General features: G+C 38.9%; 3 protein-coding genes across 5 annotated transcripts; 2 read left to right on the top strand and 1 right to left on the bottom strand.

Moving 5' to 3' along the window:
• The first annotated feature begins 1,361 nt into the window (after nt 1-1,361).
• On the top strand, nt 1,362-36,338 carry LOC138733928 (cilia- and flagella-associated protein 43-like). The gene is given in 35 exon segments (XM_069881446.1): nt 1,362-1,409; nt 3,565-3,715; nt 5,464-5,523; nt 6,419-6,498; nt 7,233-7,364; nt 8,231-8,347; nt 9,450-9,530; nt 10,348-10,496; nt 11,510-11,613; nt 12,383-12,523; nt 13,570-13,739; nt 14,472-14,624; nt 15,062-15,192; nt 15,910-16,075; nt 16,659-16,772; nt 17,742-17,819; nt 18,550-18,675; nt 19,128-19,232; nt 19,988-20,104; nt 20,915-21,124; nt 22,812-23,018; nt 23,790-23,879; nt 24,646-24,723; nt 25,558-25,683; nt 26,171-26,290; nt 26,372-26,479; nt 27,564-27,650; nt 27,952-28,040; nt 28,412-28,619; nt 29,540-29,652; nt 30,369-30,525; nt 31,343-31,507; nt 33,316-33,396; nt 34,688-34,841; nt 35,418-36,338. Coding segments are annotated over 35 exon segments (4,374 nt in total). The 3' UTR covers nt 35,576-36,338.
• A 2,318-nt stretch (nt 36,339-38,656) lies between these two features.
• LOC138733927 (cilia- and flagella-associated protein 43-like) lies at nt 38,657-97,414 on the top strand. Its single transcript, XM_069881445.1, is given in 58 exon segments — nt 38,657-38,704; nt 40,860-41,010; nt 42,761-42,820; nt 43,716-43,795; nt 44,530-44,661; nt 45,528-45,644; nt 46,747-46,827; nt 47,645-47,710; nt 47,712-47,794; nt 48,808-48,911; nt 49,681-49,821; nt 50,868-51,037; nt 51,769-51,921; nt 52,359-52,489; nt 53,207-53,372; nt 53,957-54,070; nt 55,040-55,117; nt 55,848-55,973; nt 56,426-56,530; nt 57,286-57,402; nt 58,213-58,422; nt 60,109-60,315; nt 61,087-61,176; nt 63,201-63,351; nt 65,102-65,161; nt 66,057-66,136; nt 66,871-67,002; nt 67,869-67,985; nt 69,088-69,168; nt 69,986-70,051; nt 70,053-70,135; nt 71,149-71,252; nt 72,022-72,162; nt 73,209-73,378; nt 74,110-74,262; nt 74,700-74,830; nt 75,548-75,713; nt 76,298-76,411; nt 77,381-77,458; nt 78,189-78,314; nt 78,767-78,871; nt 79,627-79,743; nt 80,554-80,763; nt 82,451-82,657; nt 83,429-83,518; nt 84,285-84,362; nt 85,197-85,322; nt 85,810-85,929; nt 86,011-86,118; nt 87,200-87,286; nt 87,588-87,676; nt 88,048-88,255; nt 89,175-89,287; nt 90,004-90,160; nt 90,978-91,142; nt 92,951-93,031; nt 94,323-94,476; nt 95,053-97,414. Coding segments are annotated over 58 exon segments (7,056 nt in total). The 3' UTR covers nt 95,211-97,414.
• LOC138733933 (swi5-dependent recombination DNA repair protein 1 homolog) lies at nt 96,787-100,283 on the bottom strand. 3 transcript variants are annotated; one of them, XM_069881453.1, is made up of 4 exons: nt 100,244-100,283; nt 98,991-99,088; nt 97,450-97,836; nt 96,787-97,227 (listed from the first exon to the last, which is right to left on the bottom strand). In XM_069881453.1, the coding sequence occupies exons 2-4, from the start codon at nt 99,066-99,068 to the stop codon at nt 97,039-97,041; spliced, it is 654 nt and encodes a 217-aa protein (XP_069737554.1). In that variant the 5' UTR covers nt 99,069-99,088; nt 100,244-100,283; the 3' UTR covers nt 96,787-97,038. The 3 variants fall into 3 exon arrangements, with proteins under 3 accessions (XP_069737554.1, XP_069737552.1, XP_069737553.1); XM_069881451.1 differs by having other exon boundaries at nt 100,025-100,282; XM_069881452.1 differs by having other exon boundaries at nt 100,075-100,282.
• Nucleotides 100,284-118,186: the final 17,903 nt, after the last annotated feature.

The following is a 118,186-nucleotide window of genomic DNA, read 5'->3' as shown; positions in this document are numbered from 1 at the left end:
CCGGCTCGGACGCTAGTCCGGGCGGGTGGGTCACAACCGACTCGAGCTCAGAGGAGGAGGAAGTGGGGGTGCATAGAGTTAAAAGCCGACGCATCCCCACTCAAATTAAAGAAAAGCCGAGAGGGGGACAAATCCCTCTCACGGATTGGAGAAAAATAAAGATGGCATGTGCCGATTGGGCCCCATCGGCCAAGCTAGCATTCCCGGTTCGGGTCACAGACGGGGGACAGAGGGTCCACTCACCAATAAACCCTAAGGACATACAAGCAATTGTTAAAGCAATTGCAGATAAAGGACTTAATTCTGCCATGGTCTCCACCCTCATAGACAGCGTTTTCGGTGGAGATGACATGCTGCCCTTTGATATAAAACAAGCTTGCAGATTAATATTGGACGGGGCAGGGATGATTGTGTTCAAACAAGAATGGGAGGACAACTGCGTAAAGCAGCTGGCCCAAGTAGCTGGGGCAGATCACCCACTGCACGGCTCCAGCCTGCAGCGGCTCATGGGAACAGACCCAACCATGATCACCCCTCAGGCGCAAGCTCAGGGCCTGCGGGCCCATGAAGTCATGGCAACTACCCGTGCGGCCAGAGAAGCCATTCGCACAGCTTCTAGAGTCATCGCCAAGCCATCACCATGGTCCACGATAAAACAAAGTGAAAGTGAGAGTTTCACACAATTCGTGGACCGTCTCCAGGCAGCAGTCGACTCTTCGAGCCTGCCTGCGGAAGCAAAAGGCCCGGTGGTAGCAGAATGCTTGCGTCAGCAGTGCAACTCGGCAACCAAAGAAATTCTGCGGTCATTGCCGGTGGGGTCGAGTATCGCAGACATGATCAAGCATGTCGCGAGGGAAGAGCGTCTAGCCCCAATCCAGATGGCCGTTAGCACTGCAATAGCCAACGTGATGGCATGCTCTAAATGTGGCCAGGTGGGTCACGTTGTAACAAACTGCCCTCGGTTTCATGACTTGCCAACAGCATTCCCCCTGCGCCAGAATCGACCCAGAGGACCGTGTTGGGTCTGCGGGAAGCAAGGGCACTTTGCCAAGGAATGCAGCTCTAAAACTCAGGGAAACGGGAGGGGGAGAGGGCACCTGGGCCGCGCACGGCTCTCTCCCACTTGGGACACCAGGCGGCCCAACTATGCCAACCCCGAATGGGGCGAAGCACCCCTGAACCTGCAGCCCCCCCGACAAGCAACCAACTTTATGGCTCAACCAGCGGTCCAGTCGAACCTGCCCATATCTCAGGGACAGCAAGGACCACCCTCTGGGGGCGAGACCCCAGGGTGGCCCTGGCAGTGAAGTGTGATAACCCACCAGTGGTGTGGGGGACTTGTTCCCTTTATAATACCCTAAATGGCACCACTATTAGTGTCCCCTGAGATCAATGTTTTCCCCATTGATGTAAGCATCCAAAGTGGAGGACCAATTATTTAGATTGTCATTTAAGGGATTTGTCCTCAACCTGTAGTCCATGGCCCTTAGAAGCTGTAGCCAACTCCTAAAGAATGTGTGAGAGGCAAGAAAGAAAAGCAAGACCACTGCCAATGCTCTCGTTGGCTCCTTTGAAATGTGTTAGGATTCCAGGCTCTAGAACAAGACCCTGTGGCTGGGTATTTACCAAAGTGTTAACCACAACGGGGCAGCAGAGGGAAAGGAATGGAACTATCCTACAGCTTTCAATCTTATTCTTTCTTCCATTAGATTAATTTAGTTTTGTTACAATATTTCTTACATTTGGGACCTGAGGTTTCTGAATATGCTTTGCCATGACACAACCACTTGAGTCCTCTTGGCATCCAGTACCAATTTTATTTAATTGTCCTTTTATAAAACTTTTCATTACAAGGATCCATCATGGATTTTTTTTCTCTGAAGAGTTGCTACTTAAAAGGGAGAGAAGCTCAAAGAAAGACAGCATTATCATCATCATCATTATTATAATTTTATACACCACCTTACTAATGCGCAGTTCAGGAAGCAACCTAGTTTAGAATTTACACAATCTCATCCTCAGTTTTCCTTATTTTATTTAGTTTATGTGTTAAGACAGTCATGGCAGCAGGTACAAAGGAATATTATAGAAGTCATCTTTACACAGAAAGCTCCTGATTCACAGGAGCTCAGTTGCAGCCTTCCCAAAGATTTGTGATCTTCAAGAGTCATAAAATCAGCAAAAATGCCTATATTAAATGTTTTTCTGGGTGATGTAAAGCCCCATTTGTTATAGATTTATTACTGTTAGTCCTATTTGATTTATAAAGTAAATATTAATATACTTTATTTCTGTAACATTTCCCCGCTGAGAAATTCAAAATGCTTTGTAAGCATAAATAGAGAGTAGGCTTCTTACCCAGAATCATGTAGCCAGCCCTTGGCATATTTTACTAGCAACATCTAGGCGCTTATGAATCTCTGTCCTATGTTTTCATCCCAAGTCCACCTATATTTCCTTTTTATAGAACCTTTATTGAGACAGCAGGTGTTGTTTTATAGAATTACAGACTCTTCATTCTTTTTCATCCATCTTATTGTCTAGTGTTCCTCACCACTTCTGCTCACATGCTTTGGATCTTCTCTTAAATGTTCTTACAAGGTTTTCTTGTGTTTTCTTCCCCTTTTCCCCTCCCCAAACCCTGTTCCATCTATTTCTTTCTATCGTGGTATTTATATGACCCCTATTACTATTGTATTTGAGCAGATCACTGTCTTTAATAACATTTGATGGTGAATTTCTGTTCTTCCTGATTTGAGAACGATAGATTTATGAGATTTATTTCAGTGAAATGAAATTCAAGGCACATGCAAAGTCTGTGGCAAGGGTATTTCTGGAACTAATTTGCAGATGACACAAAGGTTGACAGAGCTGTTTTACAGAGTAATTTGGATTATATGATACGCTAAACTATTCAAACAAAGTGTGCTTTAGTACTGCCAAGTATGCAAGACCACATGTGCAAGTAATGTCTATGCAGTGGAAGACTATGTTGAAAAGTAATTTGAAAAACATTTGTCAGGGTGAGATAATAGTGGGTAACCATTTCAATTTGGGCTTCCAGTGCTATTCTGACATTAAAAAAAAAACACAACAAACTTCTGGGGTCTCAGAGTGTTGAATTTTATCATAATTTTATCATTAAAATATTGGTTATGGTGGGTCAGCATTGTTGCAAGGGTAGGGAAAGTACCGGATGGATTCCAAGCTAGGGGACAAACCTGTAACAGACACAAGCGCTGGAGAATAAATTCAGATAAATTCAAATTTTAAAATATGTAATTTTAAAATGAAAATATAATTCATCATTCAGACAAGCTTCTAGAGAGAGAGGTGAGTTCTCCACCACTGTCTCCAGACAGACTTCTCTGGAGAATGTTCTCGTTTTTCAAATTACTCCCCTCAGTGAAGGACTAACTGAATAAATAGGACTGAAGTTATACAGGTGCTCAGGCTCTATGAGGGAGTGCTCTTTTTTTTTTTTTTTTGCTGTAAAATGTACGTAACTGCTTGTACAGATATTTGTCAATCGTTAATTGAACTTGTTTATTTTTTTTGCTGAAGCCAAGAGATTCTGCTAAGCCGTCAGTGCATCCTACTGCCCACTGCTGGACTGCGACCTCAGAGATTTACTTGGGCTGTAAGGAAGGATATGTTATGGCAATTGATGCTGAGAGAGGCAGTGTTTCTGTTCTTCAACAAAAACCTCTCCCTGGTAAGAAACAGCTGTGTGGTGTCTTTTATTCAAGTAGGGAGGAAAAAGGATAGGTGAAAGCTTTTTTTGCTTTCTGCTGTTCTGCTATTGTATATCTTACAGAAATTGTAAAGACATATTTCTTTTATTAGTAGGATAAACATTCAGAACTTCTGGGTGGGTTTCTTTAGCACCCAACAATTTGCTTTCATTTTTTTTGGAAAAAAAAAAAGAAAAACTTCTAAATACATCAAAATTGATAAAATGAACAATAGTTACAGCAGTCCTGATCTTATTAACCAGCCCTACTAGGTTAACAATAAACTATTAATATACCAGCTATATGTATTTTTACTGTTAGTTAAGCACCAGTAATGCATTTTATTTTGCATGAAATATTGGACTGTCCTCCTCTGATACGGTAGATGATGTTAGAACAGATGAGCTCATGATGAATCTTTAAAAAACGAAACCAAATTTGACGTAATATTGCTTAATAGAATTCCTTAAGGTCAGCAATTATAGGAACTATTTTGTATTCAAAACAAGTCTATAAAGATTATCAGGCATTAATGCATTACATATGAAGCACAGAAAGTGAACAGAAGACGTCTTTGACTTCATAGAATCATAGAATCACCAGGTTGGAAAAGACCCACCAGATCACTGAGTCCAACCATTCCCATCAATCACTAACCCATGTCCCTCAGCACCTCATCCACCCGTCCCTTAAACCCCTCCAAGGAAGGTGACTCAACCCCCTCCCTGGGCAGCCTCTGCCAGTGCCCAATGACCCTTTCCGTGAAAAATTATTATTTCTATCACTAGAACTGGATAATATCCTTCTGTAGACCAGCATAGCAATGTTTAATAAACACTGAATCAGTGTTAATGGACAGGCTGATGATAATCTTGTTTTCTTCTTTTGCCATGTAATACATTATTTTTTTAAGCTGCTGTAAATATCCCTGACTTTCCCAAAGTTCTGTATCTCTATCCAGTTTTGATAGTCAGCACAGAAATGGAAGGCAGCTCTGAAAAAAAAATCAGCAAACCAGCACTATTCCTCTGTTTTTGAAACCATCAGACTCTTAAGTTTGCCATATCAAGAGCTGAAAATCACAAACAAATATAAAGCTGAGGCGTGACCAGAAATGGTTTGCCAGTTCGTTAGAAGGCAATAAGAATTTTTGCCATTTGGGATTTTCCTCCACTTGTGTATTCTTTGAGTCCTGTCCTAAATCTGTGTGAGAACACTGTCTGTATTCGTATTTTACTGAAGCTTCTGCTTAATTTAAGATGTACTGCAATCTGTATCTGCTCAGCAGAATGCTTACGTGTGTGTCCAACTCGAAGCACGTGCCAAGCTCCTGTTATGGTTTTGCAAACAGAACCGTAAGCAGCCACAACATTTCACTTGGGCAATTTTCAGGCTGGCTAAACTTTCCTTTGTAAGTAAATCTAATTAAAAAATTATGAATGGAAATAACAAAACCAGAACTTAGCACTAGAAGATAGATAAATCTGCATCTGGATCACAGTCCATGTATGACTATCTCCCTTTTATAGCTGTAAGCTGAACCACGTAACGACTGTGCCAGCTCAGATGCATAAATGACAGAGATGGTGGATATTGGAGAAGAATGCACATTTTTGATTCAATATACCAAACTTCACCTTTTGTTCAGTAGACTGGGCTATAACTGACTTTTATTGCAATACTGACATATAAACAAGGTTGACGTTATATATTGTTTTCTTTTGTGCAGAATACGTGTGTAAAGTGTCAGACATCGTGTCATATGTTCGAGGAGCGCAGAAAAAGAAAGGTATTTCCATGTTCAAATCAAGCTAATTGATTTTTAGCCAGCATCAATGATGTCTGGGAGTAATAATATGTGAGTACAGCAGGAGGCCACTGGTTAGAAAAACTCAGCTCACACTGACCTCTGTAAGACACATCAATGGCAACCTTTTATATGTTTACAGGAGAAATGATTAATAGCTTTTGTGCTAGTAGACAGCCAAATGAATAGCCTCTGGAAAAACAGTGGCAGGGAAATAATTTCTGTTCATTCTAGTTTAAATTGGAATAAGTGATGCTAGAATGGGTTCTCTACTGCTTAGTTTTAGTAACTTTGTTTAGAACTGCAATCACTTGTGATTTAGTTGAGTTAGGATTTAGGGTTTGTTTCAAATGTTTTGTTTTGGGCTCCACAATACAAAAAAGGCATTCACGTAGTGGACAAAGTTCAGCACAGGGCCACAAAGATTATTGCAGAGTCTGCGTGTGTCATACAAAGATGGGCTGTGAGAACTCTCTTCAGCCCAGTGGAAAGGAAATGGGGGATTTTACTGTTGCTTCAGCTACTCATGAAAGGTTACAGACAGGATGGAACCTGACAGGCAAAGGGCACAGTTTGCATCAATGGAAATTCTGAGTAGAAATTAGGGAAAAAAAATACTTCCACAGTGAAGGTTGCCAGACATTGGGACAAGTTTTGATTTCTCAAATTAATTTCTAATTCATCAGACCACAGTAGTACTGTCACTTTAAATTATGTGTACCAGCCTTGTCCTTCATCATCACAGCACAAAGTCCAAAGAATATATAGCCCGTTGAGCCTTTTTACTCACAAGTAGTAAATCATCTCAGATTTGAAGTTGGGACACATGGTTGCAATGAATTAAACTTGATGTTTCTTGTTGCCTTTGTGCTTTCAGGTGGCAAACCAGAGGATCCACAACAATCAGTTTTATTTGCCATGGCATTTTGTAACGGGGGACTGTATGCAGCTGGAAATGTAAGGCATCCTTTATGCTTGTAACTTATTGTGTGAAAATCAAAAAGCATTCAAATGGAGTGTATTTGCAGAGCTCACTGCAAAGACAGAAGTCAGAAAAAAAGTGGAGGTCCTCTCTGGTTTTGTCATATATCTTCTTTGTTAGAACTTGAGACAAGAACTCAGAAAGGAGCAGGGAGGGAAGAGATTCCATTTTTTAAGTCAAAGAAGGAACCAAAGAGGACAATACTATTTTTAACAAAAGGCAAAGAGAGTTCTAGAGGAACAGGAAAGAAGGATGGACAAAAAATAGGAGAGGAGAAAAAAATGACCAAGAGAACCACCAAATTGTTTTGTGCTGAATCTCACTCAATATTTAATCCAAAATGATGATTACATTATACAGTGCTGCTTAAGAGAGGGACAAATCCCTATACTGTCACAAAAGAAACAATGTGGAATCTCAAGTGTTTACTAATGAGAGAGTCTGTTATCAAACATGGACTGTTAGTAAGACTTGTATTAAAAAACACCTTGATTTTTCAAAAAATGCGTTATGCAGGATAAGAGTCGTCTGGATTTAAACGTCATGAAGGCAGATGAGACCATTAGCAATGGGATACAGTTAAACACACTTGCTCCAGAGAATTTCAGAAGGTTTTGCCAGTTCAGTTTGCCAGAGTGGGTGGGATAATTGACCTTCAGGCTGGGATAATTGACCTTGACCTGATGTGGATTTGTACTTTTCTGCACAGGGGGGCGTTTTATTCTTTTATCACATCAAAGATCTGCAGTATGAGACGAAAATCTGCGTTGATATCTTAAAACCCATATCCAGCCTCATATTCTCACCTGATTACGCTGTGCTTCTGCTTGTCACTGACCAGGTATAGCATTTGAGATAACGGCATTATATAATGGCATGTTCCTTTTATTCTGTATGTGCATGCTGGCACTGCCAGTATGAAATGTCTGTAATGTAATCACACAAGTCAACAAATTATACCAGAGGTAAACTTAGCCCATCTTGTGTTTGCAATGAAATCTTGGGCCTTGGGTACATCAGACCTACTGTGGCTATGCGGGAGACTTGTGCTGTGCATCTATCTGAATTTGTCTGGCCACCCAGTCAAAGATCCTTCTTTGACCAGCCTGATGTCCAGAAATCTTACACAAGAGTCCCAAATCCTCAAATTATCCCTGGTTTTCCAGACCTTTAATAATTTAAATTGGCATTTAAATGTGGTTTGTTTGGGTTTTTTTGTGGGGGTAACTTTGGTCACACTTTGTCTCTGATTTCACTCTCCTTTTGTAAAATGCGTAGAGAAGTTCTAAAATCTATGTCTACATTAGTTATGAATTGTTTCTAAAAGGTTTTGAGGTCTTTAGATAAAAACATCTTTTGAAGCTTAAGATTTATTATTTGTGTTTTATGTTGCTTTAGAATATTGATTGGTTTCTGGAGCAATACGAAATAGGGTGGTTTTAAATTAAAGCAGTTATGAGAAACAAAACTTGGAAACGTGACTAGCTGGATCACTCTCAAATGAACCATCCTGATTTTCAGCTAGTGTAAATTTATATAATTTACTAAATTCAGTTGAATTCTACTGGGCACTTTTTACCTCAATTTAGAGTAGAGTATGAAACTTTAAAGAGCTCAGGAAGATGAGTATTTTTTCTTGAAGTCTTTGACAGCTTTTAATGAGAAGTCTCATAGCCCAGGGATGGATTATCTCTCTCTGTTTGTCAGGGGACAATCTATGCTTACAAACCTGCCCACAGTGGAGAAGCTGTCAAACTCCTGGACACATGCAGTAGTTGTTTCCTGACAGCTGATTTTCTTACTCCAGGGGACAAGTACTGTGTGGTAAGAAATTATTTTCTTCCTTATATATAATTGTGGCTCTTTTCAGATGACCAAAACGTTGGTAAGACACAAAATCAAAAGCCTTGCAGAGATCGTGACTGTTCTGGTGTTTGTTACAGTTGTGGAAAACCTTCTCATTACGGAATTAAATGGCATTAATTCAGGTATGGCCTATAGAAGGGTCAGAACTTGCCCTGGAATGCAGGGTGGATAATTCGCAGGCTGCTAAAATGTTGTATGGTTCTGCTGTTTATTTGCTGTCTCACTAGTGGTCAGGAGCACAGCTGAGCAAAAGGTTGATTCAATTCAGAGAATAGATGTCGGAACAAGGAATCCCTGCTGATCTTTTCAGCCTCCAGCACAAACTGGAATAGCCTGAGAGATGCCTTTGTCCCAGGTCCAGGGACAACGAGGCATTACTCATGGATCTGTTCATTCTGAAATATTCCTTGCTTTCCTCCTGTGTCTTGGACTCCTGCAACTCTGATTCATCTCAAGGCCATGAATTCTTCAAGTAGCCAGCCCTGAAATTCTGGGGTGTGAATCAATTAGTTTTGCTGATAATCTGTTTGTTTGTCAATAACATGGGAATGACAAATTTTACCTGAGTCTGAATGAGTGATGTGAGGGTTGATTGATCTCTAGCCACACTTCACTGTGGAATTATAAAATTTCCTGGTTATAAGAAGGCCTCAAAAACATGATACACATAATTTTTCATGTGAGAAAACCAGATGTCACCTTAAGCCCTTTCCTGTGCAAACAAAATGATAAGCAGGTTTTCTATTGCAGGCTGAATGGTGGGAGTGCTAATATTGATCAAGCTTACATGTTTTGCCCTAGATTGTCTCATTCTGCTTAAAAAACATTCCTGTATTTGCATCAATTCACAGAAATGATTACACATTTTCCGTAGGTAGGCGTACCTTGCAGCAACTGGACTTAAAGGGAATTCAAGGTAATTTCAAGCAAAACTAGTAATCCTTGATCTGCTCTGCTCAGACACTATTTGAATTTATATTCTATAAAAGATCACTAGTCATTTCCAGACTATTTGGTTATTCCACTCTCTTTTGACTATGTTTTTTTCTCTGTTCAATAGTCTGTAACAATTTCAGGTGAAGTACAAGTTTGGTTCCTGGAAGATGGAACTTGCCTCAGCAAGCTCAACCTTGATATTCAGGTACACGCAACCAGGAGCTCATTTAGTGACTGATGCTTGAAGTTTTCTTTAGTATTTCTTAATTCATAGCATAATATTCCACAGATTTGGATCAACCTGTGGTGAGGAAAGATCAGTAGTGTCTCTGTACAACCCATGAAAGAGATTTAAAAATATTACGTTTACTTGAACTAATCATCTATTGAACTGGGCCATAAAGCAGAGGCAACATGTCAACCTCATGTCGTAGAATCATTGAATGGTTTGGGTTGTTGTAGTGATGTGTCTTTAAGCACATATTTGTAAATAACAATCTAAATTTTTATAATATTTGATGAAATATTTATTTTTAATGAGTGTCAGAACTGAATGGAAAAGTTTTGAGTCTGTAAAAACTAAATGCCTTGAATGACCAGGCTCTTGAAACTGAGTTGATAAAAGTATTTAAAACTGTTAATGCTTTGTCCTGATTTAAGATGCGTTCAAACCCTGAAATCTGACACAGTAAGAGACTCATCCCTTTCTGTAAGAGCTGTACACATAACAATGCACTCACTGTTTCATTGAGGTGGGACTTATTTCACTTTAAATGTGGATATAATGATTTTTTTCTGAGGAGTGCAGAATTGGCTTTTGATATGTAGATACAGAGCATAGGGAAAAAAGCCAAGACGTCTCTAAAATACTTTGTTAAAAACAAGTTTTTTAGCTGAACCATTTGAGGTTTCTTCTTCAAATTTTAGGGACTTCTAAATAGTAAAAGAAGTCGCATACTAACATACAGAATAGTTGTAAAAAAAGGTATGGAACTGTTAATCATATTTTGTTTCTCAACTAGGCAACAGCTATGGCTTGCTGTCCCTCCTCCAGCAGCGTTGCTGTTGGGACCATAAGAGGTCAAATCTATTTTCTTGATGTTACCAAAGCTGAAGCTCCACGGGTTGTTCACAGAATTTTTCTTTCCAAATTTCCAGTGTTGTCTTTGCAGTAAGTATGAAGCAGCAGGGGCAGTAATATTGTCAATCTGTTTCTTGAGTAACGCTGTTAGTTGAACAAAAAAACTGTTCAAGCTTTGATTCCAAAAATAACAAAGTAAAATATTTTGATGGTTTCAATTATTTTCCAACATATTCTGAATTGCTTGCAAGAGAGGTAGTGGCAGGATTTATATGAGAGAAATATAATAAACCTGTATTTTAAGAAGGTTTAACTGAGCACTGAAAATACTCATGTATAAGATCCTTTCTGGCAGATCACTGTGTGCAATAATTATGCACAATTCCATGTATCCAACTTTAGAGGGCCATTTCTCACTAGAAGTAAATTTAAGTTTTTGTGAAATTAAGTATAAGCCTTTTGGTCATCCCTTTTTATACGGTGGATTTTTATTACCATTGTTAATTATTCATTTGCTCACTGTTCTGGAATTTACCAGTCCTCCTGTAATAAGCTCTAGTGATGTAAAAGGCTTTTTTTGTTTGGTTGGTTGCTTTTTTCCATTATTGAAAAATCTGAGAGTATTTTACTTCTACTTTTTAAAAAATAAAATGGATATTGAACAGTTAAACTTTAATATTAGTCTGCCTGTTATTTGGAGACTCAGATGTGATCACTTTCCACAGCTACCTAAGATAAAACATTAAAAATAGATACGGAAAGCAACTCATTCAAGGTCAAATCAATATAAACAGAGCCATGTCTATTAAAAATAATATCAAAATCTGTATAGCCGTTTTATTTTTAAAAACATAAACTTCATTAAAGATTTGCTGAAGTTGTTAACAGACTGCTATGGAGCATCGTTAGCTTTAGATTGACCACCCACACAATTAGAAATTGCACTCATAACTGCACTTTATATCAGACCCTAATCCTGTAAACCTAGAAGCTGAAATTTCAGTTGCGTTTATGCCCTCAGTGAAGTCAGCAGAGTTATTGGAGTGGAATTATTTGACTCTTTTTATTGAGCTGTTTTCTATTTGGATTTTTTTTTCACCTAGTTATGACCAGAGTGGCCGGTTCCTCATCACTAGGGCTGCAGAAGGACATATCTTTATTCTAGATGCCCGGCCTTCAAAATTATTCCAAGTTCTTGGATATGTAGGTAATAAATGTTACAGCATTAACTACACTGTGTTTTCACTATTTACTGTATTTTAGGTGTACTTGCTTTTTTTTTTTTTTATTTAGTTTTAGTTAGCAAAGGAGCAGGTAAGTCAGAGGGAAGAGAATGGATTAGCTAACCAGCTGATCACAACTCCAGCACAAAAGGAATAGTAGTGGCAAAGAACTTAAGACTTTTGTGGCTCATCTTGAGAGAATTTAGAGTAAAAATCCATAGGTCATGATAGCTGGGTGCAATTGCCTGCCCCGGACATCTTTAACGTGAGGACTGCTGGAACTGTCAGCTTTGCTGCTGGATGCTAAAGAATAAAAATGACGGAATTTTAAGTCACAGAATAATTCTTCAGAAATTTGTGTATTTGTTTTTGCAGCCTCTCAATTCCACTAACGTTATACTTACAGATCGCATCTATAAGTATAGACCTTCATCATAACTTTAAGTGGTGGTTATCAGCAGAGAACCTCAAAATTGCTACAGTTCAAGCTGGATGTAAAGTCATATTTGAATGTTTAATGTCATAGTAACACTTAGCACTCTCAGTGCTGGATGCCTCTAGCTGAAGTTGTGTGCGTGCCGCACTTTCCAAAACCAGGTTGTGGCTTGTCTGATATTTTCATGCAAGTTCCAAACTGTGTGGTTGAGCTGAGATGTGTCCTGAACATGGGTCTCTTTGTTTGATGTGATAACTCAGCAAAAACGTTACCGTGATTCAGTAACAATTTGCATTGATGTTCCCTACCTGCTTCAGCCTTAGCAGATGAAGTGCTGGATCTCTCTGTAGTTTCTGACTTCAACAAGGACTTAGTTGAAGTGGCGGCACTTCTTAATGTGGGAGCGGGCCAGAGAGCAAGACTGGAAGTTTTTTATCTACCTTCAGAACTCACAACAGGTAAGAATATATATTCTGTGATATTTTTCTAAGGGAAGATCATATTATTGCCATCCATTAACACAAATCTTAATCTCTTTCTTCATCTCCTCTGTACATTCTCCTGGGACATCATTTCTCATACAGCATTCGGTAGGCTTTATAGTCAGCTCAATCATTGCAAAATGTGATCTTTTAAGGGAAGGCCAAGGAAGGAAGAAGTAATTCATTTGCAGATTCACAAAGCCATTGCTTAACAACTACTTCTACTGGTGGTGGTTGTTATTGCTGTTATTATTACTATTGAGTGGGCAATGCCCGAAGCCAGTCACAGAGACCTTGTTCTAGGCATCACCCTTTTGCAGACTAGCATATCGGGTGTTCAAAGGGGAATCAATCCCACCAGCCTCTTCAAAGAATTATTATAGGTATGTAATAGCTCAGAAGGAAAATATTAAAGGTTGATCTATCTAAAAAAATAGTGATTCCCTGTCTTTGTTATAGCTTTTCTGTGTAAAAGCACCAAGGAAAAAGTCTACTGTGTTTAAAAAATATTACCTTGTGTCCCAATAGGAAATGTTAAAGAAACTTTCTATGAGAAAAGTGTCACTATGAGGAAAAGAGGGGGGGGGGTTAAGGACGCCTAAGAAAGGCAAACTTCCATTCACCTTCTGGAAAACTGATATTCTTGGAATGATCAGTTCGGGGCACTTTCTGGAAACAGGTGGAAAACTAATTCAGTTGTCATGAGAGGTCTTAAATGCATAAATTTAACTAAGGCACAGCAGAGCAGGGTAAATCAGGGTATGCAAACAATTACATCACTGTGGTTAAACCGTTTCTAGGACTTCTTTAGAGCTGTCTCTCTGCTTCACTGCAGTGTGCTAGATTGGCACGACCCCCAGAGTAAGTGTCAAACCTAGGTGTCTTAATTCCTAGTCTCCTTGAAAACTCACATAATGCTCACTCCTTGCTGAGACTGATTTTCTTAATTACTTGATGGGTGAAGCACCTGCATTAGTGGTAATGATGCCTTTTCCTCCCTGTTTCTTTTTTCACGCTTCTAGATAATGATGAGTATGTTAATGACCAAGGAATGTTTGATGCTAGTGCCATTAAACAGGAGCGTTATGATCTGGATTGCCCTTTGAGCTCAGCAGTCAGATTGAAGGATAATATTGTGTATGGTTACTGTACCTCTGGACTTTTCATCTGTAAATATCATCTCACTGAAAAGGTAATTTTCTGAAGCTGCTTTATTTTGGGTGATGGTTAAATACCATCAAACAAAGGCTGTAGCTGAAGTTAATATAGCAGGATATTATCATAAAAAGTCATCTCTGCACTCAAAATATCTACTCCATCCATAAACATCAACTTTTAGTATCCTACCACCTGCTCAGAAATCTGGCAAAAGCAATCTTCTTGTTTGATTACAGAGAAAGCCAAATGTTGCTTCTTAAAACTTGTACAGCTTGCAGGCACTTCATGTGTAGCTTCTGTGTTGGAGCTGTGCTTTTGTGCAGTCTGCTGAGTAACTGGAGTATCCAGCTCTTAAAAGCACTGAGCCCATGTGAGCCCATGACTCGTAAGACACAACTGCAAACCCAGCTCAGCCCTGCCTGAAATTAAGTAGTGGTCACTGTCATTGCCTGCTGATGAACTGGACCTCTCTGTAGCTCATAGGTCTCCCCCAGTTTGAGTCAGGTCAAGGAAGAAGGTGAATTCCAAAGGTGGGCATTCCTCCTTGACAACTCTGGGCCCAGGCACATAAAAACACACAGACCCTTTTGAAGAGATGAGAAGCAAATCATCGTAGCAATGTTACTGCTTCCTGAGCTCAGAAATCCAAGTGTTTGGATTGTAAATCACCACATGTGATAACCCACAAAACTGCCATCAGCCTTCTCAAAATGGCATAGACATCTCCATAATCTGAACTGCTGCTAACATTTTCTTTGTTCGGCAGACTATATCGGAAGACCCATCAGTATTTTTATCAGAGAAGAGGATTCGTAGCAATCAGTTTGGATCGGGGATCCTCTGTTTATCACCCAACGGCCGGTGGCTGGCATCAGCAGCGAACGATGGTGTTTTGTTCGTCTATCACACTCCTACTATGGTAGGTAGGCATCCAGGTACAGGCTTTGTTTGGTGTACGCGAGGAAGAGGTGTGCAAGCTACTTTCTTTCACTGGAAGCTTTTCTTTGCTTGAATATAAAGTGTTCCAGAAAAATTTACGTTGAACATGAACTGTCATAACATTATATAGTACAATTGTTTTTATAACTGATGATTATACAAACTACTTACTTTCTTCTCCAGCAAATCTTGGGGTAGATAATTTTACTACTTTTCGTTATCATCACCTGCAAAATTAGTATTCTAGAAACTTGTCCCATCTGTAGTCAAAAATCACAAAATCATAAATCCTAGGCTTTTATATACTTCGTGTTGACATTTTGGATTGACTTCTATAAGAAAATACAGAAGCATAGTTTATAGACATACCCTGTTACAAAAACATATTTACTCATACTGCTTCTGTGACTTTTCTAGGATATACTCGCTCGTATGCATTGTCACTCATATCAAGGAGGAGGAATCAGATCCACGGTATTTTCTCTGGATAGCAAATTTATCCTTGTTATTGGGAAAAATGATGGTGCCCTGGTGTGCCTGAAATGGAAGTATGTATAATATTGATGGTGTGAATTTTTGTATCCTGACAGACAAATTTTGCATCTATTTGTGATTCTAGACTTTTTATTAGTCTCAAAGTAAGGTTAAGAATTAGATGAAGTCACTCCTCTCATCATTAGAGGTAGCTTCCCTAGCTCATTTAAAGCTTCCCACCAGTGTTGTGGAGAATGTCTTGGACTTTGGGTGCGGTTGCAATACAAGATAAAGGAGTGTCTTCTGATAAGCATTACCCATAATAAGCTGCTTATCACTCTCAAATAAACCATCTGGAATGGGGTGTCTGAGGATCTAAGCCATATAATCTCATGAGATACCATTTTATTTCAGTGATTAGGGGACATCACAGATTTAACGGGAGGGAATTGAACTGTGCCCATAGAGAGCTCTTAGCAAACATTAGGAGTGAGGGACACGTGAAACTACAGCTTTTCTGTGGTATAACAAATGTTCAGGCAGATGCATAAATGGAAGATGGGTCCACCAGAGTGGTATTTCTACTCTGGGTAATGAATCTTTCAGAATTTCTAATTCTGAAGAAACTTCACTTAATTATGAATGCTAGAACTCAAACAATATTAAATCATATGTAAAAATATTGAATAGGCATTTTTGAACAACCTAGTAATTTTGTTATATGGAATATTTAATAATTTGTCCTTTATTATAAGACATAAAAATACATCAATTTATTTTCTATTTACTAGGAAGATAAAGAATACTGAAGCTGAGGAAGCTGATCTTCACTGGCGATCTCTTCTTGCTATACTGAACAAGTCCACTTCAAATGAAAATACTGTTTTACAATCCATGGCAGAACGGCATTTTGACCCAGAATCCACAGCAGAATCACTTCCAGAAGGGAAATTTAAGGTGGGGGTTTTTTTTATTTTTAGGGAAGCGGGGGGAAGGTTTGATCATTATCCTAAAATTGCACATGATAAAAACTGTCCTCCAAACAAACTCTGATCCTTTTGCAGAAGTAGCAAAATACTCCCAAGGATAGGCTGAATATGCTTAATTCTTAATTTGTAGAATAGTATAAACAAGGAAATGGAATAGTTATGGGAAGATGGCATTCACAGCTTCAGTTTCACATGGTTTCTTCAGCCACAGAAAACTCTGTGAAAGTCAATTTCTCCTCATGTGAAATTATTTGTCATTTCCAGTGTGATATTACTGCTATACATTGTGTGTTGTTTGTTTTCCTGTTGAAATCAAGCAAAGCAGCAATTACAGAAGTTAGTAACGTCAGGCCATTTGAGTCAAAAGGCCTTGCATAACAGCAAGGGTTTTCTGGAACAAATCTGGAGCCTGGTTAGGGAGTAAAAATATTGTAACATTCTCTTTAATGACGTGGTGGTGCTTCTAATGCGAGTCCAATTTTTATTTTATTTTGGTCTCTCTCTTATTCTCTCTAAGTACCTGAGATGGATGTTTATATCCTTAATTTCAGGATGCATCGCTTAAATCTTCCAATGTAGAGGTGACAGAGGAAGACGGAAACGTCACCAGTTCATATTCAGCCAATACCAATGAAATGACGTGGATAGATCAGAAAATGAAGAAGGTACTTCGATAGAACAAGTAATAATCAAAACAGGAGTTTTCAAGAGTCAGTAGTGATTTGAATTATGTGCTGTAAAGTAATCTACTTTCTAAAGCTCTTCTGACATTTGGGCCTCCCTTTAAGGCGTTGCCATCTAGACCTTTAGAAAAGTTAGGGTCAACGTTATAAACACACCAGAGCAGGTACTGAGCACAATAGGAGCTCTAAAGGCCAAAAGGCCACTTCTACACAAGGAGTAAATGAAAAAAAAAAGAAATTGCCAGAGAAATCGGCTTCCTTTAGAAACTTGTAAAGATGTTTTTCTTCTAAATGTCAAGAAGTTACACAGAAGATTATTACCAGAAACCAAGCAGGTGCTTCTTCCCAAGGGCCAGAATAAAAAATTCTACAGCACTGATAAATCAATAGTCAACAATATGACATTAATTGCAAACCCCCTGAGGTTTGTTTCAGGTTAAGGTTGAGGTGAGTATGATGTGGAACCAAAGTTTTTTAAGAGTAAAAGTTCATCAAAGATCTAATAGTGTGCAGAGAGGGGATTTAGTGCTTTGTGAGTCTGGAAATTGCTATATTAATGTTAGCATAGATAATTTTTTTCCTCAGAAATATGAATTATGGGTGGTAGCAGGTTCTTTTTGTTATGAACCAGAGCTGTATATATTCTCCAGCTTCTGGGGCTCAATGATAAGATGAAATATCATTGCTTTCTGTGTGATCTCAGGAGTGACTTTCTTTCTTTCCTTATTTTAAGCTCTGTTTCTGTATAACCAGTTTACAGTGTGAACTGGGTGTACAATCATTTTTCTTTTTAGCAGTTCTAAGAATCAACCTATTGAATTAAGCTTATGTCTATTTCAGTTATTAATCCCTTCTGAGTTTTGTTTTCTGTACAGATAATGTTCCTTTAGATCACTTCAGTCGTTTCCTGGGTTATTTTTTATTTTCAAAAATATATCTGTTGTATGTCAGGTCATTAGAGAAGAGACTGAGAGGTTTGCTAACCAGAAGAAAGAGCTGCAAATGGGAATTAAAAAGCTGCATGAAACTGTGAGTTTCTTACAAGTGTAATGGCTTAGCTTACAGTTTTGTTTACATGTACACTTCCTTTACAACTATCAGCTCTAGTGCTTAGTTACATTTTTGTCATAAACACTGAGCAGACAGGTAATAGAGAGATTTGTCTCTTCAGGGACAGCGTGCTGAACCTGTCAGGAACAACTGTCTGGTTCTGAGGTTCCTTTGCTCCAACTAAAAAATTTGTACCACCCTTATATCTTGAGCAATCTATCCCCTCAGCAGGCTAGTTTCTGCTGGTCTAACAGCCTTCCGTTATAGAAACTGTCATCCTCTCCTCTTCCTTCTCCAGTTTGTTTTCCAGTTGCTCAGCTCCCAGCATATCCTGCTGCATGGGGCTGTTCCTCCCCAGATGCAGGATTTTGCATTTCCCTTTGTTGAACTGCATGAGATAGATAAAAACTTTTGAAAGTTCTCAGAACTAAAGAATGAACAATTCCATGCTACAGATTCTTAGAAAGTATGCACAACTCCACATATAACATCCAAATGAGCTTTAAGGGAAGGATGAAATATATTCACATAGTAGTCTCTGTCACTAGGTACAGGCAGCACGTTCTACCAATTACCATGAAGCAGTTAAAAGTGGAGGCAATTAAAATGATTTTCTCTGTTATCAAGTTCCACAGTGTTAAAACCAGTGTTTCCTCTATTCACATTCGAATTACTTTTTATTCCTTATACTTATTTTTTAAAAAAACAGATTCAGAAAATGATGCATGAAAATGAACTGGTGCCAGACATTGAGAAACTGGAGCAGCAGGAGTTCAACCTGGATGTAGAAGAACAGGAAAGAGCACAAGAAAAGGCTGAAGAAGAAGTGGCCAGGGTATGATAGAGTGGAAAGAGAACATTTTAAAACTAGCAGTGAAAAGGAGAAGCAATAACTGAAGAATAGAAGATGATCTCAAAGTTGTTCACTGTTGAGAAGCAGGAAAGCGTAAAAGTATTTTAAGTCACTTTTTGAAGCAGGTGAATCTGCTAATGCAGATATTGCCAGTTGGAATATGATCTATGCCAGAAACTGTAAATCTGACACTGTGACCTTGGGTACAGCGCTGCTTAAGTTCTGGAATGCTTTTCTTCACATATGAAATGACACCTTTCAGTAGCAGTAGTATGCAATATCATTTTTGGAGAAGATAGCTGCAGTAGTCTAAGATTATGAAATACGGGTAATTCATTTAATCTGCCAGGTTTGTTTCAACAACTCAATACAAATTGCCTATATCTTGTTGGTTTGCACCACATGTCATTATTTTCTTTTCTGTATCTTGAAAGGTGAGGAAGGAGATTGAAATGGAGAATTTAGCCAACTGCTATTTGCAGAGTGTCATCAAACATGAGTGCTGGGATCCAATGTGTGTAAAAGGACGTGCTGTTAAGGTAACCATCACTTTCTAACTCACTTACTGCAGTAGTTTATTGATTCCTTAAGGTACTGAAACAAAATAAATAGAAGTATAACACATTTCTGGTTTGCTTATGGTATGAGGAAAAAAACCACTTCTTTCCAGGGCTCATGCAAATCTTTCATTCTGTTGATTTTGACCGAGCCTGGCTGATTTTGCCTTTTAAAGTGGATAAATGTGCTAATAAGCAAATAAGTAACTCCTTAGTTCCTAGATACTAGAGAATATCTTCATGCAGTGTTGCTAAAAGGAGAAGGTAAATATTATATTTCTGTGTTGGGTCGGTAGGACTTCTGCAACACAGAATGTAAAAGCAAAATTTAACCCTGATTTAGCCTATTTTAAACAGAGGGATATTAGTCAAACTAGTGATACTAGATTATCTCAAGGGTGGTTAAAGACCGAGTAATTTTACCAAAAATCTTGTCCTGGTTGAATTCTGTGAATAAAGAGGACATAGCCAGAGGTTATTTAAAAAAAAAAATAAATAAAGGCAGCAAATTTTAAACCAACCATTTTTACTACCAAAAAGGCAAGTGGTTTTTTTCTGACTCCTATATTCTTGCTGGATTGTCTACATTAATTGATCATCAATATTATTTCTGATTTTAAGAAGCCTCTGTAACTATTTAGCATTCAGTTTTTGGACAAATGAATTAACAGATGTGTTCTGAAGAAGTTTTTACCTTGGGTGTTTTTGTTTTCTAAAAAAAAAATATAATTGAACAGTGCTTCCATATAGCTTCTGAAGTGAAAAATTATCCAATGAAGGAACGTACTGAAGAAGAACTGAAAATTCTGGAGAAAGTTCTCCAGTTAAAGAAGATTGAGACAGCTGATGATGAGGTACAATCCCTTTGAAGTACTGCATATAGGCATTTCAGATCAGAATGCTCTGAGTTGGCATCTTAACCCCTTTTTTACATAGACACATTTCTTGGGTCCGTTTTCGCTGTAGAAATACTTCCCTAAAAATTTGAAGATATTCGTAAAGATGAAATGTTGTGGTTTTACTTAGAACAAATGCATTAGTATTGAAGAATCACAGAAGAGCTGAGGTTAGATAAGCCATTTGGAAGTCATCTACTCCAGCCCACCTAGAACAATTTACTCAGCTCCATGTCCAGTCAGGTTTGGAATATCTCCAAGGATGGAGGATTCCATAACCTCTATAGGCTACCTTCTCCCATGTTTGACAACCTTCAGAGGAAATGTGTTTCATTATATTTAAGTTGGATGTTCTGTATTTTGATGTATAACCATTTCCTTTCAATCTGTCACCGACACCGCTGAGAAGAGTCTGGCTCTGTTGTCCTTACTCCTCAGGTTTTCATATGTGTTATTAAACACCACCCCCCAAGCCTTCTCCTTCTTGAGGCTAAACAATCCCAGCACGCTCAGCTTCTTTTCACATATTAGGTGCTTCAAACCCTTAATTGTATTAGTGGCCTATCGCTGGGTTTGCTCCGGAATGCCCGTGTCTTTCTTGTACTGGGGATCCTACAACTGGGCCAAATACTCTGTATATGTTCACTTCAACTTGTGGGTTTTTGATCACTGGGCTTAATTGCAGAATATGATCTCTAGAATTTTTTCATACGTGTGCCACTGGTTCGTATACAAAATTAACACAGTTGTCATGTTTGTGATATTCAGGCTCAGAAGAAAAATCCTGAGACTGAGTCTGAGACTGTATTACCTGAGGAAGAATGAGAGAAGACAGAAGACGTAACGGCTGATGATAATGCATCTTCCTGCCTGATTGGAAGTCTGAGCTCTCAGTATGGTGGAGATACATCTATCCTGTACCACCAACTGGACTTGCACAGTAGGGAGCAGAAAGTCAATCAGATAGTGTTATTAAAGGTGATGTCTTTTCAAGTTTGTATTACTGTAGTGGCACTGCCACACCTTTGGGTTCTCATAGCAGTCACAGACGCTCAGATTTTGGGTGTACTGACACTACAATGGAGAGTTGCACAGGCCACTGTGTTACAGATAAATGCACATCGTGCAGCAAAGCACCACGTGGATTTGCCAGCTCAGGTGTGGAAGAAAAACGTTTTTATGAAATTGGTTACCCAATTTGAGAGTATTTCTATTTGTCCTCTGGTGTTTGTATAGCTGGCTTGCACAGCTCAGCATGCCTGTGGAAACGTGACCTCTTTCCATACTATTTGCTGCTGAATGAAAGTTCAGCTGTATCCTCACACCATTTCATTTCTTTACAGTCTTATCAGCCCTTCATTTGGAGCCTTCAGTGTTTCTGTTATTTAATATTCTTTACTATCCGACTCTCCCTTCTCTTACCCTGGCCTGTTTATTAAGCAGTAAACATGCTACATAAAAGGCTTCTTATGAAGATGATCTGCAAGGGCAGAAGTGGTTAAACAACAGTAAAGCATTGCCTCATCAGAGCTCTTTAAGGCTACAACTGGTAGCAGAGCTCAACAGTTATGCGTTGTAATACATAAAATCTAGTAGATACACTAGTTTTTAAAGCAGATGGGGAAGAAACACAAGGAGCAATTTTAGATGTAAGTTTGGATGTAACGAGATCTTTCTACTGTGTGGCTTTCAAGATGCATACGATATATCTAATAGCAGACAAGTCTGCTGTGTTCTTGGCCAGTGCAGTGAATTTGCTGAGAGTTAGATAGGTAGCTGACAAACACTTGAGCACAGCCTTTTGTCTCCCAGCAACACTTTATGTTATCTGCCATCCTGCCTTACTACATCATAACTTATTATTGTATTAGAAACCAATGAAATAATCATGGCCACAAAAATATTTATTGTAATACAAATTGCAGACAGCTAAAGCATCTCAAAATGTAAAATCTGGTGATAGAACTGAAATCCTTTCCATGTTTCATTTTATTAAATTGATGTAGTAGGAGACACACATAGTTTTCTCTCTTAATATTCTATTCTGCTTGGTTGAGGTCAATTCTGTAGGCTAAAGGAAGAATTTAAGCACCGAGAATATATGATTTTTAAAATCATTGTAAGGTCTTAGCTGTTTTAAAAAAATAGTTTACGACTTTTGTTTATTTATTTAATGAGGGAATTTTTCTTACATATGCCAGGCAGAAAATCACATAAAAGCATTATTGAAACTGCAGGATGAATCACTTAAAAATCAGGAAAATATGTCCTTAGCGTGTATGTCCCTTAAAAGTATGCCCCTCTACCTGTGATTTACAGTCTCTAGATTTATAGGTCATGTGTTTTTTTTCTTTGAGGCCCCTTCTTTCAGCCAAAGAATTCAAAAACAAGCAAATAGAATTTTCTATCCAGTGTTTGCAGCAATATGCAGCAATAAAAATTTCTATGCGGGGAAAAAAACCCCACGAATGATAGTTTGCCCACCTCTATTTAACAAAGCTTGAGCTCTGCCTATATGATTTTCATTAAAGGGCTTTACCAGTTTATCTCCCTGTCACACATACAATTACACACATTTATGGTTTTGATGGCTTGAGGAGTGGTCCCATAATCATGGATGGATGTGACCTGTGCCATATTGCTGTTTCCCTTTTTGGTATTTCAGGACATCATTTACAAACTGAAAACTGCTTTTAATAAGGAATTTGACATAGTTGCACAACAAAAGGAGCAGGAGATAGAACGAGTGAAAGAAAGAAACCTGAGGATCCGAGAAATCTTGGAACAACTTGATCTGCAGTTGGAAGTGTGGGAGCCAGCTCTTACAGATGATGAGATACCAGAGCGAGCACTCACAGTTCAGGATTCAGAGGTGTTTGAAAAATGAATCTTTCTCTTTCACCTACTCAAATATATTTATTTAATTCCTGTCATTGCCAGACATTGAAAAGCTGAAAACAGATGTGTCTGTGTACTTAAAATCATCTTTTTGTCTCTTTTGCTTCCCTTCACTCTTTAGGGAGAAAACTTATAATAAGTCAATCCAAAATGAATAAGATGTATACAATCTTAATTCGTTGATGTTAAGTTTTTAATTGGCTATAAATTAGGTAGATATTCCCCCTGTTCCTGAGTGTAAGATTCAAGCCAGGCTTGGAGGGTTTACTTCCATAGATAAGGGTTTCTCTGTTTATTCTGAGCACCATTTTGAGACTAAGTAGTTTTAGACTAAGTGTGTGGGTACTAAACCGTGCTTAGTACTGTAATTATAAATTGAAATGATAATTTATAAAGAAGCACCATGCTTCTTATACAATATATTCCACCAATCTCATGCTCTTTTGGTCAGTCTTTCCCAATTCTCTCTGTTCTCTCACCAGTTCGTGTTATTCACTGTCAGAAAAGGTATGCAAGAAATACAACTAATCTCAACAAAAATGATGGTAGTTTCTATTTTAGCATTTTTAAATATGCTTTCAGGGGTGTTCGAAAGAACAATGTCCTCTTGAGGAGTATTATCATGGAGCAGAGATACAAAAAGCATCAAGAATTAGTATTGCCCCTCTTTCCAAAGGTTCTTAGTCTGCATGTGATCACATTTGGAGAGAAGAACCCTGATATGACCCTCATTTTCTTCCTTCAGATTAAAGTTGAAAAATACTTGACTCAAGAAGAGAGAGAGAAAGCAGAAATGCTGGCTAAGCTTGAAATGGAAAGACGTCTTGCTGAGAAGGTACTTAAAGTAGTTTCCTTTTTTACTGTGTAGGCCTTTGTCTCTGGTCAGGCTTATTTAGTTAATGCTGCACTGAAATATTCCAGTCATGTAGCATGGGAGAATAAAGTGTAAATGGTAGGTAATGATGATGTGTGCCTTTTCCTTCTTATTATCGTTTACAATTGGAACTACCTAGACCAGCCGGGGGGAGAAAAGATTTAGTATTAGGCTCAACATTTTCTAAAAAAAATGGCAGTTAAAAATACTCTATCAGGTGACTAGGGATTAGATAAATTTCTAAATGCATGCTGCTGCTCAAGAGAGAGCTTTCTGCTTTATCTGTGTTTGTTAACTGAGCGACCTGTGCTCTTCAGGGATAAGGCAAGGGTGTTGTAATGCTTTCCTCTGGCTTTAAAACGCATCTGTGCAGAACCTAAAATGGTTCGGTTCCCAAAAGAGATGCTCAATGAGACAATAACACAATAGCCTCCTTCACCCTAGCCTACCAACTGCACAGGAGTAGTCTATACCTGTGTATTCTTTTCTAGAATGCCAGAATGGCAGTTTGAGTAAGTTATTTGGTACGTGAACATCCGTCCACCAGAAAAAACTCTGAGACTTTCATCATGTTTCACAGGCATCACCGAAGTGCATTAATCTACTAGTGACACACCGTATAATTGTACAGATGATCTAGATGTGAACTACCCTATTATCCCTCTCAAAACTTCCAATTACTACACTTCCTTTTGCAAACAAAAATGTTTTTTGTGGTTGTTTGCAGGACAATGACAGACTGCGTGCTCTTAATGACATGATGGGTGGAGTCCTAGAAGTCAAAAAGGAAGACGTCTTGAAGATGGTGAGCTGTGTTTCTGCCATATCATTTAGGTGGTTTGTGGGCTTTTAGAGGACGTGTGAAATTCAACTAGCAAATATTTCAAACCTAAGTGATAGGAGAAAGTCAGAGACTTGTAGAATTGCATTAAACCTACATAGACTCTGTAAGAGACCACACACTGGACTCAAAAGAGACCACAGAGTTCTAGTGCCTGCATATGACTTATCCATAACACCTGTCCCTGTCACAGTGGAATACTGCAGGAACATAATCTGGTATTACCATTATAACAACTGGTGGAGGAAGAGCCTGTTTTCCATCACTGTGATCTCACAGAAAAATACTGTATTCCATTTTAACTCAGCCAATATAGATAGTACACAAGTAAAGAAAGGAACAAATGTGAAATGTCACAGAAAAAGAGTACGGCAGGACCAAGCATTTTCCCTGGAATTGATCTCTTTTGGAAAATTAGGGCTCCACTTAGAAGTATACGTTAGCATGGAGTTAGATTTGGGTTACCTTTTTGAGTTAGATTTTTTTCTGAAGCAGAAAACGTGAGGTATCTAGTATCTACAGCAGTATGTTTGAGTACAAAATACTTGTCCTTTACAAGATCCAGCAGTGAATTCCTATAAGCAATTGAGAGAGAATAGCACAATATGTGTCACCAAAATTACTGTGCAAGTGACAGACCAGAGAAACAGAATATATAGGTAACTTAGACTTAAGTCTTGTACCTTATTTACCACTAAGGAATACCTTTAACTCATCTTGAGATGTGCTAGAGTTTGTTAGTGTGCAGATGGGGACTTAATGTTGCTTTTGAAACATATTTGTCTTTAATTCTTCCAGGATATTCCTCCACCTCCTTTTCTGTCCAAGCCTGAGCATCTTTGGAATGAAGAAGAAAAGAGAATATTTAGAGAATATGAGATAAAAGTCAAGGAACTGAATGAAGAAAAAGAGGAATATAGAAGGGTAAATTAAAATGAGAAAAGGAGTGGTTTTGTTAACATGCTCATCACCAGAGTTTCAGGAGCTACTTCTGAAAATGCTAATACACAGAATAAATGGAGAACAAGTGAAGAACAAAGATCATGTGGCATATGAAAGAAGTCCTAGCTTAGACTAGACAATCTCTACTTATACCAAGTAATACAAGCCAAAGCCTGTGGCATCTCACAGACAGTAACTTTCCTTCACAAATGTACCAGTATTCCTAAAATTTTTTTCAGGTTCCATTCCCAGAGTTGCTGATGCCATACGCAAATGATACAACTCTTTTTATTCTTCGAAGTCATATTTGGACAACATAACTCGGTAGCCTGGCAGCACCTCCTTCCAAACAAATAATTTCTGGGACCTTTTGGCTAAAGGATACAATTCCATATTTTCATTCTACAATATCTGAGCTTCTTTGTTCTTCTAGATGTGATATTGCTGCTCTTGTCCTTCCCTTCTCCAGGCACTGGAAGATGAACTGAAGAAACTTAAAGCTTCCATCCAGGAAACAACACGAAATTTTGATGAGATTGTGTGTAAACTCTCTGAAAGGAAAGTGAAATCAGAGATGGTCGTCTACCAGGTATTGCAGAGAACATTGATTTTTCTTCTCTGTCACTGTGCATCAGGAAAGTTAACATTTTTTAATACAATCATTTTACAGGAAGAACTCAAAATAGTCAATCTTGTTTACGCTTTACTGTTGGATGAGGAGTTGGACACTAGAAAAGCTGGACTTCATAATTTTCTTGTGAAAAAGGAGAAAGAAAAAGTAAGTAGTCATTTGGAATGCTGTTCTTAGGAAAAGTGTAATATTTACAAAACATTTTCTTGTGAGGACTGCTCTTTCCAAATAAAAATTTTGCTGTAGATTATTTTCTGACAATTTACAGGGTCACTGATATATTTTTCAACTTGTACAGGTGACATACTTTATAAATACATATGTTTTTTAATAGATATACTCATTTTGGTTCAGCTGGAGTTGTTTGGTAAAATTCTATGCATTCAGAAGGGCATGCTGCTAATGGTTGTTATATATAGTATTTTTCAGTATCCAGTGTCAAGCTGGAAGCAGCAACTATGATGCTTTTAGGACATGAAGATGTGTAATGCCATCACGTTTTTCACTGAAGTGAGGGCCATGCTGACTTGTGTTTGCCAGTTCAAAGCATAGACAGAGGTTGCTTTTGAGTATCTGACACACATACCCTTGAGCACAAAGTGTTTATAATCTTATTGACCAATTTAGTCTCCTGAAGCGTTTACCCATCCCTGCCAAATCATATAAAAAAAAAAATTCTAACTCTTCCCATAGGTAGATCTTTTGGTCCATACAAACTGTGAAATACAGGAGAAGGATCTCCCCAGCAGAGTAGAGGCATTTAACAGCCTCAGTAAGACGTAGTATCCTGACAGGTAGCAGAACTATGTTATGACGAAAGGGAAGCTGCATTCTCAAATTAAAACACTCCATTGAACAGCGTTTGTGAATTTTTGCACTGTGTTACCTGTGATGATGTGAAAGGAAAAGGAAATCTTTGTGCAAGTGAAAACAACTATCAACAAAGGTCCTTACATTCAGATTTTAATATGAAGACTTGTAAGCATTTGTATATTTCTTCCACAAATTTCTTACTGTCTTAAGCAGGGGACTAATTTAATTTCACACCTGCTCACCCATTAGCAGTATCTACAATTAACCTGCAGAAGAAGGCATTGACTTGTTAGTGAAAACAGCTCACATGTTTTTCTCTAGAAATAAGAAAGCGTCAGCTTCATCAGTGTAAATGAGTGGCTGGTTGGTGCTTCTGCTGGATGAGTTTCATTCCTGAAATGTTTTGGTTTTGCTATAGGACAAGACTACGAAAACACTCCAGACTACAGAACATAAAATTGTGGCTTACATGGACACCTATGAAAATGCAGTAGTTGAAGAGAAGGTGAGACTCTTGACAAACACAAGGAGGTTCACAAATTAAAAAGTTAATGCTGTGTCTTGATAACAAGAAGAATGTACTTCACTGTGAGCATGGGATGAGTTCTGGTCAACTTGCTGATTGCTGAAATTCAGTTGTAAAGGAGAGTATGTGCAGAGAAAAATTAATGAAGTATCCCGGATTCCTGTGATGCTTGACAGTGCTTGGAAGAGCACCATGTTCTATATTTCTAAGGTATGAGCAGGTTAATGCTTTTTTAAAAATAACGTTTTGGTAACAAGAAAGCTTTCTGTTTCCCTCCTAGAAACTGGAATGTGGTTTTACAAAGGAGTTTGCTGACCTACCTGCTGATCTCCTTAATGAACTTTCCCAACTTTACAAACGTCGACCAGAGTAAGATCCTCCTGATGCCATCTGCTTAAATATTGGTGTTTCTTGGGAGACAAGAATGAGAATGCTATTTATTTCAATGGTCAAAATTATTTTGATAATCAGTGGGCTGCCTGCTTTTTATTGGCTATTTAACAATTGCTTTTTTGAGTACTTATATTTCCTCATTCACCCCCCACAATCTATTTTAAATGCAATCTAAATAATCATGAGGTTTCAAAAACATATATTCTTATTTTGTGTAAGATGCAGTCTTACCTATTTGTTCTTTGCTAGGAACTTGAAAGAATGAAATGTTCATAGTTGTTTTTGCACTTCTTTTGTGCAAGAGATAATAAAAAGTAAATATTTTATGTACTCTATATGTGCACTAGGGCCCCAGTGACAGAAATGGCCTTTGACACTGCAAACCCGTATGGCAATTGTTCAGGCTCAGCTGAAGATTACAAACATGCACGTACCCTGTTAAGGAAATCCATGGATGAACTGGATAGTCCTGAGTACATGCCTAATGGCTTAGACCCATCTATATGGGAACGCTTTTGTCTAGCTAGAAGAAATAAAATGGAAACTGAGGAGCTGGTATGTAAAATTCTTTATTTTTCCAGTATACTTCTTGATATTTTCGGATCTGATAGTTCTACGGAGTTCAAGTGCAGGGTCAAGGTAATGGTGAAACAACAATGCAGCACACACACAAGCTGCATTTGAGTTTGAAGGTTGCTTCTGACCACATTCAGTTCAGAATAATAGAAATGCTATGAAGGGAAATGGGATCTAGTTCTCCTTCACAGGAAAAATTAGCATATTAATGTGAATGGATTTTATCAGAATGATTATGATTTTGGTGTGGTTTCATTAAAAAAAAAAAAAAAAAATTACCTTTCCTCTGTCCATACCAAAAAAAATATTAAGGCATTCGGTTTTCATCATCTGTTGGAGTTGTTCTCTCCCTTTATCAGTCTACATTTGCAGCCATGCATTCCCATATTGTTTTAGAATGTCAAGAGCAATTCCTAACAGATGGTGTGGAAAAGTTCTAGCAAGCTGTTTGTTCAGCTTAAAAGCATGAAGGTGTAAATCTCAGTTTTCCAGAGACAGAGATACATGAGCTTTGAGCAAAAGATATACAGATTTCCTTTCATGTGAATAAAATACGTGTAAATGAATAAATTATTTTCTGAGCAGTGTATAAAGATGCCCCAACACTGGAAACATTCAAGGTCAGGTTGGATGGGACTCTGATATCGAGTTGAAGATGTCCGTGCTCACTGCAGGGGGGTTGGACTAGCTATCTTCATGATCCCTTCCAGTGCAACCATTCTATGATTCTATGATTGTAACCTCCTTGTCCATGTGCTGAGATTCTCAAAATACCAGGCTATGTATTTATACATATGTTTGTCTTCTTAAGAACTTGTCTTCTCTGTTCTTGAAGAGTCTTGCCCTGCCATACTGACAAAGTTGAAAAAATTCAGAATGTCACAATATTGCTTGCTTAGGTGAAACAGAAAGACCGAACACTGGCAGAGATGCAGGCCTTTCTCCAGAGAAGAATGGATGACGATGAGAAGATTAAGTCAGAACTAGAAGGCGTTTTCCAAGAACTTAGATGGTATTTTTTTTTCTTTTCCTATATTTTGCTATGTTTTACTACTGTACCGACACAGAGCTGAAAGTTACATACAAAATTATGCAGTGGTGTTCTCCAACACTCTTTTCTCTAGGATCCATCCTAGAGACCTACAATATTTCTGAAATGAGGTGCGATTGCACCACATGTGAGCAGGCCAAACCAAAATTTTTCACAGAAAGGGTCATTGGGCACTGGCAGAGGCTGCCCAGGGAGGGGGTTGAGTCCCCTTCCCTGGAGGGGTTTAAGGGACGGGTGGACGAGGCACTGAGGGACATGGGTTAGTGATTGATGGGAATGGTTGGACTCGATGATCCGATGGGTCTCTTCCAATCTGGTTATTCTATGATTCTATAATTCTAAATCTGGGGATAAATTATACAAGAAAAAGGGTGCTGGCTGGAGTCTTCTCCATATCCTTCTCAGTTGTTATTAAAACTTCTGTTCAGTAACAGACACCTTCTCTCAGAACATGAGCTGGAGTATGTCAAACTGAATCAGTGGTTGAAAACTTCATGTATGGAAATAAGTTGCAAATTCTGTAGTCGCTTTGGGCGCAAGTACAAGACAGGCTCTTAAAGAGTAACCCCTACATGAAAATACCTCTCACCAGTAATAAATAAAAACATTCTGAGAATCATAGGAGGATTTATGCAAACCTGTTGAAATCACTAACTTCTTGTTTTCTGCCATTATAGGGTGCAGGAAGAGAAGAAGAAATTTCAAAGGAATTTGACTGTCCAATTTTTGCTAAAGCAAGGACAGGTGGAATTGGAAAGTACTGGGATCCCAGACTACAGTGATGCCATTCTCATTAATAGGAGTGTTATTGAAGAACTGAATTCCTCTATCATGGTAATTTGCATTATCTGAAGGAAATCTAAGCTTTTTAAACAAATGTATTGTCCTTCAGGGGCTCTGCTTTTTCTCCAGTTTGACATCTAGTTTCAATTCATTACTACACACCAGGAGGCTCAATTGTAATCAAGAAGCTATTAAGGATTCCGTAATGTCTCTTATCACGATGTACAGATTGCAATATAGATTGCTTTCTTGATGTTTGATCAATATAATTCAGACCAATAAAATGGCAACAGTTTTTAGACACACCATCACTTACACACGCTTTAAACAGAAAATGCTAATCCAGTCTGAAAATTCCCTCAAGGCAAAGGCACAGTTAAGAAGCATTTGAACAGTAGCTTACATTAAGATTTAAAAAATAATACACTTTTTTATGTAAGGTGAAAATGGTGATGCTACTTAAAACAGTGCTTCATACTCCCATTAAAAGGTTCTTTTCTTAGGCATTCTAGCTGTACAAAAACTGCTACTGGACAAAGCCTTCAGCAATGTCTGCAGAATACCTTATAGAGGGCTGATTTGTATTCTGTAGAGCTAAAATGCCTTCATGTTCAAAAGACAGAAAGGTGGAGAGAGAGGTTAGCTGTAATTTTCTCCATCTCCTCCTCTGATCTAAGGCTGTGGCACAGAGCATAAAAGGGAAAAAATTCTACAAAAGATAACCATCTGGAGCAAAGTCTAGAAAGAGACTGCAGTATAGCACGTTCTTCTTACTAAAATTATAACTTTGGAAGCTTGTCCAACTTGTTGCAAATAATTATTCCATAATTTGCAAAATATGTTAATGAAGATTAATCTATTTTTTCAGGCTCAAGGAAGAAAAAAGATTGCTAGCATGGTGGAATGTAAAGACTTCTCTAAAGTGATATTTCATCTGGAATGGGAGCACAAGAAAATGAGAATGCAGATAGAAGATCTGGAACAGAAGGCTCGGGATATAGCAACGCTATCTATTTCAAAAGACCGCCAGCTAGTGAGTTACTTTCTTTATATTTTGACCACAGAAAATTTTGCTGGCTATACCTGTAAGATCATTTATACCTCTTAAGTCCCTTACTCCTATGGAGAAACCTGATGCCCACTAAGTCAACAATTTAGTTTTCAGAGTAAAGTTTTATTCTTGAGAGTGATCAGTGATGCGGCTGTTTGGTATGCTCAGCTGTAAACAAAGGCAAAATTAGCCCTGACTCTCGTTGTTTCAAAATCGGCACCGAGATTAAGGAATGAGGATTTTGCAGCCTCAGAAGACAGATCCTTTAAATAAAAGACTATAACTTCCTTTAAAGTGAAAGGTCTGAGGTGCTCCCATCTGGTATCTCACTGGGCTTTGAACAAGCCCAGCTGGCAGGCCAAAAACTGTAGGAAAAGGTAAGAGCCAAGGATACCAGTGGGAGAGGAGAGGATGAAGCCAGCTTGTAGGGGAAGCCTGAGCATATTGCAGTATGGGATATAGAGGACTGCAAGGAAAGCTGATGGTTTTGTTGTGCTAAGGTGAGGGGCATAAAGGTTTGGAGTAAGAGTTGTTGGAGGATGGGTAAGCTATGGATATTGCAGTGGGGAGAGCTATAAAGCACAGAGAAAATGAAGAATGTTGGAGGGCAAGTAAGGATATTGCAATTCAATCAAAAGATTAAAAGAAAATCCTAAACACCTGTTTTAGTCAGGCTTCATTTTGCTGCCCTCCAAACTGCTTGTTCACTTCTGAATCAGAGCCAAGGGACTTTCTGTAACTGCCACCCACAAAACAGCCTTCCAAAGAGGTGATGTGACAACACACTGAAAAGTTCTTGTAGCAAATTAGTCACCAGTGTTGCTGTTATGTGTTAGCTTTTAAACTTCATTTTAACTGATGAGCAGAACTGTTGCTCTTTAGAGAGTTAGGCTTGCCCATAACAAAGGCAAATACCAGTTTAATCAGAATTTGAATGCTTTGAGGGGCTTGACTTCACTCTCTGAGTAGAAATGTGGGGCTAGCAGGAAAGACAAGGCAACAGAGACCCCAACAACAAGAATAGAAAGAAAGGTGGCTTATATAAACGGCGACAGAGTGGGACAAAACCCAGAGACCACCTGGAATAAGGACTATTTGTGAAGCAGTGAGTGAAAGCAGTTTTGTGCTGAAGGTCTGCTGGGCCTTTCCTGTTTCTCCTTTTCTGACCAGAGCAGTTCACAAAATTTTACATGTCACTTCGGTGGGACAGTATCCTGAAAGGATAGATCTACATCTACAAAAACCTTTTTACTGCCCATTATGGGTTACACAGGCTGTTTATCCTTTGTCAATCGATAAAGGGATATTTTAGTAGCAGTGTGCTGAAGAAACACATCTTTAATAACTTCTGTGCAACCTGAATTACTATGCAGGTACAAGAACAATAAAACAGAACTACGGAGAGACCACTCAAAAGAAAACAATCACTTTCCTCTCTGGTCTAAACACAGACTGTATAGCACCTTGGCCTCCAGCTGTGTTAGGTTAGACTACCTTATAAGCAAAAATGTAGCTGAGGTTTTTGGATCAACTCACAACAAATTAGGTTGGTCTTGGTTTCATTAACACATAATAGATAACATTATTTTTAACAGCTCTACAGTCTAGTAGTCACACAGCATCCAAGAATATATTTACCATGTCCATTTATGATCATTAGTAAAACTTTCCAATGTGCAGACTTCTAGTTTTTTGAGTTTTGCAATGTATGATTGTCTTTACAAAATTATGAAATGGTTAAGAACAAACAGGCTTAATGAGATGGCTTCTTTCTGCTTTTAATTCTTCAGTTCCTAAGTATGATGAACTACGACACCCACATCACCCACCAGATTTCAGCGATGGAGCAGAGTCTTGGCATCATGGATAAGGTAAATCCTAAGAGAACCACCACGTCTGAGAGGCACATTTTTAGTTTAAATGCAAGTCCTCTCCTTCATTAGCAAGAGGTGTTGGTAAGAAATAACTGCAACTGATACAGGCATAATGACTCTTCAGCTAACTCTAGGACTGCTGGAGCATAGCCAGAACAGCACACACAGGTGAATATATATCTCAGAATCATAGAATAGTTTGGGTTGGAAGGGATCTTAAAGATCATCCAGTTCCAACCCCTCTGCCATGGGCTCATGTCAAGCTTCTCATCAACCTGCACCCCCGAGTCCTTCTCTGCGGGGCATCTCTCAATCACATCATCCCCCATCCTGTACTGAAATCAGGGATTGCCCCGGCCCAGCTGCAGGATCTTGCACTTGGCCTTGTAGAACCTCATGAGGTTTGCGTAGGCCCACTGCTCCGGCCTGTCCAGGTATTTATTCATTAATAATCGCCTTTCAGTAGTTTTTTCAGCTTGTGCTGAGCTGTCTAGAGCAGCAGTTCTCTAGAGTCTTTCGAAGCAGTCTGCATTCATTGATTGCTGCATAGATCAACCCTATGGAGAGAAATCTACTTGCTTTGTTACCGGAATTAAATGCTTTCCTTCCTGATCCGAATGCAGATCTGCTTAACACTTTTTGCACAGCTTTGCCTATAGAAGTCACTCTTCCATTTCTAATGAAGCATTCTTCCAAATCTTCACTCCTTACTGTGTCTCTCCAGGAGTGCCAGCCTGTTCATAATACCACTGCCCCTCTGTTTTCAAAATAACACAGACACAACAATCTGATTTGCTGGCTCTCTCATCTATTTCAATATTCAGATGACGATTATCCTTGATTTTAAGTGATTCCACTGGATTTTCTCCAGGTTGCTGTAGCTGGCATCAGCCTCCTCATCCTCTTCAAGCTTCAATATTTGTGTTGTCACCTTACAGCCCATCTGACAGCTTCAGCACAACAACCCTTTTTTCAGCAGCTCAGAGCAGCCAAGAGAATGTTCTCAGCTCACACATTCCATTGACTTTCTTTGCTCTCTTTGCCTTTCAAGTTTTATCTTTAATATATCTCTTACCCTGACCTCTTGTCAGCTCCTTAATCAGAACTTTACAAAGCATATTGAAATATTTGTGAAAGACAAAGTAAAGCCAAAATGTGCTACTAGTTACATCCAAATACGCCAAAGTTTACTGAGGTACAAGGAAGTCATTAAGATTATAGGTTTCCATCATAAGTATGTCTTTTGTATAATCTCATATGTTTTCTGTATTCATTTGGGAACGGACAGCTGCACAAGAAGAACGTGAAGAAACGTCAGAAAAGAATTAAAGAGTTGGAAAAGTGCATCAGTTTAGAAGAGCAAGCAAACTACAACCTCAGCCTGCAGCTGAAAGAAATGCTTGTCTCTGTCTCAGAAAGGAGGCACATCTTTGAGGCAGCTGGTGAGTCACAATTTAAGTTACAAGCAAAGAACGTTCAGAAGATATTGCCAAGGCCAGATGGTCCTGTTCTCCATCAGCATCAGCTAAGGGACAAGGAGCACCTACTTCTTATTTTATGTGCACTACTAGTAGTACTTTTTCTACCACAATGTTTACTTAAGAGCATGCCCTTGTAACCAAAGTTAATTGACTAAATTGCTGAAACTATTTATAGTCATTAATACCTTCAGTAGGCAACAGGGCATCATTCTTTCACTTCTTTCCACCCATTCAAGGGAATGGAGGAAGTAAGGTGAAGGGTATTCACCATTGGTAAAACTGTAGAGATCTTTCCCGTAGCAAAAGATTTTCAAAACTGTGGGTACTTGCCAGAAACTAAAGGAAGCATTCCAGTGCCTTTTGAATTTTTCTGCTTTATTCAGAACTGTAAAGACTCTTCAGCCGAACTGTGAGTCTCTTTTAAAATGCTTGCTTATTCTATACAAAACTTAGAAGAACCCCAGGACAGGGCCATATAAATACAAACTATACATCATCTGCAAATACAGGCTAACCCTTATATTTCATTTTATGCAGACACACAGCACATTTCTAATGAGATTGCAAAGCAGCGCTACCAGGAGATTTTGAAGCAGAAACACTTACGGGATCTTGTAGAGGAACAGGAAGAACAGTTTGAAACTCTTCAGGCAGAAGCAGAAAGATGGAGATTAAGAACATTTCCTATCTTTTAGTAATCAAAGTCCAGGTAGATGTATAATACCGTGGTCTTGTCTGAGAAAAAGATCTTGTATGTCTGCCTTTTCTCTCTGAACTTTTCTTTCCACAAACAATTTCTTCTGTAACTTCTTTAAAAATAACTTCAGTTTGAGAGATACCTGTTTGTCCGTTTTGTACAATTTATACCTAGTCTTATCCCCATTATATTTCAACTCGTGAGATTTATTTCTGCTCTTTTGATTTTATAAACCACATCACTCATTACAGAAAACAAATGGTGCAAGAAATTGTAGACTGATAGAAGAACAGGTGAGGTGTGCTTGTACATCCTTAGTCTGCAATATGCAACTGCAGACATTTTGAAGGCAAAATAGTGCAGGAAAACTATGAATTTTCAGCTGCTTCAGTTCATGGCTACGGCTTTGACTTAATTTTGCTTTTTAAATATGTTTTAACCTGTGATGTCACTGTGGGTGGCTAAGGCCCGGCGGTCGGAAGATCTCGCGATGTACGGAAAGGTAGGACCCCCTCCCGGGTAGCCAATTGCGTATTAGTTCATGATGTAAGCAGACGGAAGTGAGGTCGTAAGCCCAGGCTATATAAGGCTGTGTTACGTATCAATAAACGCCATTTGCCGTCCACCACCATACTGACAAAGTTGAAAAAATTCAGAATGTCACAATATTGCTTGCTTACAACTCTTTTTATTCTTCGAAGTCGTATTTGGACAACATAACTCGGTAGCCTGGCAGCACTCTCCTTCCAAACAAATAATTTCTGGGACCTTTTGGCTAAAGGATACAATTCCATATTTTCATTCTACAGTATCTGAGCTTCTTTGTTCTTCTAGATATGATATTGCTGCTCTTGTCCTTCCCTTCTCCAGGCACTGGAAGATGAACTGAAGAAACTTAAAGCTTCCATCCAGGAAACTGAACCAGGTCGCCACGCCTCCGGAGGCAACGCCCCCCGAAGGCGGGGGTGGTGCCGAAACCCGGGGGCCGGGAAGGAGCTCCGGGAATCGGGAAGTCGCTTGGAATCGGGTGAACGACGGCCGGTGCGGCTGGACCAGCCCGGCGGGGAGGACGCTCCCGGACCCGCAAGGAAGATGGAAGCCCTTGTGAAGGTCGTATCGCAATTATATAAGACAGAGTGTAAGCCTAAAGATTTTATTCTCGCCGTTGCGAGACTTTTAGAGCTTGGGGTCATTGACCAGCCGGTGGATATTCTCCACCCCGGCCCCGCGGACTCTGCCCCCCCCACGTGGTGATGATTATGCAGAATCTAAATGTTTGCGAGAGGGGGATGCGTCCCCTCAATCCTCAAACCCCGGCCCGCTTACGGAGGGACAGAAACGAGCGGAATCCTTCTGGGGCGGGTTGGCCGGGGGCGCCGCTGGAAAAGCGGAGCCCGAGGCAATCTCGGAAAGGCCGCCACCTTATGCGGCCCAAGATGGCGCCGAGCGGGAAAGGCGGGGTGAGAACGCTCGCGGCGGGAACAGGGAGGTAGCGCTGGAATTGAACGGCGCGTGCGAGCGTGAGGGGGAGGAGAACATAAAAGAGAAGGGTGGTGCCCGCGAGGGGCGGAGAGCCAGTCAGCGCCCGTCTGCTCCGAGCAGCAGGCGGGGCGAGCCGCGGGGAGGGGGCGGCCCCACCCGCAAGGGAGGTGGGCGGGGCCGGGGCCCGACAGAAGGAGCTCGGGGCCCGGAAGTGACCGGTCAGTCGAGTTCTGACTCCGGCTCGGACGCTAGTCCGGGCGGGTGGGTCACAACCGACTCGAGCTCAGAGGAGGAGGAAGTGGGGGTGCATAGAGTTAAAAGCCGACGCATCCCCACTCAAATTAAAGAAAAGCCGAGAGGGGGACAAATCCCTCTCACGGATTGGAGAAAAATAAAGATGGCATGTGCCGATTGGGCCCCATCGGCCAAGCTAGCATTCCCGGTTCGGGTCACAGACGGGGGACAGAGGGTCCACTCACCAATAAACCCTAAGGACATACAAGCAATTGTTAAAGCAATTGCAGATAAAGGACTTAATTCTGCCATGGTCTCCACCCTCATAGACAGCGTTTTCGGTGGAGATGACATGCTGCCCTTTGATATAAAACAAGCTTGCAGATTAATATTGGACGGGGCAGGGATGATTGTGTTCAAACAAGAATGGGAGGACAACTGCGTAAAGCAGCTGGCCCAAGTAGCTGGGGCAGATCACCCACTGCACGGCTCCAGCCTGCAGCGGCTCATGGGAACAGACCCAACCATGATCACCCCTCAGGCGCAAGCTCAGGGCCTGCGGGCCCATGAAGTCATGGCAACTACCCGTGCGGCCAGAGAAGCCATTCGCACAGCTTCTAGAGTCATCGCCAAGCCATCATCATGGTCCACGATAAAACAAAGTGAAAGTGAGAGTTTCACACAATTCGTGGACCGTCTCCAGGCAGCAGTCGACTCTTCGAGCCTGCCTGCGGAAGCAAAAGGCCCGGTGGTAGCAGAATGCTTGCGTCAGCAGTGCAACTCGGCAACCAAAGAAATTCTGCGGTCATTGCCGGTGGGGTCGAGTATCGCAGACATGATCAAGCATGTCGCGAAGGAAGAGCGTCTAGCCCCAATCCAGATGGCCGTTAGCACTGCAATAGCCAACGTGATGGCATGCTCTAAATGTGGCCAGGTGGGTCACGTTGTAACAAACTGCCCTCGGTTTCATGACTTGCCAACAGCATTCCCCCTGCGCCAGAATCGACCCAGAGGACCGTGTTGGGTCTGCGGGAAGCAAGGGCACTTTGCCAAGGAATGCAGCTCTAAAACTCAGGGAAACGGGAGGGGGAGAGGGCACCTGGGCCGCGCACGGCTCTCTCCCACTTGGGACACCAGGCGGCCCAACTATGCCAACCCCGAATGGGGCGAAGCACCCCTGAACCTGCAGCCCCCCCGACAAGCAACCAACTTTATGGCTCAACCAGCGGTCCAGTCGAACCTGCCCATATCTCAGGGACAGCAAGGACCACCCTCTGGGGGCGAGACCCCAGGGTGGCCCTGGCAGTGAAGTGTGATAACCCACCAGTGGTGTGGGGGACTTGTTCCCTTTATAATACCCTAAATGGCACCACTATTAGTGTCCCCTGAGATCAATGTTTTCCCCATTGATGTAAGCATCCAAAGTGGAGGACCAATTATTTAGATTGTCATTTAAGGGATTTGTCCTCAACCTGTAGTCCATGGCCCTTAGAAGCTGTAGCCAACTCCTAAAGAATGTGTGAGAGGCAAGAAAGAAAAGCAAGACCACTGCCAATGCTCTCGTTGGCTCCTTTGAAATGTGTTAGGATTCCAGGCTCTAGAACAAGACCCTGTGGCTGGGTATTTACCAAAGTGTTAACCACAACGGGGCAGCAGAGGGAAAGGAATGGAACTATCCTACAGCTTTCAATCTTATTCTTTCTTCCATTAGATTAATTTAGTTTTGTTACAATATTTCTTACATTTGGGACCTGAGGTTTCTGAATATGCTTTGCCATGACACAACCACTTGAGTCCTCTTGGCATCCAGTACCAATTTTATTTAATTGTCCTTTTATAAAACTTTTCATTACAAGGATCCATCATGGATTTTTTTTCTCTGAAGAGTTGCTACTTAAAAGGGAGAGAAGCTCAAAGAAAGACAGCATTATCATCATCATCATTATTATAATTTTATACACCACCTTACTAATGCGCAGTTCAGGAAGCAACCTAGTTTAGAATTTACACAATCTCATCCTCAGTTTTCCATATTTTATTTAGTTTATGTGTTAAGACAGTCATGGCAGCAGGTACAAAGGAATATTATAGAACTCATCTTTACACAGAAAGCTCCTGATTCACAGGAGCTCAGTTGCAGCCTTCCCAAAGATTTGTGATCTTCAAGAGTCATAAAATCAGCAAAAATGCCTATATTAAATGTTTTTCTGGGTGATGTAAAGCCCCATTTGTTATAGATTTATTACTGTTAGTCCTATTTGATTTATAAAGTAAATATTAATATACTTTATTTCTGTAACATTTCCCCGCTGAGAAATTCAAAATGCTTTGTAAGCATAAATAGAGAGTAGGCTTCTTACGCAGAATCATGTAGCCAGCCCTTGGCATATTTTACTAGCAACATCTAGGCGCTTATGAATCTCTGTCCTATGTTTTCATCCCAAGTCCACCTATATTTCCTTTTTATAGAACCTTTATTGAGACAGCAGGTGTTGTTTTATAGAATTATAGACTCTTCATTCTTTTTCATCCATCTTATTGTCTAGTGTTCCTCACCACTTCTGCTCACATGCTTTGGATCTTCTCTTAAATGTTCTTACAAGGTTTTCTTGTGTTTTCTTCCCCTTTTCCCCTCCCCAAACCCTGTTCCATCTATTTCTTTCTATCGTGGTATTTATATGACCCCTATTACTATTGTATTTGAGCAGATCACTGTCTTTAATAACATTTGATGGTGAATTTCTGTTCTTCCTGATTTGAGAATGATAGATTTATGAGATTTATTTCAGTGAAATGAAATTCAAGGCACATGCAAAGTCTGTGGCAAGGATATTTCTGGAACTAATTTGCAGATGACACAAAGGTTGACAGAGCTGTTTTACAGAGTAATTTGGATTATACGATACGCTAAACTATTCAAACAAAGTGTGCTTTAGTACTGCCAAGTATGCAAGACCACATGTGCAAGTAATGTCTATGCAGTGGAAGACTATGTTGAAAAGTAATTTGAAAAACATTTGTCAGGGTGAGATAATAGTGGGTAACCATTTCAATTTGGGCTTCCAGTGCTATTCTGACATTAAAAAAAAAACACAACAAACTTCTGGGGTCTCAGAGTGTTGAATTTTATCATAATTTTATCATTAAAATATTGGTTATGGTGGGTCAGCATTGTTGCAAGGGTAGGGAAAGTACCGGATGGATTCCAAGCTAGGGGACAAACCTGTAACAGACACAAGCGCTGGAGAATAAATTCAGATAAATTCAAATTTTAAAATATGTAATTTTAAAATGAAAATATAATTCATCATTCAGACAAGCTTCTAGAGAGAGAGGTGAGTTCTCCACCACTGTCTCCAGACAGACTTCTCTGGAGAATGTTCTCGTTTTTCAAATTACTCCCCTCAGTGAAGGACTAACTGAATAAATAGGACTGAAGTTATACAGGTGCTCAGGCTCTATGAGGGAGTGCTCTTTTTTTTTTTTTTTTGCTGTAAAATGTACGTAACTGCTTGTACAGATATTTGTCAATCGTTAATTGAACTTGTTTATTTTTTTTGCTGAAGCCAAGAGATTCTGCTAAGCCGTCAGTGCATCCTACTGCCCACTGCTGGACTGCGACCTCAGAGATTTACTTGGGCTGTAAGGAAGGATATGTTATGGCAATTGATGCTGAGAGAGGCAGTGTTTCTGTTCTTCAACAAAAACCTCTCCCTGGTAAGAAATAGCTGTGTGGTGTCTTTTATTCAAGTAGGGAGGAAAAAGGATAGGTGAAAGCTTTTTTTGCTTTCTGCTGTTCTGCTATTGTATATCTTACAGAAATTGTAAAGACATATTTCTTTTATTAGTAGGATAAACATTCAGAACTTCTGGGTGGGTTTCTTTAGCACCCAACAATTTGCTTTCATTTTTTTTTGGAAAAAAAAAAAAGAAAAACTTCTAAATACATCAAAATTGATAAAATGAACAATAGTTACAGCAGTCCTGATCTTATTAACCAGCCCTACTAGGTTAACAATAAACTATTAATATACCAGCTATATGTATTTTTACTGTTAGTTAAGCACCAGTAATGCATTTTATTTTGCATGAAATATTGGACTGTCCTCCTCTGATACGGTAGATGATGTTAGAACAGATGAGCTCATGATGAATCTTTAAAAAACGAAACCAAATTTGACGTAATATTGCTTAATAGAATTCCTTAAGGTCAGCAATTATAGGAACTATTTTGTATTCAAAACAAGTCTATAAAGATTATCAGGCATTAATGCATTACATATGAAGCACAGAAAGTGAACAGAAGACGTCTTTGACTTCATAGAATCATAGAATCACCAGGTTGGAAAAGACCCACCAGATCACTGAGTCCAACCATTCCCATCAATCACTAACCCATGTCCCTCAGCACCTCATCCACCCGTCCCTTAAACCCCTCCAAGGAAGGTGACTCAACCCCCTCCCTGGGCAGCCTCTGCCAGTGCCCAATGACCCTTTCCGTGAAAAATTATTATTTCTATCACTAGAACTGGATAATATCCTTCTGTAGACCAGCATAGCAATGTTTAATAAACACTGAATCAGTGTTAATGGACAGGCTGATGATAATCTTGTTTTCTTCTTTTGCCATGTAATACATTATTTTTTTAAGCTGCTGTAAATATCCCTGACTTTCCCAAAGTTCTGTATCTCTATCCAGTTTTGATAGTCAGCACAGAAATGGAAGGCAGCTCTGAAAAAAAAATCAGCAAACCAGCACTATTCCTCTGTTTTTGAAACCATCAGACTCTTAAGTTTGCCATATCAAGAGCTGAAAATCACAAACAAATATAAAGCTGAGGCGTGACCAGAAATGGTTTGCCAGTTCGTTAGAAGGCAATAAGAATTTTTGCCATTTGGGATTTTCCTCCACTTGTGTATTCTTTGAGTCCTGTCCTAAATCTGTGTGAGAACACTGTCTGTATTCGTATTTTACTGAAGCTTCTGCTTAATTTAAGATGTACTGCAATCTGTATCTGCTCAGCAGAATGCTTACGTGTGTGTCCAACTCGAAGCACGTGCCAAGCTCCTGTTATGGTTTTGCAAACAGAACCGTAAGCAGCCACAACATTTCACTTGGGCAATTTTCAGGCTGGCTAAACTTTCCTTTGTAAGTAAATCTAATTAAAAAATTATGAATGGAAATAACAAAACCAGAACTTAGCACTAGAAGATAGATAAATCTGCATCTGGATCACAGTCCATGTATGACTATCTCCCTTTTATAGCTGTAAGCTGAACCACGTAACGACTGTGCCAGCTCAGATGCATAAATGACAGAGATGGTGGATATTGGAGAAGAATGCACATTTTTGATTCAATATACCAAACTTCACCTTTTGTTCAGTAGACTGGGCTATAACTGACTTTTATTGCAATACTGACATATAAACAAGGTTGACGTTATATATTGTTTTCTTTTGTGCAGAATACGTGTGTAAAGTGTCAGACATCGTGTCATATGTTCGAGGAGCGCAGAAAAAGAAAGGTATTTCCATGTTCAAATCAAGCTAATTGATTTTTAGCCAGCATCAATGATGTCTGGGAGTAATAATATGTGAGTACAGCAGGAAGCCACTGGTTAGAAAAACTCAGCTCACACTGACCTCTGTAAGACACATCAATGGCAACCTTTTATATGTTTACAGGAGAAATGATTAATAGCTTTTGTGCTAGTAGACAGCCAAATGAATAGCCTCTGGAAAAACAGTGGCAGGGAAATAATTTCTGTTCATTCTAGTTTAAATTGGAATAAGTGATGCTAGAATGGGTTCTCTACTGCTTAGTTTTAGTAACTTTGTTTAGAACTGCAATCACTTGTGATTTAGTTGAGTTAGGATTTAGGGTTTGTTTCAAATGTTTTGTTTTGGGCTCCACAATACAAAAAAGGCATTCACGTAGTGGACAAAGTTCAGCACAGGGCCACAAAGATTATTGCAGAGTCTGCGTGTGTCATACAAAGATGGGCTGTGAGAACTCTCTTCAGCCCAGTGGAAAGGAAATGGGGGATTTTACTGTTGCTTCAGCTACTCATGAAAGGTTACAGACAGGATGGAACCTGACAGGAAAAGGGCACAGTTTGCATCAATGGAAATTCTGAGTAGAAATTAGGGAAAAAAAATACTTCCACAGTGAAGGTTGCCAGACATTGGGACAAGTTTTGATTTCTCAAATTAATTTCTAATTCATCAGACCACAGTAGTACTGTCACTTTAAATTATGTGTACCAGCCTTGTCCTTCATCATCACAGCACAAAGTCCAAAGAATATATAGCCCGTTGAGCCTTTTTACTCACAAGTAGTAAATCATCTCAGATTTGAAGTTGGGACACATGGTTGCAATGAATTAAACTTGATGTTTCTTGTTGCCTTTGTGCTTTCAGGTGGCAAACCAGAGGATCCACAACAATCAGTTTTATTTGCCATGGCATTTTGTAACGGGGGACTGTATGCAGCTGGAAATGTAAGGCATCCTTTATGCTTGTAACTTATTGTGTGAAAATCAAAAAGCATTCAAATGGAGTGTATTTGCAGAGCTCACTGCAAAGACAGAAGTCAGAAAAAAAGTGGAGGTCCTCTCTGGTTTTGTCATATATCTTCTTTGTTAGAACTTGAGACAAGAACTCAGAAAGGAGCAGGGAGGGAAGAGATTCCATTTTTTAAGTCAAAGAAGGAACCAAAGAGGACAATACTATTTTTAACAAAAGGCAAAGAGAGTTCTAGAGGAACAGGAAAGAAGGATGGACAAAAAATAGGAGAGGAGAAAAAAATGACCAAGAGAACCACCAAATTGTTTTGTGCTGAATCTCACTCAATATTTAATCCAAAATGATGATTACATTATACAGTGCTGCTTAAGAGAGGGACAAATCCCTATACTGTCACAAAAGAAACAATGTGGAATCTCAAGTGTTTACTAATGAGAGAGTCTGTTATCAAACATGGACTGTTAGTAAGACTTGTATTAAAAAACACCTTGATTTTTCAAAAAATGCGTTATGCAGGATAAGAGTCGTCTGGATTTAAACGTCATGAAGGCAGATGAGACCATTAGCAATGGGATACAGTTAAACACACTTGCTCCAGAGAATTTCAGAAGGTTTTGCCAGTTCAGTTTGCCAGAGTGGGTGGGTTAATTGACCTTCAGGCTGGGATAATTGACCTTGACCTGATGTGGATTTGTACTTTTCTGCACAGGGGGGCGTTTTATTCTTTTATCACATCAAAGATCTGCAGTATGAGACGAAAATCTGCGTTGATATCTTAAAACCCATATCCAGCCTCATATTCTCACCTGATTACGCTGTGCTTCTGCTTGTCACTGACCAGGTATAGCATTTGAGATAACGGCATTATATAATGGCACGTTCCTTTTATTCTGTATGTGCATGCTGGCACTGCCAGTATGAAATGTCTGTAATGTAATCACACAAGTCAACAAATTATACCAGAGGTAAACTTAGCCCATCTTGTGTTTGCAATGAAATCTTGGGCCTTGGGTACATCAGACCTACTGTGGCTATGCGGGAGACTTGTTCTGTGCATCTATCTGAATTTGTCTGGCCACCCAGTCAAAGATCCTTCTTTGACCAGCCTGATGTCCAGAAATCTTACACAAGAGTCCCAAATCCTCAAATTATCCCTGGTTTTCCAGACCTTTAATAATTTAAATTGGCATTTAAATGTGGTTTGTTTGGGTTTTTTTGTGGGGGTAACTTTGGTCACACTTTGTCTCTGATTTCACTCTCCTTTTGTAAAATGCGTAGAGAAGTTCTAAAATCTATGTCTACATTAGTTATGAATTGTTTCTAAAAGGTTTTGAGGTCTTTAGATAAAAACATCTTTTGAAGCTTAAGATTTATTATTTGTGTTTTATGTTGCTTTAGAATATTGATTGGTTTCTGGAGCAATACGAAATAGGGTGGTTTTAAATTAAAGCAGTTATGAGAAACAAAACTTGGAAACGTGACTAGCTGGATCACTCTCAAATGAACCATCCTGATTTTCAGCTAGTGTAAATTTATATAATTTACTAAATTCAGTTGAATTCTACTGGGCACTTTTTACCTCAATTTAGAGTAGAGTATGAAACTTTAAAGAGCTCAGGAAGATGAGTATTTTTTCTTGAAGTCTTTGACAGCTTTTAATGAGAAGTCTCATAGCCCAGGGATGGATTATCTCTCTCTGTTTGTCAGGGGACAATCTATGCTTACAAACCTGCCCACAGTGGAGAAGCTGTCAAACTCCTGGACACATGCAGTAGTTGTTTCCTGACAGCTGATTTTCTTACTCCAGGGGACAAGTACTGTGTGGTAAGAAATTATTTTCTTCCTTATATATAATTGTGGCTCTTTTCAGATGACCAAAACGTTGGTAAGACACAAAATCAAAAGCCTTGCAGAGATCGTGACTGTTCTGGTGTTTGTTACAGTTGTGGAAAACCTTCTCATTAAGGAATTAAATGGCATTAATTCAGGTATGGCCTATAGAAGGGTCAGAACTTGCCCTGGAATGCAGGGTGGATAATTCGCAGGCTGCTAAAATGTTGTATGGTTCTGCTGTTTATTTGCTGTCTCACTAGTGGTCAGGAACACAGCTGAGCAAAAGGTTGATTCAATTCAGAGAACAGATGTCGGAACAAGGAATCCCTGCTGATCTTTTCAGCCTCCAGCACAAACTGGAACAGCCTGAGAGATGCCTTTGTCCCAGGTCCAGGGACAACGAGGCATTACTCATGGATCTGTTCATTCTGAAATATTCCTTGCTTTCCTCCTGTGTCTTGGATTCCTGCAACTCTGTTTCATCTCAAGGCCATGAATTCTTCAAGTAGCCAGCCCTGAAATTCTGGGGTGTGAATCAATTAGTTTTGCTGATAATCTGTTTGTTTGTCAATAACATGGGAATGACAAATTTTACCTGAGTCTGAATGAGTGATGTGAGGGTTGATTGATCTCTAGCCACACTTCACTGTGGAATTATAAAATTTCCTGGTTATAAGAAGGCCTCAAAAACATGATACACATAATTTTTCATGTGAGAAAACCAGATGTCACCTTAAGCCCTTTCCTGTGCAAACAAAATGATAAGCAGGTTTTCTATTGCAGGCTGAATGGTGGGAGTGCTAATATTGATCAAGCTTACATGTTTTGCCCTAGATTGTCTCATTCTGCTTAAAAAACATTCCTGTATTTGCATCAATTCACAGAAATGATTACACATTTTCCGTAGGTAGGCGTACCTTGCAGCAACTGGACTTAAAGGGAATTCAAGGTAATTTCAAGCAAAACTAGTAATCCTTGATCTGCTCTGCTCAGACACTATTTGAATTTATATTCTATAAAAGATCACTAGTCATTTCCAGACTATTTGGTTATTCCACTCTCTTTTGACTATGTTTTTTTCTCTGTTCAATAGTCTGTAACAATTTCAGGTGAAGTACAAGTTTGGTTCCTGGAAGATGGAACTTGCCTCAGCAAGCTCAACCTTGATATTCAGGTACACGCAACCAGGAGCTCATTTAGTGACTGATGCTTGAAGTTTTCTTTAGTATTTCTTAATTCATAGCATAATATTCCACAGATTTGGATCAACCTGTGGTGAGGAAAGATCAGTAGTGTCTCTGTACAACCCATGAAAGAGATTTAAAAATATTACGTTTACTTGAACTAATCATCTATTGAACTGGGCCATAAAGCAGAGGCAACATGTCAACCTCATGTCATAGAATCATTGAATGGTTTGGGTTGTTGTAGTGATGTGTCTTTAAGCACATATTTGTAAATAACAATCTAAATTTTTATAATATTTGATGAAATATTTATTTTTAATGAGTGTCAGAACTGAATGGAAAAGTTTTGAGTCTGTAAAAACTAAATGCCTTGAATGACCAGGCTCTTGAAACTGAGTTGATAAAAGTATTTAAAACTGTTAATGCTTTGTCCTGATTTAAGATGCGTTCAAACCCTGAAATCTGACACAGTAAGAGACTCATCCCTTTCTGTGAGAGCTGTACACATAACAATGCACTCACTGTTTCATTGAGGTGGGACTTATTTCACTTTAAATGTGGATATAATGATTTTTTTCTGAGGAGTGCAGAATTGGCTTTTGATATGTAGATACAGAGCATAGGGAAAAAAGCCAAGACGTCTCTAAAATACTTTGTTAAAAACAAGTTTTTTAGCTGAACCATTTGAGGTTTCTTCTTCAAATTTTAGGGACTTCTAAATAGTAAAAGAAGTCGCATACTAACATACAGAATAGTTGTAAAAAAAGGTATGGAACTGTTAATCATATTTTGTTTCTCAACTAGGCAACAGCTATGGCTTGCTGTCCCTCCTCCAGCAGCGTTGCTGTTGGGACCATAAGAGGTCAAATCTTATTTTCTTGATGTTACCAAAGCTGAAGCTCCACGGGTTGTTCACAGAATTTTTCTTTCCAAATTTCCAGTGTTGTCTTTGCAGTAAGTATGAAGCAGCAGGGGCAGTAATATTGTCAATCTGTTTCTTGAGTAACGCTGTTAGTTGAACAAAAAAACTGTTCAAGCTTTGATTCCAAAAATAACAAAGTAAAATATTTTGATGGTTTCAATTATTTTCCAACATATTCTGAATTGCTTGCAAGAGAGGTAGTGGCAGGATTTATATGAGAGAAATACAATAAACCTGTATTTCAAGAAGGTTTAACTGAGCACTGAAAATACTCATGTATAAGATCCTTTCTGGCAGATCACTGTGTGCAATAATTATGCACAATTCCATGTATCCAACTTTAGAGGGCCATTTCTCACTAGAAGTAAATTTAAGTTTTTGTGAAATTAAGTATAAGCCTTTTGGTCATCCCTTTTTATACGGTGGATTTTTATTACCATTGTTAATTATTCATTTGCTCACTGTTCTGGAATTTACCAGTCCTCCTGTAATAAGCTCTAGTGATGTAAAAGGCTTTTTTTGTTTGGTTGGTTGCTTTTTTCCATTATTGAAAAATCTGAGAGTATTTTACTTCTACTTTTTAAAAAATAAAATGGATATTGAACAGTTAAACTTTAATATTAGTCTGCCTGTTATTTGGAGACTCAGATGTGATCACTTTCCACAGCTACCTAAGATAAAACATTAAAAATAGATACGGAAAGCAACTCATTCAAGGTCAAATCAATATAAACAGAGCCATGTCTATTAAAAATAATATCAAAATCTGTATAGCCGTTTTATTTTTAAAAACATAAACTTCATTAAAGATTTGCTGAAGTTGTTAACAGACTGCTATGGAGCATCGTTAGCTTTAGATTGACCACCCACACAATTAGAAATTGCACTCATAACTGCACTTTATATCAGACCCTAATCCTGTAAACCTAGAAGCTGAAATTTCAGTTGCGTTTATGCCCTCAGTGAAGTCAGCAGAGTTATTGGAGTGGAATTATTTGACTCTTTTTATTGAGCTGTTTTCTATTTGGATTTTTTTTTCACCTAGTTATGACCAGAGTGGCCGGTTCCTCATCACTAGGGCTGCAGAAGGACATATCTTTATTCTAGATGCCCGGCCTTCAAAATTATTCCAAGTTCTTGGATATGTAGGTAATAAATGTTACAGCATTAACTACACTGTGTTTTCACTATTTACTGTATTTTAGGTGTACTTGCTTTTTTTTTTTTTTATTTAGTTTTAGTTAGCAAAGGAGCAGGTCAGTCAGAGGGAAGAGAATGGATTAGCTAACCAGCTGATCACAACTCCAGCACAAAAGGAATAGTAGTGGCAAAGAACTTAAGACTTTTGTGGCTCATCTTGAGAGAATTTAGAGTAAAAATCCATAGGTCATGATAGCTGGGTGCAATTGCCTGCCCCGGACATCTTTAACGTGAGGACTGCTGGAACTGTCAGCTTTGCTGCTGGATGCTAAAGAATGAAAATGATGGAATTTTAAGTCACAGAATAATTCTTCAGAAATTTGTGTATTTGTTTTTGCAGCCTCTCAATTCCACTAACGTTATACTTACAGATCGCATCTATAAGTATAGACCTTCATCATAACTTTAAGTGGTGGTTATCAGCAGAGAACCTCAAAATTGCTACAGTTCAAGCTGGATGTAAAGTCATATTTGAATGTTTAATGTCATAGTAACACTTAGCACTCTCAGTGCTGGATGCCTCTAGCTGAAGTTGTGTGCGTGCCGCACTTTCCAAAACCAGGTTGTGGCTTGTCTGATATTTTCATGCAAGTTCCAAACTGTGTGGTTGAGCTGAGATGTGTCCTGAACATGGGTCTCTTTGTTTGATGTGATAACTCGGCAAAAACGTTACCGTGATTCAGTAACAATTTGCATTGATGTTCCCTACCTGCTTCAGCCTTAGCAGATGAAGTGCTGGATCTCTCTGTAGTTTCTGACTTCAACAAGGACTTAGTTGAAGTGGCGGCACTTCTTAATGTGGGAGCGGGCCAGAGAGCAAGACTGGAAGTTTTTTATCTACCTTCAGAACTCACAACAGGTAAGAATATATATTCTGTGATATTTTTCTAAGGGAAGATCATATTATTGCCATCCATTAACACAAATCTTAATCTCTTTCTTCATCTCCTCTGTACATTCTCCTGGGACATCATTTCTCATACAGCATTCGGTAGGCTTTATAGTCAGCTCAATCATTGCAAAATGTGATCTTTTAAGGGAAGGCCAAGGAAGGAAGAAGTAATTCATTTGCAGATTCACAAAGCCATCGCTTAACAACTACTTCTACTGGTGGTGGTTGTTATTGCTGTTATTATTACTATTGAGTGGGCAATGCCCGAAGCCAGTCACAGAGACCTTGTTCTAGGCATCACCCTTTTGCAGACTAGCATATCGGGTGTTCAAAGGGGAATCAATCCCACCAGCCTCTTCAAAGAATTATTATAGGTATGTAATAGCTCAGAAGGAAAATATTAAAGGTTGATCTATCTAAAAAAATAGTGATTCCCTGTCTTTGTTATAGCTTTTCTGTGTAAAAGCACCAAGGAAAAAGTCTACTGTGTTTAAAAAATATTACCTTGTGTCCCAATAGGAAATGTTAAAGAAACTTTCTATGAGAAAAGTGTCACTATGAGGAAAAGAGGGGGGGGGGTTAAGGACGCCTAAGAAAGGCAAACTTCCATTCACCTTCTGGAAAACTGATATTCTTGGAATGATCAGTTCGGGGCACTTTCTGGAAACAGGTGGAAAACTAATTCAGTTGTCATGAGAGGTCTTAAATGCATAAATTTAACTAAGGCACAGCAGAGCAGGGTAAATCAGGGTATGCAAACAATTACATCACTGTGGTTAAACCGTTTCTAGGACTTCTTTAGAGCTGTCTCTCTGCTTCACTGCAGTGTGCTAGATTGGCACGACCCCCAGAGTAAGTGTCAAACCTAGGTGTCTTAATTCCTAGTCTCCTTGAAAACTCACATAATGCTCACTCCTTGCTGAGACTGATTTTCTTAATTACTTGATGGGTGAAGCACCTGCATTAGTGGTAATGATGCCTTTTCCTCCCTGTTTCTTTTTTCACGCTTCTAGATAATGATGAGTATGTTAATGACCAAGGAATGTTTGATGCTAGTGCCATTAAACAGGAGCGTTATGATCTGGATTGCCCTTTGAGCTCAGCAGTCAGATTGAAGGATAATATTGTGTATGGTTACTGTACCTCTGGACTTTTCATCTGTAAATATCATCTCACTGAAAAGGTAATTTTCTGAAGCTGCTTTATTTTGGGTGATGGTTAAATACCATCAAACAAAGGCTGTAGCTGAAGTTAATATAGCAGGATATTATCATAAAAAGTCATCTCTGCACTCAAAATATCTACTCCATCCATAAACATCAACTTTTAGTATCCTACCACCTGCTCAGAAATCTGGCAAAAGCAATCTTCTTGTTTGATTACAGAGAAAGCCAAATGTTGCTTCTTAAAACTTGTACAGCTTGCAGGCACTTCATGTGTAGCTTCTGTGTTGGAGCTGTGCTTTTGTGCAGTCTGCTGAGTAACTGGAGTATCCAGCTCTTAAAAGCACTGAGCCCATGTGAGCCCATGACTCTAAGACACAACTGCAAACCCAGCTCAGCCCTGCCTGAAATGAAGTAGTGGTCACTGTCATTGCCTGCTGATGAACTGGACCTCTCTGTAGCTCATAGGTCTCCCCCAGTTTGAGTCAGGTCAAGGAAGAAGGTGAATTCCAAAGGTGGGCATTCCTCCTTGACAACTCTGGGCCCAGGCACATAAAAACACACAGACCCTTTTGAAGAGATGAGAAGCAAATCATCGTAGCAATGTTACTGCTTCCTGAGCTCAGAAATCCAAGTGTTTGGATTGTAAATCACCACATGTGATAACCCACAAAACTGCCATCAGCCTTCTCAAAATGGCATAGACATCTCCATAATCTGAACTGCTGCTAACGTTTTCTTTGTTCGGCAGACTATATCGGAAGACCCATCAGTATTTTTATCAGAGAAGAGGATTCGTAGCAATCAGTTTGGATCGGGGATCCTCTGTTTATCACCCAACGGCCGGTGGCTGGCATCAGCAGCGAACGATGGTGTTTTGTTCGTCTATCACACTCCTACTATGGTAGGTAGGCATCCAGGTACAGGCTTTGTTTGGTGTACGCGAGAAAGAGGTGTGCAAGCTACTTTCTTTCACTGGAAGCTTTTCTTTGCTTGAATATAAAGTGTTCCAGAAAAATTTACGTTGAACATGAACTGTCATAACATTATATAGTACAATTGTTTTTATAACTGATGATTATACAAACTACTTACTTTCTTCTCCAGCAAATCTTGGGGTAGATAATTTTACTACTTTTCGTTATCATCACCTGCAAAGTTAGTATTCTAGAAACTTGTCCCATCTGTAGTCAAAAATCACAAAATCATAAATCCTAGGCTTTTATATACTTCGTGTTGACATTTTGGATTGACTTCTGTAAGAAAATACAGAAGCATAGTTTATAGACATACCCTGTTACAAAAACATATTTACTCATACTGCTTCTGTGACTTTTCTAGGATATACTCGCTCGTATGCATTGTCACTCATATCAAGGAGGAGGAATCAGATCCACGGTATTTTCTCTGGATAGCAAATTTATCCTTGTTATTGGGAAAAATGATGGTGCCCTGGTGTGCCTGAAATGGAAGTATGTATAATATTGATGGTGTGAATTTTTGTATCCTGACAGACAAATTTTGCATCTATTTGTGATTCTAGACTTTTTATTAGTCTCAAAGTAAGGTTAAGAATTAGATGAAGTCACTCCTCTCATCATTAGAGGTAGCTTCCCTAGCTCATTTAAAGCTTCCCACCAGTGTTGTGGAGAATGTCTTGGACTTTGGGTGCGGTTGCAATACAAGATAAAGGAGTGTCTTCTGATAAGCATTACCCATAATAAGCTGCTTATCACTCTCAAATAAACCATCTGGAATGGGGTGTCTGAGGATCTAAGCCATATAATCTCATGAGATACCATTTTATTTCAGTGATTAGGGGACATTACAGATTTAATGGGAGGGAATTGAACTGTGCCCATAGAGAGCTCTTAGCAAACATTAGGAGTGAGGGACACGTGAAACTACAGCTTTTCTGTGGTATAACAAATGTTCAGGCAGATGCATAAATGGAAGATGGGTCCACCAGAGTGGTATTTCTACTCTGGGTAATGAATCTTTCAGAATTTCTAATTCTGAAGAAACTTCACTTAATTATGAATGCTAGAACTCAAACAATATTAAATCATATGTAAAAATATTGAATAGGCATTTTTGAACAACTTAGTAATTTTGTTATATGGAATATTTAATAATTTGTCCTTTATTATAAGACATAAAAATACATCAATTTATTTTCTATTTACTAGGAAGATAAAGAATACTGAAGCTGAGGAAGCTGATCTTCACTGGCGATCTCTTCTTGCTATACTGAACAAGTCCACTTCAAATGAAAATACTGTTTTACAATCCATGGCAGAACGGCATTTTGACCCAGAATCCACAGCAGAATCACTTCCAGAAGGGAAATTTAAGGTGGGGTGTTTTTTTTATTTTTAGGGAAGCGGGGGGAAGGTTTGATCATTATCCTAAAATTGCACATGATAAAAACTGTCCTCCAAACAAACTCTGATCCTTTTGCAGAAGTAGCAAAATACTCCCAAGGATAGGCTGAATATGCTTAATTCTTAATTTGTAGAATAGTATAAACAAGGAAATGGAATAGTTATGGGAAGATGGCATTCACAGCTTCAGTTTCACATGGTTTCTTCAGCCACAGAAAACTCTGTGAAAGTCAATTTCTCCTCATGTGAAATTATTTGTCATTTCCAGTGTGATATTACTGCTATACATTGTGTGTTGTTTGTTTTCCTGTTGAAATCAAGCAAAGCAGCAATTACAGAAGTTAGTAATGTCAGGCCATTTGAGTCAAAAGGCTTTGCATAACAGCAAGGGTTTTCTGGACCAAATCTGGAGCCTGGTTAGGGAGTAAAAATATTGTAACATTCTCTTTAATGACGTGGTGGTGCTTCTAATGCGAGTCCAATTTTTATTTTATTTTGGTCTCTCTCTTATTCTCTCTAAGTACCTGAGATGGATGTTTATATCCTTAATTTCAGGATGCATCGCTTAAATCTTCCAATGTAGAGGTGACAGAGGAAGACGGAAACGTCACCAGTTCATATTCAGCCAATACCAATGAAATGACGTGGATAGATCAGAAAATGAAGAAGGTACTTCGATAGAACAAGTAATAATCAAAACAGGAGTTTTCAAGAGTCAGTAGTGATTTGAATTATGTGCTGTAAAGTAATCTACTTTCTAAAGCTCTTCTGACATTTGGGCCTCCCTTTAAGGCGTTGCCATCTAGACCTTTAGAAAAGTTAGGGTCAACGTTATAAACACACCAGAGCAGGTACTGAGCACAATAGGAGCTCTAAAGGCCAAAAGGCCACTTCTACACAAGGAGTAAATGAAAAAAAAAAGAAATTGCCAGAGAAATCGGCTTCCTTTAGAAACTTGTAAAGATGTTTTTCTTCTAAATGTCAAGAAGTTACACAGAAGATTATTACCAGAAACCAAGCAGGTGCTTCTTCCCAAGGGCCAGAATAAAAAATTCTACAGCACTGATAAATCAATAGTCAACAATATGACATTAATTGCAAACCCCCTGAGGTTTGTTTCAGGTTAAGGTTGAGGTGAGTATGATGTGGAACCAAAGTTTTTTAAGAGTAAAAGTTCATCAAAGATCTAATAGTGTGCAGAGAGGGGATTTAGTGCTTTGTGAGTCTGGAAATTGCTATATTAATGTTAGCATAGATAATTTTTTTCCTCAGAAATATGAATTATGGGTGGTAGCAGGTTCTTTTTGTTATGAACCAGAGCTGTATATATTCTCCAGCTTCTGGGGCTCAATGATAAGATGAAATATCATTGCTTTCTGTGTGATCTCAGGAGTGACTTTCTTTCTTTCCTTATTTTAAGCTCTGTTTCTGTATAACCAGTTTACAGTGTGAACTGGGTGTACAATCATTTTTCTTTTTAGCAGTTCTAAGAATCAACCTATTGAATTAAGCTTATGTCTATTTCAGTTATTAATCCCTTCTGAGTTTTGTTTTCTGTACAGATAATGTTCCTTTAGATCACTTCAGTCGTTTCCTGGGTTATTTTTTATTTTCAAAAATATATCTGTTGTATGTCAGGTCATTAGAGAAGAGACTGAGAGGTTTGCTAACCAGAAGAAAGAGCTGCAAATGGGAATTAAAAAGCTGCATGAAACTGTGAGTTTCTTACAAGTGTAATGGCTTAGCTTACAGTTTTGTTTACATGTACACTTCCTTTACAACTATCAGCTCTAGTGCTTAGTTACATTTCTGTCATAAACACTGAGCAGACAGGTAATAGAGAGATTTGTCTCTTCAGGGACAGCGTGCTGAACCTGTCAGGAACAACTGTCTGGTTCTGAGGTTCCTTTGCTCCAACTAAAAAATTTGTACCACCCTTATATCTTGAGCAATCTATCCCCTCAGCAGGCTAGTTTCTGCTGGTCTAACAGCCTTCCGTTATAGAAACTGTCATCCTCTCCTCTTCCTTCTCCAGTTTGTTTTCCAGTTGCTCAGCTCCCAGCATATCCTGCTGCATGGGGCTGTTCCTCCCCAGATGCAGGATTTTGCATTTCCCTTTGTTGAACTGCATGAGATAGATAAAAACTTTTGAAAGTTCTCAGAACTAAAGAATGAACAATTCCATGCTACAGATTCTTAGAAAGTATGCACAACTCCACATATAACATCCAAATGAGCTTTAAGGGAAGGATGAAATATATTCACATAGTAGTCTCTGTCACTAGGTACAGGCAGCACGTTCTACCAATTACCATGAAGCAGTTAAAAGTGGAGGCAATTAAAATGATTTTCTCTGTTATCAAGTTCCACAGTGTTAAAACCAGTGTTTCCTCTATTCACATTCGAATTACTTTTTATTCCTTATACTTATTTTTTAAAAAAACAGATTCAGAAAATGATGCATGAAAATGAACTGGTGCCAGACATTGAGAAACTGGAGCAGCAGGAGTTCAACCTGGATGTAGAAGAACAGGAAAGAGCACAAGAAAAGGCTGAAGAAGAAGTGGCCAGGGTATGATAGAGTGGAAAGAGAACATTTTAAAACTAGCAGTGAAAAGGAGAAGCAATAACTGAAGAATAGAAGATGATCTCAAAGTTGTTCACTGTTGAGAAGCAGGAAAGCGTAAAAGTATTTTAAGTCACTTTTTGAAGCAGGTGAATCTGCTAATGCAGATATTGCCAGTTGGAATATGATCTATGCCAGAAACTGTAAATCTGACACTGTGACCTTGGGTACAGCGCTGCTTAAGTTCTGGAATGCTTTTCTTCACATATGAAATGACACCTTTCAGTAGCAGTAGTATGCAATATCATTTTTGGAGAAGATAGCTGCAGTAGTCTAAGATTATGAAATACGGGTAATTCATTTAATCTGCCAGGTTTGTTTCAACAACTCAATACAAATTGCCTATATCTTGTTGGTTTGCACCACATGTCATTATTTTCTTTTCTGTATCTTGAAAGGTGAGGAAGGAGATTGAAATGGAGAATTTAGCCAACTGCTATTTGCAGAGTGTCATCAAACATGAGTGCTGGGATCCAGTGTGTGTAAAAGGACGTGCTGTTAAGGTAACCATCACTTTCTAACTCACTTACTGCAGTAGTTTATTGATTCCTTAAGGTACTGAAACAAAATAAATAGAAGTATAACACATTTCTGGTTGGCTTATGGTATGAGGAAAAAAACCACTTCTTTCCAGGGCTCATGCAAATCTTTCATTCTGTTGATTTTGACCGAGCCTGGCTGATTTTGCCTTTTAAAGTGGATAAATGTGCTAATAAGCAAATAAGTAACTCCTTAGTTCCTAGATACTAGAGAATATCTTCATGCAGTGTTGCTAAACGGAGAAGGTAAATATTATATTTCTGTGTTGGGTCAGTAGGACTTCTGCAACACAGAATGTAAAAGCAAAATTTAACCCTGATTTAGCCTATTTTAAACAGAGGGATATTAGTCAAACTAGTGATACTAGATTATCTCAAGGGTGGTTAAAGACCGAGTAATTTTACCAAAAATCTTGTCCTGGTTGAATTCTGTGAATAAAGAGGACATAGCCAGAGGTTATTTAAAAAAAAAAATAAATAAAGGCAGCAAATTTTAAACCAACCATTTTTACTACCAAAAAGGCAAGTGGTTTTTTTCTGACTCCTATATTCTTGCTGGATTGTCTACATTAATTGATCATCAATATTATTTCTGATTTTAAGAAGCCTCTGTAACTATTTAGCATTCAGTTTTTGGACAAATGAATTAACAGATGTGTTCTGAAGAAGTTTTTACCTTGGGTGTTTTTGTTTTCTAAAAAAAAAATATAATTGAACAGTGCTTCCATATAGCTTCTGAAGTGAAAAATTATCCAATGAAGGAACGTACTGAAGAAGAACTGAAAATTCTGGAGAAAGTTCTCCAGTTAAAGAAGATTGAGACAGCTGATGATGAGGTACAATCCCTTTGAAGTACTGCATATAGGCATTTCAGATCAGAATGCTCTGAGTTGGCATCTTAACCCCTTTTTTACATAGACACATTTCTTGGGTCCGTTTTCGCTGTAGAAATACTTCCCTAAAAATTTGAAGATATTCGTAAAGATGAAATGTTGTGGTTTTACTTAGAACAAATGCATTAGTATTGAAGAATCACAGAAGAGCTGAGGTTAGATAAGCCATTTGGAAGTCATCTACTCCAGCCCACCTAGAACAATTTACTCAGCTCCATGTCCAGTCAGGTTTGGAATATCTCCAAGGATGGAGGATTCCATAACCTCTATAGGCTACCTTCTCCCATGTTTGACAACCTTCAGAGGAAATGTGTTTCATTATATTTAAGTTGGATGTTCTGTATTTTGATGTATAACCATTTCCTTTCAATCTGTCACCGACACCGCTGAGAAGAGTCTGGCTCTGTTGTCCTTACTCCTCAGGTTTTCATATGTGTTATTAAACACCACCCCCCAAGCCTTCTCCTTCTTGAGGCTAAACAATCCCAGCACGCTCAGCTTCTTTTCACATATTAGGTGCTTCAAACCCTTAATTGTATTAGTGGCCTATCGCTGGGTTTGCTCCGGAATGCCCGTGTCTTTCTTGTACTGGGGATCCTACAACTGGGCCAAATACTCTGTATATGTTCACTTCAACTTGTGGGTTTTTGATCACTGGGCTTAATTGCAGAATATGATCTCTAGAATTTTTTCATACGTGTGCCACTGGTTCGTATACAAAATTAACACAGTTGTCATGTTTGTGATATTCAGGCTCAGAAGAAAAATCCTGAGACTGAGTCTGAGACTGTATTACCTGAGGAAGAATGAGAGAAGACAGAAGACGTAACGGCTGATGATAATGCATCTTCCTGCCTGATTGGAAGTCTGAGCTCTCAGTATGGTGGAGATACATCTATCCTGTACCACCAACTGGACTTGCACAGTAGGGAGCAGAAAGTCAATCAGATAGTGTTATTAAAGGTGATGTCTTTTCAAGTTTGTATTACTGTAGTGGCACTGCCACACCTTTGGGTTCTCATAGCAGTCACAGACGCTCAGATTTTGGGTGTACTGACACTGCAATGGAGAGTTGCACAGGCCACTGTGTTACAGATAAATGCACATCGTGCAGCAAAGCACCACGTGGATTTGCCAGCTCAGGTGTGGAAGAAAAACGTTTTTATGAAATTGGTTACCCAATTTGAGAGTATTTCTATTTGTCCTCTGGTGTTTGTATAGCTGGCTTGCACAGCTCAGCATGCCTGTGGAAACGTGACCTCTTTCCATACTATTTGCTGCTGAATGAAAGTTCAGCTGTATCCTCACACCATTTCATTTCTTTACAGTCTTATCAGCCCTTCATTTGGAGCCTTCAGTGTTTCTGTTATTTAATATTCTTTACTATCCGACTCTCCCTTCTCTTACCCTGGCCTGTTTATTAAGCAGTAAACATGCTACATAAAAGGCTTCTTATGAAGATGATCTGCAAGGGCAGAAGTGGTTAAACAACAGTAAAGCATTGCCTCATCAGAGCTCTTTAAGGCTACAACTGGTAGCAGAGCTCAACAGTTATGCGTTGTAATACATAAAATCTAGTAGATACACTAGTTTTTAAAGCAGATGGGGAAGAAACACAAGGAGCAATTTTAGATGTAAGTTTGGATGTAACGAGATCTTTCTACTGTGTGGCTTTCAAGATGCATACGATATATCTAATAGCAGACAAGTCTGCTGTGTTCTTGGCCAGTGCAGTGAATTTGCTGAGAGTTAGATAGGTAGCTGACAAACACTTGAGCACAGCCTTTTGTCTCCCAGCAACACTTTATGTTATCTGCCATCCTGCCTTACTACATCATAACTTATTATTGTATTAGAAACCAATGAAATAATCATGGCCACAAAAATATTTATTGTAATACAAATTGCAGACAGCTAAAGCATCTCAAAATGTAAAATCTGGTGATAGAACTGAAATCCTTTCCATGTTTCATTTTATTAAATTGATGTAGTAGGAGACACACATAGTTTTCTCTCTTAATATTCTGTTCTGCTTTGTTGAGGTCAATTCTGTAGGCTAAAGGAAGAATTTAAGCACCGAGAATATATGATTTTTAAAATCATTGTAAGGTCTTAGCTGTTTTAAAAAAATAGTTTACGACTTTTGTTTATTTATTTAATGAGGGAATTTTTCTTACATATGCCAGGCAGAAAATCACATAAAAGCATTATTGAAACTGCAGGATGAATCACTTAAAAATCAGGAAAATATGTCCTTAGCGTGTATGTCCCTTAAAAGTATGCCCCTCTACCTGTGATTTACAGTCTCTAGATTTATAGGTCATGTGTTTTTTTTCTTTGAGGCCCCTTCTTTCAGCCAAAGAATTCAAAAACAAGCAAATAGAATTTTCTATCCAGTGTTTGCAGCAATATGCAGCAATAAAAATTTCTATGCGGGAAAAAAACCCCACGAATGATAGTTTGCCCACCTCTATTTAACAAAGCTTGAACTCTGCCTATATGATTTTCATTAAAGGGCTTTACCAGTTTATCTCCCTGTCACACATACAATTACACACATTTATGGTTTTGATGGCTTGAGGAGTGGTCCCATAATCATGGATGGATGTGACCTGTGCCATATTGCTGTTTCCCTTTTTGGTATTTCAGGACATCATTTACAAACTGAAAACTGCTTTTAATAAGGAATTTGACATAGTTGCACAACAAAAGGAGCAGGAGATAGAACGAGTGAAAGAAAGAAACCTGAGGATCCGAGAAATCTTGGAACAACTTGATCTGCAGTTGGAAGTGTGGGAGCCAGCTCTTACAGATGATGAGATACCAGAGCGAGCACTCACAGTTCAGGATTCAGAGGTGTTTGAAAAATGAATCTTTCTCTTTCACCTACTCAAATATATTTATTTAATTCCTGTCATTGCCAGACATTGAAAAGCTGAAAACAGATGTGTCTGTGTACTTAAAATCATCTTTTTGTCTCTTTTGCTTCCCTTCACTCTTTAGGGAGAAAACTTATAATAAGTCAATCCAAAATGAATAAGATGTATACAATCTTAATTCGTTGATGTTAAGTTTTTAATTGGCTATAAATTAGGTAGATATTCCCCCTGTTCCTGAGTGTAAGATTCAAGCCAGGCTTGGAGGGTTTACTTCCATAGATAAGGGTTTCTCTGTTTATTCTGAGCACCATTTTGAGACTAAGTAGTTTTAGACTAAGTGTGTGGGTACTAAACCGTGCTTAGTACTGTAATTATAAATTGAAATGATAATTTATAAAGAAGCACCATGCTTCTTATACAATATATTCCACCAATCTCATGCTCTTTTGGTCAGTCTTTCCCAATTCTCTCTGTTCTCTCACCAGTTCGTGTTATTCACTGTCAGAAAAGGTATGCAAGAAATACAACTAATCTCAACAAAAATGATGGTAGTTTCTATTTTAGCATTTTTAAATATGCTTTCAGGGGTGTTCGAAAGAACAATGTCCTCTTGAGGAGTATTATCATGGAGCAGAGATACAAAAAGCATCAAGAATTAGTATTGCCCCTCTTTCCAAAGGTTCTTAGTCTGCATGTGATCACATTTGGAGAGAAGAACCCTGATATGACCCTCATTTTCTTCCTTCAGATTAAAGTTGAAAAATACTTGACTCAAGAAGAGAGAGAGAAAGCAGAAATGCTGGCTAAGCTTGAAATGGAAAGACGTCTTGCTGAGAAGGTACTTAAAGTAGTTTCCTTTTTACTGTGTAGGCCTTTGTCTCTGGTCAGGCTTATTTAGTTAATGCTGCACTGAAATATTCCAGTCATGTAGCATGGGAGAATAAAGTGTAAATGGTAGGTAATGATGATGTGTGCCTTTTCCTTCTTATTATCGTTTACAATTGGAACTACCTAGACCAGCCGGGGGGAGAAAAGATTTAGTATTAGGCTCAACATTTTCTAAAAAAAATGGCAGTTAAAAATACTTGAGTCCTCTTGGCATCCAGTACCAATTTTATTTAATTGTCCTTTTATAAAACTTTTCATTACAAGGATCCATCATGGATTTTTTTTCTCTGAAGAGTTGCTACTTAAAAGGGAGAGAAGCTCAAAGAAAGACAGCATTATCATCATCATCATTATTATAATTTTATACACCACCTTACTAATGCGCAGTTCAGGAAGCAACCTAGTTTAGAATTTACACAATCTCATCCTCAGTTTTCCATATTTTATTTAGTTTATGTGTTAAGACAGTCATGGCAGCAGGTACAAAGGAATATTATAGAAGTCATCTTTACACAGAAAGCTCCTGATTCACAGGAGCTCAGTTGCAGCCTTCCCAAAGATTTGTGATGTTCAAGAGTCATAAAATCAGCAAAAATGCCTATATTAAATGTTTTTCTGGGTGATGTAAAGCCCCATTTGTTATAGATTTATTACTGTTAGTCCTATTTGATTTATAAAGTAAATATTAATATACTTTATTTCTGTAACATTTCCCCGCTGAGAAATTCAAAATGCTTTGTAAGCATAAATAGAGAGTAGGCTTCTTACCCAGAATCATGTAGCCAGCCCTTGGCATATTTTACTAGCAACATCTAGGCGCTTATGAATCTCTGTCCTATGTTTTCATCCCAAGTCCACCTATATTTCCTTTTTATAGAACCTTTATTGAGACAGCAGGTGTTGTTTTATAGAATTATAGACTCTTCATTCTTTTTCATCCATCTTATTGTCTAGTGTTCCTCACCACTTCTGCTCACATGCTTTGGATCTTCTCTTAAATGTTCTTACAAGGTTTTCTTGTGTTTTCTTCCCCTTTTCCCCTCCCCAAACCCTGTTCCATCTATTTCTTTCTATCGTGGTATTTATATGACCCCTATTACTATTGTATTTGAGCAGATCACTGTCTTTAATAACATTTGATGGTGAATTTCTGTTCTTCCTGATTTGAGAATGATAGATTTATGAGATTTATTTCAGTGAAATGAAATTCAAGGCACATGCAAAGTCTGTGGCAAGGATATTTCTGGAACTAATTTGCAGATGACACAAAGGTTGACAGAGCTGTTTTACAGAGTAATTTGGATTATACGATACGCTAAACTATTCAAACAAAGTGTGCTTTAGTACTGCCAAGTATGCAAGACCACATGTGCAAGTAATGTCTATGCAGTGGAAGACTATGTTGAAAAGTAATTTGAAAAACATTTGTCAGGGTGAGATAATAGTGGGTAACCATTTCAATTTGGGCTTCCAGTGCTATTCTGACATTAAAAAAAAAACACAACAAACTTCTGGGGTCTCAGAGTGTTGAATTTTATCATAATTTTATCATTAAAATATTGGTTATGGTGGGTCAGCATTGTTGCAAGGGTAGGGAAAGTACCGGATGGATTCCAAGCTAGGGGACAAACCTGTAACAGACACAAGCGCTGGAGAATAAATTCAGATAAATTCAAATTTTAAAATATGTAATTTTAAAATGAAAATATAATTCATCATTCAGACAAGCTTCTAGAGAGAGAGGTGAGTTCTCCACCACTGTCTCCAGACAGACTTCTCTGGAGAATGTTCTCGTTTTTCAAATTACTCCCCTCAGTGAAGGACTAACTGAATAAATAGGACTGAAGTTATACAGGTGCTCAGGCTCTATGAGGGAGTGCTCTTTTTTTTTTTTTTTTGCTGTAAAATGTACGTAACTGCTTGTACAGATATTTGTCAATCGTTAATTGAACTTGTTTATTTTTTTTGCTGAAGCCAAGAGATTCTGCTAAGCCGTCAGTGCATCCTACTGCCCACTGCTGGACTGCGACCTCAGAGATTTACTTGGGCTGTAAGGAAGGATATGTTATGGCAATTGATGCTGAGAGAGGCAGTGTTTCTGTTCTTCAACAAAAACCTCTCCCTGGTAAGAAATAGCTGTGTGGTGTCTTTTATTCAAGTAGGGAGGAAAAAGGATAGGTGAAAGCTTTTTTTGCTTTCTGCTGTTCTGCTATTGTATATCTTACAGAAATTGTAAAGACATATTTCTTTTATTAGTAGGATAAACATTCAGAACTTCTGGGTGGGTTTCTTTAGCACCCAACAATTTGCTTTCATTTTTTTTTGGAAAAAAAAAAAAGAAAAACTTCTAAATACATCAAAATTGATAAAATGAACAATAGTTACAGCAGTCCTGATCTTATTAACCAGCCCTACTAGGTTAACAATAAACTATTAATATACCAGCTATATGTATTTTTACTGTTAGTTAAGCACCAGTAATGCATTTTATTTTGCATGAAATATTGGACTGTCCTCCTCTGATACGGTAGATGATGTTAGAACAGATGAGCTCATGATGAATCTTTAAAAAACGAAACCAAATTTGACGTAATATTGCTTAATAGAATTCCTTAAGGTCAGCAATTATAGGAACTATTTTGTATTCAAAACAAGTCTATAAAGATTATCAGGCATTAATGCATTACATATGAAGCACAGAAAGTGAACAGAAGACGTCTTTGACTTCATAGAATCATAGAATCACCAGGTTGGAAAAGACCCACCAGATCACTGAGTCCAACCATTCCCATCAATCACTAACCCATGTCCCTCAGCACCTCATCCACCCGTCCCTTAAACCCCTCCAAGGAAGGTGACTCAACCCCCTCCCTGGGCAGCCTCTGCCAGTGCCCAATGACCCTTTCCGTGAAAAATTATTATTTCTATCACTAGAACTGGATAATATCCTTCTGTAGACCAGCATAGCAATGTTTAATAAACACTGAATCAGTGTTAATGGACAGGCTGATGATAATCTTGTTTTCTTCTTTTGCCATGTAATACATTATTTTTTTAAGCTGCTGTAAATATCCCTGACTTTCCCAAAGTTCTGTATCTCTATCCAGTTTTGATAGTCAGCACAGAAATGGAAGGCAGCTCTGAAAAAAAAATCAGCAAACCAGCACTATTCCTCTGTTTTTGAAACCATCAGACTCTTAAGTTTGCCATATCAAGAGCTGAAAATCACAAACAAATATAAAGCTGAGGCGTGACCAGAAATGGTTTGCCAGTTCGTTAGAAGGCAATAAGAATTTTTGCCATTTGGGATTTTCCTCCACTTGTGTATTCTTTGAGTCCTGTCCTAAATCTGTGTGAGAACACTGTCTGTATTCGTATTTTACTGAAGCTTCTGCTTAATTTAAGATGTACTGCAATCTGTATCTGCTCAGCAGAATGCTTACGTGTGTGTCCAACTCGAAGCACGTGCCAAGCTCCTGTTATGGTTTTGCAAACAGAACCGTAAGCAGCCACAACATTTCACTTGGGCAATTTTCAGGCTGGCTAAACTTTCCTTTGTAAGTAAATCTAATTAAAAAATTATGAATGGAAATAACAAAACCAGAACTTAGCACTAGAAGATAGATAAATCTGCATCTGGATCACAGTCCATGTATGACTATCTCCCTTTTATAGCTGTAAGCTGAACCACGTAACGACTGTGCCAGCTCAGATGCATAAATGACAGAGATGGTGGATATTGGAGAAGAATGCACATTTTTGATTCAATATACCAAACTTCACCTTTTGTTCAGTAGACTGGGCTATAACTGACTTTTATTGCAATACTGACATATAAACAAGGTTGACGTTATATATTGTTTTCTTTTGTGCAGAATACGTGTGTAAAGTGTCAGACATCGTGTCATATGTTCGAGGAGCGCAGAAAAAGAAAGGTATTTCCATGTTCAAATCAAGCTAATTGATTTTTAGCCAGCATCAATGATGTCTGGGAGTAATAATATGTGAGTACAGCAGGAAGCCACTGGTTAGAAAAACTCAGCTCACACTGACCTCTGTAAGACACATCAATGGCAACCTTTTATATGTTTACAGGAGAAATGATTAATAGCTTTTGTGCTAGTAGACAGCCAAATGAATAGCCTCTGGAAAAACAGTGGCAGGGAAATAATTTCTGTTCATTCTAGTTTAAATTGGAATAAGTGATGCTAGAATGGGTTCTCTACTGCTTAGTTTTAGTAACTTTGTTTAGAACTGCAATCACTTGTGATTTAGTTGAGTTAGGATTTAGGGTTTGTTTCAAATGTTTTGTTTTGGGCTCCACAATACAAAAAAGGCATTCACGTAGTGGACAAAGTTCAGCACAGGGCCACAAAGATTATTGCAGAGTCTGCGTGTGTCATACAAAGATGGGCTGTGAGAACTCTCTTCAGCCCAGTGGAAAGGAAATGGGGGATTTTACTGTTGCTTCAGCTACTCATGAAAGGTTACAGACAGGATGGAACCTGACAGGAAAAGGGCACAGTTTGCATCAATGGAAATTCTGAGTAGAAATTAGGGAAAAAAAATACTTCCACAGTGAAGGTTGCCAGACATTGGGACAAGTTTTGATTTCTCAAATTAATTTCTAATTCATCAGACCACAGTAGTACTGTCACTTTAAATTATGTGTACCAGCCTTGTCCTTCATCATCACAGCACAAAGTCCAAAGAATATATAGCCCGTTGAGCCTTTTTACTCACAAGTAGTAAATCATCTCAGATTTGAAGTTGGGACACATGGTTGCAATGAATTAAACTTGATGTTTCTTGTTGCCTTTGTGCTTTCAGGTGGCAAACCAGAGGATCCACAACAATCAGTTTTATTTGCCATGGCATTTTGTAACGGGGGACTGTATGCAGCTGGAAATGTAAGGCATCCTTTATGCTTGTAACTTATTGTGTGAAAATCAAAAAGCATTCAAATGGAGTGTATTTGCAGAGCTCACTGCAAAGACAGAAGTCAGAAAAAAAGTGGAGGTCCTCTCTGGTTTTGTCATATATCTTCTTTGTTAGAACTTGAGACAAGAACTCAGAAAGGAGCAGGGAGGGAAGAGATTCCATTTTTTAAGTCAAAGAAGGAACCAAAGAGGACAATACTATTTTTAACAAAAGGCAAAGAGAGTTCTAGAGGAACAGGAAAGAAGGATGGACAAAAAATAGGAGAGGAGAAAAAAATGACCAAGAGAACCACCAAATTGTTTTGTGCTGAATCTCACTCAATATTTAATCCAAAATGATGATTACATTATACAGTGCTGCTTAAGAGAGGGACAAATCCCTATACTGTCACAAAAGAAACAATGTGGAATCTCAAGTGTTTACTAATGAGAGAGTCTGTTATCAAACATGGACTGTTAGTAAGACTTGTATTAAAAAACACCTTGATTTTTCAAAAAATGCGTTATGCAGGATAAGAGTCGTCTGGATTTAAACGTCATGAAGGCAGATGAGACCATTAGCAATGGGATACAGTTAAACACACTTGCTCCAGAGAATTTCAGAAGGTTTTGCCAGTTCAGTTTGCCAGAGTGGGTGGGTTAATTGACCTTCAGGCTGGGATAATTGACCTTGACCTGATGTGGATTTGTACTTTTCTGCACAGGGGGGCGTTTTATTCTTTTATCACATCAAAGATCTGCAGTATGAGACGAAAATCTGCGTTGATATCTTAAAACCCATATCCAGCCTCATATTCTCACCTGATTACACTGTGCTTCTGCTTGTCACTGACCAGGTATAGCATTTGAGATAACGGCATTATATAATGGCATGTTCCTTTTATTCTGTATGTGCATGCTGGCACTGCCAGTATGAAATGTCTGTAATGTAATCACACAAGTCAACAAATTATACCAGAGGTAAACTTAGCCCATCTTGTGTTTGCAATGAAATCTTGGGCCTTGGGTACATCAGACCTACTGTGGCTATGCGGGAGACTTGTTCTGTGCATCTATCTGAATTTGTCTGGCCACCCAGTCAAAGATCCTTCTTTGACCAGCCTGATGTCCAGAAATCTTACACAAGAGTCCCAAATCCTCAAATTATCCCTGGTTTTCCAGACCTTTAATAATTTAAATTGGCATTTAAATGTGGTTTGTTTGGGTTTTTTTGTGGGGGTAACTTTGGTCACACTTTGTCTCTGATTTCACTCTCCTTTTGTAAAATGCGTAGAGAAGTTCTAAAATCTATGTCTACATTAGTTATGAATTGTTTCTAAAAGGTTTTGAGGTCTTTAGATAAAAACATCTTTTGAAGCTTAAGATTTATTATTTGTGTTTTATGTTGCTTTAGAATATTGATTGGTTTCTGGAGCAATACGAAATAGGGTGGTTTTAAATTAAAGCAGTTATGAGAAACAAAACTTGGAAACGTGACTAGCTGGATCACTCTCAAATGAACCATCCTGATTTTCAGCTAGTGTAAATTTATATAATTTACTAAATTCAGTTGAATTCTACTGGGCACTTTTTACCTCAATTTAGAGTAGAGTATGAAACTTTAAAGAGCTCAGGAAGATGAGTATTTTTTCTTGAAGTCTTTGACAGCTTTTAATGAGAAGTCTCATAGCCCAGGGATGGATTATCTCTCTCTGTTTGTCAGGGGACAATCTATGCTTACAAACCTGCCCACAGTGGAGAAGCTGTCAAACTCCTGGACACATGCAGTAGTTGTTTCCTGACAGCTGATTTTCTTACTCCAGGGGACAAGTACTGTGTGGTAAGAAATTATTTTCTTCCTTATATATAATTGTGGCTCTTTTCAGATGACCAAAACGTTGGTAAGACACAAAATCAAAAGCCTTGCAGAGATCGTGACTGTTCTGGTGTTTGTTACAGTTGTGGAAAACCTTCTCATTAAGGAATTAAATGGCATTAATTCAGGTATGGCCTATAGAAGGGTCAGAACTTGCCCTGGAATGCAGGGTGGATAATTCGCAGGCTGCTAAAATGTTGTATGGTTCTGCTGTTTATTTGCTGTCTCACTAGTGGTCAGGAACACAGCTGAGCAAAAGGTTGATTCAATTCAGAGAACAGATGTCGGAACAAGGAATCCCTGCTGATCTTTTCAGCCTCCAGCACAAACTGGAACAGCCTGAGAGATGCCTTTGTCCCAGGTCCAGGGACAACGAGGCATTACTCATGGATCTGTTCATTCTGAAATATTCCTTGCTTTCCTCCTGTGTCTTGGATTCCTGCAACTCTGTTTCATCTCAAGGCCATGAATTCTTCAAGTAGCCAGCCCTGAAATTCTGGGGTGTGAATCAATTAGTTTTGCTGATAATCTGTTTGTTTGTCAATAACATGGGAATGACAAATTTTACCTGAGTCTGAATGAGTGATGTGAGGGTTGATTGATCTCTAGCCACACTTCACTGTGGAATTATAAAATTTCCTGGTTATAAGAAGGCCTCAAAAACATGATACACATAATTTTTCATGTGAGAAAACCAGATGTCACCTTAAGCCCTTTCCTGTGCAAACAAAATGATAAGCAGGTTTTCTATTGCAGGCTGAATGGTGGGAGTGCTAATATTGATCAAGCTTACATGTTTTGCCCTAGATTGTCTCATTCTGCTTAAAAAACATTCCTGTATTTGCATCAATTCACAGAAATGATTACACATTTTCCGTAGGTAGGCGTACCTTGCAGCAACTGGACTTAAAGGGAATTCAAGGTAATTTCAAGCAAAACTAGTAATCCTTGATCTGCTCTGCTCAGACACTATTTGAATTTATATTCTATAAAAGATCACTAGTCATTTCCAGACTATTTGGTTATTCCACTCTCTTTTGACTATGTTTTTTTCTCTGTTCAATAGTCTGTAACAATTTCAGGTGAAGTACAAGTTTGGTTCCTGGAAGATGGAACTTGCCTCAGCAAGCTCAACCTTGATATTCAGGTACACGCAACCAGGAGCTCATTTAGTGACTGATGCTTGAAGTTTTCTTTAGTATTTCTTAATTCATAGCATAATATTCCACAGATTTGGATCAACCTGTGGTGAGGAAAGATCAGTAGTGTCTCTGTACAACCCATGAAAGAGATTTAAAAATATTACGTTTACTTGAACTAATCATCTATTGAACTGGGCCATAAAGCAGAGGCAACATGTCAACCTCATGTCATAGAATCATTGAATGGTTTGGGTTGTTGTAGTGATGTGTCTTTAAGCACATATTTGTAAATAACAATCTAAATTTTTATAATATTTGATGAAATATTTATTTTTAATGAGTGTCAGAACTGAATGGAAAAGTTTTGAGTCTGTAAAAACTAAATGCCTTGAATGACCAGGCTCTTGAAACTGAGTTGATAAAAGTATTTAAAACTGTTAATGCTTTGTCCTGATTTAAGATGCATTCAAACCCTGAAATCTGACACAGTAAGAGACTCATCCCTTTCTGTGAGAGCTGTACACATAACAATGCACTCACTGTTTCATTGAGGTGGGACTTATTTCACTTTAAATGTGGATATAATGATTTTTTTCTGAGGAGTGCAGAATTGGCTTTTGATATGTAGATACAGAGCATAGGGAAAAAAGCCAAGACGTCTCTAAAATACTTTGTTAAAAACAAGTTTTTTAGCTGAACCATTTGAGGTTTCTTCTTCAAATTTTAGGGACTTCTAAATAGTAAAAGAAGTCGCATACTAACATACAGAATAGTTGTAAAAAAAGGTATGGAACTGTTAATCATATTTTGTTTCTCAACTAGGCAACAGCTATGGCTTGCTGTCCCTCCTCCAGCAGCGTTGCTGTTGGGACCATAAGAGGTCAAATCTTATTTTCTTGATGTTACCAAAGCTGAAGCTCCACGGGTTGTTCACAGAATTTTTCTTTCCAAATTTCCAGTGTTGTCTTTGCAGTAAGTATGAAGCAGCAGGGGCAGTAATATTGTCAATCTGTTTCTTGAGTAACGCTGTTAGTTGAACAAAAAAACTGTTCAAGCTTTGATTCCAAAAATAACAAAGTAAAATATTTTGATGGTTTCAATTATTTTCCAACATATTCTGAATTGCTTGCAAGAGAGGTAGTGGCAGGATTTATATGAGAGAAATATAATAAACCTGTATTTCAAGAAGGTTTAACTGAGCACTGAAAATACTCATGTATAAGATCCTTTCTGGCAGATCACTGTGTGCAATAATTATGCACAATTCCATGTATCCAACTTTAGAGGGCCATTTCTCACTAGAAGTAAATTTAAGTTTTTGTGAAATTAAGTATAAGCCTTTTGGTCATCCCTTTTTATACGGTGGATTTTTATTACCATTGTTAATTATTCATTTGCTCACTGTTCTGGAATTTACCAGTCCTCCTGTAATAAGCTCTAGTGATGTAAAAGGCTTTTTTTGTTTGGTTGGTTGCTTTTTTCCATTATTGAAAAATCTGAGAGTATTTTACTTCTACTTTTTAAAAAATAAAATGGATATTGAACAGTTAAACTTTAATATTAGTCTGCCTGTTATTTGGAGACTCAGATGTGATCACTTTCCACAGCTACCTAAGATAAAACATTAAAAATAGATACGGAAAGCAACTCATTCAAGGTCAAATCAATATAAACAGAGCCATGTCTATTAAAAATAATATCAAAATCTGTATAGCCGTTTTATTTTTAAAAACATAAACTTCATTAAAGATTTGCTGAAGTTGTTAACAGACTGCTATGGAGCATCGTTAGCTTTAGATTGACCACCCACACAATTAGAAATTGCACTCATAACTGCACTTTATATCAGACCCTAATCCTGTAAACCTAGAAGCTGAAATTTCAGTTGCGTTTATGCCCTCAGTGAAGTCAGCAGAGTTATTGGAGTGGAATTATTTGACTCTTTTTATTGAGCTGTTTTCTATTTGGATTTTTTTTTCACCTAGTTATGACCAGAGTGGCCGGTTCCTCATCACTAGGGCTGCAGAAGGACATATCTTTATTCTAGATGCCCGGCCTTCAAAATTATTCCAAGTTCTTGGATATGTAGGTAATAAATGTTACAGCATTAACTACACTGTGTTTTCACTATTTACTGTATTTTAGGTGTACTTGCTTTTTTTTTTTTTTATTTAGTTTTAGTTAGCAAAGGAGCAGGTCAGTCAGAGGGAAGAGAATGGATTAGCTAACCAGCTGATCACAACTCCAGCACAAAAGGAATAGTAGTGGCAAAGAACTTAAGACTTTTGTGGCTCATCTTGAGAGAATTTAGAGTAAAAATCCATAGGTCATGATAGCTGGGTGCAATTGCCTGCCCCGGACATCTTTAACGTGAGGACTGCTGGAACTGTCAGCTTTGCTGCTGGATGCTAAAGAATGAAAATGATGGAATTTTAAGTCACAGAATAATTCTTCAGAAATTTGTGTATTTGTTTTTGCAGCCTCTCAATTCCACTAACGTTATACTTACAGATCGCATCTATAAGTATAGACCTTCATCATAACTTTAAGTGGTGGTTATCAGCAGAGAACCTCAAAATTGCTACAGTTCAAGCTGGATGTAAAGTCATATTTGAATGTTTAATGTCATAGTAACACTTAGCACTCTCAGTGCTGGATGCCTCTAGCTGAAGTTGTGTGCGTGCCGCACTTTCCAAAACCAGGTTGTGGCTTGTCTGATATTTTCATGCAAGTTCCAAACTGTGTGGTTGAGCTGAGATGTGTCCTGAACATGGGTCTCTTTGTTTGATGTGATAACTCGGCAAAAACGTTACCGTGATTCAGTAACAATTTGCATTGATGTTCCCTACCTGCTTCAGCCTTAGCAGATGAAGTGCTGGATCTCTCTGTAGTTTCTGACTTCAACAAGGACTTAGTTGAAGTGGCGGCACTTCTTAATGTGGGAGCGGGCCAGAGAGCAAGACTGGAAGTTTTTTATCTACCTTCAGAACTCACAACAGGTAAGAATATATATTCTGTGATATTTTTCTAAGGGAAGATCATATTATTGCCATCCATTAACACAAATCTTAATCTCTTTCTTCATCTCCTCTGTACATTCTCCTGGGACATCATTTCTCATACAGCATTCGGTAGGCTTTATAGTCAGCTCAATCATTGCAAAATGTGATCTTTTAAGGGAAGGCCAAGGAAGGAAGAAGTAATTCATTTGCAGATTCACAAAGCCATCGCTTAACAACTACTTCTACTGGTGGTGGTTGTTATTGCTGTTATTATTACTATTGAGTGGGCAATGCCCGAAGCCAGTCACAGAGACCTTGTTCTAGGCATCACCCTTTTGCAGACTAGCATATCGGGTGTTCAAAGGGGAATCAATCCCACCAGCCTCTTCAAAGAATTATTATAGGTATGTAATAGCTCAGAAGGAAAATATTAAAGGTTGATCTATCTAAAAAAATAGTGATTCCCTGTCTTTGTTATAGCTTTTCTGTGTAAAAGCACCAAGGAAAAAGTCTACTGTGTTTAAAAAATATTACCTTGTGTCCCAATAGGAAATGTTAAAGAAACTTTCTATGAGAAAAGTGTCACTATGAGGAAAAGAGGGGGGGGGGTTAAGGACGCCTAAGAAAGGCAAACTTCCATTCACCTTCTGGAAAACTGATATTCTTGGAATGATCAGTTCGGGGCACTTTCTGGAAACAGGTGGAAAACTAATTCAGTTGTCATGAGAGGTCTTAAATGCATAAATTTAACTAAGGCACAGCAGAGCAGGGTAAATCAGGGTATGCAAACAATTACATCACTGTGGTTAAACCGTTTCTAGGACTTCTTTAGAGCTGTCTCTCTGCTTCACTGCAGTGTGCTAGATTGGCACGACCCCCAGAGTAAGTGTCAAACCTAGGTGTCTTAATTCCTAGTCTCCTTGAAAACTCACATAATGCTCACTCCTTGCTGAGACTGATTTTCTTAATTACTTGATGGGTGAAGCACCTGCATTAGTGGTAATGATGCCTTTTCCTCCCTGTTTCTTTTTTCACGCTTCTAGATAATGATGAGTATGTTAATGACCAAGGAATGTTTGATGCTAGTGCCATTAAACAGGAGCGTTATGATCTGGATTGCCCTTTGAGCTCAGCAGTCAGATTGAAGGATAATATTGTGTATGGTTACTGTACCTCTGGACTTTTCATCTGTAAATATCATCTCACTGAAAAGGTAATTTTCTGAAGCTGCTTTATTTTGGGTGATGGTTAAATACCATCAAACAAAGGCTGTAGCTGAAGTTAATATAGCAGGATATTATCATAAAAAGTCATCTCTGCACTCAAAATATCTACTCCATCCATAAACATCAACTTTTAGTATCCTACCACCTGCTCAGAAATCTGGCAAAAGCAATCTTCTTGTTTGATTACAGAGAAAGCCAAATGTTGCTTCTTAAAACTTGTACAGCTTGCAGGCACTTCATGTGTAGCTTCTGTGTTGGAGCTGTGCTTTTGTGCAGTCTGCTGAGTAACTGGAGTATCCAGCTCTTAAAAGCACTGAGCCCATGTGAGCCCATGACTCTAAGACACAACTGCAAACCCAGCTCAGCCCTGCCTGAAATGAAGTAGTGGTCACTGTCATTGCCTGCTGATGAACTGGACCTCTCTGTAGCTCATAGGTCTCCCCCAGTTTGAGTCAGGTCAAGGAAGAAGGTGAATTCCAAAGGTGGGCATTCCTCCTTGACAACTCTGGGCCCAGGCACATAAAAACACACAGACCCTTTTGAAGAGATGAGAAGCAAATCATCGTAGCAATGTTACTGCTTCCTGAGCTCAGAAATCCAAGTGTTTGGATTGTAAATCACCACATGTGATAACCCACAAAACTGCCATCAGCCTTCTCAAAATGGCATAGACATCTCCATAATCTGAACTGCTGCTAACGTTTTCTTTGTTCGGCAGACTATATCGGAAGACCCATCAGTATTTTTATCAGAGAAGAGGATTCGTAGCAATCAGTTTGGATCGGGGATCCTCTGTTTATCACCCAACGGCCGGTGGCTGGCATCAGCAGCGAACGATGGTGTTTTGTTCGTCTATCACACTCCTACTATGGTAGGTAGGCATCCAGGTACAGGCTTTGTTTGGTGTACGCGAGAAAGAGGTGTGCAAGCTACTTTCTTTCACTGGAAGCTTTTCTTTGCTTGAATATAAAGTGTTCCAGAAAAATTTACGTTGAACATGAACTGTCATAACATTATATAGTACAATTGTTTTTATAACTGATGATTATACAAACTACTTACTTTCTTCTCCAGCAAATCTTGGGGTAGATAATTTTACTACTTTTCGTTATCATCACCTGCAAAGTTAGTATTCTAGAAACTTGTCCCATCTGTAGTCAAAAATCACAAAATCATAAATCCTAGGCTTTTATATACTTCGTGTTGACATTTTGGATTGACTTCTGTAAGAAAATACAGAAGCATAGTTTATAGACATACCCTGTTACAAAAACATATTTACTCATACTGCTTCTGTGACTTTTCTAGGATATACTCGCTCGTATGCATTGTCACTCATATCAAGGAGGAGGAATCAGATCCACGGTATTTTCTCTGGATAGCAAATTTATCCTTGTTATTGGGAAAAATGATGGTGCCCTGGTGTGCCTGAAATGGAAGTATGTATAATATTGATGGTGTGAATTTTTGTATCCTGACAGACAAATTTTGCATCTATTTGTGATTCTAGACTTTTTATTAGTCTCAAAGTAAGGTTAAGAATTAGATGAAGTCACTCCTCTCATCATTAGAGGTAGCTTCCCTAGCTCATTTAAAGCTTCCCACCAGTGTTGTGGAGAATGTCTTGGACTTTGGGTGCGGTTGCAATACAAGATAAAGGAGTGTCTTCTGATAAGCATTACCCATAATAAGCTGCTTATCACTCTCAAATAAACCATCTGGAATGGGGTGTCTGAGGATCTAAGCCATATAATCTCATGAGATACCATTTTATTTCAGTGATTAGGGGACATTACAGATTTAATGGGAGGGAATTGAACTGTGCCCATAGAGAGCTCTTAGCAAACATTAGGAGTGAGGGACACGTGAAACTACAGCTTTTCTGTGGTATAACAAATGTTCAGGCAGATGCATAAATGGAAGATGGGTCCACCAGAGTGGTATTTCTACTCTGGGTAATGAATCTTTCAGAATTTCTAATTCTGAAGAAACTTCACTTAATTATGAATGCTAGAACTCAAACAATATTAAATCATATGTAAAAATATTGAATAGGCATTTTTGAACAACTTAGTAATTTTGTTATATGGAATATTTAATAATTTGTCCTTTATTATAAGACATAAAAATACATCAATTTATTTTCTATTTACTAGGAAGATAAAGAATACTGAAGCTGAGGAAGCTGATCTTCACTGGCGATCTCTTCTTGCTATACTGAACAAGTCCACTTCAAATGAAAATACTGTTTTACAATCCATGGCAGAACGGCATTTTGACCCAGAATCCACAGCAGAATCACTTCCAGAAGGGAAATTTAAGGTGGGGTGTTTTTTTTATTTTTAGGGAAGCGGGGGGAAGGTTTGATCATTATCCTAAAATTGCACATGATAAAAACTGTCCTCCAAACAAACTCTGATCCTTTTGCAGAAGTAGCAAAATACTCCCAAGGATAGGCTGAATATGCTTAATTCTTAATTTGTAGAATAGTATAAACAAGGAAATGGAATAGTTATGGGAAGATGGCATTCACAGCTTCAGTTTCACATGGTTTCTTCAGCCACAGAAAACTCTGTGAAAGTCAATTTCTCCTCATGTGAAATTATTTGTCATTTCCAGTGTGATATTACTGCTATACATTGTGTGTTGTTTGTTTTCCTGTTGAAATCAAGCAAAGCAGCAATTACAGAAGTTAGTAATGTCAGGCCATTTGAGTCAAAAGGCTTTGCATAACAGCAAGGGTTTTCTGGACCAAATCTGGAGCCTGGTTAGGGAGTAAAAATATTGTAACATTCTCTTTAATGACGTGGTGGTGCTTCTAATGCGAGTCCAATTTTTATTTTATTTTGGTCTCTCTCTTATTCTCTCTAAGTACCTGAGATGGATGTTTATATCCTTAATTTCAGGATGCATCGCTTAAATCTTCCAATGTAGAGGTGACAGAGGAAGACGGAAACGTCACCAGTTCATATTCAGCCAATACCAATGAAATGACGTGGATAGATCAGAAAATGAAGAAGGTACTTCGATAGAACAAGTAATAATCAAAACAGGAGTTTTCAAGAGTCAGTAGTGATTTGAATTATGTGCTGTAAAGTAATCTACTTTCTAAAGCTCTTCTGACATTTGGGCCTCCCTTTAAGGCGTTGCCATCTAGACCTTTAGAAAAGTTAGGGTCAACGTTATAAACACACCAGAGCAGGTACTGAGCACAATAGGAGCTCTAAAGGCCAAAAGGCCACTTCTACACAAGGAGTAAATGAAAAAAAAAAGAAATTGCCAGAGAAATCGGCTTCCTTTAGAAACTTGTAAAGATGTTTTTCTTCTAAATGTCAAGAAGTTACACAGAAGATTATTACCAGAAACCAAGCAGGTGCTTCTTCCCAAGGGCCAGAATAAAAAATTCTACAGCACTGATAAATCAATAGTCAACAATATGACATTAATTGCAAACCCCCTGAGGTTTGTTTCAGGTTAAGGTTGAGGTGAGTATGATGTGGAACCAAAGTTTTTTAAGAGTAAAAGTTCATCAAAGATCTAATAGTGTGCAGAGAGGGGATTTAGTGCTTTGTGAGTCTGGAAATTGCTATATTAATGTTAGCATAGATAATTTTTTTCCTCAGAAATATGAATTATGGGTGGTAGCAGGTTCTTTTTGTTATGAACCAGAGCTGTATATATTCTCCAGCTTCTGGGGCTCAATGATAAGATGAAATATCATTGCTTTCTGTGTGATCTCAGGAGTGACTTTCTTTCTTTCCTTATTTTAAGCTCTGTTTCTGTATAACCAGTTTACAGTGTGAACTGGGTGTACAATCATTTTTCTTTTTAGCAGTTCTAAGAATCAACCTATTGAATTAAGCTTATGTCTATTTCAGTTATTAATCCCTTCTGAGTTTTGTTTTCTGTACAGATAATGTTCCTTTAGATCACTTCAGTCGTTTCCTGGGTTATTTTTTATTTTCAAAAATATATCTGTTGTATGTCAGGTCATTAGAGAAGAGACTGAGAGGTTTGCTAACCAGAAGAAAGAGCTGCAAATGGGAATTAAAAAGCTGCATGAAACTGTGAGTTTCTTACAAGTGTAATGGCTTAGCTTACAGTTTTGTTTACATGTACACTTCCTTTACAACTATCAGCTCTAGTGCTTAGTTACATTTCTGTCATAAACACTGAGCAGACAGGTAATAGAGAGATTTGTCTCTTCAGGGACAGCGTGCTGAACCTGTCAGGAACAACTGTCTGGTTCTGAGGTTCCTTTGCTCCAACTAAAAAATTTGTACCACCCTTATATCTTGAGCAATCTATCCCCTCAGCAGGCTAGTTTCTGCTGGTCTAACAGCCTTCCGTTATAGAAACTGTCATCCTCTCCTCTTCCTTCTCCAGTTTGTTTTCCAGTTGCTCAGCTCCCAGCATATCCTGCTGCATGGGGCTGTTCCTCCCCAGATGCAGGATTTTGCATTTCCCTTTGTTGAACTGCATGAGATAGATAAAAACTTTTGAAAGTTCTCAGAACTAAAGAATGAACAATTCCATGCTACAGATTCTTAGAAAGTATGCACAACTCCACATATAACATCCAAATGAGCTTTAAGGGAAGGATGAAATATATTCACATAGTAGTCTCTGTCACTAGGTACAGGCAGCACGTTCTACCAATTACCATGAAGCAGTTAAAAGTGGAGGCAATTAAAATGATTTTCTCTGTTATCAAGTTCCACAGTGTTAAAACCAGTGTTTCCTCTATTCACATTCGAATTACTTTTTATTCCTTATACTTATTTTTTAAAAAAACAGATTCAGAAAATGATGCATGAAAATGAACTGGTGCCAGACATTGAGAAACTGGAGCAGCAGGAGTTCAACCTGGATGTAGAAGAACAGGAAAGAGCACAAGAAAAGGCTGAAGAAGAAGTGGCCAGGGTATGATAGAGTGGAAAGAGAACATTTTAAAACTAGCAGTGAAAAGGAGAAGCAATAACTGAAGAATAGAAGATGATCTCAAAGTTGTTCACTGTTGAGAAGCAGGAAAGCGTAAAAGTATTTTAAGTCACTTTTTGAAGCAGGTGAATCTGCTAATGCAGATATTGCCAGTTGGAATATGATCTATGCCAGAAACTGTAAATCTGACACTGTGACCTTGGGTACAGCGCTGCTTAAGTTCTGGAATGCTTTTCTTCACATATGAAATGACACCTTTCAGTAGCAGTAGTATGCAATATCATTTTTGGAGAAGATAGCTGCAGTAGTCTAAGATTATGAAATACGGGTAATTCATTTAATCTGCCAGGTTTGTTTCAACAACTCAATACAAATTGCCTATATCTTGTTGGTTTGCACCACATGTCATTATTTTCTTTTCTGTATCTTGAAAGGTGAGGAAGGAGATTGAAATGGAGAATTTAGCCAACTGCTATTTGCAGAGTGTCATCAAACATGAGTGCTGGGATCCAGTGTGTGTAAAAGGACGTGCTGTTAAGGTAACCATCACTTTCTAACTCACTTACTGCAGTAGTTTATTGATTCCTTAAGGTACTGAAACAAAATAAATAGAAGTATAACACATTTCTGGTTTGCTTATGGTATGAGGAAAAAAACCACTTCTTTCCAGGGCTCATGCAAATCTTTCATTCTGTTGATTTTGACCGAGCCTGGCTGATTTTGCCTTTTAAAGTGGATAAATGTGCTAATAAGCAAATAAGTAACTCCTTAGTTCCTAGATACTAGAGAATATCTTCATGCAGTGTTGCTAAACGGAGAAGGTAAATATTATATTTCTGTGTTGGGTCAGTAGGACTTCTGCAACACAGAATGTAAAAGCAAAATTTAACCCTGATTTAGCCTATTTTAAACAGAGGGATATTAGTCAAACTAGTGATACTAGATTATCTCAAGGGTGGTTAAAGACCGAGTAATTTTACCAAAAATCTTGTCCTGGTTGAATTCTGTGAATAAAGAGGACATAGCCAGAGGTTATTTAAAAAAAAAAATAAATAAAGGCAGCAAATTTTAAACCAACCATTTTTACTACCAAAAAGGCAAGTGGTTTTTTTCTGACTCCTATATTCTTGCTGGATTGTCTACATTAATTGATCATCAATATTATTTCTGATTTTAAGAAGCCTCTGTAACTATTTAGCATTCAGTTTTTGGACAAATGAATTAACAGATGTGTTCTGAAGAAGTTTTTACCTTGGGTGTTTTTGTTTTCTAAAAAAAAAATATAATTGAACAGTGCTTCCATATAGCTTCTGAAGTGAAAAATTATCCAATGAAGGAACGTACTGAAGAAGAACTGAAAATTCTGGAGAAAGTTCTCCAGTTAAAGAAGATTGAGACAGCTGATGATGAGGTACAATCCCTTTGAAGTACTGCATATAGGCATTTCAGATCAGAATGCTCTGAGTTGGCATCTTAACCCCTTTTTTACATAGACACATTTCTTGGGTCCGTTTTCGCTGTAGAAATACTTCCCTAAAAATTTGAAGATATTCGTAAAGATGAAATGTTGTGGTTTTACTTAGAACAAATGCATTAGTATTGAAGAATCACAGAAGAGCTGAGGTTAGATAAGCCATTTGGAAGTCATCTACTCCAGCCCACCTAGAACAATTTACTCAGCTCCATGTCCAGTCAGGTTTGGAATATCTCCAAGGATGGAGGATTCCATAACCTCTATAGGCTACCTTCTCCCATGTTTGACAACCTTCAGAGGAAATGTGTTTCATTATATTTAAGTTGGATGTTCTGTATTTTGATGTATAACCATTTCCTTTCAATCTGTCACCGACACCGCTGAGAAGAGTCTGGCTCTGTTGTCCTTACTCCTCAGGTTTTCATATGTGTTATTAAACACCACCCCCCAAGCCTTCTCCTTCTTGAGGCTAAACAATCCCAGCACGCTCAGCTTCTTTTCACATATTAGGTGCTTCAAACCCTTAATTGTATTAGTGGCCTATCGCTGGGTTTGCTCCGGAATGCCCGTGTCTTTCTTGTACTGGGGATCCTACAACTGGGCCAAATACTCTGTATATGTTCACTTCAACTTGTGGGTTTTTGATCACTGGGCTTAATTGCAGAATATGATCTCTAGAATTTTTTCATACGTGTGCCACTGGTTCGTATACAAAATTAACACAGTTGTCATGTTTGTGATATTCAGGCTCAGAAGAAAAATCCTGAGACTGAGTCTGAGACTGTATTACCTGAGGAAGAATGAGAGAAGACAGAAGACGTAACGGCTGATGATAATGCATCTTCCTGCCTGATTGGAAGTCTGAGCTCTCAGTATGGTGGAGATACATCTATCCTGTACCACCAACTGGACTTGCACAGTAGGGAGCAGAAAGTCAATCAGATAGTGTTATTAAAGGTGATGTCTTTTCAAGTTTGTATTACTGTAGTGGCACTGCCACACCTTTGGGTTCTCATAGCAGTCACAGACGCTCAGATTTTGGGTGTACTGACACTGCAATGGAGAGTTGCACAGGCCACTGTGTTACAGATAAATGCACATCGTGCAGCAAAGCACCACGTGGATTTGCCAGCTCAGGTGTGGAAGAAAAACGTTTTTATGAAATTGGTTACCCAATTTGAGAGTATTTCTATTTGTCCTCTGGTGTTTGTATAGCTGGCTTGCACAGCTCAGCATGCCTGTGGAAACGTGACCTCTTTCCATACTATTTGCTGCTGAATGAAAGTTCAGCTGTATCCTCACACCATTTCATTTCTTTACAGTCTTATCAGCCCTTCATTTGGAGCCTTCAGTGTTTCTGTTATTTAATATTCTTTACTATCCGACTCTCCCTTCTCTTACCCTGGCCTGTTTATTAAGCAGTAAACATGCTACATAAAAGGCTTCTTATGAAGATGATCTGCAAGGGCAGAAGTGGTTAAACAACAGTAAAGCATTGCCTCATCAGAGCTCTTTAAGGCTACAACTGGTAGCAGAGCTCAACAGTTATGCGTTGTAATACATAAAATCTAGTAGATACACTAGTTTTTAAAGCAGATGGGGAAGAAACACAAGGAGCAATTTTAGATGTAAGTTTGGATGTAACGAGATCTTTCTACTGTGTGGCTTTCAAGATGCATACGATATATCTAATAGCAGACAAGTCTGCTGTGTTCTTGGCCAGTGCAGTGAATTTGCTGAGAGTTAGATAGGTAGCTGACAAACACTTGAGCACAGCCTTTTGTCTCCCAGCAACACTTTATGTTATCTGCCATCCTGCCTTACTACATCATAACTTATTATTGTATTAGAAACCAATGAAATAATCATGGCCACAAAAATATTTATTGTAATACAAATTGCAGACAGCTAAAGCATCTCAAAATGTAAAATCTGGTGATAGAACTGAAATCCTTTCCATGTTTCATTTTATTAAATTGATGTAGTAGGAGACACACATAGTTTTCTCTCTTAATATTCTATTCTGCTTGGTTGAGGTCAATTCTGTAGGCTAAAGGAAGAATTTAAGCACCGAGAATATATGATTTTTAAAATCATTGTAAGGTCTTAGCTGTTTTAAAAAAATAGTTTACGACTTTTGTTTATTTATTTAATGAGGGAATTTTTCTTACATATGCCAGGCAGAAAATCACATAAAAGCATTATTGAAACTGCAGGATGAATCACTTAAAAATCAGGAAAATATGTCCTTAGCGTGTATGTCCCTTAAAAGTATGCCCCTCTACCTGTGATTTACAGTCTCTAGATTTATAGGTCATGTGTTTTTTTTCTTTGAGGCCCCTTCTTTCAGCCAAAGAATTCAAAAACAAGCAAATAGAATTTTCTATCCAGTGTTTGCAGCAATATGCAGCAATAAAAATTTCTATGCGGGGAAAAAAACCCCACGAATGATAGTTTGCCCACCTCTATTTAACAAAGCTTGAGCTCTGCCTATATGATTTTCATTAAAGGGCTTTACCAGTTTATCTCCCTGTCACACATACAATTACACACATTTATGGTTTTGATGGCTTGAGGAGTGGTCCCATAATCATGGATGGATGTGACCTGTGCCATATTGCTGTTTCCCTTTTTGGTATTTCAGGACATCATTTACAAACTGAAAACTGCTTTTAATAAGGAATTTGACATAGTTGCACAACAAAAGGAGCAGGAGATAGAACGAGTGAAAGAAAGAAACCTGAGGATCCGAGAAATCTTGGAACAACTTGATCTGCAGTTGGAAGTGTGGGAGCCAGCTCTTACAGATGATGAGATACCAGAGCGAGCACTCACAGTTCAGGATTCAGAGGTGTTTGAAAAATGAATCTTTCTCTTTCACCTACTCAAATATATTTATTTAATTCCTGTCATTGCCAGACATTGAAAAGCTGAAAACAGATGTGTCTGTGTACTTAAAATCATCTTTTTGTCTCTTTTGCTTCCCTTCACTCTTTAGGGAGAAAACTTATAATAAGTCAATCCAAAATGAATAAGATGTATACAATCTTAATTCGTTGATGTTAAGTTTTTAATTGGCTATAAATTAGGTAGATATTCCCCCTGTTCCTGAGTGTAAGATTCAAGCCAGGCTTGGAGGGTTTACTTCCATAGATAAGGGTTTCTCTGTTTATTCTGAGCACCATTTTGAGACTAAGTAGTTTTAGACTAAGTGTGTGGGTACTAAACCGTGCTTAGTACTGTAATTATAAATTGAAATGATAATTTATAAAGAAGCACCATGCTTCTTATACAATATATTCCACCAATCTCATGCTCTTTTGGTCAGTCTTTCCCAATTCTCTCTGTTCTCTCACCAGTTCGTGTTATTCACTGTCAGAAAAGGTATGCAAGAAATACAACTAATCTCAACAAAAATGATGGTAGTTTCTATTTTAGCATTTTTAAATATGCTTTCAGGGGTGTTCGAAAGAACAATGTCCTCTTGAGGAGTATTATCATGGAGCAGAGATACAAAAAGCATCAAGAATTAGTATTGCCCCTCTTTCCAAAGGTTCTTAGTCTGCATGTGATCACATTTGGAGAGAAGAACCCTGATATGACCCTCATTTTCTTCCTTCAGATTAAAGTTGAAAAATACTTGACTCAAGAAGAGAGAGAGAAAGCAGAAATGCTGGCTAAGCTTGAAATGGAAAGACGTCTTGCTGAGAAGGTACTTAAAGTAGTTTCCTTTTTTACTGTGTAGGCCTTTGTCTCTGGTCAGGCTTATTTAGTTAATGCTGCACTGAAATATTCCAGTCATGTAGCATGGGAGAATAAAGTGTAAATGGTAGGTAATGATGATGTGTGCCTTTTCCTTCTTATTATCGTTTACAATTGGAACTACCTAGACCAGCCGGGGGGAGAAAAGATTTAGTATTAGGCTCAACATTTTCTAAAAAAAATGGCAGTTAAAAATACTCTATCAGGTGACTAGGGATTAGATAAATTTCTAAATGCATGCTGCTGCTCAAGAGAGAGCTTTCTGCTTTATCTGTGTTTGTTAACTGAGCGACCTGTGCTCTTCAGGGATAAGGCAAGGGTGTTGTAATGCTTTCCTCTGGCTTTAAAACGCATCTGTGCAGAACCTAAAATGGTTCGGTTCCCAAAAGAGATGCTCAATGAGACAATAACACAATAGCCTCCTTCACCCTAGCCTACCAACTGCACAGGAGTAGTCTATACCTGTGTATTCTTTTCTAGAATGCCAGAATGGCAGTTTGAGTAAGTTATTTGGTACGTGAACATCCGTCCACCAGAAAAAACTCTGAGACTTTCATCATGTTTCACAGGCATCACCGAAGTGCATTAATCTACTAGTGACACACCGTATAATTGTACAGATGATCTAGATGTGAACTACCCTATTATCCCTCTCAAAACTTCCAATTACTACACTTCCTTTTGCAAACAAAAATATTTTTTGTGGTTGTTTGCAGGACAATGACAGACTGCGTGCTCTTAATGACATGATGGGTGGAGTCCTAGAAGTCAAAAAGGAAGACGTCTTGAAGATGGTGAGCTGTGTTTCTGCCATATCATTTAGGTGGTTTGTGGGCTTTTAGAGGACGTGTGAAATTCAACTAGCAAATATTTCAAACCTAAGTGATAGGAGAAAGTCAGAGACTTGTAGAATTGCATTAAACCTACATAGACTCTGTAAGAGACCACACACTGGACTCAAAAGAGACCACAGAGTTCTAGTGCCTGCATATGACTTATCCATAACACCTGTCCCTGTCACAGTGGAATACTGCAGGAACATAATCTGGTATTACCATTATAACAACTGGTGGAGGAAGAGCCTGTTTTCCATCACTGTGATCTCACAGAAAAATACTGTATTCCATTTTAACTCAGCCAATATAGGTAGTACACAAGTAAAGAAAGGAACAAATGTGAAATGTCACAGAAAAAGAGTACGGCAGGACCAAGCATTTTCCCTGGAATTGATCTCTTTTGGAAAATAAGGGCTCCACTTAGAAGTATACGTTAGCATGGAGTTAGATTTGGGTTACCTTTTTGAGTTAGATTTTTTTCTGAAGCAGAAAACGTGAGGTATCTAGTATCTACAGCAGTATGTTTGAGTACAAAATACTTGTCCTTTACAAGATCCAGCAGTGAATTCCTATAAGCAATTGAGAGAGAATAGCACAATATGTGTCACCAAAATTACTGTGCAAGTGACAGACCAGAGAAACAGAATATATAGGTAACTTAGACTTAAGTCTTGTACCTTATTTACCACTAAGGAATACCTTTAACTCATCTTGAGATGTGCTAGAGTTTGTTAGTGTGCAGATGGGGACTTAATGTTGCTTTTGAAACATATTTGTCTTTAATTCTTCCAGGATATTCCTCCACCTCCTTTTCTGTCCAAGCCTGAGCATCTTTGGAATGAAGAAGAAAAGAGAATATTTAGAGAATATGAGATAAAAGTCAAGGAACTGAATGAAGAAAAAGAGGAATATAGAAGGGTAAATTAAAATGAGAAAAGGAGTGGTTTTGTTAACATGCTCATCACCAGAGTTTCAGGAGCTACTTCTGAAAATGCTAATACACAGAATAAATGGAGAACAAGTGAAGAACAAAGATCATGTGGCATATGAAAGAAGTCCTAGCTTAGACTAGACAATCTCTACTTATACCAAGTAATACAAGCCAAAGCCTGTGGCATCTCACAGACAGTAACTTTCCTTCACAAATGTACCAGTATTCCTAAAATTTTTTTCAGGTTCCATTCCCAGAGTTGCTGATGCCATACGCAAATGATACAACTCTTTTTATTCTTCGAAGTCATATTTGGACAACATAACTCGGTAGCCTGGCAGCACCTCCTTCCAAACAAATAATTTCTGGGACCTTTTGGCTAAAGGATACAATTCCATATTTTCATTCTACAATATCTGAGCTTCTTTGTTCTTCTAGATGTGATATTGCTGCTCTTGTCCTTCCCTTCTCCAGGCACTGGAAGATGAACTGAAGAAACTTAAAGCTTCCATCCAGGAAACAACACGAAATTTTGATGAGATTGTGTGTAAACTCTCTGAAAGGAAAGTGAAATCAGAGATGGTCGTCTACCAGGTATTGCAGAGAACATTGATTTTTCTTCTCTGTCACTGTGCATCAGGAAAGTTAACATTTTTTAATACAATCATTTTACAGGAAGAACTCAAAATAGTCAATCTTGTTTACGCTTTACTGTTGGATGAGGAGTTGGACACTAGAAAAGCTGGACTTCATAATTTTCTTGTGAAAAAGGAGAAAGAAAAAGTAAGTAGTCATTTAGAATGCTGTTCTTAGGAAAAGTGTAATATTTACAAAACATTTTCTTGTGAGGACTGCTCTTTCCAAATAAAAATTTTGCTGTAGATTATTTTCTGACAATTTACAGGGTCACTGATATATTTTTCAACTTGTACAGGTGACATACTTTATAAATACATATGTTTTTTAATAGATATACTCATTTTGGTTCAGCTGGAGTTGTTTGGTAAAATTCTATGCATTCAGAAGGGCATGCTGCTAATGGTTGTTATATATAGTATTTTTCAGTATCCAGTGTCAAGCTGGAAGCAGCAACTATGATGCTTTTATGACATGAATGTAATGCCATCACGTTTTTCACTGAAGTGAGGGCCATGCTGACTTGTGTTTGCCAGTTCAAAGCATAGACAGAGGTTGCTTTTGAGTATCTGACACACATACCCTTGAGCACAAAGTGTTTATAATCTTATTGACCAATTTAGTCTCCTGAAGTGTTTACCCATCCCTGCCAAATCATATAAAAAAAAAAAATTCTAACTCTTCCCATAGGTAGATCTTTTGGTCCATACAAACTGTGAAATACAGGAGAAGGATCTCCCCAGCAGAGTAGAGGCATTTAACAGCCTCAGTAAGACGTAGTATCCTGACAGGTAGCAGAACTATGTTATGACGAAAGGGAAGCTGCATTCTCAAATTAAAACACTCCATTGAACAGCATTTGTGAATTTTTGCACTGTGTTACCTGTGATGATGTGAAAGGAAAAGGAAATCTTTGTGCAAGTGAAAACAACTATCAACAAAGGTCCTTACATTCAGATTTTAATATGAAGACTTGTAAGCATTTGTATATTTCTTCCACAAATTTCTTACTGTCTTAAGCAGGGGACTAATTTAATTTCACACCTGCTCACCCATTAGCAGTATCTACAATTAACCTGCAGAAGAAGGCATTGACTTGTTAGTGAAAACAGCTCACATGTTTTTCTCTAGAAATAAGAAAGCGTCAGCTTCATCAGTGTAAATGAGTGGCTGCTTGGTGCTTCTGCTGGGTGAGTTTCATTCCTGAAATGTTTTGGTTTTGCTATAGGACAAGACTACGAAAACACTCCAGACTACAGAACATAAAATTGTGGCTTACATGGACACCTATGAAAATGCAATAGTTGAAGAGAAGGTGAGACTCTTGACAAACACAAGGAGGTTCACAAATTAAAAAGTTAATGCTGTGTCTTGATAACAAGAAGAATGTACTTCACTGTGAGCATGGGATGAGTTCTGGTCAACTTGCTGATTGCTGAAATTCAGTTGTAAAGGAGAGTATGTGCAGAGAAAAATTAATGAAGTATCCCGGATTCCTGTGATGCTTGACAGTGCTTGGAAGAGCACCATGTTCTATATTTCTAAGGTATGAGCAGGTTAATGCTTTTTTAAAAATAACGTTTTGGTAACAAGAAAGCTTTCTGTTTCCCTCCTAGAAACTGGAATGTGGTTTTACAAAGGAGTTTGCTGACCTACCTGCTGATCTCCTTAATGAGCTTTCCCAACTTTACAAACGTCGACCAGAGTAAGATCCTCCTGATGCCATCTGCTTAAATATTGGTGTTTCTTGGGAGTCAAGAATGAGAATGCTATTTATTTCAATGGTCAAAATTATTTTGATAATCAGTGGGCTGCCTGCTTTTTATTGGCTATTTAACAATTGCTTTTTTGAGTACTTATATTTCCTCATTCACCCCCCACAATCTATTTTAAATGCAATCTAAATAATCATGAGGTTTCAAAAACATATATTCTTATTTTGTGTAAGATGCAGTCTTACCTATTTGTTCTTTGCTAGGAACTTGAAAGAATGAAATGTTCATAGTTGTTTTTGCACTTCTTTTGTGCAAGAGATAATAAAAAGTAAATATTTTATGTACTCTATATGTGCACTAGGGCCCCAGTGACAGAAATGGCCTTTGACACTGCAAACCCGTATGGCAATTGTTCAGGCTCAGCTGAAGATTACAAACATGCACGTACCCTGTTAAGGAAATCCATGGATGAACTGGATAGTCCTGAGTACATGCCTAATGGCTTAGACCCATCTATATGGGAACGCTTTTGTCTAGCTAGAAGAAATAAAATGGAAACTGAGGAGCTGGTATGTAAAATTCTTTATTTTTCCAGTATACTTCTTGATATTTTCGGATCTGATAGTTCTACGGAGTTCAAGTGCAGGGTCAAGGTAATGGTGAAACAACAATGCAGCACACACACAAGCTGCATTTGAGTTTGAAGGTTGCTTCTGACCACATTCAGTTCAGAATAATAGAAATGCTATGAAGGGAAATGGGATCTAGTTCTCCTTCACAGGAAAAATTAGCATATTAATGTGAATGGATTTTATCAGAATGATTATGATTTTGGTGTGGTTTCATTACAAAAAAAAAAAAAAATTACCTTTCCTCTGTCCATACCAAAAAAAATATTAAGGCATTCGGTTTTCATCATCTGTTGGAGTTGTTCTCTCCCTTTATCAGTCTACATTTGCAGCCATGCATTCCCATATTGTTTTAGAATGTCAAGAGCAATTCCTAACAGATGGTGTGGAAAAGTTCTAGCAAGCTGTTTGTTCAGCTTAAAAGTGTGAAGGTGTAAATCTCAGTTTTCCAGAGACAGAGATACATGAGCTTTGAGCAAAAGATATACAGATTTCCTTTCATGTGAATAAAATACGTGTAAATGAATAAATTATTTTCTGAGCAGTGTATAAAGATGCCCCAACACTGGAAACATTCAAGGTCAGGTTGGATGGGACTCTGATATCGAGTTGAAGATGTCCGTGCTCACTGCAGGGGGGTTGGACTAGCTATCTTCATGATCCCTTCCAGGGCAACCATTCTATGATTCTATGATTGTAACCTCCTTGTCCATGTGCTGAGATTCTCAAAATACCAGGCTATGTATTTATACATATGTTTGTCTTCTTAAGAACTTGTCTTCTCTGTTCTTGAAGAGTCTTGCCCTGCCATACTGACAAAGTTGAAAAAATTCAGAATGTCACAATATTGCTTGCTTAGGTGAAACAGAAAGACCAAACACTGGCAGAGATGCAGGCCTTTCTCCAGAGAAGAATGGATGACGATGAGAAGATTAAGTCAGAACTAGAAGGCATTTTCCAAGAACTTAGATGGTATTTTTTTTTCTTTTCCTATATTTTGCTATATTTTACTACTCTACCGACACAGAGCTGAAAGTTACATACAAAATTATGCAGTGGTGTTCTCCAACACTCTTTTCTCTAGGATCCATCCTAGAGACCTACAATATTTCTGAAATGAGGTGCGATTGCACCACATGTGAGCAGGCCAAACCAAAAATTTTCACAGAAAGGGTCATTGGGCACTGGCAGAGGCTGCCCAGGGAGGGGGTTGAGTCCCCTTCCCTGGAGGGGTTTAAGGGACGGGTGGACGAGGCGCTGAGGGACATGGGTTAGTGATTGATGGGAATGGTTGGACTCGATGATCCGATGGGTCTCTTCCAATCTGGTTATTCTATGATTCTATAATTCTAAATCTGGGGATAAATTATACAAGAAAAAGGGTGCTGGCTGGAGTCTTCTCCATATCCTTCTCAGTTGTTATTAAAACTTGTGTTCAGTAACAGACACCTTCTCTCAGAACATGAGCTGGAGTATGTCAAACTGAATCAGTGGTTGAAAACTTCATGTATGGAAATAAGTTGCAAATTCTGTAGTCGCTTTGGGCGCAAGTACAAGACAGGCTCTTAAAGAGTAACCCCTACATGAAAATACCTCTCACCAGTAATAAATAAAAACATTCTGAGAATCATAGGAGGATTTATGCAAACCTGTTGAAATCACTAACTTCTTGTTTTCTGCCATTATAGGGTGCAGGAAGAGAAGAAGAAATTTCAAAGGAATTTGACTGTCCAGTTTTTGCTAAAGCAAGGACAGGTGGAATTGGAAAGTACTGGGATCCCAGACTACAGTGATGCCATTCTCATTAATAGGAGTGTTATTGAAGAACTGAATTCCTCTATCATGGTAATTTGCATTATCTGAAGGAAATCTAAGCTTTTTAAACAAATGTATTGTCCTTCAGGGGCTCTGCTTTTTCTCCAGTTTGACATCTAGTTTCAATTCATTACTACACACCAGGAGGCTCAATTGTAATCAAGAAGCTATTAAGGATTCCGTAATGTCTCTTATCACGATGTACAGATTGCAATATAGATTGCTTTCTTGATGTTTGATCAATATAATTCAGACCAATAAAATGGCAACAGTTTTTAGACACACCATCACTTACACACGCTGTAAACAGAAAATGCTAATCCAGTCTGAAAACTCCCTCAAGGCAAAGGCACAGTTAAGAAGCATTTGAACAGTAGCTTACATTAAGATTTAAAAAATAATACACTTTTTTATGTAAGGTGAAAATGGTGATGCTACTTAAAACAGTGCTTCATACTCCCATTAAAAGGTTCTTTTCTTAGGCATTCTAGCTGTACAAAAACTGCTACTGGACAAAGCCTTCAGCAATGACTGCAGAATACCTTATAGAGGGCTGATTTGTATTCTGTAGAGCTAAAATGCCTTCATGTTCAAAAGACAGAAAGGTGGAGAGAGAGGTTAGCTGTAATTTTCTCCATCTCCTCCTCTGATCTAAGGCTGTGGCACAGAGCATAAAAGGGAAAAAATTCTACAAAAGATAACCATCTGGAGCAAAGTCTAGAAAGAGACTGCAGTATAGCACGTTCTTCTTACTAAAATTATAACTTTGGAAGCTTGTCCAACTTGTTGCAAATAATTATTCCATAATTTGCAAAATATGTTAATGAAGATTAATCTATTTTTTCAGGCTCAAGGAAGAAAAAAGATTGCTAGCATGGTGGAATGTAAAGACTTCTCTAAAGTGATATTTCATCTGGAATGGGAGCACAAGAAAATGAGAATGCAGACAGAAGATCTGGAACAGAAGGCTCGGGATATAGCAACGCTATCTATTTCAAAAGACCGCCAGCTAGTGAGTTACTTTCTTTATATTTTGACCACAGAAAATTTTGCTGGCTATACCTGTAAGATCATTTATACCTCTTAAGTCCCTTACTCCTATGGAGAAACCTGATGCCCACTAAGTCAACAATTTAGTTTTCAGAGTAAAGTTTTATTCTTGAGAGTGATCAGTGATGCGGCTGTTTGGTATGTTCAGCTGTAAACAAAGGCAAAATTAGCCCTAACTCTCGTTGTTTCAAAATCGGCACCGAGATTAAGGAATGAGGATTTTGCAGCCTCAGAAGACAGATCCTTTAAATAAAAGACTATAACTTCCTTTAAAGTGAAAGGTCTGAGGTGCTCCCATCTGGTATCTCACTGGGCTTTGAACAAGCCCAGCTGGCAGGCCAAAAACTGTAGGAAAAGGTAAGAGCCAAGGATACCAGTGGGAGAGGAGAGGATGAAGCCAGCTTGTAGGGGAAGCCTGAGCATATTGCAGTATGGGATATAGAGGACTGCAAGGAAAGCTGATGGTTTTGTTGTGCTAAGGTGAGGGGCATAAAGGTTTGGAGTAAGAGTTGTTGGAGGATGGGTAAGCTATGGATATTGCAGTGGGGAGAGCTATAAAGCACAGAGAAAATGAAGAATGTTGGAGGGCAAGTAAGGATATTGCAATTCAATCAAAAGATTAAAAGAAAATCCTAAACACCTGTTTTAGTCAGGCTTCATTTTGCTGCCCTCCAAACTGCTTGTTCACTTCTGAATCAGAGCCAAGGGACTTTCTGTAACTGCCACCCACAAAACAGCCTTCCAAAGAGGTGATGTGACAACACACTGAAAAGTTCTTGTAGCAAATTAGTCACCAGTGTTGCTGTTATGTGTTAGCTTTTAAACTTCATTTTAACTGATGAGCAGAACTGTTGCTCTTTAGAGAGTTAGGCTTGCCCGTAACAAAGGCAAATACCAGTTTAATCAGAATTTGAATGCTTTGAGGGGCTTGACTTCACTCTCTGAGTAGAAATGTGGGGCTAGCAGGAAAGACAAGGCAACAGAGACCCCAACAACAAGAATAGAAAGAAAGGTGGCTTATATAAACGGCGACAGAGTGGGACAAAACCCAGAGACCACCTGGAATAAGGACTATTTGTGAAGCAGTGAGTGAAAGCAGTTTTGTGCTGAAGGTCTGCTGGGCCTTTCCTGTTTCTCCTTTTCTGACCAGAGCAGTTCACAAAATTTTACATGTCACTTCGGTGGGACAGTATCCTGAAAGGATAGATCTACATCTACAAAAACCTTTTTACTGCCCATTATGGGTTACACAGGCTGTTTATCCTTTGTCAATCGATAAAGGGATATTTTAGTAGCAGTGTGCTGAAGAAACACATCTTTAATAACTTCTGTGCAACCTGAATTACTATGCAGATACAAGAACAATAAAACAGAACTACGGAGAAACCACTCAAAAGAAAACAATCACTTTCCTCTCTGGTCTAAACACAGACTGTATAGCACCTTGGCCTCCAGCTGTGTTAGGTTAGACTACCTTATAAGCAAAAATGTAGCTGAGGTTTTTGGATCAACTCACAACAAATTAGGTTGGTCTTGGTTTCATTAACACATAATAGATAACATTATTTTTAACAGCTCTACAGTCTAGTAGTCACACAGCATCCAAGAATATATTTACCATGTCCATTTATGATCATTAGTAAAACTTTCCAATGTGCAGACTTCTAGTTTTTTGAGTTTTGCAATGTATGATTGTCTTTACAAAATTATGAAATGGTTAAGAACAAACAGGCTTAATGAGATGGCTTCTTTCTGCTTTTAATTCTTCAGTTCCTAAGTATGATGAACTACGACACCCACATCACCCACCAGATTTCAGCGATGGAGCAGAGTCTTGGCATCATGGATAAGGTAAATCCTAAGAGAACCACCACGTCTGAGAGGCACATTTTTAGTTTAAATGCAAGTCCTCTCCTTCATTAGCAAGAGGTGTTGGTAAGAAATAACTGCAACTGATACAGGCATAATGACTCTTCAGCTAACTCAAGGACTGCTGGAGCATAGCCAGAACAGCACACACAGGTGAATATATATCTCAGAATCATAGAATAGTTTGGGTTGGAAGGGATCTTAAAGATCATCCAGTTCCAACCCCTCTGCCATGGGCTCATGTCAAGCTTCTCATCAACCTGCACCCCCGAGTCCTTCTCTGCGGGGCATCTCTCAATCACATCATCCCCCATCCTGTACTGAAATCAGGGATTGCCCCGGCCCAGCTGCAGGATCTTGCACTTGGCCTTGTAGAACCTCATGAGGTTTGCGTAGGCCCACTGCTCCGGCCTGTCCAGGTATTTATTCATTAATAATCGCCTTTCAGTAGTTTTTTCAGCTTGTGCTGAGCTGTCTAGAGCAGCAGTTCTCTAGAGTCTTTCGAAGCAGTCTGCATTCATTGATTGCTGCATAGATCAACCCTATGGAGAGAAATCTACTTGCTTTGTTACCGGAATTAAATGCTTTCCTTCCTGATCCGAATGCAGATCTGCTTAACACTTTTTGCACAGCTTTGCCTATAAAAGTCACTCTTCCATTTCTAATGAAGCATTCTTCCAAATCTTCACTCCTTACTGTGTCTCTCCAGGAGTGCCAGCCTGTTCATAATACCACTGCCCCTCTGTTTTCAAAATAACACAGACACAACAATCTGATTTGCTGGCTCTCTCATCTATTTCAATATTCAGATGACGATTATCCTTGATTTTAAGTGATTCCACTGGATTTTCTCCAGGTTGCTGTAGCTGGCATCAGCCTCCTCATCCTCTTCAAGCTTCAATATTTGTGTTGTCACCTTACAGCCCATCTGACAGCTTCAGCACAACAACCCTTTTTTCAGCAGCTCAGAGCAGCCAAGAGAATGTTCTCAGCTCACACATTCCATTGACTTTCTTTGCTCTCTTTGCCTTTCAAGTTTTATCTTTAATATATCTCTTACCCTGACCTCTTGTCAGCTCCTTAATCAGAACTTTACAAAGCATATTGAAATATTTGTGAAAGACAAAGTAAAGCCAAAATGTGCTACTAGTTACATCCAAATACGCAAAAGTTTACTGAGGTACAAGGAAGTCATTAAGATTATAGGTTTCCATCATAAGTATGTCTTTTGTATAATCTCATATGTTTTCTGTATTCATTTGGGAACGGACAGCTGCACAAGAAGAACGTGAAGAAACGTCAGAAAAGAATTAAAGAGTTGGAAAAGTGCATCAGTTTAGAAGAGCAAGCAAACTACAACCTCAGCCTGCAGCTGAAAGAAATGCTTGTCTCTGTCTCAGAAAGGAGGCACATCTTTGAGGCAGCTGGTGAGTCACAATTTAAGTTACAAGCAAAGAACGTTCAGAAGATATTGCCAAGGCCAGATGGTCCTGTTCTCCATCAGCATCAGCTAAGGGACAAGGAGCACCTACTTCTTATTTTATGTGCACTACTAGTAGTACTTTTTCTACCACAATGTTTACTTAAGAGCATGCCCTTGTAACCAAAGTTAATTGACTAAATTGCTGAAACTATTTATAGTCATTAATACCTTCAGTAGGCAACAGGGCATCATTCTTTCACTTCTTTCCACCCATTCAAGGGAATAGAGGAAGTAAGGTGAAGGGTATTCACCATTGGTAAAACTGTAGAGATCTTTCCCGTAGCAAAAGATTTTCAAAACTGTGGGTACTTGCTAGAAACTAAAGGAAGCATTCCAGTGCCTTTTGAATTTTTCTGCTTTATTCAGAACTGTAAAGACTCTTCAGCCGAACTGTGAGTCTCTTTTAAAATGCTTGCTTATTCTATACAAAACTTAGAAGAACCCCAGGACAGGGCCATATAAATACAAACTATACATCATCTGCAAATACAGGCTAACCCTTATATTTCATTTTATGCAGACACACAGCACATTTCTAATGAGATTGCAAAGCAGCGCTACCAGGAGATTTTGAAGCAGAAACACTTACGGGATCTTGTAAAGGAACAGGAAGAACAGTTTGAAACTCTTCAGGCAGAAGCAGAAAGATGGAGATTAAGAACATTTCCTATCTTTTAGTAATCAAAGTCCCCGTGGTCTTGTCTGAGAAAAAGATCTTGTATGTCTACCTTTTCTCTCTGAACTTTTCTTTCCACAAACAATTTCTTCTGTAACTTCTTTAAAAATAACTTCAGTTTGAGAGATACCTGTTTGTCCGTTTTGTACAATTTATACCTAGTCTTATCCCCATTATATTTCAACTCGTGAGATTTATTTCTGCTCTTTTGATTTTATAAACCACATCACTCATTACAGAAAACAAATGGTGCAAGAAATTGTAGACTGATAGAAGAACAGGTGAGGTGTGCTTGTACATCCTTAGTCTGCAATATGCAACTGCAGACATTTTGAAGGCAAAATAGTGCAGGAAAACTATGAATTTTCAGCTGCTTCAGTTCATGGCTACGGCTTTGACTTAATTTTGCTTTTTAAATATGTTTTAACCTGTGATGTCACAGGTGTACATTGCTGAGATGAAGTTGTTTCAGCATGACCAGGTATGTGCTACAGTGGTGCGATAGAAGTTACCCCCAGCCTGCAGCAGCTGTGGCTGCTGTCACCAAGAGAATCATGAGAAAATGAGGTTTAGAATCATCTGGCCTCCTGAAATAGCTACAGCTCTCTCCCACCCCTTTGCATTGATAGGCAGGTTTTTCTCCTGCCAGATCTCTCCAAGACCTGCAATTAGCAACGCAGGTTGTTCTTAATTCATTCTCTCTGGACAGCAAGAGTTAGTATTCTAACAAGCAAGTAAGAAGTACAGATTTAAGTCTAGCAGTGATAGGGCTCATGAGAGGGGTTCGATTTTCTTTCCCTTGACATGTGTAAGAAATTACCCCCTTAAGGAAATAGGAAACAGCATCTGTAAACAAAGCAGTTAAGGCACAACAATAAGGAATGTGATCCCATAGAACAGCAGTCATAGCAGAGAGGGCTGTAGAGTAGTTAAGACTTAAATATTGTTACAATTGAGAAGCCATGATTTCAAGAATAAAAACAGACAGAAGTCACCACGCTCTCTGCACAGACCATGAGGAGAAAATAAGCAATTTCAAGTTTAGTAAAAAAATGACATTGATTGGAGGACAAATGAAATGCTGAAGCTTTATTCAGCTTTATGATGCTGTATTTGAAGCACTCCTATTAGATGAGGCCTTGCTTTTCTTATTTATTTGAAGACAGAAAGCACCCTGGCTCTCACATGAAGTAGCAGAGTAGATAGATGTTGACTGCAATTCTCTTGCCTTCCCTTCTATTACCTCAGGCTGTGGCAGAATGCTTGAGGCACGCTTCCCTGGAGATGGATGTCTGGACCAGTACCTGAATACAAGTGCATTCTGGCACATTTCCCTCGATAATAATTAAAGCTATTCAAAATATCTTATTGCAGCTTCATGATATTAACATGAAAATTAGTTATTTTCATGTAACTAGCAAAATGCTGTCATTGACTGGCTGGCAGCAGGAAGACAGTTGTAAAATAGGGATGTATCTATGAACAAAGATCTGAACTCTTCCCCATGCGAACATCAACAGAAATTACAAAATTCTAAGACACGTAACCATGCAAAGACTAATCAAAGAATGGACTACCTTCTAAAGTATAACTTGATATAATTTTATTTTTATTAAATAACTATTTTCCAGGTTGTTTCCTGTTAAGTAATGCCTTTTACAGTGCCTACCGTATCCAAGTACTTCTCTTTACAAGTATGTCCTGAGAAAACCTCCTAACCTCCAAGCATAATGTCCCGAAGTCTGCTCTCTGATCAACGCTTCTTATGTGATCAGAACTCAGTCTTTTCTGCTTATGCGTGTGTGTAACTGAACGCTTCGCACCTGTAGATTATGCATCTACAAAATCTTCTGTTCTGCTGTAGTGCAATAACTGGTCTTCTAATCCAAAAGAATCAATCAGCTGAGTGAGACTCACTTTCTTGCCATCTGCAGAAAAGGCTGACTGTAGCTCATACAGCATCAGCTGGGTACTGTTTCTCCATTTCACTATCAAAGCCTGCAGTTCAGACAGGTTGTTCTGAAATTGGGACAAAAAAACCCCGTTACTTGCTGACACGTGGGGTTTTTTGATGCCCTGCAGCTGTATTTTTTATAAAATACCTTAAACTGAGACAACACAAAACCACCACACACACAAAAATGCATCAGTGTTGTTGCTTCAATCAATAAATTATTAGAAACACTATGAATTCTACTTCAAAGAATGACTCAAAAGTGCTTTTTCAGATGTTTGCCTCACCTTTGATCGATACATCTTAACCATTTTGAGCCTTCGAAGTAGTTCCTCCTTCTCCTGCACTTGTTTCAGCAGCCTTGCTTTTTCTTCCAAGGGCGGCTGCTGGCTGAGGTCTGTCTGCGGCACGTGGGAATTCTCTGCCTCTCCACAGAGGTCACTTTCCTGCAGGGGGTTTTTGAAACATGTATGTCCAGTGCCATTTCTTTCCAAGTTTTCAGAACCATCTTGTACTCTGGAACATTCTGTACTTGTCTTTGGCACACACCCTTCGTTGGCATCACCAAAGTCTTTTTGCTCAGTGTCTATTTTGAGGCGCTTTGCCACTGTAAAATTAGCATTAAATGAACGTCTTGTTTTCCTTAATTGCTCTCTCAGAGCTGCACTCATTGGCTAAAAAAACCAAACAAACAAGAGAACAACAAAAAAACCCCAGATGAATCACAATAATTTAACCTTTTGATCAAATTTCAAAGAACTGTTTACCCTGGCTATTATTTATATAGAATATTTCTTATTGTAAAGATCATTTCAAAGCAGACTCCCTATTCTCATTATAGCTTTTGCAACCAAAAAGTCACCTTCATCCTGTCACATGTGTTCGCACACAAAGCTGCAAGACATGGAAAGATGTACCTCCGTATTTTCCAGGAGCAAATTCTGTATCCCACTGAGACAAACCCACCCATCTAGTTGTTGTGCAAAGGATACACAGCATATTTGAACTTGGCTAATTTTATTCTATCAAGTTCAATGTCCCTCTCTAGTTTAATGGAAATGAGGGTTTGGATTTTTTGCTGTTCCATCCCACCAAACATACACGCTTTCTATATTAGCACTAGTATAAAACATCTGTATTCTACTTGAGAGTATTAGAAATTATCTGCATAATTTGGACTTTAACGCTTTGAGATCCTTCCTGGATAAGCATCTAAAAAGTGATTATTTTTCTTCAAAAGAAGTTAATGATTTTTTTAAAAATAATTTGTGTCTAACAATTTACCTGTGAAAATATACTAAAACATGGGAGAAAGGGACTAGTTAAGGAACACTTGCAAACCAGCCCCAGCCCTATCGAGCACGGGTCCAGATGTTGAGTGTGACAGCATCACCATGATGCCTGCTCAAGGGGACACCAAAGCAGAGCTCAGCATTATGGAGAACATTCAAACTGACAGCAGCGTGCTTTGCAGAAGTCTTGGAAAGTCACTGTGCATACACAGCAACCCAGAAAACCAGGATTTGAGAAAACCAAAGATGGCAGCTTAAAAAAGCCAAACAAACCCCAAATAGTATTTAAATTTTTGTATTGCATTTGGATTATACTAGTCCATCACTTTCCTCTGAGTATGCAGGTATATGCTGTGAATACAAAGTATACTGAGAACATTCCTTATCTGCACAGCTTTGTGGCTGTGGGTATAAGCTACCTATTTTAGCCTTGCAGCAAACAGCAACTCAGTGACTTCAAACTACTTGATGATTTCACAAGCATTTTTGTTACTCTGAAGAGCCACGTTATTGGAAAAACAAAAAAGTTTGCAAACCTGTTTCCCTGAACTCATACCCTGTGGAGCTGGTGTTCCAGAATTCTTTGGAGTATTGCACAAAGATGGTTCTTCCATCCTGAGATGGATAGCGGTTTCTGTTAAAAGACAGAATTAATTATATATGGTGCCATTTTCACCCAGTTATAATGAGCCATGTGGCTGCACAAATGAGTAAACAGTTCTGACAAGAACACTAAGGCTTATTTCTAATTAGTAAGTTCAAAAAAAGAAGACATCTTCATAAGTTTCTCAGCTTTTCCACGTAGCAAGTAGCACACTGCTCTGTGCAAGGAGGAGTGACACTAACTAGCATACAGTATCTTACTATGATTTGGGGGTATTTTTTTCCCCTCATAATGAGCAATAAAACTTATAAAGCAATCAAACCCATTATAATATGCCTGTAAATCCAAGGTCATATCCTGCAACACTGAAGTCAGTAAAAAAAACCTCACTCCAAACCAACTGCATTTTCTTAACCTGAATGACATCCACAACTTCCCTGGGCAACTCTCAGAGTGAAGAAAGTCCTCCTTACGTCTAGTCTAAATCTAACCCCTCTCCAGTTCACATTGCCCTTCATCCTGTCACCATAAGCCTTTGTAGGCATCCCCTCCCCAGTTTTCTTGTAGCCCCTTCAGGTACTGGAAGGTTGCTCTAAGGTCTCCTCGGAGCCTTCTCTTCTCCAGGCTGAACAACCCCAACTCTCTCAGCCTGTCCTCATATGGGAGGTTCTCCAGCCCTCACATCATCCCCATAACCCTCCTCTGGATCCGTTCTAACGGCTCCATACCCTTCTTATGTTGAGGATTCCAGAGGTGGACAGAATACTCCAGACGAGGCCTCACAAGAAAGAAACAGAGGGGAAAGAGGCCTCTGTTCAGCTCAGCTCAGACCAAACACGAGGTGTTACCCTCTTCAAAGAGCAAACAATGTCTGGGAAACAGTGTTTAAAAGAAAACACGCTCTCAGAGGAACATTCTGCCTAGTTTTCAAAGAACCACAACTGCTTAGAAGAAACTTAAGCGCACTTTAGCCTTTGCGAAGTTTCACGGCTTTCCACGTTTGGCATCACTCTCACCCGCCCAAGGCTCCGCGCACGCCCGGGGACGGGTATTCCCCGCAGGGCAGACAGGCTTCAGCCCTCTCCGGGCGCCCGTTCCGAGGCGGCGGGGCCGGGAACCGAGAAAGGAGCCGGGGAGAGTCCCACCGACCCCCCGGGCCCGCGGGGAGCAGCGCCCGCTACCTACGCCCAGCGGAAGCTGCGCCGCGCGCGCCCCGGCCCTTCAAAACCCCGCTTCCGGTGAGGGGCGGGGCTGGCGAGCAGCGTCTTAGTGCGGAGGGGGCGGGGCTAAGGGGCGGGGCGAGGCGAGGGCGGGAAGTAGCGAAGGGGCGTGGTTAAGGGGACAAAGGGCGGGGCGAGCACTGGGAAGGAGATAAGGGGCGGGGCGAAGGGAACCGAAGGGCGGGGCTAACAGAGGGACTGGTGGGGGGCGTGGCTTGTTCGCGGAGAAGGGCGTGGCTAATAGCTGGTGGGCGGGGCTAAAGGGAAGGGGCGAGAGCATGGAAGACGTGAAGGGGAGGGGCTAAGGGGAGAGCGGCGGGGCGGAGGCGGGAAAGCAGCGAAGGGGTTAAAGGGACGAGGGGCGAGGGGAGCGCTGGGAAGGAGCGAAGGGGCGGGGCTAACGGGGAGAGCGGCGAGGCGTATCGAGGGGGCGTGGCTAAGGGGGAGGGGCGTGGCTAAAGGGGTGGGGCGAGGGCGGGAAAGTATCGAAGGGGCGTGGTTAAAGGCACGAGGGGAGCAGAGGGGCGGGGCTAACGGAGAGGCGGTGGGCCCCTTCGAAGGGGCGTGGCTTGTTGCGGGGAGGGGCGTGGCTAAGCCGGCAAGGGGCGTGGCTAAATGGGGTGGGGCGGGCGCGTGGGAGAAGTGAAGGGGCGGGGCTAAGGAGCGAGGGCGGGAAAGTAGCGACGGGCGGGGTTTAAAAGGACGAGGGGCAGGGCGGGGATGTGGCGCGGGCGGGCGCGAGAAGGTTGGTCTCGAGGTGAGGCGGGCGGGAAGGGCGAGCCAGAGCCCCCCAGCGTTATACCTGAAGCCACTGCTCGCCTCTGCCTTCTCGCTCTCTGGGTGTGCGGGAAGGAGAGACGGTTCTGCCCCTCTGCTCTGGTGAGACCCCGCCTAGAAGCCACTGTGCGGCTCTGGAGCCTGCAGCGTGGCAGGACACGGGCCTTAAAGATCAGCCATTTCTAAGCCTCCTGCAGGGACACCGCCCACCCGATCAGGCTGCTCAAGGCTGCATCCAACCCAGCCTTGAACCTCTCCAGGGATGGGGCAGCCACAGCTTCCCTGGGCAACCTGGGCCAGGGCCTCCACACCCTCATGGGGAAGAAATTACTCCTCATGTCTAGTCTAAACCTGCCCCGCTCCACTTTATACCCATTTATACCCTCATCCTATCGCCACAAGCCTTTGTGAACAGTCCCTCCCCAATGATGAGGGGAAAAGGTTTTAGCAGGCCCTGTAGCGACAGAACAAGGGGTAATGGGTTTAAACTAAAAAAAGGGTAGATTCAAGCTGGATATAAGGAAGAAATTTTTAACGCTGAGGGTGGTGAAACCCTGGAATGGGTTCCCAGAGAGGTGGTTGATGCCCCATCCCTGGAAACATTCCAGATTGGGTTGGACGGGGCTCTGAGCAGCCTGAGCCGGTTGGAGATGTCCCTGCTCGCTGCAGAGGGGTTGGACCAGAGGACCTTCATGGCACCTTCCAACGCAAACCATTCTGTCATTTTCTAAGTGAAAATGAAGAAATCGCATTGGCCAAACAGGCAGGAGGATGGTGGTGACGAGGAGCAGCCCCTGTCATGCGGTTCAGGTTGCTGTAGCTGGCATCAGCCTCCTCATCCTCTTCAAGCTTCAATATTTGTGTTGTCACCTTACAGCCCATCTGACAGCTTCAGCACAACAACCCTTTTTTCAGCAGCTCAGAGCAGCCAAGAGAATGTTCTCAGCTCACACATTCCATTGACTTTCTTTGCTCTCTTTGCCTTTCAAGTTTTATCTTTAATATATCTCTTACCCTGACCTCTTGTCAGCTCCTTAATCAGAACTTTACAAAGCATATTGAAATATTTGTGAAAGACAAAGTAAAGCCAAAATGTGCTACTAGTTACATCCAAATACGCCAAAGTTTACTGAGGTACAAGGAAGTCATTAAGATTATAGGTTTCCATCATAAGTATGTCTTTTGTATAATCTCATATGTTTTCTGTATTCATTTGGGAACGGACAGCTGCACAAGAAGAACGTGAAGAAACGTCAGAAAAGAATTAAAGAGTTGGAAAAGTGCATCAGTTTAGAAGAGCAAGCAAACTACAACCTCAGCCTGCAGCTGAAAGAAATGCTTGTCTCTGTCTCAGAAAGGAGGCACATCTTTGAGGCAGCTGGTGAGTCACAATTTAAGTTACAAGCAAAGAACGTTCAGAAGATATTGCCAAGGCCAGATGGTCCTGTTCTCCATCAGCATCAGCTAAGGGACAAGGAGCACCTACTTCTTATTTTATGTGCACTACTAGTAGTACTTTTTCTACCACAATGTTTACTTAAGAGCATGCCCTTGTAACCAAAGTTAATTGACTAAATTGCTGAAACTATTTATAGTCATTAATACCTTCAGTAGGCAACAGGGCATCATTCTTTCACTTCTTTCCACCCATTCAAGGGAATAGAGGAAGTAAGGTGAAGGGTATTCACCATTGGTAAAACTGTAGAGATCTTTCCCGTAGCAAAAGATTTTCAAAACTGTGGGTACTTGCCAGAAACTAAAGGAAGCATTCCAGTGCCTTTTGAATTTTTCTGCTTTATTCAGAACTGTAAAGACTCTTCAGCCGAACTGTGAGTCTCTTTTAAAATGCTTGCTTATTCTATACAAAACTTAGAAGAACCCCAGGACAGGGCCATATAAATACAAACTATACATCATCTGCAAATACAGGCTAACCCTTATATTTCATTTTATGCAGACACACAGCACATTTCTAATGAGATTGCAAAGCAGCGCTACCAGGAGATTTTGACGCAGAAACACTTACGGGATCTTGTAAAGGAACAGGAAGAACAGTTTGAAACTCTTCAGGCAGAAGCAGAAAGATGGAGATTAAGAACATTTCCTATCTTTTAGTAATCAAAGTCCAGGTAGATGTATAATACCGTGGTCTTGTCTGAGAAAAAGATCTTGTATGTCTGCCTTTTCTCTCTGAACTTTTCTTTCCACAAACAATTTCTTCTGTAACTTCTTTAAAAATAACTTCAGTTTGAGAGATACCTGTTTGTCCGTTTTGTACAATTTATACCTAGTCTTATCCCCATTATATTTCAACTCGTGAGATTTATTTCTGCTCTTTTGATTTTATAAACCACATCACTCATTACAGAAAACAAATGGTGCAAGAAATTGTAGACTGATAGAAGAACAGGTGAGGTGTGCTTGTACATCCTTAGTCTGCAATATGCAACTGCAGACATTTTGAAGGCAAAATAGTGCAGGAAAACTATGAATTTTCAGCTGCTTCAGTTCATGGCTACGGCTTTGACTTAATTTTGCTTTTTAAATATGTTTTAACCTGTGATGTCACAGGTGTACATTGCTGAGATGAAGTTGTTTCAGCATGACCAGGTATGTGCTACAGTGGTGCGATAGAAGTTACCCCCAGCCTGCAGCAGCTGTGGCTGCTGTCACCAAGAGAATCATGAGAAAATGAGGTTTAGAATCATCTGGCCTCCTGAAATAGCTACAGCTCTCTCCCACCCCTTTGCATTGATAGGCAGGTTTTTCTCCTGCCAGATCTCTCCAAGACCTGCAATTAGCAACGCAGGTTGTTCTTAATTCATTCTCTCTGGACAGCAAGAGTTAGTATTCTAACAAGCAAGTAAGAAGTACAGATTTAAGTCTAGCAGTGATAGGGCTCATGAGAGGGGTTCGATTTTCTTTCCCTTGACATGTGTAAGAAATTACCCCCTTAAGGAAATAGGAAACAGCATCTGTAAACAAAGCAGTTAAGGCACAACAATAAGGAATGTGATCCCATAGAACAGCAGTCATAGCAGAGAGGGCTGTAGAGTAGTTAAGACTTAAATATTGTTACAATTGAGAAGCCATGATTTCAAGAATAAAAACAGACAGAAGTCACCACGCTCTCTGCACAGACCATGAGGAGAAAATAAGCAATTTCAAGTTTAGTAAAAAAATGACATTGATTGGAGGACAAATGAAATGCTGAAGCTTTATTCAGCTTTATGATGCTGTATTTGAAGCACTCCTATTAGATGAGGCCTTGCTTTTCTTATTTATTTGAAGACAGAAAGCACCCTGGCTCTCACATGAAGTAGCAGAGTAGATAGATGTTGACTGCAATTTTCTTGCCTTCCCTTCTATTACCTCAGGCTGTGGCAGAATGCTTGAGGCACGCTTCCCTGGAGATGGATGTCTGGACCAGTACCTGAATACAAGTGCATTCTGGCACATTTCCCTCGATAATAATTAAAGCTATTCAAAATATCTTATTGCAGCTTCAGGATATTAACATGAAAATTAGTTATTTTCATGTAACTAGCAAAATGCTGTCATTGACTGGCTGGCAGCAGGAAGACAGTTGTAAAATAGGGATGTATCTATGAACAAAGATCTGAACTCTTCCCCATGCGAACATCAACAGAAATTACAAAATAATGCATTCTAAGACAAGTAACCATGCAAAGACTAATCAAAGAATGGACTACCTTCTAAAGTATAACTTGATATAATTTTATTTTTATTAAATAACTATTTTCCAGGTTGTTTCCTGTTAAGTAATGCCTTTTACAGTGCCTACCGTATCCAAGTACTTCTCTTTACAAGTATGTCCTGAGAAAACCTCCTAACCTCCAAGCATAATGTCCCGAAGTCTGCTCTCTGATCAACGCTTCTTATGTGATCAGAACTCAGTCTTTTCTGCTTATGCGTGTGTGTAACTGAACGCTTCGCACCTGTAGATTATACATCTACAAAATCTTCTTCTGTTCTGCTGTAGTGCAATAACTGGTCTTCTAATCCAAAAGAATCAATCAGCTGAGTGAGACTCACTTTCTTGCCATCTGCAGAAAAGGCTGACTGTAGCTCATACAGCATCAGCTGGGTACTGTTTCTCCATTTCACTATCAAAGCCTGCAGTTCAGACAGGTTGTTCTGAAATTGGGACAAAAAAATTCATCAGACCACAGTAGTACTGTCACTTTAAATTATGTGTACCAGCCTTGTCCTTCATCATCACAGCACAAAGTCCAAAGAATATATAGCCCGTTGAGCCTTTTTACTCACAAGTAGTAAATCATCTCAGATTTGAAGTTGGGACACATGGTTGCAATGAATTAAACTTGATGTTTCTTGTTGCCTTTGTGCTTTCAGGTGGCAAACCAGAGGATCCACAACAATCAGTTTTATTTGCCATGGCATTTTGTAACGAGGGACTGTATGCAGCTGGAAATGTAAGGCATCCTTTATGCTTGTAACTTATTGTGTGAAAATCAAAAAGCATTCAAATGGAGTGTATTTGCAGAGCTCACTGCAAAGACAGAAGTCAGAAAAAAAGTGGAGGTCCTCTCTGGTTTTGTCATATATCTTCTTTGTTAGAACTTGAGACAAGAACTCAGAAAGGAGCAGGGAGGGAAGAGATTCCATTTTTTAAGTCAAAGAAGGAACCAAAGAGGACAATACTATTTTTAACAAAAGGCAAAGAGAGTTCTAGAGGAACAGGAAAGAAGGATGGACAAAAAATAGGAGAGGAGAAAAAAATGACCAAGAGAACCACCAAATTGTTTTGTGCTGAATCTCACTCAATATTTAATCCAAAATGATGATTACATTATACAGTGCTGCTTAAGAGAGGGACAAATCCCTATACTGTCACAAAAGAAACAATGTGGAATCTCAAGTGTTTACTAATGAGAGAGTCTGTTGTCAAACATGGACTGTTAGTAAGACTTGTATTAAAAAACACCTTGATTTTTCAAAAAATGCGTTATGCAGGATAAGAGTCATCTGGATTTAAACGTCATGAAGGCAGATGAGACCATTAGCAATGAGATACAGTTAAACACACTTGCTCCAGAGAATTTCAGAAGGTTTTGCCAGTTCAGTTTGCCAGAGTGGGTGGGTTAATTGACCTTCAGGCTGGGATAATTGACCTTGACCTGATGTGGATTTGTACTTTTCTGCACAGGGGGGCGTTTTATTCTTTTATCACATCAAAGATCTGCAGTATGAGACGAAAATCTGCGTTGATATCTTAAAACCCATATCCAGCCTCATATTCTCACCTGATTACGCTGTGCTTCTGCTTGTCACTGACCAGGTATAGCATTTGAGATAACGGCATTATATAATGGCATGTTCCTTTTATTCTGTATGTGCATGCTGGCACTGCCAGTATGAAATGTCTGTAATGTAATCACACAAGTCAACAAATTATACCAGAGGTAAACTTAGCCCATCTTGTGTTTGCAATGAAATCTTGGGCCTTGGGTACATCAGACCTACTGTGGCTATGCGGGAGACTTGTTCTGTGCATCTATCTGAATTTGTCTGGCCACCCAGTCAAAGATCCTTCTTTGACCAGCCTGATGTCCAGAAATCTTACACAAGAGTCCCAAATCCTCAAATTATCCCTGGTTTTCCAGACCTTTAATAATTTAAATTGGCATTTAAATGTGGTTTGTTTGGGTTTTTTTGTGGGGGTAACTTTGGTCACACTTTGTCTCTGATTTCACTCTCCTTTTGTAAAATGCGTAGAGAAGTTCTAAAATCTATGTCTACATTAGTTATGAATTGTTTCTAAAAGGTTTTGAGGTCTTTAGATAAAAACATCTTTTGAAGCTTAAGATTTATTATTTGTGTTTTATGTTGCTTTAGAATATTGATTGGTTTCTGGAGCAATACGAAATAGGGTGGTTTTAAATTAAAGCAGTTATGAGAAACAAAACTTGGAAACGTGACTAGCTGGATCACTCTCAAATGAACCATCCTGATTTTCAGCTAGTGTAAATTTATATAATTTACTAAATTCAGTTGAATTCTACTGGGCACTTTTTACCTCAATTTAGAGTAGAGTATGAAACTTTAAAGAGCTCAGGAAGATGAGTATTTTTTCTTGAAGTCTTTGACAGCTTTTAATGAGAAGTCTCATAGCCCAGGGATGGATTATCTCTCTCTGTTTGTCAGGGGACAATCTATGCTTACAAACCTGCCCACAGTGGAGAAGCTGTCAAACTCCTGGACACATGCAGTAGTTGTTTCCTGACAGCTGATTTTCTTACTCCAGGGGACAAGTACTGTGTGGTAAGAAATTATTTTCTTCCTTATATATAATTGTGGCTCTTTTCAGATGACCAAAACGTTGGTAAGACACAAAATCAAAAGCCTTGCAGAGATCGTGACTGTTCTGGTGTTTGTTACAGTTGTGGAAAACCTTCTCATTAAGGAATTAAATGGCATTAATTCAGGTATGGCCTATAGAAGGGTCAGAACTTGCCCTGGAATGCAGGGTGGATAATTCGCAGGCTGCTAAAATGTTGTATGGTTCTGCTGTTTATTTGCTGTCTCACTAGTGGTCAGGAACACAGCTGAGCAAAAGGTTGATTCAATTCAGAGAACAGATGTCGGAACAAGGAATCCCTGCTGATCTTTTCAGCCTCCAGCACAAACTGGAACAGCCTGAGAGATGCCTTTGTCCCAGGTCCAGGGACAACGAGGCATTACTCATGGATCTGTTCATTCTGAAATATTCCTTGCTTTCCTCCTGTGTCTTGGATTCCTGCAACTCTGATTCATCTCAAGGCCATGAATTCTTCAAGTAGCCAGCCCTGAAATTCTGGGGTGTGAATCAATTAGTTTTGCTGATAATCTGTTTGTTTGTCAATAACATGGGAATGACAAATTTTACCTGAGTCTGAATGAGTGATGTGAGGGTTGATTGATCTCTAGCCACACTTCACTGTGGAATTATAAAATTTCCTGGTTATAAGAAGGCCTCAAAAACATGATACACATAATTTTTCATGTGAGAAAACCAGATGTCACCTTAAGCCCTTTCCTGTGCAAACAAAATGATAAGCAGGTTTTCTATTGCAGGCTGAATGGTGGGAGTGCTAATATTGATCAAGCTTACATGTTTTGCCCTAGATTGTCTCATTCTGCTTAAAAAACATTCCTGTATTTGCATCAATTCACAGAAATGATTACACATTTTCCGTAGGTAGGCGTACCTTGCAGCAACTGGACTTAAAGGGAATTCAAGGTAATTTCAAGCAAAACTAGTAATCCTTGATCTGCTCTGCTCAGACACTATTTGAATTTATATTCTATAAAAGATCACTAGTCATTTCCAGACTATTTGGTTATTCCACTCTCTTTTGACTATGTTTTTTTCTCTGTTCAATAGTCTGTAACAATTTCAGGTGAAGTACAAGTTTGGTTCCTGGAAGATGGAACTTGCCTCAGCAAGCTCAACCTTGATATTCAGGTACACGCAACCAGGAGCTCATTTAGTGACTGATGCTTGAAGTTTTCTTTAGTATTTCTTAATTCATAGCATAATATTCCACAGATTTGGATCAACCTGTGGTGAGGAAAGATCAGTAGTGTCTCTGTACAACCCATGAAAGAGATTTAAAAATATTACGTTTACTTGAACTAATCATCTATTGAACTGGGCCATAAAGCAGAGGCAACATGTCAACCTCATGTCATAGAATCATTGAATGGTTTGGGTTGTTGTAGTGATGTGTCTTTAAGCACATATTTGTAAATAACAATCTAAATTTTTATAATATTTGATGAAATATTTATTTTTAATGAGTGTCAGAACTGAATGGAAAAGTTTTGAGTCTGTAAAAACTAAATGCCTTGAATGACCAGGCTCTTGAAACTGAGTTGATAAAAGTATTTAAAACTGTTAATGCTTTGTCCTGATTTAAGATGCGTTCAAACCCTGAAATCTGACACAGTAAGAGACTCATCCCTTTCTGTAAGAGCTGTACACATAACAATGCACTCACTGTTTCATTGAGGTGGGACTTATTTCACTTTAAATGTGGATATAATGATTTTTTTCTGAGGAGTGCAGAATTGGCTTTTGATATGTAGATACAGAGCATAGGGAAAAAAGCCAAGACGTCTCTAAAATACTTTGTTAAAAACAAGTTTTTTAGCTGAACCATTTGAGGTTTCTTCTTCAAATTTTAGGGACTTCTAAATAGTAAAAGAAGTCGCATACTAACATACAGAATAGTTGTAAAAAAAGGTATGGAACTGTTAATCATATTTTGTTTCTCAACTAGGCAACAGCTATGGCTTGCTGTCCCTCCTCCAGCAGCGTTGCTGTTGGGACCATAAGAGGTCAAATCTTATTTTCTTGATGTTACCAAAGCTGAAGCTCCACGGGTTGTTCACAGAATTTTTCTTTCCAAATTTCCAGTGTTGTCTTTGCAGTAAGTATGAAGCAGCAGGGGCAGTAATATTGTCAATCTGTTTCTTGAGTAACGCTGTTAGTTGAACAAAAAAACTGTTCAAGCTTTGATTCCAAAAATAACAAAGTAAAATATTTTGATGGTTTCAATTATTTTCCAACATATTCTGAATTGCTTGCAAGAGAGGTAGTGGCAGGATTTATATGAGAGAAATATAATAAACCTGTATTTTAAGAAGGTTTAACTGAGCACTGAAAATACTCATGTATAAGATCCTTTCTGGCAGATCACTGTGTGCAATAATTATGCACAATTCCATGTATCCAACTTTAGAGGGCCATTTCTCACTAGAAGTAAATTTAAGTTTTTGTGAAATTAAGTATAAGCCTTTTGGTCATCCCTTTTTATACGGTGGATTTTTATTACCATTGTTAATTATTCATTTGCTCACTGTTCTGGAATTTACCAGTCCTCCTGTAATAAGCTCTAGTGATGTAAAAGGCTTTTTTTGTTTGGTTGGTTGCTTTTTTCCATTATTGAAAAATCTGAGAGTATTTTACTTCTACTTTTTAAAAAATAAAATGGATATTGAACAGTTAAACTTTAATATTAGTCTGCCTGTTATTTGGAGACTCAGATGTGATCACTTTCCACAGCTACCTAAGATAAAACATTAAAAATAGATACGGAAAGCAACTCATTCAAGGTCAAATCAATATAAACAGAGCCATGTCTATTAAAAATAATATCAAAATCTGTATAGCCGTTTTATTTTTAAAAACATAAACTTCATTAAAGATTTGCTGAAGTTGTTAACAGACTGCTATGGAGCATCGTTAGCTTTAGATTGACCACCCACACAATTAGAAATTGCACTCATAACTGCACTTTATATCAGACCCTAATCCTGTAAACCTAGAAGCTGAAATTTCAGTTGCGTTTATGCCCTCAGTGAAGTCAGCAGAGTTATTGGAGTGGAATTATTTGACTCTTTTTATTGAGCTGTTTTCTATTTGGATTTTTTTTTCACCTAGTTATGACCAGAGTGGCCGGTTCCTCATCACTAGGGCTGCAGAAGGACATATCTTTATTCTAGATGCCCGGCCTTCAAAATTATTCCAAGTTCTTGGATATGTAGGTAATAAATGTTACAGCATTAACTACACTGTGTTTTCACTATTTACTGTATTTTAGGTGTACTTGCTTTTTTTTTTTTTTATTTAGTTTTAGTTAGCAAAGGAGCAGGTCAGTCAGAGGGAAGAGAATGGATTAGCTAACCAGCTGATCACAACTCCAGCACAAAAGGAATAGTAGTGGCAAAGAACTTAAGACTTTTGTGGCTCATCTTGAGAGAATTTAGAGTAAAAATCCATAGGTCATGATAGCTGGGTGCAATTGCCTGCCCCGGACATCTTTAACGTGAGGACTGCTGGAACTGTCAGCTTTGCTGCTGGATGCTAAAGAATAAAAATGATGGAATTTTAAGTCACAGAATAATTCTTCAGAAATTTGTGTATTTGTTTTTGCAGCCTCTCAATTCCACTAACGTTATACTTACAGATCGCATCTATAAGTATAGACCTTCATCATAACTTTAAGTGGTGGTTATCAGCAGAGAACCTCAAAATTGCTACAGTTCAAGCTGGATGTAAAGTCATATTTGAATGTTTAATGTCATAGTAACACTTAGCACTCTCAGTGCTGGATGCCTCTAGCTGAAGTTGTGCGCGTGCCGCACTTTCCAAAACCAGGTTGTGGCTTGTCTGATATTTTCATGCAAGTTCCAAACTGTGTGGTTGAGCTGAGATGTGTCCTGAACATGGGTCTCTTTGTTTGATGTGATAACTCGGCAAAAACGTTACCGTGATTCAGTAACAATTTGCATTGATGTTCCCTACCTGCTTCAGCCTTAGCAGATGAAGTGCTGGATCTCTCTGTAGTTTCTGACTTCAACAAGGACTTAGTTGAAGTGGCGGCACTTCTTAATGTGGGAGCGGGCCAGAGAGCAAGACTGGAAGTTTTTTATCTACCTTCAGAACTCACAACAGGTAAGAATATATATTCTGTGATATTTTTCTAAGGGAAGATCATATTATTGCCATCCATTAACACAAATCTTAATCTCTTTCTTCATCTCCTCTGTACATTCTCCTGGGACATCATTTCTCATACAGCATTCGGTAGGCTTTATAGTCAGCTCAATCATTGCAAAATGTGATCTTTTAAGGGAAGGCCAAGGAAGGAAGAAGTAATTCATTTGCAGATTCACAAAGCCATCGCTTAACAACTACTTCTACTGGTGGTGGTTGTTATTGCTGTTATTATTACTATTGAGTGGGCAATGCCCGAAGCCAGTCACAGAGACCTTGTTCTAGGCATCACCCTTTTGCAGACTAGCATATCGGGTGTTCAAAGGGGAATCAATCCCACCAGCCTCTTCAAAGAATTATTATAGGTATGTAATAGCTCAGAAGGAAAATATTAAAGGTTGATCTATCTAAAAAAATAGTGATTCCCTGTCTTTGTTATAGCTTTTCTGTGTAAAAGCACCAAGGAAAAAGTCTACTGTGTTTAAAAAATATTACCTTGTGTCCCAATAGGAAATGTTAAAGAAACTTTCTATGAGAAAAGTGTCACTATGAGGAAAAGGGGGGGGGGGGGTTAAGGACGCCTAAGAAAGGCAAACTTCCATTCACCTTCTGGAAAACTGATATTCTTGGAATGATCAGTTCGGGGCACTTTCTGGAAACAGGTGGAAAACTAATTCAGTTGTCATGAGAGGTCTTAAATGCATAAATTTAACTAAGGCACAGCAGAGCAGGGTAAATCAGGGTATGCAAACAATTACATCACTGTGGTTAAACCGTTTCTAGGACTTCTTTAGAGCTGTCTCTCTGCTTCACTGCAGTGTGCTAGATTGGCACGACCCCCAGAGTAAGTGTCAAACCTAGGTGTCTTAATTCCTAGTCTCCTTGAAAACTCACATAATGCTCACTCCTTGCTGAGACTGATTTTCTTAATTACTTGATGGGTGAAGCACCTGCATTAGTGGTAATGATGCCTTTTCCTCCCTGTTTCTTTTTTCACGCTTCTAGATAATGATGAGTATGTTAATGACCAAGGAATGTTTGATGCTAGTGCCATTAAACAGGAGCGTTATGATCTGGATTGCCCTTTGAGCTCAGCAGTCAGATTGAAGGATAATATTGTGTATGGTTACTGTACCTCTGGACTTTTCATCTGTAAATATCATCTCACTGAAAAGGTAATTTTCTGAAGCTGCTTTATTTTGGGTGATGGTTAAATACCATCAAACAAAGGCTGTAGCTGAAGTTAATATAGCAGGATATTATCATAAAAAGTCATCTCTGCACTCAAAATATCTACTCCATCCATAAACATCAACTTTTAGTATCCTACCACCTGCTCAGAAATCTGGCAAAAGCAATCTTCTTGTTTGATTACAGAGAAAGCCAAATGTTGCTTCTTAAAACTTGTACAGCTTGCAGGCACTTCATGTGTAGCTTCTGTGTTGGAGCTGTGCTTTTGTGCAGTCTGCTGAGTAACTGGAGTATCCAGCTCTTAAAAGCACTGAGCCCATGTGAGCCCATGACTCTAAGACACAACTGCAAACCCAGCTCAGCCCTGCCTGAAATGAAGTAGTGGTCACTGTCATTGCCTGCTGATGAACTGGACCTCTCTGTAGCTCATAGGTCTCCCCCAGTTTGAGTCAGGTCAAGGAAGAAGGTGAATTCCAAAGGTGGGCATTCCTCCTTGACAACTCTGGGCCCAGGCACATAAAAACACACAGACCCTTTTGAAGAGATGAGAAGCAAATCATCGTAGCAATGTTACTGCTTCCTGAGCTCAGAAATCCAAGTGTTTGGATTGTAAATCACCACATGTGATAACCCACAAAACTGCCATCAGCCTTCTCAAAATGGCATAGACATCTCCATAATCTGAACTGCTGCTAACATTTTCTTTGTTCGGCAGACTCTATCGGAAGACCCATCAGTATTTTTATCAGAGAAGAGGATTCGTAGCAATCAGTTTGGATCGGGGATCCTCTGTTTATCACCCAACGGCCGGTGGCTGGCATCAGCAGCGAACGATGGTGTTTTGTTCGTCTATCACACTCCTACTATGGTAGGTAGGCATCCAGGTACAGGCTTTGTTTGGTGTACGCGAGAAAGAGGTGTGCAAGCTACTTTCTTTCACTGGAAGCTTTTCTTTGCTTGAATATAAAGTGTTCCAGAAAAATTTACGTTGAACATGAACTGTCATAACATTATATAGTACAATTGTTTTTATAACTGATGATTATACAAACTACTTACTTTCTTCTCCAGCAAATCTTGGGGTAGATAATTTTACTACTTTTCGTTATCATCACCTGCAAAATTAGTATTCTAGAAACTTGTCCCATCTGTAGTCAAAAATCACAAAATCATAAATCCTAGGCTTTTATATACTTCGTGTTGACATTTTGGATTGACTTCTATAAGAAAATACAGAAGCATAGTTTATAGACATACCCTGTTACAAAAACATATTTACTCATACTGCTTCTGTGACTTTTCTAGGATATACTCGCTCGTATGCATTGTCACTCATATCAAGGAGGAGGAATCAGATCCACGGTATTTTCTCTGGATAGCAAATTTATCCTTGTTATTGGGAAAAATGATGGTGCCCTGGTGTGCCTGAAATGGAAGTATGTATAATATTGATGGTGTGAATTTTTGTATCCTGACAGACAAATTTTGCATCTATTTGTGATTCTAGACTTTTTATTAGTCTCAAAGTAAGGTTAAGAATTAGATGAAGTCACTCCTCTCATCATTAGAGGTAGCTTCCCTAGCTCATTTAAAGCTTCCCACCAGTGTTGTGGAGAATGTCTTGGACTTTGGGTGCGGTTGCAATACAAGATAAAGGAGTGTCTTCTGATAAGCATTACCCATAATAAGCTGCTTATCACTCTCAAATAAACCATCTGGAATGGGGTGTCTGAGGATCTAAGCCATATAATCTCATGAGATACCATTTTATTTCAGTGATTAGGGGACATTACAGATTTAATGGGAGGGAATTGAACTGTGCCCATAGAGAGCTCTTAGCAAACATTAGGAGTGAGGGACACGTGAAACTACAGCTTTTCTGTGGTATAACAAATGTTCAGGCAGATGCATAAATGGAAGATGGGTCCACCAGAGTGGTATTTCTACTCTGGGGAATGAATCTTTCAGAATTTCTAATTCTGAAGAAACTTCACTTAATTATGAATGCTAGAACTCAAACAATATTAAATCATATGTAAAAATATTGAATAGGCATTTTTGAACAACTTAGTAATTTTGTTATATGGAATATTTAATAATTTGTCCTTTATTATAAGACATAAAAATACATCAATTTATTTTCCATTTACTAGGAAGGTAAAGAATACTGAAGCTGAGGAAGCTGATCTTCACTGGCGATCTCTTCTTGCTATACTGAACAAGTCCACTTCAAATGAAAATACTGTTTTACAATCCATGGCAGAACGGCATTTTGACCCAGAATCCACAGCAGAATCACTTCCAGAAGGGAAATTTAAGGTGGGGGTTTTTTTTATTTTTAGGGAAGCGGGGGGAAGGTTTGATCATTATCCTAAAATTGCACATGATAAAAACTGTCCTCCAAACAAACTCTGATCCTTTTGCAGAAGTAGCAAAATACTCCCAAGGATAGGCTGAATATGCTTAATTCTTAATTTGTAGAATAGTATAAACAAGGAAATGGAATAGTTATGGGAAGATGGCATTCACAGCTTCAGTTTCACATGGTTTCTTCAGCCACAGAAAACTCTGTGAAAGTCAATTTCTCCTCATGTGAAATTATTTGTCATTTCCAGTGTGATATTACTGCTATACATTGTGTGTTGTTTGTTTTCCTGTTGAAATCAAGCAAAGCAGCAATTACAGAAGTTAGTAATGTCAGGCCATTTGAGTCAAAAGGCTTTGCATAACAGCAAGGGTTTTCTGGACCAAATCTGGAGCCTGGTTAGGGAGTAAAAATATTGTAACATTCTCTTTAATGACGTGGTGGTGCTTCTAATGCGAGTCCAATTTTTATTTTATTTTGGTCTCTCTCTTATTCTCTCTAAGTACCTGAGATGGATGTTTATATCCTTAATTTCAGGATGCATCGCTTAAATCTTCCAATGTAGAGGTGACAGAGGAAGACGGAAACGTCACCAGTTCATATTCAGCCAATACCAATGAAATGACGTGGATAGATCAGAAAATGAAGAAGGTACTTCGATAGAACAAGTAATAATCAAAACAGGAGTTTTCAAGAGTCAGTAGTGATTTGAATTATGTGCTGTAAAGTAATCTACTTTCTAAAGCTCTTCTGACATTTGGGCCTCCCTTTAAGGCGTTGCCATCTAGACCTTTAGAAAAGTTAGGGTCAACGTTATAAACACACCAGAGCAGGTACTGAGCACAATAGGAGCTCTAAAGGCCAAAAGGCCACTTCTACACAAGGAGTAAATGAAAAAAAAAAGAAATTGCCAGAGAAATCGGCTTCCTTTAGAAACTTGTAAAGATGTTTTTCTTCTAAATGTCAAGAAGTTACACAGAAGATTATTACCAGAAACCAAGCAGGTGCTTCTTCCCAAGGGCCAGAATAAAAAATTCTACAGCACTGATAAATCAATAGTCAACAATATGACATTAATTGCAAACCCCCTGAGGTTTGTTTCAGGTTAAGGTTGAGGTGAGTATGATGTGGAACCAAAGTTTTTTAAGAGTAAAAGTTCATCAAAGATCTAATAGTGTGCAGAGAGGGGATTTAGTGCTTTGTGAGTCTGGAAATTGCTATATTAATGTTAGCATAGATAATTTTTTTCCTCAGAAATATGAATTATGGGTGGTAGCAGGTTCTTTTTGTTATGAACCAGAGCTGTATATATTCTCCAGCTTCTGGGGCTCAATGATAAGACGAAATATCATTGCTTTCTGTGTGATCTCAGGAGTGACTTTCTTTCTTTCCTTATTTTAAGCTCTGTTTCTGTATAACCAGTTTACAGTGTGAACTGGGTGTACAATCATTTTTCTTTTTAGCAGTTCTAAGAATCAACCTATTGAATTAAGCTTATGTCTATTTCAGTTATTAATCCCTTCTGAGTTTTGTTTTCTGTACAGATAATGTTCCTTTAGATCACTTCAGTCGTTTCCTGGGTTATTTTTTATTTTCAAAAATATATCTGTTGTATGTCAGGTCATTAGAGAAGAGACTGAGAGGTTTGCTAACCAGAAGAAAGAGCTGCAAATGGGAATTAAAAAGCTGCATGAAACTGTGAGTTTCTTACAAGTGTAATGGCTTAGCTTACAGTTTTGTTTACATGTACACTTCCTTTACAACTATCAGCTCTAGTGCTTAGTTACATTTTTGTCATAAACACTGAGCAGACAGGTAATAGAGAGATTTGTCTCTTCAGGGACAGCGTGCTGAACCTGTCAGGAACAACTGTCTGGTTCTGAGGTTCCTTTGCTCCAACTAAAAAATTTGTACCACCCTTATATCTTGAGCAATCTATGCCCTCAGCAGGCTAGTTTCTGCTGGTCTAACAGCCTTCCGTTATAGAAACTGTCATCCTCTCCTCTTCCTTCTCCAGTTTGTTTTCCAGTTGCTCAGCTCCCAGCATATCCTGCTGCATGGGGCTGTTCCTCCCCAGATGCAGGATTTTGCATTTCCCTTTGTTGAACTGCATGAGATAGATAAAAACTTTTGAAAGTTCTCAGAACTAAAGAATGAACAATTCCATGCTACAGATTCTTAGAAAGTATGCACAACTCCACATATAACATCCAAATGAGCTTTAAGGGAAGGATGAAATATATTCACATAGTAGTCTCTGTCACTAGGTACAGGCAGCACGTTCTACCAATTACCATGAAGCAGTTAAAAGTGGAGGCAATTAAAATGATTTTCTCTGTTATCAAGTTCCACAGTGTTAAAACCAGTGTTTCCTCTATTCACATTCGAATTACTTTTTATTCCTTATACTTATTTTTTAAAAAAACAGATTCAGAAAATGATGCATGAAAATGAACTGGTGCCAGACATTGAGAAACTGGAGCAGCAGGAGTTCAACCTGGATGTAGAAGAACAGGAAAGAGCACAAGAAAAGGCTGAAGAAGAAGTGGCCAGGGTATGATAGAGTGGAAAGAGAACATTTTAAAACTAGCAGTGAAAAGGAGAAGCAATAACTGAAGAATAGAAGATGATCTCAAAGTTGTTCACTGTTGAGAAGCAGGAAAGCGTAAAAGTATTTTAAGTCACTTTTTGAAGCAGGTGAATCTGCTAATGCAGATATTGCCAGTTGGAATATGATCTATGCCAGAAACTGTAAATCTGACACTGTGACCTTGGGTACAGCGCTGCTTAAGTTCTGGAATGCTTTTCTTCACATATGAAATGACACCTTTCAGTAGCAGTAGTATGCAATATCATTTTTGGAGAAGATAGCTGCAGTAGTCTAAGATTATGAAATACGGGTAATTCATTTAATCTGCCAGGTTTGTTTCAACAACTCAATACAAATTGCCTATATCTTGTTGGTTTGCACCACATGTCATTATTTTCTTTTCTGTATCTTGAAAGGTGAGGAAGGAGATTGAAATGGAGAATTTAGCCAACTGCTATTT

Source organism: Phaenicophaeus curvirostris, unplaced genomic scaffold, assembly GCF_032191515.1.
Source record: "Phaenicophaeus curvirostris isolate KB17595 unplaced genomic scaffold, BPBGC_Pcur_1.0 scaffold_46, whole genome shotgun sequence".
Lineage (NCBI taxonomy): Eukaryota > Metazoa > Chordata > Aves > Cuculiformes > Cuculidae > Phaenicophaeus > Phaenicophaeus curvirostris.
Note: the sequence above shows the minus strand (reverse complement) of the source record. Positions and strands in the feature narration are given on the sequence as shown.

Coding starts and splice junctions, on each gene's coding strand:
- LOC138733933 (XM_069881453.1), bottom strand. CDS start 99,068: ATGGAAGAACCATCTTTGTGCAATACTCCAAAGAATTCTGGAACACCA. Junction 97,837..98,990: donor GTATGAGTTCAGGGAAACAG/GTTTGCAAACTT, acceptor TGGTTTTTTTAG/CCAATGAGTGCAGCTCTGAG. Junction 97,228..97,449: donor TTAAGATGTATCGATCAAAG/GTGAGGCAAACA, acceptor TCCCAATTTCAG/AACAACCTGTCTGAACTGCA.